Source organism: Emys orbicularis, chromosome 14 (assembly GCF_028017835.1).
Source record: "Emys orbicularis isolate rEmyOrb1 chromosome 14, rEmyOrb1.hap1, whole genome shotgun sequence".
In the NCBI taxonomy this organism is placed as follows: domain Eukaryota; kingdom Metazoa; phylum Chordata; order Testudines; family Emydidae; genus Emys; species Emys orbicularis.
In genome coordinates this window covers 11,089,930-11,234,108 of record NC_088696.1, presented here as the reverse complement: position 1 = coordinate 11,234,108, position 144,179 = coordinate 11,089,930, and the positions used below count along the sequence as shown (strand labels likewise).

Here is a 144,179-nt window from a genome sequence, read left to right as displayed (position 1 = left end):
GGAGGGGGAGATCCCGAGCGGCCGCGGCGCGCGAAACAGCTGTTTTGCGCGCCGCTGCTCCCCCTCCCTCAGAGCCTGGGAGGGAGGGGGAGAAGCGGCGCCCGCGCCGCGGCCACTCGGAGTCTCCCCCTCCCTCCCAGGCTCTCAAACCTGGGAGGGAGGGAGGGGGGGGAGATCCCGAGCGGCCGCGGCGCGCGAAACCGGCCCCCCTGCCCGAAGCGGGACATGGGCAGGGAGCCCTCGCGCGCTGCCGGCCCCCCCCCCACCCCAAGCGGGACACGGGGATGGAGCCCTCGCGCACTGCCGCGCCTCCACCCCCGCCCCAAGTGGGACACGGAGCCCGCGCGCGGCGCCGCACCCCGCAGGCCTCAAACAGGACACGGAGCCCTCGCGCGCCGCTGCCCCTCCCCACTGCCCCAAGCGGGACACGGGCACGGAGCCCTCGCCCCCCCCCCCCAGCACGGACACGGGGCTCAGCCACAGCCCCCGTCCTGAGCGCTTTTTGGCCCACCCCCCCCCCGGGACTCCTGCCCCATCCACCCTCCCACGTTCCTTGATGCCCCCCCCCCCGGGACCCCTGCCCCATCCACCCCCTTCCCTGTCCCCTGACTGCCCTCCGCCGCCCCATCCAACTCCTCTCCTGATTCCCTATCCAACCACCCCTTCTCCCTGTCCCCTGACCACCCTTGGAACCCCTGCCCCTGACTGCCTCCCACCGCCCCATCCAACCCCTGCTCCTTCCTGACTGCCCCCTGGGACCCTTGCCCCCATTCAATCCCCCTGTTCCCTGCCATCTGACTGCCCCGACCCCTATCCATCCCCCCACCCCACCCCCTGAACTCCCCTGCCCTCTATCCAACACCCCCTCCCTGCTCCCTTACCGCGCTGCCTGGAGGTGGCTGGCGGCGCTACAGCCACGCCGCTCGGCTGGAGCCGGGCCACGCCGCCACCGTGCAGTGCCTGGAGCACCGGGTCAGGCTGAGCTTGCAGCCCCCCTGCTTCCCGCGAATCAGCTGTTCACGCAGGAAGCCTGGGAGGGCTGAGAAGCAAGCGGCGGCTTCGCGCTCAGGCCCAGGGAGACGGAGCAGAGGTGAGCTGGGGCGGGGAGCGGTTCCCCTCCGCGCCCCTCCCCCCGGGTTACCTGCTGTGGCACGGGCGGCTCCCCCCACCCCAGCTCACCTCCGCTCCGGCTCCCTGGGCTTGAGCGCGAAGCCACCGCTTGCTTCTCTGCCCTCCCAGGCTTCCCGCGCGAACAGCTGATTCGCGGGAAGTGGGGGGGGGGGAAGGGGAGAAGCGGGGCAGAGTGTTCAGAGGCGGAGGCGGAGCGGAGGTGAGCTGGGGCCGGGGAGCGGGGCGGAGAGCTGGAGCACCCATGGGGTCGGCTCCTAAGGCGCCACTTTTGGATAATGTGCTCAGGGGGAGCAGCCGCTCCCTCTGCTCCCCCCCAGCTACGGTCCTGGTCACTTCAACTTACCAGTTGTTAAATTTAGAAGCCCTTTTAGAACCGGTTGTCCCGCGCAGGACAACTGGTTCTAAAAGGGCTTCTAAATTTAACAACTGGTTCCCGCGAACCGGTGCGAACCGGCTCCTGCTCACCACTGGAGACTCCCCTTGCCGCTCTCACCCTAGGAGCCAGAGACCTCCCAGCAGGGCTGGTGAGTACGGCCAGGGAAGGGGGAAGGGTGTGGTGGAGTGAGTGTCTGGGAGATGTGCGGGGGGTGCTGGGCTGTGAGGGTGTGGAGGGCGCTGGGCAGTGGGGGAGGTTTGTGTGTTTTGGGGTGCTAGGCAGTGGGGGCCTGTTGGGGGGGTGCTGGGCAATGAGGGAGATCTGTGTGTGTCAGGGCACTGGGGGTCTGTGTGGGGCATTGTTTAGTTGTGGTGGTGGGGCTGTGGGGAAGGGCACTGGGAGGGAGGGAGGAGAAATCTGTGTGTATTGGGAAACTAGCGAGTGGGGGGTTCTATGTGGGGTGCTGATGTGTATTAAGAGTTACCAGCTGGATTGAGGACTGATAGATCTGGACAGAGTTTATATTGAATGGGCAAATGAAAAAGATCGCAGGGAAAAACAGTAAGATTAGTTTAGCCGTCTTTGACATTTCGACCAATAAGGAAATTAAAATGCATTTGTAATTACATATCTTATTCTTGGCTGATAATCATTTATTGATATTTTTTAGGAAAATTTTCAATTTAAAACACAAACTTTTGTTTTTCTTTTTTTACTTATGATGTCTATCTGAAAACCCATATAAATTGACACAAATTGCAAATTAAAACTTTTTAAATGTATAAGCATTTTACTCACTTGGGCGCATTTGCCTCATGGCACACAAATTTGAACTCTGCTTCAAAAATTTGCACAGAAGAAATTTTTCTTTTACCTTAATTATACTATCTTAGGAGCCCGCTATAACATAGTACCAAAGTTCAATACAAAGTCATATAAAAGTTATACAAAAATGCATAATGCAGAGATTTATCTACAACTGCATTGATTGACTGCTGTGTGCAGTAATATAGTGACCCCTGGACCTACAGGCTTCCACACACCGTCAGTGCCTTGCTAGTGTGCCATGCGCCGTGAGATATCTCTTCTCTTTGTGTGTGACTGTGAGTGTTTCCCTTGTGTGTGAATTTATTCAACAAAATCTTGAGCTTCATAATGGATACCATGAGTGAAAAGAAAAAGAGAAAAATAGAATCAGAGCACAGAGTTTTCAACACTGAATGGACGAATAAATACTTATGTACTATTTCCAAAGACAAAATACTGTGCCTCGTGTGTCGCGAAACGTTAGCCGTTCCGAAAGAATACAACCTTCGGTGGCACTTTGAAACTAAGCATCCCAATCTCGCCAAATTGAGCCCAAATGAAAAAATAATTAAAGCAGCCAGTTTAGCGAAAAACCTTAGTAGAGAACAGCAAATTTTCAAGAAAGTGAGCACTGAGAACGATACAGTTACTAAAGTAAGCTTTAAAATTTCTAAGGAAATTGCTGCTGCTGGGAAATGCTTGACAGAAGGCGAGTTATTAAAAAAGTGTATGTTGATTGCTGTATCTGAGTTATGTCCAGAAAAGAGGGGAATATTTGAGAATGTCAGTCTATCACACATGACTGTACGGAGAAGAATAGCTGACATTTCTACCAATTTAAGTGATCAGTTAAAGCAGAGAGTCAGTGAATTTTGCTTTTACTCCCTAGCTATGGATGAAAGCACCGATTTAAAAGACACCGCCCAACTTCTTATTTTTATTAGAGGTATTGATAAAAACTTTGAAATTACTGAAGAACTTGCTGGCATGTGCTCCATGACGGGTCGCACAACCGGAAAAGAAATTTCCAGTGAAGTGATAAAGTGCACGAATGATAAATCGGGATTAGATTTCACAAACTTGGTGGCCATTTGTACTGATGGTGCTCCAGCTATGTGCCAAAAAAATGTTGGAGCAGTTACTCTTCTTGAAGAATTTATCGGGAGAGAAATAACCAAACATCACTTCATTATGCATCAGCAGGTTTTGTGTAGCAAAGTCTTAAAATTTGAGCATGTAATGTCAGTGGTAGTTTCCATTGTAAACTACATCCGTTCTAGAGGACTAAAACATAGGACATTTCGAGCCTTTCTTGAAGGGGTAGACACCGAGTGCAATGACTTAATCTACCATACAGAAGTGAGGTGGTTGAGTCGAGGAAGAGTGCTCCAGCGTTTTGTTGCTTTGAAAGAGGAGGTAGCAAAATTCCTAGAAAATGGGCCAATAAAATTCCCAGAGCTTGAAAATGAGTCCTGGAATCAAGATCTCTTTTTCTTTTGTGATATTAGAGCACACCTGAATGATCTCAACATTCAACTTCAGGGAAAAAAATCAACTTATATTTCAAATGTGTGCAGCAGTGAAAGCTTTCAAAATGAAATTGAAACTTTTCAGAAGTCAGCTGTCAAAAGGTGAAATGTGTCACTTTCCCACTTGTGCACAGCGTATCCCTCAGCACAAACACGCCGAGTTAGGAGAAAAATACGCAAAGCACATCATTCTTTTGATTGAAGAATTTGACAGAAGATTTACTTTGTCTAAAGAAGAAGACGTCCAGTTGAAGCTGATTGAAGATCCCTTTTCTGTGGATCCAGAGGAAGTGCCACTAGATTTGCAGTTGGATGTTATTGAACTTCAGTGTTCAGCAGTTTACCGAAATAAGCACAGAGAAAGCAGCTTGCGGGACTTCTACAAAAGTCTGGACAATGAAGTTGCACTGAAAACGTTCAGCATTTTTGGACGCACTTACATATGTGAACAAACATTTTTCCATCATGAACATGAATAAAAACAAGCAACGTTCTTCTCTGACTGACGACCATTTGGAAGACATTATGAAAATATCCACTTCAAATATGACCCCCAAATGCGACAAGCTTGTTGCCGAAAAGAGATGTAATATTTCTCATTAAATTTGCAAGGTAATTATGAAAAGTACAAATGTTTTCTTTCAACGGAACAGATGTTTTTAATTTTTCCATGATTAATAAAAAAATTTAAAAGAATTTAAAAAATTGTTTGATTTAATTGAAAAATTCTTAATAAAGTATCACACACCCTTCCCCGCAAACCTTAGCTGTTTCGGCGGGGCGGTGCTGGGGAAGGAGAGTTTGTTTCCGCGGTGCTGGGGGGGGGGTGTTTCCGCGGGGCCGGGAGGTTTCGGCCCTCAGCTGTTTTCTTTGGAGTAATATGGCCCTCGCCGCTTTACGAGTTGTGCAGGCCTGAGGTATCATATTTTAAACTGGTGATATGCTGGTCCCGAAAATCTTTGTGTGATGTATGTACGGGTTGAGTACAAAGAGTTATAAATGTGTGCTGGAAATATGTTCTTTAAATGTGTTTGGGAGGCAAAGCATAAAATCCACCCAGCCCTAGACAAAGGAATGTGTATTTACCTGTCTGACCAGGTTGGTTACAGGCAGAGTAAAGCAGAAATACATTTACATCAAGCTATCAAGCTAACAAGTGTGGAGAAGACGATTTAATAATCAGGCTGGGGGACAGAAACTGCACCCCCGAAGCCCTTTCTGGCTCTTCAGGCAGAGAACATGGACTTTGAGTAATATAAGGGGAGCAAAATGGCTAGTTTACTGATCCATCACTGAGGGGAGAGAGGGCAGAGCACTTTTAAAAACCTGTGAAAGCTGGATCCCTATCTGATTTGCTAAAACCTGGTTTGAAGCATTATTTTCCTTTCCCCTAAGGCTTTCCTTTCCTATTTCCTCCCCCATCCTTTGTTAACCAGCAGACAGTAGAAAGGTTTGTGCTTGTTTCTTTTAAGACAGTTTTTCTTTGTCTTGTTACTGCCACCCTTTATTTTTAGTTATTTTTTGAACCATACATCCCTCCCACACTACATTCTAGTCTTATAACTTATTATTCTCACGTTCTTCCTTCATTAGCGAATTAGGGCATTTTCTTTCTTACTAGTGTATATATATTGTTTTCTTAACCAAACTTAAGCTAACTTTATTTTTTTAAATTTCACAATAATCCCTACACTGAGGTTCACTGATTGTTTCCTGCAAGATAAGGTTTAGATTGGCTGAGTCTTAGAGTTTGCTGGCAAGGCAGACAGGGTGATGTATTTGGGGGCAGACACACAGCTTAGCAGAAGCAATGCTCTCACTCCTGCTCTGGCAGAAGAGTGACACAATAGCTCACATTTTTGGGTGTCCTGAGCATGACGTCATAGTCTCCAAGAAGCTGACTTGTGTTCTGGTGGCCTCTTGAAAGCCAGCCACCTGAAAGTCTTAAAATTATAAGTAGAAAAAGTCTGTGGCATGGTGCAGGCAAGCCCAAATGGACCCTTTTCTTGCCTCATAAAAAAATCTTTCTTCATCTGTCTGAATCTACCTTAAACTTTAAATTCCAGCCAGGTTCATTTGGCAGTTCTTTTGGCCTACCATAAATTAATCAAAGATAGGTCAATGTCTCTGAAGCCCCTTGTCAGTTCCATGTGCTATGTACTTCTAAAAGCTCCTAGGATATTTATGTGATTCTCACACAACTCACTAAAGCTCCTTTTGAGCTACTCAGTACCTATGAACTCAAGTTTCTTAAAAGGAAGGTCATTTTCCTGGTGGCACTGACCTCAGTTTGTGGACTGAGTGATCGTCAGGCTTTGACTGTTCCACCTTATATCTAATTTTAGGAGGATAAGGTACCACTATGAACTCATCTAATGGCTGGCCTACAGTGAAAAGTTACATTGGAATAGCTACATTTCTCAGGGGTGTGGAAAAATCCATGCCCTTGAGAGACATAGTTAAGCCAACCTAACCCCCGGTGTAGACACGGTAGGTCAACAGAAGAATTCTTCTGCCGACGTAGGTACTGCCTCTCAGGGAGGTGGATTACCTACAGCAGTGTGGGAGAACCCTTCCTGTCGCTGTAGTAAGTATGTACACTGGAGTACTACAGCTGCCTGTAGCATGTTAAGAGTAGACATAGCCTGAGATTAGGGATGCTGGAACGAGGGGGGGGGCAATGGGCCATGGCCCCCCCACTTTTTACCATCCATAAGGGTGAGCAACAGGGGGAGGGGCGGACAGGAGTGAGCGGGGAGCAGAGGCCTCGGGGAAAGGAGTGGCGCAGGAGCAGGACCTCGGGGAAGGGGCGGTGCGAGGGCTCAGGGAGAAGAGGAGGTGCCGGGGGGGCCTCAGGGAAGGAGTGCCCCCCCACTTTTAGGGACATTCCACTGCACCTCCCTGAGATTCTTCTCCAAGGTGAAGATGGAGCCCCATCTTATTGAGTCTATTGTACCGCCACTATTTCCCCCCCACATCCACATGCCCATCGTTTTAAGCCCTTCTCACTGTCTTGTAAGTTAAAAGATCTTTGGGGTTCTATATGGAGAAGAGTAAAAGAACTTAGAATGTTTTATTTAACACCCATTCCCTGAGCAGTGTTGTCACCGAGGAACATCTTTAAATAGTGTTTGTTTGCCTCTCACTTTGCTATGACCTGGCTGGCCTGAAGTTGTTTTTGAGTTGGCATTTTTCTTATCTTTTTTGCGGCACTAATTTTTCCATTCATCTCATTTCTGTGATTGGATTATTTACTTTGGAGGAATGAATTGAAAGATTTCAAGAGCAGCAGTGAAATCCTAAGTACACCTGCCATGTAAAGTATTACACGATCTCTGATGACCCCAAGAAGTCACGGTCTCTTTATATCTGTAACACAAAGGCTCACTGGTGGTTCACTACTCTGTGTCAACAACCCTTGTCAGGCCTGACATACTCAGTACACCTAACACACCATTCTCAGGATATGTACCCAGAAGGTTACATGTAGTACATCATTAGAAAACTAATAACTCACTGATCATTAATATTCTTGCATAATGTATGTATGGGGTATGTAGAGAATTATGTTTATGTTCTTACAATGTCTTTGACAAGCAATGCATAAGACCAATCTGCCCTAGACAATGGAATGTGTATTTGCTTGGCTGACCAGCCTGGTCATCAGGCAGAGTCAGTGAAGGTGTATTTACATAAAAGATAAACAAAGCCATCAAACTAGCGAGTGGGGGAAATAGTCACCTGTGGGAGTCTGAACCTCAAAAGATAAGTAAGTGAATCAGTTGATTGTATGCAATATTACTGGGTTATAAAAGTGTATCAAGTAAGGTCGTTTATGAAAGCTAATGATGCAGTGGCAATTAATATCTTTGTAAAATGTATGTACTAACACTATCTGAGGCATTAATACTCACTGATATTATGCTTTAAAGTCTGTGACCAAAGAAAGGGAGAAACAGATTTTCTTCCAGACAGGTGGGAAGGCAGCTATCTATTGGTCTCCAATGAAATTAAGCCAGATGTGACCAAAAACAATAGAAGTCCTATTTACATATGAATCAGCAGGGGGATAGGAAGTCCCCAGGAAGGGAAGAACAGCATGGGGTTATCCTGAGTCTGGGGACAAAACAGTGAGTTTTGGAAGATATAAGATCAAGACAACTCTATTTTGGCATCCATCACTGGACAGACATACAAGAGGCCAGATCTCTTGCAAGCTGAAAAAAATGGTTTCTTCAGCCAAAGGGGATTAAATCTCTGGGAACTGAATATAGGTAAGAAACCAGCTTATGCAAAGATCTTCCACCTTGGAAGACAAGGAAAACCAGCACCTTGTACTTCTGTGGAAGATCTTTCCAGCCATGGCTGACTTTCTCTCAGTAAGGAAGAAAGACTTATAAGAAATATACCTTGAACTAAGGCTATAGCTTGTTCAGTTTTAGCCATTAGAAAGCTATTTTACTTTTATTTACTTGTAACCACTTTGTCTCTATCCCTTGTACTTGAACTCACTTAAATCCTCTTTTTGTTTTACGTTTAATCTACACCAGCCCAGTGCCATGTTTGAACTGAACTTATTATTAATTTCAGCTAAAATAATAAACAGTGCTTTTGTCTCTTTAAAAGAGCAACTCCTCTGAATGTTCCAGGAGAAGGTTGAACATTTCAGGGCAATTTGGGGAAATTCAGGATAGGGATGTTTTGGGGTCACATAGCTGGTAGTAACCAAGGCTGGTAGAAACCAGAGTGTGACTATGATGTAACAAGCAGGCTGCTGGATTCAGAGTTGCTGGACCAGGGATGCTCAACATAGTGTATGCTGGCTGGGAGCATCCAGACAGGGAACTACAGCTTCCGAGTGTTTTAAGTCACTCAGAGTTACAGGACAAGCAGTGACACAACCTTTCATTGGTCTGAATTGCTCCCAGAATGTGACTATCATATTGCATAAACAGCACCTCCAAACTCACATTGATCTCTGGCACCATGCTGGGACATTGCTACAAAGAGAAGAATACCACCTACAGAATCACCCCATCCTCTACTATCAAGGTTTTCCTTGAGGGTTTCCCATGCAAGTAGTTAACAGATCTAAGCCTGTTTAGTTTATCAAATCTGAGGCTCCTGAAGGTGATATGAATGCACAGGGTTAGATTATTGAATATTATTAAATTTACAAATAAAACTTGTATAATTTAGTGGTTGTGAAATTAAAGTAATTAACATAAGCAAAAGCATCACACCAATAATTTAATTTCTTATAGAATTACAGACAAGAAATGCACATTCCCATGATTAGGGATAAGAATTAGTAAAAATAAATGGTTAGAACAGCTCTACGGAACTAAAAAGTATGTTAATCACTGCCTGGGCCACTATAATCTTTACTCCAAAATTCAAGTGCACAGATCAAAATACATAAGAACCTACGAACAGCCATACAGGGTCAGACCAAAGGTCCATCTAGCCCAGTATCCTGTCTTCGGACAGTGGCCAATGCCAGGTGCTTCAGAGGGAATGAACAGAACAGATAATTCAAGTGATCCAAGGCCTGTCCCCCATTCCCAGCTTCAGGCAAACAGAAAAAGCAAAGAAAAAGCATGCAGGGGTTTGTGCTGTTTCCTTGAGACATTAATTGCACTGGTGGGAGGGGGCAAAGGCCAGCGCAGGAAGGCAGCATGAGGGACAAGAAAGGGAGACAATGTCAATATACTGGACTAGTGTATATGCCAATGGAATTCAAATGTAATGGTTGCTGTTACTGTTTTACTTTCACATGAATACTGCCCAAAATGATCCTCCTATTGTTCTGACTACAAGGCTACTTCAGTTCATTATGAAGCAAATTCAATGTCACATTTAACACTGTTGGACATTCCTTTTTTGTTCCCTAATTATGACCCATCCAGCATAAAAAAGATAGACAAATTGGATATAACCATAGGAGGTCATTTAAAAACTCCCTTTTGAGTTGCTGACAGTTTTGGTTTAAGACAATAGAAAAACTGTTTCCTGTCTTCTGCTGGCATGTTGTTGTTGGGGTTTTTGTTTTTAGATTCGGAATCATTGTCATACGGAAATTTCTCATTATTAATGTCATCACCCACAGAGTCAGCTGTCTAGACTTTCTAGAACTAGGGAGTGCTGGAGTTAATGATGATGAAAACGACCCTGCTTAGAATTGAAACTGAAGAGTTGTGTGTCAGGTTTTTTTTTACATTGGGTGTTTATTCTGTTGCCTGGTTGCTGCTTTTAATAATGTTTGTTTACTACAGTTTATAGAGTCTGGATTTGAAACATCTTTGTGAGTAGTCTGTTAGCTCCTTGAACCTCTTGTGAGAAAGAGCTGCGTCTGGTCTTCATTAAGTATAATTCGTTTGAATACCGTTTGCTAATCTAATTAACTTCATAAAGGATCAAACTGTTCATAGTTTGTAACCAGTCCTTGTTTAGACTGGGATTTAGCTTTTATTACAAACACAAATCTCTAGCTGGACTGTAGCAGGTGTATGTTATTCAAGAGACGTATTGTAAACGCATTATAGCAGATTAGCAGGGTTTCCGCCTTTGAAATGTACACTGCGAGAGCCAACTCGCAAGCCAGCTGTTTCTTATCAATTCGTTTTGCCTTTCAGAGCTGCACTTTGCATCGTTCCTGGCGCTGCTATTTCTGTAACAGATCGGATAGGAAGAGTGGTGCAGCAGTGCACTGTAATGCTGCCACTGGGGAAACCCTACCGCTTTTTTTTTTTTTTTTAAATCCTATCCTTAAGGAAAGATCCTGAATAGGAGCAGGAGGAAAAGGGTGGATGGAAGAACCTTGAAAACCAGGGAAGAGGGGGGATAGCTGGAGAAGAGGGGGTGGATGATAGAGGACAAGGGAGACGGTGGGAGGGAAGACATGACGGGGCGGAGAGCAGAGTAGCGATGAGACAGGATGACACAGGGACGGAGATGCGTATTTTGCTGCATGACTCCAGTGCGTCAGCAGCGGATAGGGAGCCGGAGCGCGTCACAGACAGTCTCTCCCCAAATCTTAACGGATACCGCAGTGCTACCGGTATAACGCAGGCACATGCAGCTGTCTGGGAACAGATCCCGGCAGCATCATACGCTAGGGTCCGGTAAAGCAGCAGCAGGAGGATCGGCTACAGCTCCGAGATAATCGGGCATCATCATTTCCTAGACCCCGACCAGACCCAGCAGCTGGAGCGAGGAGAACACCAGCATACAGGAGACTCTGAGATCGTCCCAGCAGCGGCCGGGCTCGCGGATCAGCACCATGCAGTAGGCTCGAACAGAGCCCCCGCTGGCATCATGCACTAGGCTGCACAACACAACCGGCAGAGCGGTGGGGCCGCTGAGCTTCGCGGAAGAGCCAGCAGCAGCCGCAGGAACGGAGAGCTCTGGGCATGCATTAGACTTGGGCTCAGCCCTAGCAGCAGCCGCCCCGCTCATCCTAGTCGTCCTCTCGACCCCCATGGATAAGGCGACCTCGCTGCACGCTTCAGTGCCCACGCCTCCCCCTCGGCTCTACCTGCCTCGGAACTTCAGCTGCAGCGCCTGCCTCTATGGCAGCCTGGCCGAGCACTGCAAGGGGGACTGCAGCCCGGAGCGCGAAGGGGAGCCGTCTCCCACGCCGGTGGTCCGAGAAGCGGCAACCGCCGGAGAGAAGCCGCAGCCTTCCCGCGGCCGGGAGCCCTCGGTGCCTCCTGTGCCCCCCAGCCCCACGCTGCGCCGGCGAGCCAAGTCGCTGCCCACGCCCGGCGAGCGCAGCCTGCGGCCGGCCTTGCAGCAGAGCCCGTCCCGCAGGAAGACCGTGCGCTTCGCCGACTCGCTGGGCCTGGAGCTCATCTCCGTGCGCCACTTCTGCGAAGCCGACCTGCCCCAGGTGCCGCTGCCCCTCCCGGCCCGCGCCGCCGACCTATTCAAGACCAGGAAGCCGCCGGCGCTGGGCGAGCTGGAGCCGGTGCTGTTCGGGCCGTCGCCGCTGTTGGAGCCCCTCTTCGCGCCGCAGCCCGGCGCCAGCCCCGGCTTCGCGGAGCGGGTGCGGCGGCACAAGGTGAAGCTGGAGTGGGTGCGGGCCGAGCCCGCCGGCCTGCGCGGCGCCGTGCGCGTCCTCAACCTGGCCTACGAGAAGGCCGTCTCCGTGCGCTACACCCTCAACCGCTGGGTCAGCTGCGCCGAGGTGGCGGCCGCCTACCTGTCGCCGGGCCCCGCCGACGGCCTGACCGACCGCTTCTCCTTCCACCTGCCGGCGGCGGCCGCGGGGGGCACGCTGGAGTTCGCCGTGCGCTACCGGGTGGCCGGCACCGAGTACTGGGACAACAACGAGGGGCTCAACTACCGGCTGCGGGGCCGCCAGCGCGCAGCTCGGGCCGCCACCTCCCCGAACGAGGAGCCCGATGGCGGCGCCTGGATCCACTTCATCTGAGCGGCCTGCGGCTGGACCGTTGGGCGTCGCCTGCTCTCTCCCGGGGAGAACCGAGCTCCCTCGCCCCCTTTCCTCCCTGACCCAGGCCACCCTCGCCGCCTCAGCACCCTTCCCTGACTCGGCAGCCTCGCCGGTTCAGCGGGTGCTGGGCGCGTTTGTCACAGGCCGTGCGGTTGGGGGAGGAATTTCCTGCCATGAATGTGACCGGGCCCCCTGGAGCATCGAGCGGGTATCGTGTTAGAACCCAAGGGGCTGGCCCAGGTCCATCCAGCCCGCGAAGAATTCTATGGTCAGGGACTGGGGAATAGGAGCAAGCAAGTACGGTTTGGCAGGTCCATCCAAATCTCTTTTCTATTCCACTAAAATTGTACTCGGTGTACTGAGCTTTTCTACGAGATCTTGGGGGATCTGAGATAGTTTTCAATGTTATCTACAGTTATCCTCTTCTGCCTTGTCATTTATCCGCTCCACTGTAATCTTGCCACTTTTCTCACAGATATAGTTTGCCCTGCAGTTAGTCACAGTCTCTTAGTTTTAAAATGCTTGTTTATATTTCACTAGAAGATATTTTTTGAATTCTGTTTACAAATAAATATAAATTATTTATATTTTCTATTTAACTAACTTTATTTAGGGGAAAACATTTCAAACTTCTTTACAAAAGCAAAGCATAAGAAGTGTGCAAGTCCTATACTGTAATTTGTGAGTTCCACCATATCTTCCACCTCAAGCTTGCTACATTTTTGTTGTTATAATAGAAGTTGTTGTAAAGTATGGATTGGACAATTGCAGAATAATCTATAGCGAACTCTGTATTTATATGGCCTCTAGCTGCTAGTCATCACTGGGAACCTGGAGTGCAAGCAAGCCAGCTCCAGTGACTTGGAGACCAAGTCCAGCTCTCATTAAAATTGATGGGACTTGGATCAGGCCCTAGAAGCATAGAGGACAAATATGATAATGAGCCTGATCCTGCATCCCTAGCTCACGGGAATAGTCCTACTGAAGTAAGCCCCCAATCCAGCAAATTCATAAACAGTTTGGACCCCTGCTCAGTGCCCCATTGATGTCAGTGTAGTTTTATGTGGGCATAGGAATCCACTCAGGTGTGTTACTTTGCCAGATTGGGACTTTACTTCAGTGAGCAAATACTGCAGTATTGGGCCCAAACCAATGCTGAGTGGTGGAGCCCAGAAGATCCTTTGCGTGGGTTTATTTCTCATGCTACAAAAATAATTCAATTTAGAATAAAGTTTTTCATTTTAGAACTTTGTTTTATCTATTTAAAAATGTTTAGAAGAGTGCTGAGAAAGCAAAATACTGTTAAGTGTCAATTCCACTGTGTCCACGCAGTCCATTGCACTGTGATTTGTGCATTAAAACACAGTCAGTTAAGGATTAGATTTTCAAATACACAAATTGGATGTGCTTGCAAGTGTAAGTCCAAATGCAGTCTTTCAAGTCTATGTTTGCATACAGAATATGCATCCTCATATCAGGCACATGAAAATTGGCACATGTGAAAATCTAGGCTACAAACCTCCATCCTTGGTGTAACCAGTTTAGTATTAAATAGTTTTTAATTGTGTATACGTTTTGACAAATGTTGGAGAATGTAACTGGTTTTCAAAAACTTGTGTTCAATTGATATTTGTTTCTAAAACTACATAATATATTTTTTGTAAATATTTATGTAAAAATCTGATGTGGCTCAGTGGGACTGCTCACATTAGTAAAGTTACTTGCATGCATATTTGCAGGATTGAGTCGTTAAATCCCACTGAAGCAAATGGGGATTTGCCTGAATAAAAAATGAGATTTGAACCCATTCTCAGTACATATTACAATATCCCATAATTATATTTCGCATCCCATCCCTATCCTTTTTAGCGCTTTTCAGTTTGAATTTAATCTTTTATGCTGACGTACCAGTGCAGGAGTTTTGCCTTTTTGAAAAAAGTTGCCCAAAATAACTCCACTAACCCACTGATTTCAAAAAGGCCCCTACATCTCCTTCATTATGACAAGACATATTTCTTTTAAATCTAAACAAAGCAAAATAAATATTAACAAAATGATTATGTGAAATTAGTAGTAGGCATCCTTCAGTCTCGAGAGACCATGGGTATGCACCCCTGAGAGGTAAAGAATTTCCTCAATTGGTTTTATTGCAACTGTGGCTGTGACTGAAGAGACCCGAGAGAGAGAATCTCTGCCACATCTGTCACATTTAAAGGTAGTGTTTCAACCCTTTGGCTCTGCCTTGTGCGGGCTCTTTTCTCCTCTACTAAGCTGGACTTCTTCCTCTCGTAACTCCAGAGCCTTTATTGAGCTGTTGTTTCCAAAGGCTGTGGTCCTGAGTGAGATCTTTCCATTTGTCCACATCTATGTCCATGTCTTTGAGATCTCGCTTGCACACATCCTTGAAACGCAATTTGGCCGTCCTTTGGGTCTTTTTCCAGATGCCAATTCGCCATAGAGCAGTGGTGGGCAACCTGCGGGCTGCACACAGCCTTTCAGGGTAATCTACTGGCAGAACGCGAGACAGTGTTTACATTGACCGTCCGCAGGCACGGCCGCCCGCAGCTCCCAGTGGCCGGGTTTCGCCATTCCTGGCCAATGGGAGCTGCGGGAAGCGGCGCGGGCCACAGGAATGTGCTAGCTGCTGCTTCCAGCAGCTCCCATTGGCCGGGAACGGCGAACCGTGGCCATTGGGAGCTGTGGGCAGCCATGCCTGCGGATGATCAATGTAAACACTGTCTCATGGCCCACCAGTGGATTACCCTGATGGGCCGCAGGTTGCCCACCACGGCTGTAGAGGATGTGAAATTACTTTAAAACATATGTTAATATCTGCCTTTCAATCCACATTTAGTGTCTTATTAACTGTGAACAAGGCCAGTATATTTTTTCATTTTAAAATAAATTTTATTGAGCCGTTTAGCTGAATATGAATTGTACTGGGGCCAAATTAGGGCACTGATTCTGCAAACACTTACGCTTGTGTGTGTGTGTGAGTAGGAATGGGGCCACCACACATATTACTCATGTGAGTGGTATGACTGACTTTAGATGAGACTATTCATGTGAATGTGGGCTTCGGGATCAGGCCCTAAGTGTTTTGGATCCTTTATGTATTGCATTAGGATGGAGTTTTATGGGCATTTGAATATGTTCTTTAGTTACACTTTTATGTCAGTAATAATAGTCAAATCTTCAAAGCAGCTTGATGTAACATGATGCTGCGCTCCCTCAACTTCTGTTGAATTTAGTGGGAGTTAAGAGCACTCAGCATCTCTCAGATCGTGCTCCACATCTTGCAGGATGATTCCCAAGGTTTCTAGTTTTTGGTTTGATTCAGATAAGGGTCCAAACGTTTGATTGATTTCTTCAGACTCGAGATTTATGGTGTAAGCACTGTGCTGGAAATGTCATGAGAAGAGGATTTCTCACCTGATTTCAGTTATATCTGCTTCTAGTCCCATGAGGAATAATAGCAAAAACAGCATTTCTCATGGTGGTGGTGTTGTTTATTCCAAACCAGTTTTCCAATTCCTTTAATTTTAATAAAGACCTAGTAATACACATATATTATCAAAGTCCTATTGTGTATTTCACAATTTGGAATATTTAAGCCCTGATCCTGCAAACATTTATGCATGTGCTTACTCTATGCACTGTGTGCAAAGCTAAGCATGCATATGCTTGTAGAATCAAGGCCTTATATTGTTCATGATTAAATTATATAAGGAAGTATATTTTGATAAGGATATGCTAAATATTTTTCAGTTAACCAGTTTTCTAAGAGCCTTAGTATGAGAGGCAGGGAGAGAGTATTATCCATTGAAGAGTACTTTTTGAAAATTGAAGAAACACTTGGCAAATATCTCTTTATGTATGTGTTATGGCTTTCTGACATATTTTTGCTTATACTTTTTGTAACAGATGCAGTTCTACAAATGTTATTCAGATTATTAATCAAATGAAAACACTGCTATTTGGAAAAAATTGACTAGTATCTACCCATATAAAACATTATGTATGCTATTATTTGTTTATGGAGATTGAAAAGATTTACTGTAATACAGTTTTTAAATGGCTTTGGAAATATGAAAACTATGACAACCATTTTCAGCTCTGAAGGACTTTAATTATAGTGTTTTGAAACAATTATCTTTAAGAATAGGTTAGATAAATGTCTATCCGGGATGGTCTAGACAGTATTTGGTCCTGCCATGAGGGCAGGGGACTGGACTCGATGACCTCTCAAGGTCCCTTCCAGTCCTAAATCTATGAATCTATTAATCTTAAAGGGATTGCATCTGAGTGCTGTTTGATTACTTCAGTGTTTGTAGAGGTTTAATTGTTAAAAATATCTATTCTCATAAACTGTATCTTAATTTTTTTTAAATTCAGAAAACCTATATTTGGTGCACATGCACCAAATATTTATTAGCAAGTTATAGTTTTACCTTGTTTAATAATCAACACACAGTAGTTCTGACTTGAACTGCTGTCCTAATGTAGGTGAAATTGCTGTTGCTTTCAACTGGAGTTTTGCTTGCAGAATTGGGGTATAAATGTGTAAGCTGTATAATACTGCTGAGATACATTATTGATTTTGTTCTGTTATTTTTCAAATATAAATCTGGAAGGTGAACTTCTTACCTAGTCAGGAAAACTAGGTGCATGTTATTCAGCAGAGGTATTGTAAACGTATTATAGCGGATTAGCAGGGTTTCTGCCTTTAAAATGTAAACTGCGAGATCCAACACACAAGCCAGCTGTTTCTTATCAGTTCGTTTTGCGTTTCAGAGCAGGGCAATGCTAGAAGTATTTTTGCAAAAACGGTCCCTAGACCCTGCAAACACTTATGCACATGCTTAACTCTACACACCTCAGTAACTTTGTTGACTTCAACAGATGGCAGATTGACTTCAGTAGGTATATGCATGTGTTTAAAGTTAAATATGTGTGTGTTTACATGATTGGATCCAAATTTGTAAGGATAGGCAGTAGTTTTCTAAAAGCTTATATTAAAATCTAGTTATTAACCATCACCTACACTGTGTGTATTTTTCCAAATTTTGGGAAGCTGATATTGGGCCCATTTCTGCTTTGACTGAAGAGTTTTACTATTGATTTCAGTGGTAGCAGGAGCAGGCTCACAATGCGTTGTTGGGTATTTAAATCATCTCAGTGATATGCTAAAGTTACACTATTTTAATCATGCATTGAATTAGTTTAATTTTTATTAAAATAATTTATTTTAAGGAGGATTTATTTAGACTTCCAATAACCTTTTTAAGTTGTGCTGATGGTGAACATTTTTCCCAGCTGCATCATTTATGTATGCTTATCATATGTTTATATGCTCAGCCTAATACCAGATCTGGGTTGCTACATAGCACTGTGAAATGTAGGAGAGGTAAAAATGAAAAAAAATCTAGCTACAGAATGGCAGTTGATGTAATATTTGTAAAAATATTAGCTTTGAAAAAAATTAGACCTGAATTTGCTCCCTTTGAAGTCAATGACAAAACTTCCATTGACTTTAATGGGAGCAGGATCAGGCCCACTTTTTAAAACCAAATGTGTACAGTCTCACAGAATAAAGATAATACTATATTGCCAAGGTAAAGCATTAAAAGTATTTTTTAGGAATATATGAATGTTTTGCAGATAATATTTTCTAGAAAAGTTGTCAGCTGTGAGTTGTGTCAATCTATCACCGCATCCTTTCCAACCGATATTAGAATGACCTTGCCAAGGCAATAACATTTAATGACATATTTTACTTTTAAGTAAAATTATTCATTATTTTTGTCTGTCATAGATGTAAAAATGTATCTGTTGTTTACAGAGCAAGAATTGTAGCTTTATGAAATGTGCCATGTTATGTATTGTGCAATATAATGGTACTTTATACTGTAAGTCAAATTGTACTGTATGTATGATGCACATTGATGTCTGCTGCTTCACATTTAACTCTGTGGATTTGTTGCATGTGATTCCAATGCCTTTTATGCCTATATTTTCCAGCTCTTTCAGTCATTATTAGAAATCCTTAACAGAATGCCAGGAAATGTGACACTCAGGTAACTATAAACTAAACCTCAATTAGCTAATCATAGTAATGCCTATTAGTATTTAAAATCAATGACTGAAACATTGGCACAGTCAATTTCAATGTAATTATTTAAGATAAGCTAATTTTACCTGCATCTAGTCACAACGGTCAGATCATAAAAGTATTTTTTTGAGCATGGATATCTGTGCCTCTACATGTTGTTAAACAAAAGGATAAACACACAATTGATTTTGTTTATGGGGAAAATGAATCACTGGAATGAACAGATGTTTGTTCATGCATAACCTTGGTCTTTTTATCAAATACTTGAAGCATGTTTTAATAGAGCCTACAGGCAAAAATATGTTAAATCTATATAATTCTAAATGTAAATTAATTTATAGTAGCATTCATAATTTGTTTTATAATATATGTTCAAACATAAAATGAATTTTTAGGTGCCTTTCAAGAATGACTAATAAGAAATCTAATGTGTTCCTTAATTAATTTTCTTATTTTTTGAACAGTCTATTCATGGCTTTCCCATTAAAATGCATTTTATAACAAAAACCTAAGAATTCATACTAATCTGCTGACATTTTTTCTACTGTGCCAGCAGTCTGCAGCAGCCAGAAGGATTAGGTACTATTTTCCTATATTGTAATGAAAGGTGTTCCAATGAGAAATGTGTCTTCCTGGTAACCCTACAAAACCATGTCATTGTCTAGAAAGTAATACTGTGACCATAATTTATGTTATAAAATATATTTATTCAACATGTGCACCTTTTTATAAAGATATAATTCTAAATATATATTCTAGGTGGAATCAGAAATTCTAGTTTTTTACCAGGCTGATGTGTGTAGTGTTTACCCCTCCTTTAAATGTGTGTTTCAGTTGCTTGTATGGTGCATAATACATATCATGATATTTATGGATGGATTTCATTTCTTTGCACAGTCTCTACCACAAGAGTCAAGTGCTCACTATAAGAAACATGTCTCTGAACAAAATTTCTTCTACCTTTAAATTAACGTGCATGGCTTTTTAGCAGCATTCATTTAGCTAATTTAGTAACATTAATGAGTTTGTATACTGTCAGCAACTTATTTGTGCAATCTCTGATATAGGAAAGGCTCACCAGTTAACATACTAATTACATAATTGAAATGAAAACTTGTTAGGTCTGAAGTTGTTCTAAGGCTTTACAAACATTTTCACTATGAAGTTAGGGAGTGGAAATAGTTAAATTTGCTGTAAAACTCAACAACACACAATGTGTATTGTCTTATAATACTTAACAATAGCATGCAGAATAAAAAATGTTCTTGAAATAATACATACACTAGCAATTCCAAAGAACATAGTCAAGGAAATCATCATTAAATGTGAATTGTACTACTTAAAATATATGGGCTTTGTTCTAGTAAAATGTAGGCAAAAAGCCTCCATATCCAGTGTAAGCATATTTATACCAGGGATTTTTTTTCTATGCAATATAGTGGTACACCTATTTTTTTAGAGATTAACTTGAAATGTTAGTTAATGTTCCTGCATTGGTCTATTGTATCTGTAATACCATATGAAAGGGCTTGGTAAGAAAAACATACGTCTTAAATAATGTTTGCATTGTGGGCCTTATCCTGCTCCTCCTGCAATCAGTGGTAGAACTTTAGGCGACTTCAATGGGGCAGGATCAGGCTCTTTATAGTTGATACTAACAAAATAGCATTTCAGAAGGTTTGGTAAATAAAATCCCTTCTGCAATGCTATTCAAATAAGCTGCTTGGTTTGAGCCCCCAAAATATGGTATTATTATTTATTAATATTGTAATATTATTTTATACCTTTTATACCTTAAAAATACACCGAGTAGTATTGAGGCTTTGATCCACCAAGTTCTTAAACTTGTGCTTCAAGTTAAACACAAGTAGTACAACTGAGGTCAATGGACTACTCACCTGCTGAAAGTTTAAGCATGTGCTTAAGTGCTTTGCTGGTGTGGATCCTAACAAATTGTGGCAATCAGATCCATGTGAGCAGTCCCCTTGGGTGAAATCCATTTATTTAAGTAGATCCAGGACTTCACCCCTTGATAATCCAAGGAACTCTACTCGTATGGAAAGGCCTTCCTGCATGGATCCAGTTGCAGGACTAAGGCCTATATTATAAGGTGTCTTCCACTCTTAAAATGGTTTGAACCAAACAAACTTTGCTTTTACAGTGTTACATAAATTGTTTCTCTCACTAATCACAAATGAAGACACTAGCTGTTCAAGACCGCATTCTTTTAGCAACATATGCAATTTGTTGTAATAACTTTTGTTATATATTTTGATTCACTTTGACGTTATTTAAAAAAAGTTGTCTTTTCTAAACATGGACTGGTAAATTGGCTTTGATATTAGTGTTTTCTGTAATGTTTGCACTTCAAAAGTTAATCTTGGTTTGCTGTTTTCTAATTTTTTAAAAAATTATTTCATGTCAGTAATATAAAAAGTTTATTCTGGGTTTTTAATGCCTTTGCTCTTTTTGAAGCCTGTGAATAGAAATGTGATTTATCTTGCCTTACAACAACATTACATGTCTTGTCTGCTTAAATCATACCTACTCACTGGTTGTGTCACTATGATGGAAAAAGTATATTTATAAACATGTAACTATTAGTTGTCATTAAAGATGTGTGGTACAAACTGTGAGTGTGATAATTTATAAACCTATTTGTTGAACTGATGAGCTAAGAAGTTCTATTAGTTGCAGGTTGTAAAAAAATAATAGCCAAAGTTTGTGCTCTTATACGTCCATTGTTTGAAGGCAATGGGCAATATACCTGCATGTGTGAGGGCAGACTTATCCCTTTGGCCTAGATTTTCAAAAGTTCCCAGAACCTACTATTGGTGCCAGACGTCCAAAGGCACTTGTCACCCAGCAGCTTCCATTGAGGATGTTCTCGATAGGAGCTATAGCGTGCTGAGCTCTTTTGAAAATCTGGCCTTTTCTGTTACTGTAAGTAATGTTAAGTATTACCAGCTGCAAGGAGCTCTCATGCCAGGTTCTAAGCTGGTAAAAAAATGATGTACCTACCCTTATACTCTTGTATCACAGCACATCTTACAGACACATTCTGTACAGCATTTTCTTACTCCATAGGTCAGATGCTCACCTGCACTCAGTGAGCTCTGGGCACAGATGGGGGGGGGGGGGAGGCAGCAAAGGGGCTCTTTGTGTCTTTTCAATCCTGAGGATTGGTTTTGCATGAGTACAGCCCCCAACATAAGTTTGGAGCAGCCTTGTGACTGCTTTCAGCTTCTCCAGCTGCCAAGGCATGTTCTAGCTCAGGGGTGGGCAATAATTTTCTTAGGGGGGCCATTCCATGAATTTTGGTAAGATGTCATGGGCTGCACATTTCTACTATATTAATGAAGGGGGTGCGGGGTCTGGGAGGGAGTTTGGGTGCAGGAGGGAGTGCTGGGCTGGTGCAGAGTGTTGGGGTGCAGGAGAGGGTGAGAAGTGTGGGCTCTGGGAGGGAGTTTGGTGCAGGAGGAGGCTGGGGGCAGGGGGTTGGAGTGCGGGAGGAGGTGCGAGGTGCAGGCTCTGGCCAGGAGGCACTTACCACAGGCGACTCCCGGCTGGCAGCGCAGCAGGGCTCAGGCAGGCTACCTGCATGCCGTGGCCCCATGCCACTCCCAGAAGTGGCTGCTGCTGGCGTGTCTATGTGTGCCCTTTGGGGGGAAGGGGGCAGCGGGTCTCCATGCACTGCCCATGCCCTCAAGAACTGCCCCCACAGCTCCCATTGGCTGGTTTCTGGCCAATGGGAGCTGTGAGGACAGTGCTGGGGGTGGGGGCAGCGTGGGGAGTTGCCTCCTGCGTGCCTCCCCCCCAAGGGGCATGCAGAGATGTGCCAGCAGCAGCCGGCTGCTTCCGGGAGTGGCGTGGGGCCACGGCAGGCATGCAGCCTGCCTGAGTGCCCCGCTACACTGCGGGACTTTTAGCAGCCCGGACTCGGAGATCGCGTGGGGGTAGAGGAGCCTGGACAGAAATGTTAGTCATGGCAGGCCGGACAGAAATGTTAGACGGGCCAGTTCTGGCTCGTGGGCTGTATTTTGCCCACCCCTGTTCTAGGTACTAGAAAGTGAAGGAACACTTTTGTTTTGAGGGTTGGAAGGGGTAAGGATTGAAGGTGTGAGCTTTGTTTGTTTGACTTTAGAAATATCAGTAATATTTAGTATAATTTTCCCGGGCTGCTGGAGGACCACTTGGTGGATATACTGAGCTTGTGCACTTCAGCTGTGAAGAGGCAAGGGTGCTGAAACTAACCAACACATCCTTTTCCCCCAAGTATTGATTAAGCATTTTCCTCTCAATTGCTCGGCTCTCAACTTTGCCTCTGCTAATGTCACGATTTCACTAGTCTCACAGTCTTCTGTGGCAGCCAAGACTTGAATTTCTAACATAAAATACAGATTAAAAACCTTTCTTTGAGAAAAACCTTTCAGGCTTTTTTTATACATGGGGAAAAAACAAAGATAAAAGGAGAGGGAATGAGATAAGCCTAATTTGTCTTTCTTTTTCTTTTGTAACTTTAAAAGAATGGCAGCTGCTGGATGCAGAAGCAGTTTGGCCTTTTTTGTGTGTGTATTTGTTAATAATAACGAAAGTTCCATGGCTGATCTGTAGCATTGGGTATATCATTTTACAAGAGAGTACACTTAATTGTCTTCACTTTTTCATTCTCTCTTCACTGTCATTTTGGAAAGGCCGAAAACAAACTATTGCCACTAATTTCATCTCTTCTCCAAGTGTGTGTGCATGTATTTTGTGGTTAATCATTCATCTAATAAGAACATAAGAATGGCTATACTGGGTCAGACCAATGGTCCATCTAGCCCAGGGGTCGGCAACGTTTGGCACGCGGCTCGCCAGGGTAAGCACCCTAGCGGGCCGGGCCAGTTTATTTACCTGCTGACGCGGCAGGTTCGGCCGATCGCGGCCCCCACTGGCCGCGGTTCGCTGTCCCGGGCCAATGGGGGTGGCGGGAAGCCACGGCCAGCACATCCCTCGCCCGCGCCACTTCCTGCCACCCCCATTGGCCCGGGACGGCGAACCACTTTGGAGGACAGGGTCATAATTCAAAATGATCTGGACAAATTGGAGAAATGGTCTGAGGTAAACAGGATGAAGTTTAACAAAGACAAATGCAAAGTGCTCCACTTAGGAAGAAAAAATCAGTTTCACACATACAGAATGGGAAGAGACTGTCTAGGAAGGAGTACGGCAGAAAGGGATATAGGGGTTATAGTGGACCACAAGCTAAATATGAGTCAACAGTGTGATGCTGTTGCAAAAAAAGCAAACATGATTCTGGGATGTATTAACAGGTGTGTTGTGAGCAAGACACGAGAAGTCATTCTTCCGCTCTACTCTGCTCTGGTTAGGCCTCAGCTGGAGTATTGTGTCCAGTTCTGGGCACCGCATTTCAAAAAAGATGTGGAGAAATTGGAAAGGATCCAGAGAAGAGCAACAAGAATGATTAAAGGTCTTGAGAACATGACCTATGAAGGAAGGCTGAAAGAATTGGGTTTGTTTAGTTTGGAAAAGAGAAGACTGAGAGGGGACATGATAGCAGTTTTCAGGTATTTAAAAGGGTGTCATAAGGAGGAGGGAGAAAACTTGTTCACCTTAGCCTCTAAGGATAGAACAAGAAGCAATGGGTTTAAACTGCAGCAAGGGAGGTCTAGGTTGGACATTAGGAAAAAGTTCCTAACTGTCAGGGTGGTTAAACACTGGAATAAATTGCCTAGGGTGGTTGTGGAATCTCCATCTCTGGAGATATTTAAGAGTAGGTTAGATAAATGTCTATCAGGGATGGTCTAGACAGTATTTGGTCCTGCCATGCGGGCAGGGGACTGGACTCGATGACCTCTCGAGGTCCCTTCCAGTCCTAGAATCTATGAATCGGCCGAACCTGCCGCGTCAGCAGGTAAATAAACTGGCCCGGCCCGCTAGGGTGCTTACCCTGGCGAGCCGCGAGCCAAACGTTGCCGACCCCTGATCTAGCCCAATATCCTGTCTTCCAACAGTGGCCAATGCCAGATGCTTCAGAGGAATAAACTGAACAGGGCAATTATCAGGTGATCCATCCTCTGTCGTCCAGTTCCAGCATCGGGCAGTCAGAGGCTTAGGGACGCCCACAGCATGATTGCATCTTGGCTAATAATCATTGATGGACCTATCCTCCATGAATGTATCGCTTTTTTTTTTTAAACCTATTATCCTTTTGGTCTTCACAACATCCCCTAGCAATGACTTCCAGAGTTTGACTGTGTGTTGTGTTAAGTATTTTCTTTTGTTTATTTTAAACCTGCCTATTAATTTTATCAGGTGACCACAGATTCCTGTTATGTGAAGGTGTAAATAATGCTTTCTTATTCACTTTCCCCACACCATTCATGATTTTATAGACCCCTATCATATCCCTCCTTAGTCATCTCTTTTCCAAGACGAATAGTCTGTCTTTTTAATCTCTCCTCATATGGAAGCTGTTCCACACACCTAATCATTTTTGTTTCTCTTCTCCGTATGTTTCCATTTCTAATAGATCTTTTTTGAGATGGGGAGACCAAAGCTGCATTAAGTATTCAAGGTCTGGGTGTACCATGGATTTATATAGTGGCATTATGATATGTTCTGTCTTATTATCTATCCCTTTCCTAATGTTCCTAACAGTGTTTGCTTTTTTGACTGCTGTTGCACACTGGGCAAATATTTTTGGAGAACTATCCACAATGACTTCAAGATCTGTTTCTTGAAAGGTAACAGTTAATTTACCATCATTTTGTATGTATAGTTTGGAAAACACAATCCAATGTGCATTACTTTGCATTTATCAACATTGAATTTCATCTGCTATTTTGTTGCCCAGGAACCCAGTTTTATGAGATCCCTTTGTAACTCTTAGTTAAGTCCAAAGCAGAATACAATCTTGAATAATTTTGTATCATCTGCAGACTTTCCTACCTCACTGTTTATCCCTTTTTTCCAGATCATTTATGAATATGTTGAGCAGCACTGGTCACAGTACAGATCGTTGGAGGACTCTCTCCATTCTGAAAACTGACCATTTATGCCTACCTTTTGTTTCCTATCTTTTAACCAGTTACTGATCCATGACAGGACCTTTCCTCTTATCCCATGACTACTTACTTTCCTTAAGACCCTTTGGTGAGGGACCTTGTCAAAGGTTTTCTGAAAGTCCAAGTACAGTATGTCCACTGCATCAGTCTTTTCCAAATGTTTGTTGGCCCCCCTCAAAGAATTCTAATAGATTGGTGTGGCATGATTTCCCTTTGCAAAAGCCATGTTGACTCTTCCCCAACAAATTGTGTTCATTTATGGGTCTGATAATTCTATTCTTTACTATAGTTTCAATCAGTTTTCCTAGTACTGAAGTTAGGCTTACTGGGCTGTAATTGCCAGGATCGCCTCTGGATCCTTTTAAAAAAAAAATTGTATCACATTAGATATCCTCCTACATTTTGTGTCTTTTGCTAGTTGCTCTTCAAATTCTTTTTTGGCCTGCCTAATTATACGTTTACACTTGACTTGCCAGAGTTGGTGCGCCTTTCTATTTTCCTCAGTAGGGTTTGACTTCCAATTTTTAAAGGATGTCTTTTTGCCTCTATCTGCCTCTTTTACTCTGTTTTTAAGTCATGATGGCATGTTTCATCCTTTTACTATTTTTTTAAATTGGGATATACATTTAATTTGAGCCTCTATTAAAAGTTTCCATGCAGCTTGAGGCATTTCAGTGTTGTGACTGTTCCTTTTAATTTCTGTTTAACTAGCTTCCTCGTTTTTGTATAGTTCCCCTTTTTGAAGTTAAATGCTACTGTGGTGGGCTTCTTTGGTATTCCCCTCCCCCCATAAGGATGTTAAATTTAATTGCTTTATGGTTGCTATTACCGAGTGGTTCCGCTATATTCACCTTTTGGATCAGATCCTGTGCTCCATTTAGGACTAAATCAAGAATTGCCTCTCCCCTTGTGAGTTCCAGGACTAGCCACTCCAAGAAGCAGTCATTAATGCTGTCTAGAAAATTTATCTCTGCACCCTATCCTGAGGTGACATGTACCCAGTCGATGTGGGGATAGTTGAAATCCCCCCATTATTGAGTTTTCTATTTTTGTAGCCTCTCTAATCTCCCTAAGCATTTCACAGTCACCATTACCATCCTGGTCAGGTGATGGGTATATATTCCTACTGCTATACTCTTATTATTCAAGCATGGAATGTCTAGCCATAGAGATTCTATGGTACAGTTTGATTCATTGACTATATTTGATGTATAGTGCCACGCCCCCACCAACACAACCTACTCTTTCATTCCTATATATTTACTACCCTGGTATTACCACGTCCAACTGATTATCATCATTCCACCAAGTTTCTGTGATGCCTATGACATCAATATGTTCATTTAATACCAGACACTCAAGTTTACCCATCTTAGTTTAGCATTTGTATACAAGCACTTATAAAACTTGTCAATATTTAGTTGTCTGCCTTTATGCGATGTAATTGAATGGGACTCTTTCATTTGACTGTTTCTCTTCAGTTCCTACCTCTACTTCATCAACTTCTATCCTCTCCTCTTTACTAGGATATAGAGAATCCCAGTTACTAGATCCTCCCCTAAAGGGAAGCCTCTGTCCGAACCATGTGCTCTTCCACACCTATCAGCTTTCCACCAGACCTTAGTATAAAAACTCCTCTATGACCTTTTTAATTTTACATGCCAGCAGTCTGGTTCCAGTTTGGTTTAGATGGAAACCAGCCTTCCTGTATAGGCTCCTCCTTTCCTCAGTTCCTAATAATCCTAAAACCCACCTCCCAACACAATCATCTCATCTACTTCTCATCTTTTTGTTAAAAGTAACATTAAACTATTAGCATAAATTATAAATTCTTAAACCCAGTGATCTTGAATAAAGTTTCATAATATGCCACTGTTTAAATATTAGGGTAGAAGATATCTCTTACAAAGAATGTAATTTCCCCATCTTACCTCTCTGCTTTAAAGGATAAAGCTCCTAATACTAGTGAAGCAGAAAATTCAAAGAAATTTGTCTAGCATCCAATTCTATACAATGCTTAAATAAAACATGAACTACTAAGGCATGAAGCACAGGCGGTTCTGTTTTATTTTGTCAATATTTTTTCCAGATAACTTTACATTTTCAATCTAAAACTATTATTACAAACCTCAAAATAATGTCCAGTAAAAAGTTGATGAGGTTTCAATGTTAGGGATCTGGCTGAGAACCTTAATGGATTTATTATCATTTTGTCCTGTGTAATCTCAAGGGGATGGGAGAGTGAAAGAAGTACTCAACCTAATAAAAACAAATAGAATTTGAAACATTTTATGTGACTTTATCTTATCCCTGAAAAAATATCAATGCAGAAGTCACTATTAGCCAAAATTACCAATAGGGTGAAACAAAGTTCCTTCTTGCTAAAATACCTTAGAATATGTAAAGCACTCAGATATCATAGTAACGTGCACAGTATAGATTAGGGAGAAAATTCCAGTGGTCACAGGACAATAAGATGAATCCAAATTATACTTTAGTTACAGGAAGGAAAAAGAAGTCGCCTACAACATGTCTCATGCAAAAATTCCCATTGTCACTTGTCATATAATATGTTCATCAGTGTAAATTGCTTATTTTAGGGAAATTACAGTATATCACATAAACATTAGTGAAAACAATTCTGGTTCAAAAGTAATTTTTCTCTTCTACTTTTTAAATAATTCTAAAACAGATCCTTAAAACAAGCAGAATATTTGGATTACAATGATAGCGTTTAAATGACAAGTTTCAGAGTTTGTAATTCTACAGAGTTTTTAATGAAGAGTATCCTGCATTCTGGGGGTAAATCCAATTTTTGAAATCCTGACTTAGGCAGGTAGTTCCAATAAAGTCAATACGATGACGCTAGTGATAGGGACTATCTACAAGTGTTTGTAGGATGGAACCTCTGGATATTTTAGTTTGCCCAGGAAACTAAATTGTCAGATTCTTTCCTCTTGCTTTAAGGCTTCTATCAGTTACATGCTACTGCTGTGAATTGTTAAGAGCCCACAGGCTCTGTCCTCTCTTAAATAATGGATCGGCATTCTGGTTCCTTCCCATTAACCTGTTTGCTGTTTCATAAAACTCTGTAGCTGTGTATCCAGGCAAGTTACCAATTGCTCAATCTTTTAATGTCTGGTTGATTTAGGTAACATTCCAGTAGACATGGCTTGCTGTATTTTGAAGAATAACTCTTGTCTACATGGTTCTAAAAGGAGTGCAAAGAATTACTCAGAGTTCTGTATGGAAAGGATTTTTCCACCATTAGGTACAAATTAGATTGTTGTCTTCTAGATGAAATCAGCATAATTTCAAATATCAGAGGGGTAGCCGTGTTAGTCTGGATCTGTAAAAGCAGCAAAGAGTCCTGTGGCACCTAATAGACTAACAGACGTTAGTTAGTCTATAAGGTGCCACAGGACTCTTTGCTGCTTTTACATAATTTCAAACACACAGATATTACAGACTGAAACACTCCCATGGAGTGTGGTTACTAGTGAGTCCATCGCTTTTTGTGGTCAGACTGAGAGCCACAACAATCCGTTGTTAAATGTGTTTTTCACCATCTTGACCTTATATTTAGGAAAGGAAAAATTAGCTTTACCAAGCAGAGAGAAATTAGAGTTAATGTGTTCATGATCTAGAACAGTGGGGTCCAATTTCAGCCTGAAGGCCCAATCTATTATTTCAGAAAGGTGAAGGGGTTACAAGTAATACTGTAGGGCAGAGAATTGATCCCTTTCCTTGCATTGCACTGCAAGTCCATTACTTGGGCTTATCCTGTTTGTTGCTTCTCAGTCTCTCCTCTTTCTACCCTCTCCTGGGCTATCCTTTGGTGGTAGTTTAGAGGAAGGGAGACATCCTTATTAAACTTTCCTTCAGATTCAGGCAGAGCCAGTTGATCTCCATCCTGTTTTGCAGGGGCTCCCACAGCCTGGTAAGGGAGCAGGCTATGGTGCAAGCAGAGCCACTGTTCTTCCTTCCCTGCAAAGCAGCAGGCAGCCAGAGCAGCTACAATAGGGAAGGGGTAGGAGCTGATAGTGCACTTCTGGCTCATACCCAAGCTGCACATATGGCTGCAGGGAAGAAGATGAGAGACAGATAGGAAGATACTATCTGTCGTCTACCCTCCCTATAGTGATTAAGCTGATACAAATATTTCATTTTTAAATTCACAGCTCCGGGAACATATTTTCAATTCATAATCAAATACAAATTTTCTTTTTAACACAGTTGCCCTCAGCAGCCACATTTTGTTGCCTCAAGGACTGCAAGTGGTGGTTCAACACCACTGCACTAGGCTCTTTCCCATAACCAGTCTGCACACACAATCCTGATGGGCTGACATGACCAGAGACACTTGTGTGATTGTTGTCAGGGAAATCAGCTAAGATCCATATAGCATGAGGGAGCAGAAAGTGTGTATTAACACAGGATGAGATATTTATTAGAGATGACAAATCTATGGAAGTCCATGGAGAAGTGAAAAAACTGTTCCCTGTGACTGTTTTGAATGACAGTCATTCAAAACACACCATATAATCAAGACAAAAAATTAATCTGATATAAGAACGACACCTTTTGTCAGGGTAACAAAGAACCAATACAGTTGCCCAGCTTTTAGCTTGCAGCTGAGGAGCACTTAGTATAGCTGAGAAGGGAACTCTGCAAATATGACTTTGAGCCTGAGGCTGCTCTGGGCTGGGCCTGTCAACAGCACAAGTTAGGGGGCTGTTATAGCAGCCCGGGATTTCCAGGGCATAGGAATGTCTCAATCTTAACCCTTTCCCCAAATTTCAAACCCAGCATTGGCTGCAAGGTGGAGTAGTGGTTTAGGAGCTTCTGTGGCAAATCCATGACCTTCCCCTACATATGGGGAATTCTTGTGCAAGACTACTTCTCTGATATAAGAAATACAGAATCACCCTCCGAGTTTGTGGAATCATTTTCATAGTTAGAAAATAATCTAAATCAAGTTCTGTATCTGTATGAAAATATATCTGTAAGCAAAACACATTCCATGTCATGACTAAAGATTGTAAACAAACGTACAAGAAAATGGTCTGATAGCAAAAGATGTCGAATACTTGAACAGAGCCAGCACCATTAGAGCCCAGGGGCCCAGCACCATTACAGCTCAGGGGCAGGGCTACTGTGAGGGAAATTAACCAACCTAAATATCATTGAATAATCTCTCCCACCAAGGACAGTTCCTCCAGGATAGTGGAACATGTTAAAAAACAAAAGATAAGCTATATATGCAGGAACAAAATGTTACCATCCTGCTCAATATACATCATTGGGAAACCAGGAAAGAACTGTATATATTAGGATAACAAATAATAGCAATACAAGGACTAGATCTGAACAAGGACATTAAGTGAAGATGAACATAAATATATCTTGAAAATTAAATATACAAACTTCAAATTCAGCACATTATATTGCAGATTCCTTCTTTAACTTTGGCCTGCTAGTTAATGTGTAGATTATGAGGCCCGAAGGGATCATCAGATCATCTAGTCTGTCCTGTATAACACAGTCCATAGAATTTCACCTAGTTATCCTTTATTGAGCCCAGTTCCTTGTGTTTGACTAAAGCATGTCTTCCAGAACGGCATCCAGTCTTGCTTTGAAGCTATCAAGAGATGGAGAATCCATCACTTCCCTAGCAGTCTGTTCCAACGGTTAATCATCCTTACAATTAAAATCTGTGCCTTATTTTTAATTTGTCAGGCTTTAACTTCTGATGATTGTTTTTTGTTGTATTTTTCTCTGCTAGATTAGAGAGCCCTTTTAGTACCTGGTATTTTCTCCCAATGAAGGTACTTAGACACTGAGATTAAATCACCTCTTGATATTCTTTTTGATAATCTAAACATTGAACTCTCTAAATTTCTCACTGTAAGGCATTTTTTTCCAGCTCCTGAATGATTTTTGTGGCTCTTTGCTGCACCATCTCCAATTTTTCTTCCTTTTTATAAAAACTGGACATAGTATTCAATTTTTGGTTTCACCACTGATGTATACAGACGTAAAATAACCTCTGTACTTCTACTCACTTCTCCCTGTTTATACACTCAAGGATTGCATCATTATCTCTCTTTGCCACAGCATTGCACTGGTAACTCTGTGCAGTATGATCCCCTACATCTTTTTCAGTGCCACTGCTGTCCAGGATATTGTCCTCAGTTCTGTAGATATGGTCTGCATTTTTCATATTTAGAAGTAAGACCTTCCAATAGGCTGTATTAAAACACATTATGTTTGAATGGGCCCAGCTTATAAAACAATCCAGTTCACTTTTAATGACTGCTTTGTCCTCATCATTTACCACTCAGCTGATTTTTGTATCACCCACAAATTTTATCAGCTGATTTTATATTTACTTCCAGATCATTGATAAAAAATATTGAATAATGTTGGATTGATGTTAATTATGTGGATTTTTATTTTCATGTATATGCCAAAATATTTTTCTATATTTTATAGCAGGCTGCCAACTGCTTGATACTGCACAACACAGAAAAGGCATAGCGCTCCTGCCCCACAAGGCTTGCTTGCAGTCAAGGGCCTAATCATCTTCCCACACATTAAAAGTCCATAGGAGGGGACTTTTTGGAAGATTTACACAAATTACCTACTGGGTGAAGCAGGGTCAGTTTTGCCACCTTCCCCTACTTCTGCCTCCCCCCGCCCACCCCCCCCGTTTAGAGTTTATCTCCAAACCTGGCAGACCCCAGAGAATCTGTGGAAGGCCAGGGTCAGTTACACAGAAGCCTGCTATCTCCACACTGCTTGTTTACTTTAGGCATGTGCACATCTTGGTGGTTCTTTTTTGTTTGTTTAAAATACAGGTCAGGGTAATAGAAATAGGGAGTATTATCAACTTATTTATTGTGGGCATCTCCGTTTATTGCACATTTTTAATGCACCCATCACTATAAAATCTGGGTGTCCGACAAAAAATTGAGATATATTATTCTCCTAAATGGGAGAATGTACCGGCATTCACTCTGCTAAAGCTATCTTATAATGATTAAATCCTGGCAGGAAATCCCCCAGTCAGCATTGTTAGGGATACTCCTGCCCTGACTATTGGGAAATACATACGGTTAGGTTGTACCCCTCTTACATTACTACACAAGTAATTCTGTTGAAATCAAAGGGACTACTGGCAGAGAAAGGTATTACTGCTCAGCCTACGTAAGGGTGGTGGAACAACCTGGCCCTATGTAAGTAGGCTGTTCTTGCGCTGCACTCTAGGGGCCTGATCCAGCTTCCTTTCATGTTAAAGAGAGTTTTGCCAGTGACTTCAAGGGAAGCAATAGTAGGCCTGAAAACTCCATCCATCTCTGTCTGTCAATGGAAAGATTTGTACTGACTCAGTGGAAATTGGATTGGCCCCTAAATGTGGCAAATCTTGATGGTTTCCAGACACATGAAAAAAAAAGGTCCTGGCCATGAAGAGATTACCATTTCAGTTAGATATAACACAGCAGAAGAAGAGAAAAGCCTATTGGGGAGAGGGTAGGGAAGGATGATGGTTACAACATATAAGGCTCACATGATTTGTTTTGTTGCATGTTGGTTCCAGTTCTTTGTTGTTGTTTTTTCCTTATGAAGTCAGACCCCACACTATGTTTAATTATGTCTTTGGTTCCACCCTTGAAATTTCATGGAGGAGTTAAATGAAACTGAGATGGGCATGTTAATGCAGGGCCTTTGAGAGGAAAATGATTTGGGTAGAAAACTAGGCCTGATTCTCCCAGACTCTCAGCTCTTTTTCTTTTCTCTGGCAGATATTTGTCTTTTACGTTTTGAGTGCCCCAAGAGGTAGAATTATGGCATTGAGGTTTCAAACGGGAAATACGGTATTTCAATAAGCATACTATTTGAATAGCAGAGGTGAAACTCCGCTCGGTCTCAGATGTCATTTAATAGTGGTAATGCAACCAAGACACTTCTCCTTTCCAAAAAACCCAGTGCAGTCGTAGCATATTCCTTTCACTTGCACTCTTTGACACTTCCCATCAGCACAAAGAATCAGAAAGCTCACATTTCCAGTTGAAGAGCAGAGAATGGCTCTGGATGGATTTATTACTTTAGTTCTGTTTCTCAGATAACTAAGGTGACATGAAGATAACCATCATGTTTTTTAAATGTCAGCTTGGTTTATTACAACGCTGTATGGGGAGATACTAATACAAGAAGATTGTAAATTCCAAATATATCAATAAGAGGAAAGAGGATCCTTATCCACAGGTTATTGATTGACTGGAAGCACCAGGCAAAGAGAGCATTAGAAATACCACACATGCAGGGCTGGCCCACAATATTTTGGCACCTGAGGCGGGGAGCTCAAATGATGCCCCCATGCCCCCTTGCTTGAGCCAAAACTTTAAAAGGTCTCAATTCTGCCTTCTTCCTGTTCTACTCCTCTCATGGTACTGCTCTGCTACCTACCTCAATGAAGGGGAACTAACAACTTAAAATGCCTTCTTCAGAAATTTTAAGTAATACTTAACTTTCAAATGCCTGAACAGCAAATGTAACTTTTCTTGTCTGCATAGTAAACACTGGCATTTTTATCTGTTTGAATAATCAAAGTGGTGCTTTCTGTGCTGCTTTGGTTGCAAAGATTTGAACTGCTTCCTGAAGGTCCACAGTCTGGGCCAGCTCATGCTCTATTGAGATGGTTGCAAGGTCGACCAGCCTCTCCTGTGTCATTGTGGAGCATAGATGTGTTTTTATTAACTTCAGCTTGGAGAAGCTGCGTTCTCCACTGGCAACTGTTACAGGAAGTGTTAGAAGTATGCGCAGAGCAACAAAAGCATTTGGAAAGAGGGTGGTCATCTTATTTGTGCACATATATTCCAGAACAGCCTTTGGAGTTGATCCTGCTGAAATGTATCTTGAAAGGGCTTTCAGTTCATCACCTAAATCACTCGCATCAATATCGCATATGTCATCATGTGTCAACACTGTCTCTAATGCTCTGCATTGCTGGTGTAGGTCGTCTTCAGGTATAGTGAGGAGTTTTGGAATATCATACAACATCCCAAATATACTGCTGTGTTCCTTGAGCTGCATGAAACGTTCTTCAACTGACTGTATTGCACAATCTAGCACATGTTAAAGAATTCAACTTTGAATTGTTGTTTGGGGTCTCTTATGGGATTATCCTGTGCCTCGTAATCAAAATGTCGTCTTCTTCGGTGACTCTTGTATTCTTGAATGGGTGGGAAAATTAGCTTCAGTGTGAAGTTCCTCTGCCAACTTCTGTGCACTCTTCAGAACATTTTGAAATCCCTCAGCTGACCAGTAAGACTGTAGGTATGAGTTTGCTTTGTCCAGTTGTTCCATTGCTCCAGATATATCAAGGTCAACACCTTGGAGTCTCTTGCTTACAACATTTATTTCAAACAGTATGTCATGCCACAACACTAAGCCACACAGAAATTTGAAGTTATGTATGTATCTGGTGATTTCATTTCCCTCTGCCACCATTCTCCCACAAACAGTTCCTGTCATAGCATTATCCTCCATAATGGCAACTATGCCATCATCTATCTTCCCAATTTGGTGTTTGATAGGCTTTATCGCCTCCACTCGACTTTCCCATCATGTGGCACTCAGTGGTTTCAGTGTCAGATAGGATGTTCCCAGATGTTGCTTCAAAATTTGCCATCGATGAGTTGATGCAGAGAAAAATACATAGATGCTTTGAATTACATTAAAAAATTCAGCAGCCTCACTAGAAGCTGATGCTACATCACTGACCACCAAGTTCAATGAATGAGAACTGCATGGGACAAAAAAAGCTCAAGGGTTTAACTCTGGATCCGTGTCTGCACTCCTCTGTTCTTTCCTCTCATGTTAGCACCATTACCGTAGCCCTGACCTCTCATGCAAGCACATTTGTCATACCAGCCTCTGTAGTATCATCAATGTCAATAAATTCTAGAAAATGCTCTCTGACAGTCACCATTGCAGGGACATTTTCACTAGGTTCTGTTGTTGTTACAAAACACACCATTAAAGTCATTTGTTCCGTATGGCTGATGTCAGGTGTGCAGTCCAGAATAACAGAGTAATATCTTGCTGACTTCAGATCTGCCACAATCTTCTGTTTGACTTTTGTTGCCAGTAACTGTAGGATTTCATTTTGAATTGTTTTTCCAAGGTAGTAGTGTGTGTACATTTCTTGGGTGGTGACTCTTCTTAGATGCTCCTGGAGTACAGCATCAAACTCAGCCATCAGCTCCACAATCTTAAGGACGTTTCTATTGTTTGGCACATACAGCTGATCTGAAGTGCCACGCAGTGCTAGATTTTGGGTAGCAAGCATTCTCACAATGGCAATGAGCCTTTTCAGAACATTTTGCCAGTAAAGAGACTCTGATGCCATCTTCTCTTGATGCTGATCATCTATGGTGGCCTTTAACCTTTGTCTCATCTCAAGCTCTTTCCACCTATGGAATGCTCGCTCTCTGGTGATTTGCTGCCTTCTCATGGCATGCCAGATTCTTCCAGTCCTTTGTTCCTGCAGAACCCAATGTGGCTGGAACATTACACTGGAAGAGTTTGCAACAAAAACAGTATGCAGTATTCTGGGTTTTTGAGTACATAAGCCATGGCCTCTCCACTTTGTCACCATTGGGGATTTCACGCCAGTAATGTGTTGGATGGAAATTTCTATTTTCATTGTCTTTGGGAAACATGAAGTTTTTCACTTGCTGTGGCCCATGCAGTACAAGGAAGTCCCTCAGGCTACTGCTCAAGTGGGTCCACAGTCCTGGATCATCTAGACTTAAGGAACTAAACTCAGCAGCAGCTGTTTCTTGCGCCTCCACCGCACTCTTCTCTGATCTACACTTTTCTTCAGGAATGTGCGTGGTTGCATCCATTTCAGATGGAGATATGGATGCTGCAGTAGCTGCCAGGTCACCTGCACTCTGACTAACTGGAAGATCAGGCATCTCCTCACCACTCACATCCTCACTGGGGCCGGAAGGCTCACCATGAACATTTGTGTCTATGTATCTCAGGAGAGCTCCTTCCTGCTTAGATAGAAAAGCTTCCTTTGCTTTCTTTCTTTTTCTGAATGCTGCCCCAGAGGGGCGTTTTCTTCTTTCACTCATAACTGCTGTTCTGTGCCAGCTATAGTGGCTCTCAACACTCAACTGAAGGGGACAAATAAGCAGGCTGGTAGCAGGGCTTGAGTGAGGGAAGATATCAGCGTCTTCAGGGCCTAACTGGCTCCTACTACTTCAGTAAATCGCCTGTTCTCCTCAAGTGGGTTCAGGGAAGCAGCAGGAAACAGGAAGCTCCCTGAGAAGCTGGTGTTAATCAGTCCAGCTTCCTGGGGGTGCTAGAGAGGTAATAAAAGGCTCCTCCTCCTCTCTCTCTCCCTGCAGCTCCTGCTCCTTTCTGTTATTCCCTCTCATCTTTTCTCCTGCCTGCCTGTTATGTCTCGTGTCCCCTCCTTCCTCCAGCACAGCACTCCACCATCTCTGTGCATCTAGAGCAGAGAGAATACATATGCACCAGCAGCAGACACAATTTTTTACACTCTGGGTCCTAGTGGGCCCCCCCCCCCCCCAGTCTGGCACCTGAGGCGGCCGCCTCAGTTCACCTCATGGTAAGGCCAGCCCTGCACATATGCTGTGTTTAAGAAATGGAGATGTGCCATCTTCGTAGCTCAGTAATCAGAGTTGCTTAAGTAATTGTCTTACTGCTAATTTAATTTGACAGTGAAGCTGATACTGAATATGTTTTGTATCCATGTTTGATGACCCTGATGACAAATTAAAAACAATAGTGCATGGGTAAATATTACAGCATTAGCTCTCAAAAGGAATAATACTATCATGCAAACCTGGTTTCATTTTTCAGTACTGTAGATGCAACATTAATCTTTTTAATAATTCCCTTCTCTGCTGCTGGAATATGATCGTGTTTCCTCAGCAGTGAATGATAATAGTTCATACATTTATATAGAGCCTTGCATCCTGAGGGAACCTAAAGTGTTTTACAAACTATATACACATAGCACTACTGAAATGCGCCAACCTCTGGGGTGAGATTCTTTCACTAAAAGCCTATTTTGCTCAGGAATGTTATTTAGAGATGTATTGTGAGTGCCATAGAGGTATTAAAGAGTGTAACCAGAGATCCAGAGGAGTTTTCAAACATGCCCTTGGTTAAAGAGAGAGATTAATCTTACCCAGCACACACCATTATTATAGCAGCAAAGAGTCCTTTGGCACCGGATGCATCGAAGAAGTGGGTATTCACCCAGAAAGCTCATGCTCCTATAGGTCTGTTAGTATATAAGGTGCCACAGGACTCTTTGCTGCTTTTACAGATCCAGACTAACACGGCTACCCCTTTGATACTTGACACCATTATTATAGCATGTAGAAAAATTATTTACAAAGATAATCCATGGAGATGAGATGAATTAAATTAATGCAGCAAAAACACAATTCAGTGGATGAACTTTATGAAGTCTATAATTATAGAAAAATAATTACAAGTTTAGTGGTTAGATCAGGGAACTGTGAGTTGGGACTCTTGGGTTCTTTTTTTGGCTCTGCTTGTATGGCCATGGAGTCACAGTCTCTCTGTGTTATGCCAGTTTCCTCATTTGTAAAATTAATATCAAGCCATCTACCTCCCAGGCGCTTTGAGTCTTAATTAATAAGTGTTTGTAAAGTACTTTCAGATCTCCAGGTACAAGCTGTTACAGAGCTGCAGAGCATTATTATTATTACTTTAGCTTAGTTTCACACTGGTGAATGGTGTATGGATGTTTTTTCTCTGATAATAATCCGTGCATAGGTATTTCAATCCAAGGATTTACAGACGTTAATTAATGAAACCATGCAAGGTAGGGAAGTATTGTTGTCCCCACTTTTTAGAGGAACTAGGAGGCTAAGTAACTTGCTCAAGATCACACATGAAGCCATGATACAGTAGGGAACTAACAGATATCCTGACTTCCAGTCCTGTGCTTTAATCACAGGATCCTCCTTTTTCTAAGTGCATTTCATTAAAGAAATGTTGAGTTCTGGCTCAGCTGATAGCTCAGAAAGTTGTCATTCTGGCTACCCATGTCTGGGAACAAGCTCATGACTTTTATAATGCAGGCCAAGAGAGCCTTGAGGGAGAGGACACAGACTTCATCACACTTGACTACATCCCAGGAGCCTGTTTAAGTAATGACAATGTCAGAAGTTTGCAGTGTAGGTGTAGCTGTGTCAGTCCCAGGATATTAGACAAGGTGAGTTAAGGTAATGTCAGAAGTGACTCATATGCTCTCAAGGCTGTGGCAACTGTTTTGCACCCATCTGATTAAAAGGAAAGAAAACAAATATTTTAAGGGTAAAAAATAAATGCCCTCTGTCTCTGACTGATTTCATACCTGGACTCAGAAAGGTACGTGTCATCTGTGACAGTGGAACAGTGAATGAAGGGCAGGTAATGCTTGGATACTTAACCCTTCACCGTAAAGATTAAGGAATAATGTAGGAAGGTAAAATGCCTTAACTTATCAAATGAGCACATTTTTATTCTCCAGGTTTTTCGGGATCTTCTACCCTCATTTGACTCCAAACAGATCTAGAACTAGCTTTGTCTTTTCAGGAGGCAGATTCAGCCAAAGTAGGTTCTGGGAATTTTTCTTCATCTACCATTTACCCTGAATTTCTAAGTGTGAATCAAAGCACCTCCAATAAACTTTCATGTGCTGCTGTGGCCCAGAATTCAAAGAGCAAAAATGAAAACTGGACATCTTCATGGACTTTGAAAAACAGCTGCTCTGATAATGTAAAATGTCCTCAGAAAAGTTACTGATCAACAGTCAATAGGTATAGAAAGTGAATATCATGGCCCACCAGAGCCTGAAGATTGTGTTTTGTATTCTTTGGATAACAATGTTTGTTCTTAGTGGAGATCCCACCTGCAAATAAGACTATAAACAGAGCTGAAAAGGGAAGGAGAAATAAGATGGCATCTTTGCCAAGGTGCCCGGTAGCTGTGAAAGCTGCAGTCTTCTGGTTTAGAAGAGCTTTGCATGTACATTACAAACCTGCACTAAAAGGCACAGGAGCTTGAGGTTCCAATTATCCATGTTTTCCAGTGGAATTTCCATGAAGAAAATGGGCAAAATTATACATTGGCAGCCAGAGGAGCTATCAAATACTGGCTTCCCTGTGCCCTGCCACAGCTGAACCAGTCTCTGCTGGCCAGGTTTAAACTCTTTTTGAGATTTTAAGATAAAAAAACGTGTACCTTTCCCTATATTCCAGTTTTTGTGGGAGATTACATTTAAGTACTCATATGAGCCTTCTGGCTAGCTTCTAGCATATTTTACAACCTAAAGAATAGCTGGGGTTTTGAAAATGACCCTTTAAGGAACATGAACTGGAATTTTGCCTTTATTTGCCTTTTTATAATGAATAAGCCTTTTTATGTCACCTTCCACCAGTGATATTTGGTCTGTCTTTCTATTGTTGTGTGTTCATTTTTATTTTCAAATCACTATTTTGAAGTAGGAAAGGAAGCTTTAGACTAAACACTTGTAAAATCTTTGTGGCTGCAAATCAACCATCCTTTCATAATCTACTGGTTTGTGTATGAATCACTGTTGCCCTCTAGTAGATGGAATGTCAGATTTATTTGTATGTGCCTGGATTCCCTTCCATGTTCTGAGCTAGTGGAACTGATTTTCCTAGGTCACAGGTTTGGGAGATGAAAGTTCAATTTTCACTCCTGTTGCCACATATTGGTGATTGATGTATATTTGTACCTACAGGTTGTTGTACTTGACTCAGCACAATGTGCCTAAGTATTACTGATCATATTGTATGCAAGAGCACCTTCTGTTCTAAAACTATTTAAGTAGCTAAGCAATAGTTTCTTGCTGCTTTGGTTTGTAACAATTTTGTTATGTGAAGGTTGAATAGGTAAATTTCTAAACATATGCCCGACACAGTCCATTTTTTTTAAAGACACTGGAAGGAAAACTGTTCTGTGGTATGAATTTCTCATGTCAAAGAGCAAAATGGAGGGTAAATAGTAAGAGAGAAAAATACACAGGGATATAACTATATATTGGAATTATTACATAATGCGGTTCACCATGGAGCCTGAATATGTGAGCATGCAAGGAATTACCATGCTCTAACAGTGTGATGTATTTGGCTAACAACATGTCTATTCTTTCCAGAAATTTCCTATTACTAAAGCCATTTAGGAATTTTAGGTAGTCTTCCAAAGGAAGTGTTGGATTCTCTAGAGTTATATAATATTAACCTAGACAAGGCAATGGACATACTGTATTGGCAGCAGGATAGTCTGGACAATGTAATGGCTTTCTCCCATCTCTAAATCTTATATAATACTAGACTTTAGTATCCTAATGTATATACACTTTAGCTATAAACTGCTGAATGTAATTTGTTTTTATTGTTTTCTAAATGTAATAGACACCCCTATAACAGAACACTTGAGATGTTCTATTCACAAAATATAGTAGCGTGTTTCTTCCCAATTATGGAAAACAGATAAGAGAAGGGAAACTTGTATCCCAGAATATATTCCCTTCTTGTCAGTAATTCCTGATTAGCCATATATTTCAGAATTACTTTATTCTGTCCTTCCTCTCTGCCCTCAATTTTTATGCAAGTTAAAACCTTGCATTATTACATGGTTATGACTTTTGTGGATTTGGGTTAACAATGAGATAGGCCCACTGACACCCAATTGTTATACTTTGTATTTGCATAATGGGTTTTTAATTTTTAAAGCACTCTGACAACATCCATTCACTTATCCTCACAATACCCTTGTGTGTGTAGTTCCATTTTAGAAATGGTGAGACTGAAGCCTAAAGATTAAATCAATTACCCAAGGTGTCACAGTCAGCCAAGGAGCCAGGATTAGAATATAGAATGCCTTAGTCCCAGATAGGCGATCAAGCCACTAGATGACATCTCTGTGACTGCAGTTCATGCTGAAAGGAAAGTCAGGGGACACTAAAAATCCCAGGTAAACAAGGATTGAACTATGAAATAGTAGTTTGCCAGCTACAACCTCTTTCAAGAATAGTTACGTGACCTCTCTGGTCACTTAGTAACAGACTTAAAGGTGGCAATTTTGCAACAGAAAAGCTTCAAAAACAGACTCCAACAAGAAACTGCTGAACTTGAATTAATATGCAAACTAGATACCATCAATTTAGATTTGAATAGAGACTGTCTGAGCCATTATACACATTGAATCTATTTCCCCATGTTAAGTATCCTCAGACCTTCTTGTCAAACTGTCTGTAATGGGCTATCTTGATTATCACTACAAAAGTTTTTTCTCCTCATTGATTGGCCTCTTGGAGTTGGTAGGGCAACTCCCACCTTTTCATGTTCTCTGTATGTGTGTGTGTATATATATATATATATATATATATCCTTACTATATGTTCCATTCTATGCATCCGATGAAGTGGGCTGTAGCCCACGAAAGCTTATGCTCAAATAAATTTGTTAGTCTCTAAGGTGCCACAAGTCCTCCTGTTCTTTTTACATGGAAACAGGACATTGATTATGTAATTCCCATATATTACTGGAAATGACTCATTTCAGAGCAAGTGGCTTTAGTGGCACTCTCTCTCTCTCTCTCTCGCTTACTTGAAAGCTTAAAACAAATAGTTCCTAAAAAGTAGGTCCAGGTAGTTCTAAGTTCACATACATGTTGATAGTGTTGTCTGTCACAGTGTTACTATTTCAAAGGAATGATTCTTGGACAGAATTTTCTATAAAGTCATTACAGTCCTTACAAGATGCAGTTTGAGGTATGGAAACATACAGACTATGTGGATTCTCTCTCTGGCTGTAAGAGGATCCCTATTCTTAACAAACTTTTTGATTTTATACTAAGATGTGCTGAAGATGTAGTCCAGAACCAGGAAGGTTGCTTTTTGGTATCTGGATCACCTACAAAGGTTTTAAGTACAGAATTTTAGATCCAACCTCCTAGGACAGTCCTTATAATACAGGGCTAAAAGGTTATGAGAGTCAGATACAAGACAATTGTCAATCTGAATGAAAGAGACTTCACTGCCAGCGCCATCCATGAGGGAGCACTGAAGTATGAACAACAGCAAGACACCGGTTACATAGTGGAAGGACTTCGCTGCAGAACTCCAGGAACAAGAGCAGTAGTACACCCAAGCAAGACCCCTTCACAATAATACACCCAGCATATTCTGATATGACAAATTAACACTTGTAGGGCACATACTATGTTTCACAGCCTACTTATATTAGGCTCAGGCTGCACAACTCCTGTCATTCTCGGCCATCTTGCAGTACTGGCTATAACAAGTGGTACTATTGAAGTTGAATACATTTTAAACAGTTACTAGTTTCCTTATGGCGGCACTCCCTACCCACTTATCCAAAAGCTTGACATTTCTGTAGTCCCCAAGTGGCTTTTCTTCACTACACAAGAGGATGTCATACACGATCCTGAACATTCACATATGATTAAAGCAACCATTTTCCAATTAGGTCACATTAAAGAATGGGTAGAACCTGCTGTTTCCTAACCATCAGCTGATAGATACTGAACTTTAACATGATTTTTAATAGAAGTAAGAAATAATGCTTTCTGCACGAGAATTAGAGGGAAAAAAATGAAATCCAAACAGCTCTAGAACTCGTATGAAGAGCGAAGTATACAGGTAATTTCCCTCAATCGAATTGTGCTTGTATCCTTTTCTGACCTCCCAAATTAAACTTTTCAACAGGAGACTATCGTTCATTCACATCACTTCCATCTATCCCATCCCCCTCCTAATCCTAAATCAGGGTTGTTGTTTTTAAGTACATTGGCCTTATCCTTCAGTTTGTATACATAATAGGGATAGCTGGCCTCTTATTGAAACTTCAGGTCCTCTTAACCCATCAATGAATCCATCATGGTTTTGGCTGAGAGGGGCATGAGATAGTGTTAAAGCATTAGAGATGGCTGCATTTCTATCACGTATGTGTCAGAATGAGATATTAGTCATTCTAGCACGCAAATGCATAGTTAGAATATACAGATCCCGAGCCTTTGAAGGGTTGCATGTATTTTGAGTCCCAAGTTTGTTCAAGTGGTAGGTTAATCTTGCAAGTTCCAAACAGGATACTGAACTTTATATACAATATGTAAAATGGGTTATGGTACATGGAATACAAAACAACAGCAAACGTAAGTGGTAAAGTCAGTTTTTTTTTATTTTCTGTTATCTAGTCTGCTGCAAGGCTGTAGCCTTATCTGTAGAAAATTTTAACTAAACTAAACTTTTTAAAGATTATATTGCTATGCACACCTGAAACCTGATACAAAAGTTGCATCACAACAACCTGTTAGCTGTTCAAATACATTTACAGAGCTAACACAGTTACCATGCTGCTGTTAAGACTGTTGCATGTTACAGTGCTACACTTTGTAAGTGTATATTTTTAGGATCTAAATTTATTTTACTCTAGATGACATTCCAAACTTTGAAAATTACATAATTAAGTTTAATAGGCTAAAAAAATCACTAGCAAAAGGGAGCAAATGTTAAGCATTTTTTTTTCCTATCTGCAATCTCTGATTGTCACAGGATTGCTCTTTAGTACAACACGATTCAGAGGCAGCATATTTGTCTTGAAATGTTATCCAAAATTTCTGGAATATGCAATTTTTTCAAGCTGCCCAATGTCAGACCTTCTGTACACCACTAATCTATGACAAACTATGCTGATGTAAGTGTTTTGTAGTGGTTTATTTTAGCATTCCAGGTCAGTCCTCAATGGATTTTATAAATTTCTCATACGCGTCCTCATTCATCAGTTCATTAAGTTCTGAAGGGTTGTCCACAGTCATCTTGATAAGCCAACCTGTAAGTAAGAAATTAAATTAATTTTTTTTAAAAATTAACTAGACCTATTAAAATAAAGGCATCTAAAGCCAAACATTAAGGAAATATTTTTTTAAGTTCACCCCCACGTACCTACAGCTCTTTAAAACTGGAATGGACTCAAGGGCTTGGTCGTCTAGTATACGCAAAACAGTTTTCAGATGCTTTTAAGATCTGTTAAACTTAAAGGAGGAAATATAACCACTCTAAATATGTTCTTCCTTTGCTATTTAAAAGGAGGTTTAAACTCAACCACAGTATATTTAGCTCTGAAGATTTCTGGAAGTTGTAAGCAACAGATCAATTTCCTAGTGAAGACAGGACTAAAATGTTTAACAATTTCATACTATAGGGTTTATTGGAACTAGAGGATACTCAGAGACATGAGGCATGTCTACACTACAAACTTAAGTAGACCTACGTTAGGTGGACTTACAACTACTGAAGTAATTACTGCGGTTGTTTATGTCCACACCACCCTCCTTCTGTCACTGGTGTGCATCCTCACCAGAAGCATTTCTGCCGACTTAAGAGGGGCGGGGGCAGGGGGGGGGGGCGCTCAGCTCCGAGCAGAGCTCTCCGCTGGGAGCCCAGGGCTGTCAACTCCCCGCTCCCTGCCAGAAGCCAGGCTGCCCCCTGGACTCTCAGCTCAGTGTGGAGCTCCCTGCCAGGAGCCCGGCTGCCCCCTCCCCCCGGGCTCTAGCTGGGGACCTCCACCTGCCCTGGGGTGACAGCCTGAGCCGGGTACAGGGTTCACAGTAGGGAGCTTTCCAGCCTTTCTGGTCAATTTCACAACTATAGCAGGAAGCTGTGAAATTGACAGGAATGACAGCCAACAACTGATGTAAGTAACACAGTGTCTATAGGGACACTGCGTCGCCCTAACTACCCGACATAAGCCCTAAGCCTCTCATGGAGGTGGAGTTATTATGTCAGTGTAGTAAGGCACTTACCTCAGTAGGAGCAAGGCAGTAGAGTAGACACTGACATAATTAAGTCGATGTAAGCTGCCTTATGTCGACTTAACTCTGTAGTGTAGACCAGGCCAGGTTCCCTCCATGTCATTTTTAGATTCCAAATAATTAAATTGGAGATATGGACAATAGAAGATCTGCTTGTGATAGAAACACCATCTGGATCTTAATCATAGAAGTGCTGTTTACTACTTGAAAGTGAAACAATAGCTTCTTACCATCTTCATAACAAGATTTATTGACGAGTCCTGGATTATCTGCAAGGGTGGCATTAATTTCAGTTACTTCTCCCGTGAGAGGAGAATAGAGTTCACTAGCAGCCTTCACACTTTCCAGAGCACCAAACTCATCTGAAATACATGATTGTGTTCATTATAGAAAAAAAAAAAAAGAAGAAAAAAAAAGGAAAGGCATTGATGATTTACTTTTGTAGATAAAGGTTTTAAAGATGACCCAGCCCCGATAAGTCTCTGGAAACTAAACAAGGAAGAAAGGATGAGATTTTCACACAGGCTGAAGATAAGGCCTTGGTTTCATTACAATGACTATAGGCTTCAAGTTTGAAATTTCTTTTTGAACTATGTACTCTGGATGAAGGGGCAGTTGAGGGATAACATTACCTGCTACTGCACAAAGGATGGGAATTTGTCACTTAGCTCATCCTGGGGGCTGGTGCCTTACTTACAATTAGACTTGGAAGAATTCAATTTTTATCAATAAATGTCAGTAAACATTGATTTCATTGCACACAAAAAATATTTTCATCGATAACTAAAATGTACAGATAGACCTTGAGAACTTACTAGAATTCTTATTAGAAGGATATCTACTGTCATTAAATAACTACCTCTGACCCACCCCCCCATAATTTTCTGCAATTCTACATTTAAATTGATAAACATAAAAAACCTTCAAGCCCAGAATGTTGTGTAATTGTGCAAAACTAAAAAGATCAAATAAGAAAATGTTTAAACATCAGTATTATCTGTCAAATATAAAAAACAAAAAACAAAAATTGAATTCTGCCAAGCCTATTTACAATGCTTTACAGCAAAACTTCTGACCAGCAAAGGGGCTAGGCACCAGTAGCCACATCCAGCCCTTTGCTGCAGAGTATAAATATAAATTCTGAGTAGCTGCTAACTAGCCTTTACCTCAAGTAATCTGCCTGTGAAATAGTCAAAGCATTAGTCTCATGAACTCTGATTTCCTACCACACTGAGGTCTTGTCTACACTACAAAGTTTGATTGGCAAAAGCTGCCTTTTGCCAACAAAACTCGAGAGGTGTACACACTACAAAGCTACTTTTGGCGGCAAAACAAAACCACCTCAACTAGAGGCATAAAGCTTTTTGCGGAAAAGTTAAAGTGATAAAGCGTCAGTGTAGACACTGCTGTTTGTTTTGTCCATGGAACTGGCTTCCACCAGTATCCCACAATGCCTGCTGTGACCACTCTGCTCACTGTTTTGATCTCTGCTGCCCTACAGGCAAGTGCCCCTCTCCTTTCAAAGCTCCAGGTATCTGACAGCTGAGCTTGCTGCTCTGGGAACAGAGAGCAGATCATTAGAGGATTGCTCCTGTTCTGTCCTGCAGTAGGAACACAGGGGCCTGCTGCGGGGAGGGGGCCTGCCGTGCTGCTTTGACATTCCTCAGCACGGAGAGCTTACAGAGCTGCTCAGGATTCCGCTCCCAGCAGCTGAGAAGGCTGCGGGGAGGGAATCTCAGAACCATAGGCAGGCAGGCTGGCAGAGTGGGCTGCTTGGGGAGAGACTGCTGTGCCGAGCAGAGACGGGGGCTGACATGGGGGGGTCCCTCACTCCTCCTACCTCACGATAGGTTGGTCAGCCTGTCATCTCTCCCTCCCCCCACACTTCCGTTGAAAAGTGGCTGACAATCTACTAGGATGCCCATAGAACCATGCGATTGAGAAACGTGCATCATGTGACGCTACACCTTCCCCATGAGGCATTGCAAACCCTTCTGAAAGAACCCTGCGGCCACTTACACACTAAATAGTTACCACAGTGCACTGCTCTCTGTATCGATGCAAGAGCTGCTAGTGTGGATGCACTCTGCTGACACAAGGAGCATAGTGTTGACACGCAACAGTGATTTTAATTAAAGCGACATAACTTTTGCCGACAAAACTTGGTAGTGTAGACAAGGCCTAAGAGTGCACTTTTTCAGAAACACCATCAGGAGCTAATGTACATGCACAGGGAGAAGAACAAATCCCTTAGTATTCAGAATCAGGAAGTGGGTACCACTGAATTGCTCACCCCCTTTTCCTTATTTTTTATACAGTTATTAAAATGGCAGGTGGGACAATGCTACTGAAAGCAGCCGTAAACTGTAATGAAATGAGAAACAGGCTGGAGGAACATGGAATTGTCAGAACAGCAGGTTGGTATGAGCACAGAATGTAATGGGTTCGGGAGTTTGGAATTAGATGTGCATGGTGCAGAATCAGCGTTAGAGCTGGTGGAGCAGATAGGAACTAGGAGGAATGAATTTTCTCACTATAAAGTAAAACAAAAATGTTGAGTTTGTTAATTAGAAGCCCAAAAGCAAAGGGCCTTTCTCCAACATTTGACATTCAAGCCTTCTGTAGATGGTGTGGCTAAAATAGTCGCTGGGAACATTTTACACAACAAGGATTTCAGAATAGAGGTCCTGCTGCTTTGCCTCTTTTGTAATCTTGTTTTGCAATTTCCTGCGTCTGTAGTTCATGGTGGATTATTTATGTTTCTAGGCAAGAATGATTTTTGGAACATGTACCAGAACATCAGCACTCCTTATGAAAACAAAGGAAAAGCCTCCTCCTGCTTGCTAACACTCACTCTTTTGTAGTGATTTACAAGTTATTACACTCTTTATAATTTAATAATACATAATTAAATTATTGAGAAGCAGTATGGTCCAAGCATGGAACTGGAAGCTGGAAACTATCAAATTCTAATTCCAGCTCTGGTAACTTGCCAGAGGGTCAAGGTTTGTACAAAGCTTTGAATTTGTAAAGCACCACATCAGCTGCTGTGTTGATTAACAACCAAAGTACCTTGCAAAACAGTAACAAATAAGTCACCTAGAAGCACTGGCAGGTTGTCAAATCACAATATGGAAAATTGTACAATTTTAAAAGTTTATTGTAGCAATTCTATTTAAATTTGTATAATTAAAAATTTAAGCAAACATTTAAATTAAACAACTGGTTTTAAGTGTCTCTTTACAATTTTAAAGGCAGGTTCTCCTATTAAGCAAGATCTGAGAACTCTATTTGCTCTGTTCTAACATTCAGAGTTTAGAAATAAGGCCTTTAGCTCTCTTAAAAATGTGAACAATCCATATTTCATATCCAACAAATATGCAACCATACAAATGAAATTAAATATGACAGGATCCGAGGGTTACATCAAACAAACAAACAAACGTTTAACTATATGAAAAACAACAAGAATTGAGGAAGTGGCATAATCACGTTAGTTTAGATTAAAACCTAAGAATTGTTATAGCAATAGTTTAACAGCTTAAAATAAAAATACTTACCCTGTTTGTTCAACTTTGTCCCAATTTCTGGAAGACTACAATAAACGATGTCTCCTAATGCTTCCTAAAAACAAACCAAATGCATCAGGAATATATACAAGTAAAGGCTAAATGAGCATGTGGAGGAGGGATTTAACGTTGTAACTACACAACTGATTAGACTAAAATTATATTCCTCTGCTTAAATGTTGGTGCCCATCCCACTCAAAGGCTGCACACTTTTAACAGGAATCATGTTTTTTGATACACAACTTGCAAACCACTTAGCTTCTCATGCCCTCTAAATTGCAAGATGTGTTAATATATTAGGGTTTTAATAAGCTTACAGCTGTGTTATGAGTCCATGAGAAAGAATTACATAATCATTCCTCCAGGCACGATGTGACAGAATCCTTGTTGATCTTTATAGAACCAAAATGGGTCCTAACAGCAAAACTCCCAATGATGTCAGGGAACTAAGATTTGACCCCCAAAGCATGAAGCATTTACTGTTTGTATCATTTGAAAGACCATGCAATATCCGAGTCCTAGTCTACCCGATGCAGACAATTTACACATTGCCTAGTACACAGTACTCATCAGCGGTCTGGTTTTGGGCCATTTGAGTGACTGGGATTTATGCCATTGAGTTTAACAGAAGCAGGGTCAAGCCCTTTAAGACCCAAAATTTATCTCTACCCCACACAAACCTAGGGATCTTTTATGATAATAGATGTTATTTACACATTCAGAAAGCTGAAATTACAGAAAGGCTATTTATAAAGAACATGAATCCCACTACACTCAAAGCTTCTGACATTGTCCCATATATTATACATCAATGCAACGTCCCACATTTGGTTACCACCAGGTTTAGGCATGTTTCTTTGGATTTTTTGTTTTTAATGCACATCTTTAACTAGCATCCTATTAACCAGTCATAACAGGGACTAAAGCTAGAAAAATACCCCGACCAAGGATTTGAAAGCTAATAGTCCAATCTCTTTGGTAAGCATCACAGATGAGGATGCTAATGACTAGCACACACATTACAGACTCTCCCTGCACCAAATCCTATTCCTGTTCACAACTCCTCTTAAATCAAAAGGGTAAAACTCAGAGCAGAATTTGGCCCAAACATGCACAATGCAATAATTTCCTCATGCAGTCTAATGTTCCTATAAAGAAAGTAAAAAAACAAGATTAAAACAGTAATAGAGTAATAAATCTGATTTGTTATTCTGATTTAACAACTAAGATGCTCATCAAGTCTAAGTCAATCCAATGGAGAACTAACATGATCAAAAAATTAGCCACAAATGCTGAAGCGGCATAATGTACTTTAGAAATAGTTTGAGATCTAAGCCCATAATATGCTTCAAGTGTACAGTATATGCAATAAAAATAATAAAAGGACAGGGTAACAATCCAAAGTTCAAGGACAAGAGCAGGAATGTACAAGTAAATATTGAAGGACAACAACAAAAAATCAATACCTGTGCAAAATTGCTGATTCCTACAGTCCCAATACCATTTTCAACTGATATCCACTCGTGCTTGTCTGTGAATTTGCGGGCTAAAATGAAACAAATTTGATATCTCAGAAAATATTGACATTTTACTTTTATAAATACTCTAATATACTGGCAGTTCTAAACACTGTTTTCTCTTGAGTTTGGCTTTGAACATTATTGTTCAACTATGGTATGGACTGCATGTTTGGGACACTTTTTGGAAGTGCTGGTATTATGCTTTATATTAACACAGACCACACGTGAGGTGTTGAAATGTGCATCAGAATCGCATCATTTAGCTTTAGATGCCAAAATATATAAATAACAAGTGTGAATTGCAGAAGCATTTAGATCCATTAAAAAAAAAAAAAAAAAAAAAGACAGCCTGATTTACATCTTTAGTGACACAGTAGGGGCCTGATCACAGTTGGCAAAATCTGGCCCTGGACAATCTAAATATGCCATAGGAAATCATATTTAAAGCTACCAGCTCAAAGCGTGGAGCATGAAGCACCACCAGATGGGATTTAATTGGAAAAAAGACTGTTTGTACTATTAATTAAAATGACAGTTTAAGAATTTTATTCATTGTTGTGTGTGTCCAACACAACTTTAAAAGGTTTCTCCCTCAAATTCAGAATTGTTTAATTAAGCCAATTCTCCACATTATTCCCACTAAAGCTGGCCCTAATGACATTTCTGTAACACTGCAACTTTCACAGTGCCTCATGCAATGCACTATATTTGAACTTTCTTAGATGACATGGAGAGGTCATACTATCCCTTTGCAGATAAACTATTTCAGCTTGCAGAAACTCAAACATAATGGTTTTTAAGTACATTTATTTTTCACTTGTTGCAATAATGCAGCAGAATTGTTGCAATAATGAATAATTCACACTTTGTTTTTAAAAAATGGAAATAAGATCACTGAATCCCCAAAACTGTCCATATTTTACTGAATACATTTCATTCTGCAAATCCAGATAAGAGGAATGATTCTGCACCCTATGCTCATTACAGTTAATTAGACTACTCATGCAAGTAAGGATTACCCCCACAGGAATACGGGTTGCAGGATCAGCTTCTGGGACATTTATATAATTGTTGTGCAACTACTGCAGGGTCACCAGAGAATTGTGTTCTTAATAGACAATTATATAGAAGACCCAGTTAAAGTTTGATCACTTCACAGCAATTCTCACTCATACTTCTGCATGTATTCTAGTCACATTTCTACAAATACAACTCTACCCTGATATAACGCTGTCCTTGGGAGCCAAAAAATCTTACTACGTTATAGGTGAAACCGCGTTATATCGAACTCGCTTTGATTCGCCGGAGTGCTGCTTTACCGCGTTATATCCGAATTCATGTTATATCGGGGTAGAGGTGTACTACTCTGATTCTCTCCGGAGTGTGCCTCTTTCCATGCTTATGTTCCAGATGCCCTACACTTCATACTTAATTCTCCCTCTTGGAATCCCATTTGAAGACCTCTCTTCTCCATGACCTTTAATCCCTAACCTCTTCTTAACAGGTCCACAATCCTATTCCTTAAACTTCTAGTCTGCTCCTTTTCCCCTCTACTCATCCATTCCCCCCATCCGCCGCATTTGGGAATGAGGGGAATGTACAGCAGCAGTGGGGGAATTTGTACTTTTCTTCACCCTGACTCACTATGTGTGTCCAATCAGACATGGGCTGTTCTGACAACTGGAAAAGACTATTTATGAAACCAAACTTTCTGTATTACCTGTGCCATAGCAATTCAGTCTGGCCAGGCAATTTATGTTCCTATCTGGATTTCCTTTTTGGCTCTAAGATCCTCCCTGTGTTTTTTGGCTTCTCTTGTAGGATGAAATTTCAGCCACTGGTCCCCTGCAGAATCCCCACTATACTACCTCAAAGTTTTCCCTACCTTGTAACCCGCTGCCTGAAGAAACTCAGCAATTTTTGTTATCAACCTGCTGGGCTCCTGGACTGCAGCTCAACTATATTGCTGTAAACCCCTGATTTTGAAGTTGCAATTCCAGGACCCATGAAGACACACGATCAAAGCAGATCTCAAGCCCTAGCTGAACACAAACGTTATGTATTTCACATACACGAGACAGCCACTAACTCATCATGAAGACACACAAGCATAAAGAAAATTTGATTATAAAGCAAAATTTTAAAAAACTTGGTAGAGGTTTAATTCCAAATCAGTCAAGTGTTTTGAACTGTTGGAACAGTCTGTAAATTGCTCTTTGTAGCACATCAAAAAGAAAAGGAGCAAAACACACTTCTAGTCCACTATGGCAACAAACATTCTAAATTCATATAAACAGTAGAGAGATTTAATAAATAATCTTGCTTGGAATGGTCTCAAGAACATTTAAACATTGAACACAGCAAAAACCTGAGATTAACTAAGTGATCTGCTGCACTACAATTCATTATTATTACTGAAAACTCTAGGCATGTCTACAGGGGGACACTCAGGAAAATGACACTGAATTAGCTGAAGGCGTGAATTTAAAGTTCATTAAACCCAGGTGGACGAGCTCATTGGGAAGTAAAGAGGCCTTTGTTCTGTTCAGCTTAATTCACTTTCAAAGTGAATTTGCTTTTACTTTAACCGATTCATTTTAAATTCATATCTTCAGTTAATTCAGCTTAACTTTCCTAAGCATCCCTGTGTGGACATACCCTAAAAGTGCGAAAAACCTGAGCCAACCATCACAAACAGGCAGTGGCATATATTCATTTTCTTTCTTTAAAGAAGTGTGTGGTTTAATTATTACATACAGGATATATCTACAGAAGAAATGCCCCATATATTAGAAAGATTGACATGATGAGAGATGATTCAAGAATTACTCTTGTAATTAAGCAAGGAGTGACTAATGAGAAAGCCATTTCTTTCCACTATTTACATGGAACAAGGAGGCACAAGGGACTACTTCAGGTCCTTAACCCAGCTAGCTATTAACTGCCAGGAAATTCAGTACCTGGAGGTCATTGCTATTATAAACCTGTCAGCACATCCCCTCCCACCTCCTCCTTTTTCTGCATCTCTTTTGTCTAGGCCATTATGTATTGACTTCTGATTTCTTTTTTTGGTACTGGTCTTTTCTTAATAGTTAATAAATGGATCAGTAATGAAAGCTCAAGACTTCAAAACACTCTCACAGTTGTGCAGCAGTATAACATCTTTGCAAGTACCCTTAAACTAGAAGCCTGCTTCTGATTAAGAACTTCATGGGTAATACACTATTTGCCAGAAATCTTTTTTAGCATGGTAAACCAAGTCAAAAGGAGAAACATATCCCATTGTTTTGTCTTACAGGACAAAATACCTGTCCTACATTAGGCACAAGTGGAGTAAGTCACACTGCTGCAAGCCCAGTTTTGCACCAGTGCAGCATATCTACACTAGGTGTTCATATCAGTGTATAGCATAGCTACATCAGTATAGTTACACTGGTCCAAGTTCCCTAAAGTAGACAGGGTTCAGGGTCCTGATCCTGCAAGTAGCTCCATGCAAGTGGACTCCTGTACCCTTGTGAATGTGCCTACATAAAGCTCATTCAGACCTAAATTCACATAGTCCATTGAGAGGAAAGTTTAGTGATTCATTCACCTTAAACTTGTAATCACACTGACTGGTGCATCATCAAAGCTTCACCTGTTGACACCTCCTAGATGGCTCTATGGATCTACATTAGGGATTGGCAACCTCTGGCACACAGCTCCCTGGCGGGCCGGGCCAGTTCGTTTACCTGCCGTGTCCGCAGGTTCGGCCGATCGCGGACGCGGCAGGTAAACCAACTGGCCCGGCCCGTCATGGTGCTTACCCTGGCGAGCCGCGGGCCAGAGGTTGCCGACCCCGATCTATATTGAGTAAGAATTGCAGGATCAGCGCCTAATCTGTCATTTTTTCCTATACGTATACGACAGCTATCAGTGAATATGTAACAACGTTCAGTGGCTGTGTCTACAAACAAGCCTGCATCAAGTATACATTTAAACTTCTATTGCACACTATGCATAGTAAAGTAAAACCATCTAAGGCCTCGAGCACACTAGCAAATTTCTTACCCGCTAACATCAGCAGGAAGCACCGCATGGTCACTGAGGTAGCAGTCCTAACAAGTGGTCGGATTATGCCATAGTGATGAAAATAGCTGCACCATGTCTACCTAGTGCTTGTACCTGCAGTAGCCCCACTGCAGCATTACCTATTGATAAAAACAGGTGAAACTGCAGAGAAGCCATCTGTAACCAAAATAATGGCTCACTGTCCATTTTGCAAAACGTGTTGTGTTGTTTTTAAACTAGGCTATACACAGTGGAACTTGATTTACTAACTTGACTCCACCCCATTTTTTGTGTCACTAAAAGTTACGTCTTTAAAAATGCGTGATTTTTAGGCATAAATCCCCTTTTCTGCAGATTAATGAATCAGGCAGATTTCTAGCGTTCAGAGAGCGGGAGTCAGGCGTTCTGGATTAGGCTCCCCGCTTTGCAAGTGATCTGCTTTGCCATTTAGAACAAGACCCTTTCCCTTTCCTCTAAGCCATGGTTTTCCAATGGGGGTCCGCAGACTATGCCTGAGATTTCCAAAGGGGTCCGCAGCTCCATTTGAAAACTTTCAGGGGTTCACACGGGAAAAAAGGTTGGAAACCATTGCGGTAAGCCTCGCTCTCCCGAGATGTTAAACACTACTGTGGGACACAGCTCGTTGCCAACAAAGTAACGGGTACCTGCACCACACTCCACGCAGCAGCAGCTCCCACTCCTGCGTGCACCAACGCTAGCCCTAAAGCTCGCATGCACCAGCCCCCTCCATGCACTCGGAGGCCCCCCTGCGCCTGCCCCAACACCCCCCCCCCCGGCCCTCGAGCACTAGCCACACACGCACCCGGGCCCCCCAGAAAGCCCGCGTGCATCGGGGCCCCTGCCCGGCCTCCCGCCATGTGGGCCCGGCCGCAGCTCGCCCTCGCTGCTCCCATCCCCGGCTGCCCGTGGCCGGACTCACCCGAGAACAGCAGCGCGCTGGTGCCCAGGCTCCTGGTCGAGGCTGCTTGCGACCAGCCCGCCCGGAGCGAGATGAGGGGGCCGCAGCGGCCAGGGCAGCGCGGAACCAGGCTGGCCCCGAGCCTCCGCAGCGCTCGCAACGCCGCCATAGCCGCGGCGCGCACCGGCCCCGCAGAGTCCCAAGACGCGCTGAGCCTGACCCCGCGGGCGGAGCCGAGGGCGGGACTAACCGACGCGATCCGCCCTCCGCCCTAGGGGTACGTGTGGGGACGGGCGGGGCGTGGGCATGAGGGGAGGTGGGGCTGGGGGGAGGACAGAACTGGGGAGTGGGTGTGAGAGGGGCGGGGGCTGTGGGGGGAGGACAGAATTGGGGAGTGGGTATAAGGGGCTGTGATGGGAGAGGGAGGACAGAACTGGGGAGTGGGTGTGAGAGGGGGCGGGGGCTGTGATGGGAGAGGGAGGATGTGGGGGGAGGACAGAATTGGGGAGTGGGTATGAGGGGGTGGGGGGCTGTGATGGGAGAGGGAAGATGTGGGGGGAGGACAGAACTGGGGAGTGGGTGTGAGAGGGGGCGGGGGCTGTGATGGGAGAGGGAGGATGTGGGGGGAGGCCAGAACTGGGGAGTGGGTGTGATGGGGCGGGGGGCTGTGATGAGAGAGCGGTGTGGGTGTGGGGGGCTGTGGGAGAAGGACAGAACTGGGGAGTGGGTGTGAGGGGGCTGTGATGGGAGAGGGAGGATGTGGGGGGAGGACAGAACTGGGGAGTGAGTGTGGGACTGGGGGGAAGGGGAAGGTATGTAGGCAGGAGAGGGGCTGTGTGGGGAGGGGAGGTGTGTGGGGTTAGAGAGGGGCTGGGAGGGGAGGGTGCCTGTTGTTTTGGGAAGATGTATGAGATGGTGCTGAGGCTGCAGGGTGGAAGCAGGGTCACTGGGGGACCCTGCTGTCTACACACACTCAATTGGAGCAAACATTCTGTGCTCCTGCTCCCCAGTGGTTGGGCAGATAAGATGGCTCTGGGCTGCACAGACACATCAGGCACTGCCCTGCTTCAGGCACCAGTGCAGTCTTGGGGCAGAGACCTTGGAGGAGGGGGCTAAGGGCCCAGTGTTCTCCAGATTGGTTTCAGGAAGTGGTTTTCAACATTTTTTCATTTGCGGACCCCTAAATCATTTTGAATGGCGGTATGGACACCTTTGGAAATCTTAGACATAGTCTGTGGACCCCCCAGGGGTCTGCGGACCACTGCTTTAGGGTCAATGGGATTGAACGTAGAAAAGGGATGAGTCCCTTCCCCAATACTGATGTTGGGGAGGTATGTGGAATCAAACTGAGGGTAACTTTGTGATATCTGTCAGATTATCAGCCCTTCTGGCGAGGGGCCTTGCAGGAGTGGGGGGAGAGGGCAAGGAGCCCTGCTCCTGTCTATGTTATGCCTTCCACATGGAAGTGTGGTACTTTGGAATTACCTGTCAGAATAGTAACAGTGGCCTCAGTGTGGTACAAATCCAAACAAGATAACAGGTGAAAAGTGTAAATAGGGATGCTTGTCTCTTTTGAAATACAAAGACAATGAGAGCAAGGAGGGACAGAGTGGAAAAATAGTCAGTGTCCCTAACCAGGAGCTGCATCTCCTAAATAGGCAGAATTAGTATGTATTTATTTATTCAGAGAATTAAAGGCCAGAAAGGACCAGTATGTTCATGCAGGTCAACCTCCTGTATAACACGAGCCATAAAACCTCACCCAATAATTTCTGCATCAAGCCCATAACTTCTGTTTGAGCTACAGCGTATCTTTTAGAAAGATCTCCAGTGTTGATTTAAATCAGGGGTTGGCAACGTTCGGCACGCGGCTCGCCAGGGTAAGCACCCTAGCGGGCCGGGCCAGTTTATTTACCTGCTGACGCGGCAGGTTCGGCTGATTGCGGTCCCCTCTCGCCGCGGTTCGCCGTCCCGGGCCAATGGGGGCGGCGGGAAGCCGCGGCCAGCACATCCTTTGGCCCGCGCCGCTTCCCGCCACCCCCGTTGGACCGGGACGGCGAACCGCGGCCAGTGGGGGCCGCGATCGGCCGAACCTGCCGCGTCAGCAGGTAAATAAACTGGCCCGGCCCGCTAGGGTGCTTACCCTGGCGAGCCGCGTGCCGAACGTTGCCGACCCCTGCCTTAGGCTTAAATAGAGACTGGGAATGGCTGAGCCATTACACACATTTAATCTATTTCCCCCATGTTAAGTATCCTCACAGCTTCTTGTCAAACTGTCTTAAATGGGCTGTCTTGATTATCACTACAAAAGTTTTTATTCTCCTGCTGACAACAGTTCATCTTAATTAATTAGCCTCTTAGAGTTGGTTGGGCAACTCCCACCTTTTCATGTTCTCTGTATGTATATATATCTCCTCACTATATGTTCCATTCTGTGCATCCGATGAAGTGGGCTGTAGCCCACGAAAGCTTATGCTCAAATAAATTTGTTAGTCTCTAAGGTGCCACAAGTACTCCTGTTCATTTTGCGGATACAGACTAACACGGCTGCTACTCTGATTCCTTCTAAGACATTTAAATCACAGACTGGATAAGTGGGACACTATCTCTTGGTGATTTTATGATCAAATAATTTAGATAAACTTTGCAGTGAACACTAAGCATTTATTAAATACATGACAGTAAATTTACAGAAATTATAAGACAATATACATAATTGGACACATTATTCTAGATTTGTTTACTACTAGTTCACAGATAATATCCCATAACATCATACAACACAAGATTTTATTATTGAACGTATTCCTGTTTGTGTCACAGCTCTGCAGACGACACCACTTTACACATAGGAGCCATAATATCTAAGTCCAGCCACAGCAGCTGTAGTTTAAAATGTATAGAGGGAAAGACTTTACAGAAAGCAATTGGTCATTAGGGTTGTCAGGTGCTAGCAGCTTCTTTCAGTTGCTCAACACTGGTTGGCTTCTCTTCCTTTTTGCATTTAATCCCAAGGAAACTGAAAATTTTCATCAGCATTAGGTCAACAATCTCTTCCTCTTCGGAAGCCTAAAAAAATGACAAAAATAAAGCCCCATGCCGCTGCAGCTGTGTATGGATTGCTAGTTTAAATAAATGGAGTGAAATCCTGGCTACCATTTGCTTCAATTGGGCCAAGATTACACATAGAGAATGTAAATACTGTAGGGACAACAGACATGGATTCAGGTGGATGAGGCAGAATATCACCATCACTGCAAAAAAACTCAGCTTGTTGCAACATGCTGGGTGAAAATCTGGCTCCACTCAAGTGCATGGGAGTGTTGCCATTGACTTCAGTAGGGTCCGAAATTCAACAGCTAGCTATACACCCGACAGTTCCCACAGATACATGCCTATAACTTCTAGTAAAGTGAGTGGAAGTTGCATACGTGCATCTAGTGCTTACATTAACAATCTGTTCTGTTTTCCATTCGCTTGGTTTTATACACAATACAACAGATTCATCAAGGGCTTCATGTATAGCAGGGGTTGGCAACGTTTGGCAAGCGGCTCGCCAAGATAAGCACCCTAGCAGGCCCGGCCAGTTTATTTACCTGCTGACGCGGCAGGTTCGGCCGATCGCGGCCCCCACTGGCCGCGGTTCGCCGTCCCGGGCCAATGGGGGCGGTGGGAAGCGGCGCGGGCGAGGGATGTGCTGGCCGCGGCTTTCCGCCGCCCCCATTGGCCCGAGACGGCGAACCGCGGCCAGTGGGGGCCACGATCGGCCGAACCTGCCGCGTCAGCAGGTAAATAAACTGGCCCGGCCCGCTAGGGTGCTTACCCTGGTGAGCCGCGTGCCAAACGTTGCCGACCCCTGATGTATAGCATCAAAGAGAATTTCATACCACAATATCAGTATCTCAAAAGGAAGCTTTGCCATGGACTTCAGTGGATTTCAACCTAAACTGAAATTGCTGGATTTGGTGTAGGTACATATAATAGAAATTACAGATAAAACTAAGATTAATGCACAAAAAGTAGGTAGCTAGATGCTTACCTGACTTGTGTGCACAAGTTGTTTTGAGAGTGTATATATTTCTATTAATAAAATTTAGGCTGACTTAGAAAATCTGGTTCTGTGAATTGAAAAGAGCAGTGTAACTTTACAAAAGCTAAAAGGTGTTTAATTAGAATAGATTGTGAGCTCTTAAAAGCAGGCACTGTGTCTTCATCAGTGTTTGTACAGCACAGTAAAATATCCCAATCCAGATTAAGGCCACTGTGTGCTACTGTAATGTAAATATTAAATAATAAAACAGTTTAGATGAACATACCTGATAATGTTTCTGTTCCTCACTAAAAGCAACCAGAATCACTGAAATGAACAGATTGAGCACCACAAATGTCATGAAAATGATACAGGATCCAATTAAGAAGGAGCCCAAAATTGGATTATAGTCCAAGACCTGGAGAATAAATAAAATAAGGCATTATGTTTTTTATTATAGAAGAAAAAGGTTGGAAGCAGGATCAACTTAAAACCCTGAAGAGGGCATCCAAGTTGTTGATAGAGTATACGATATGTTTCTTCTCTCTCCAGGAGTGATTTTCATGCTATGATGTACTATACATCAGAGGTGATAGAACATGCTTTTATGCATGTGATGCATCCATATGTATTATGGGCCATGCTTTCTTTTGTTTTTTAAATGTGTGTGAATTTAGTGATCACGAAGGTGTCAGCTTGACAGACCTGGAAACCAAAGGCTTCTGCTTATCCCTAGAACAAAACAGCACAGGCAGTGCAAGCTACACCATGCATTCTTGACAGTCTGCCCCTGTAGTGAAAGGACAGGTCAGCCTCCATATGTATTCAGTCATTGGCCTCTTTGCTGAGGCTAATTATAGTGACGTGGACACTTGTCAAACCGAGCCTGTACCGAGTCCCACCAAACTCATTTAATCAGAACTACAAAATAGGAGTCAGTTAGCAACAATTTTTCATATGTGGCAACTTGGGTGGGATTTGAACCTAGGACCAAGAGGTGAGACACCTTTCTAGCCCATTGCCAGTCCTCTGAACCATCCAGTCTTCTGCTGGACTAGTTCTTCAAATAGTCCACAAGAAAAGCATGGGCTTTTGCCTGTATTTGACTGTATCTATAAGTTTAACTCCTTTTGAAAATGTGCTTCCCTATGTGAAATAGACTTGTTTTTTTCCCTTTTAGGCTAAGGGACATCTGCAAACACTTACTACTGGGAATCATGCTTACAATGCTTCAATGAGATTTCTCACAGTAGCAAATATAACACATGGTAAACTGTTTGCAGGCTTGGGCAAATATTTATTGATTGACAAATATTTCATACAAGGACAGGATGGCACGTACAAGATAACTATGGCAAAGGTGAAGAGTCACAGAGATTAGCACCACACAAACAAGTTTTGAAGCTATACTATGATTACAAAGTAACCTTCAGTGCCAAATGAAGAGAAGCCCATGAAATATGACAAAGAGGAACTAATTTAATCCACAAAAGAATTGGCTAAAAAAAGTTGCAACATAGAGGAATTTTTCTTGGGAGATCAGGGAGTTAAAAATGTATTAAAAATCCAGACATTACATTTGTCCCTTATTGTGCAAACACAACTCCTCTTGGAGAGCAGAAGGTGTACGTATATAGCTGCCCCAAGAGGATGGTTGGTCTGTGTTTCAGGTGGTGCATATAGACTACTGATAGTAATGTCTGTTGTCTAGATGAACCATACAATAATTTTGCATTGGCTAGCAGGGAAGGTGGCTATTGAAAACCTGAGTACGTGTCTTAGTGAAGGGTTCAAGAGGGTTTAAATGAAATGGAGAATAGGGTATGAAATATATTTCACCCTAGTCTCTTTTTCATTGCTTGATGAGAAAGTGCTCCCAGATATAAAGCAGGCAGTTGAGCTTTTAAAATCAGATTCATGTCTAAAACTAATCAAAAGTCTTCCTGTTTGCTGTCTGAGAGCGTTAAGCACTTCTCCCTTTAAAGCATCAAATATTCAGTGTTTTATTAAAAATGAAGTAGTGTTATCTGTACTATTTGGATTTGAGTTCAGCAGGACCGAACTCGAGATTGTCAGGAGCAACATTCTTTCTTTGAGTTTCTTCTAGAAAGGGAAAACATTCAAATGTAGCTGTGTTGATTTCTCAAAATAGTTTCATAGTGCCCCGCTGAGTTATTTATCTGCTTTTCTGCAGTTGTAAATACATTTCAGAGCTGGCACTTTTTCTTCGCAAATGAGATCATCTGTTGTTTATAAGAAACCCCACTGCTGCTGCAATTTCTACCAGAAATTAGCTACATAAGACATCCACTTAGTCATTAAAAAACCCTGAGTCCCACTCTCTTGACTCCACTAAACTGTGTGCTACTTTCACTGAGTAGCTTTGTATTCTTATTGCTATTTCCCCATCCCACTCCAGCTCCTCACTATTGTCTTGTTTTCTCCTCGTTAAGTCATGCCTCCGCTATCTTGTAATCTCTGTGGGACAGGGATAAGCACCTACCACCACACATTTTGGTGAGGATAGAAATAATAATAATGGGTGTCAGTTATAAAATTATGATCTGGCTTTTTTTACCCTTACTTCCCCAAATTCTGGGACTGCTCAGGTCTGATTTGGGTTCAGGTCTACCTCTATGAATTTGTATTAAAATTAATATTTAAAGTGGGTTTTTTTTAAATACAAACTTTTAGGAGGTTAGGTTTTTCTGTTTTTACACCTGTTACATTTCTAGACGTCTGCTGTCTGTAGTGGCTGCTGTCATTTTGCAAAGCAGAGCAAATGTAGCATGTTACAGACAAGACACACACTGTGCTCTCTTTCCTGGAGCCTTTACTATACCTTTTTTTCTTTCATGTTTCATTTTCTTTAGTTTAAAATAAATCACTTTGAAACCATATGGCTGCTCTTTATAGCTCTGATCCACCTCCCATTGAACTCAATAGAGAGACTCTCATTGACTTGAATGGGAGCTGGATTGAGCCCTCAGTATAGAAACTCATAACATGATTTTGTGGTTTAGTTTTTCATTTTATTTGTCTGCAAATAAAAGCAACTTAGTTAGACTGACAGCTCTGTGGGGCTTTTTTGTGCTGTGTTTGTACAAAAGATGGTCATCGGCCTAGGTGCTACCACGATACAAATAATTAATAATAAGTCTCTGAAGGATAGATCTGGTACCTCCTCATAGTTGAAGATTCCCAGCTGAAGGCTGACCATTGTCTCCGCTGAATCAAACAGGGTTTTGTAAGAGTGCAGCTTCCAGCCAAATATCAAATTTGTCTGCAAAGGAAAGAAGGCAGATCTTGCGTCATAATCACAAGGGTTTGTTATCCATTTAGGGTCTGACATCAAAGTTACATGGAGCAGGCAAGAACCTAGAATCTGTGAGTTACTTCTCCTTCTATGATTGGGGCTTGGGTCATGATGCACATGCAGACTAATGGGCCCATCAAACAAGTCATCTTACTCAGTTCCTGACTTTCTCTATATCAATAACAGGAGTGTTTACAGAGGAGAGAATGGGGGAAACCAGCTTTTTGGGTTTAGTTCAGCAGTAAGGAAGCAAGTGGTAGATGGCCATAACCACAATAAAATATCTTGCATTCATAGATAACCTGATTTTTCAGCAATGCTGAGCACCTGCAGCTCCTATTAGCTTCAAGTGGTCTTGTGGGTGCTCAGCACTTCTCAATATCAGATCAACGGTGCCTTTCTTCTTGAAAGATCTCAAAGTATTCTACAAACTATATACACATAAATCTCTTCACCTATCACTGAAATTCAGTCACCTCTGGGGTGTTTAATACACAGCGATAGTATAGAGCAGTGTAGGGAAAGAAGTGGAGAATAATGTTTAGTTATGTCTCTCCAATTAATTTATTTGTTAATGAACAAAGATTGCAAAATCTTAGGGGGTACAGACCACGTCTTTCCCTGTGCCTGTACAGTACAGAGTGCATTTTGGATGCTACTGTAATATAAATAGAAAATAATGTAAGGGAAGATGCAAATAGTGGTTTGGGTTGCAGGAGATTTATTTATTTTACAATAGTACCCAACCTACACTGAGCCCTACCGTGCTGGATGTTCACATGCTTAATAAAAGGGGTCTTAGTTTAAAGAATTTACAGTGTAAGTAGACAAGAGAGGGAAACTGGACTTGTTATCTCCATTCTACAGACGAGGAACTGAGGTACAGAGGGATTAACTGACTTGGCCAAGGCCACACAGGAAGTCTGTGGCAGAGCTGGGAATTGAACCCTGGTCCGAGTTCCAGTTCAGTGCTTTATCCTTCTTTGAGATTACTGTTTTGATCTGGTTTATTGCTACTTTGGAGAAGTTCTAATTATTACCTAATCTCTTCAGTGACAGATTGAACATATCTGTTCTATATCCCACCTGCTCTCTACATGGTAATGTACATACAGTGTTTCAAATAAAACAATAAATACACATAGTTACAGTGCTGTAATTCATTAACCTGATTGAATAAACTAGTATATTTACACAATAATGAACTTTATTCCTGTATAACCAGCAATGGGCAGGAACCCAAAAAATCTTCCCTATGTTTATTTTACATGTTCCAGACCATATCATATCTGGTTCTGTCAGTCAATCACTCTTCCCTGTTTGGTTGTCCTGTAAGATCTTTGCCCACTAAGTATATTTCTGTACTTTGCTCTTTGACACATAAACACCATGTACAGGAAATCTATATTTTTTATTATCTTGTTTGTTTATTGAACTTCATTTCAGTTTGCAAAAGACAAGTGGATATTTTAACTTGCCACCCGCAGCATATTGCAGCCATCAAACTGCTCACCCAAGGTCTAGGTGGACAGCTTTATTTCATTTTACATTTCAGAGCCACATTGTTTTCACTATTCAGAAATTATTCATTTTATCTGCAATTAGCAGATTGCAAACAGGAACCACAAAGATACTCACAGCAATGGAATAGGCAAGGAACATGATTAAAATAACAGTGATGAATCCAGAGATGTCACCCCAAGCCCTCCTCAAGGTGGAGGTGATCATGTTTAGTTTAGGGTTGAGCCTCAGGAGATGCCACAATTTCACAGTAGCGAGAAGCACCAGGAAAGCAATTAGGTAGCCAAGAGCTGCATCAGCTGTTGCTGTTTCATTGAAACTTACACACCTATGAGAAAAGAAGATTAATAAACAATGCATGAAAAACTTGCAGAACATTTCTGTGCACTGCGATTAACGAGCATGCTGGTAGCACTGGTCAGTCAGGGTTTGTCTTCACTGCAAAGTTAATTCAGGTTCTGATTCAGGTGTTGCTCCTAACTCCCCTCCCATCCCATCCTCACACAAGAGTCTCTTGTGCATGGTGATGCTTTACATCTGAGTGGGTTGGCCTATCAGAGGTATAGACTAAAGCCCGAGTACTTCTAATACTCAGTCAGGCCAGGAAGTTCTTACTCAGCAAATCACAGAGTAACAGGTACCTAATGCAAATGCTTAGAGTTTACTGTTGGGTAGTGTAATGGGGTGTATAGACCCTTTCTGGAGATTGACAGGGAAGGAGTTTACTATCTTGCTCTGAAAGGGACCCCAGTTTCCTCCTAGGTCTGCAGAATAGCAAGGCTGGGCCAGCTGTAGAGAAATAACTAATGCCCTGCAAATTCTATATGAAGATTGTGCTGTGGGAAGTTGGGTAATAAATCTAACAGTGAAAGGGGGAGGGGTTTTAGCAATCGGGCTGGAGCAGGATGGGTTAGGAGGGCATTCTTGGCTGAAGTAAGTGTTCTACAATAGCTTGGCTTTGAGAGAAGCCAGTTATGTTTGTATTTTGGTGCTTAAAGAGGCTGTACATTCCTTATGTTTGTTACTGTTTTGCAACAGAGCATACCACAAAGGTGTCTAAAATCTGTATGGGCCTGTTATTCTTCTCTGTTGTGACTGGTTTGTTATTAATTTCTATCCTAGGATATTGCTGTGTCTGGCTTTGCTCTGAGCTCTTAAACAGTAGCCATGTATCTACCCAGGGTAGCTGCAGTGAGATGAGGTATATGAGTTCCATATACCCCATGTTAGGGGAGTAATACCTGCTGTCCTTTAGCGTTTCCCCAGGTGAGGTAACTTTAATTCCTGTCACTGACATAAATCCAAGTCCTAAAATCCTTACACTGATTACATAATACAGCCATACAGATTCACGTCATCCACCAGTGAAATGTAGCTACCTCTGGAGAGCATATATCTCAGGCAGCAGAGGTGCTGGGAAAACAAGGGAGGTACTAGCTAAAGCAGAGAAAGGCAGAGTCATGGAACATTTACTCATCCTTGTGATGCTGGTAGTAGCTGATATCGCGTGCCCCCAGGATTGTCCTCTTCACAAATACTGATAGGGTGCTCCAGCTAATCAGTATAATGGCCAGCTCTAGCAGGTTCCACTTGCTGTGGAAATACCTCCATTTCAGAGCCCTCATGAGCTTTCCCTGTGAAAACAGGAGTTTCAGTTCCAACAGCCCTTGGCAAGAATCTTGGCAATATGACTGTATAAAGTGAGCAGAGTAGATCAAATATATCACTGCCATGTTGCTCTAGCAAACTTTGATTCCATTCATTTCTGCTAAGGCTGCTGATCCAGCCCCAGTTCTTCCTGGAGCTACAAACAGCTCAGTCCAACATTTGGGATTGAGGGTCCCCTTTGCACAAGAAGAGACCCCCTGCACATCTGCTCAACCAGTTCTTGTGCTGTTCTCTAGTTACTTCCTTCCCAGCATGCACTCCAGTCAAGAGAAATCCCCCCTTTCCTTTATTTATTAAAGGTACAGGATCTGATTCAGACCTCACATTGGCAGGGGTGCTGGAACAATTTGTATAGTGGGGATGCTGAGAGCCATTCAGCCAAACTGTAAACGCTGTATATAATGGAAACCACTTCCAGGGGGTCCTACTACACCCCCAGCACGCCTAATTCCAGCACCTATGTCAGGAGCAACACCAATGAAATGGCTTGATGTAAAACCCATGTCATTGAGATCAGAATCGGATCCAGTGACACATGGCAACTGAAGCTTCTGCTGGGTCTTACCTGTGCTACCATATAGTAGATGACAAATAGGAAATAAATCACTTCTGCTGCAACAACAAAGATGTGCAGACCATCTGTGTAGGGGTAGAGCCGGATGCTCTGCAGTTCTGCATGCGTGAAGAAGGCCCCTGAAAAAAAATAAAGCTCTGTTCAGCTCTCTGCTCTTGAAAATTCCTCCCTGAGTCTTGCTTGTTGTGTACTGCAATGCAAGAGCTGAAAGTGCTAGAATTGAAAGTGGGCTCTTACCTAATGCGTTTGTTTCAAACATCAGGCTTATAATACAGAACAGGTTCACATTGGCATTGTAGACTGTAAATTCAACAAACACTGCTCTTGTGAAGGTGTCCAGCCAGACATTGTTGAAGAGATATTGGAGAATTCTGCCAATGAATGCACAAAAGAGAGAGTGACTAATCACTTTTGACTCATATTAGAGGTGTGTGGTGTTACATGAGGGGTAGGATTGTTTGTAAACTATATACAGAAAGTGGGGACAAGAGGCAGGGACTTTCAAAGGACATCTGATGTGTAGGTCCAAACAGGGAGGAATTTCTCTGTCCCTTTATGGTCTACACTGCACAATTAGTCTAGTGCTTTTACTCTCCCATGAAATTTCAGGTGTTGGCTAATACTAAAGCCAAGATACTGGCTGGATCAGTCACCCAGCCTGGCATGGCAAAAGCTAGCTTCCTATGCAGCTATCTCCAACAACATCTAATTTACCTGTAGGCAAATAGGTACACATGGGTTTCCAACACTGGTGGACACTATTTCCTGTTGGTAATACAAAGGCCCCTTATCTGCCAACTTGTCTCCAAGCCTTGGGCTCCAAAGGCCTCCATTTTCTGTTGTTATTTCATTCCTAGAAGTAATCTCTGTTGTTATTCACAAACACAGTAGATTGTTTCCTGTAATGGACAATTCACTCCATCTCTAAGCTTGGCTAGAGGGTGGATATAATGATTGTCTGCAATCATCTGAAGAGCATAAACACTGAGGAGGGTGATAAAAAGCATAGGATTGACCAAGAAGATCTTGCTAAGATTAATGAGATGAATATGAGCAGGGGAAGATTTAGGCTGAAATATTTCCTAACAATGGCATCCAGTTAAACTATGAAATGATCTGTAAAGGGAAGAGGTAGAAAACCTATTGCTTTAGGCATTGAAAAGTAGACTAAACCAAAAGCTGGAGTGTGCGGAAGAAGGAGTAATGTTGCACTGACTGGGAGGAAGTACTAGGTCTTTTCCAGCGCTAATTTTTTTGATTGTGTGGTAATTGCTTGTGTAAATCTGGAATCCATGTGCATGCATGTAGTTCTAATCTTAGAAAATCAGGTTATAATCCTGGATTGGATTTTGGTTAATACGTGATATAAAACAAGGTGACAATAGACATAAAACATGAATCAAATCAAAACCACAACAGTAGCAAAACTCAAACACAATAAAAATTCTACCTGGTTGCATTCTTTGGATCAGTGCCTAAGTGAACCACATAGCCTCCTCCCCTATAGATGGCAAGTTTGCCCCACACTGGATGCCCTCTAAGTTTGGACTGGCTCTGATATTGCCATGCAGAACTCAAGTCTGAGGAGTTATCGAAGGCTGAGATATTCCAGTGTTCCCCATAGTCTGACGTGTCTTCTGCTTGGGGAGAATACGTAGCATGGCATTCTTGGACCGAGCCTTGCAGTTTGGGAGCTATCGGGCAGGTGTTCCCCTTCACTCTCACTTGACGAATTCGGGCACTGCCTACCAACTTGGAGTTGCCATCTGTAATGAAGCCTAAAAGAGGTATGTAAAAGAGTCAATGTTGACATTATGTCAGGCTCAATAATCAACATAGTCTCAACTCCCATTTATTCCTCACTGAAAGATTTTTTTGTCTTGTTTATTATTTAATTCTGTTTCTTAAATAAAACAAAACCAATGTGAATTTAATACTCAAGAAAACAAAGGATTAGTCATCCTGGTTTGAGTCAGGCATAATGTAATAATAAGAGCTAATTCTTACATAGAGCTTTTCATCCAGAGATGTCAAAGTATTTCACAGGCAGTCAGTATCATTATCCCCATTATACAGCTGAGGGTCAGAGCGGGGAAGCAACTTGTCTAAGGTCACCCCACAGGCAAGAGCCAGGAATAGAACCTAGAGCTCATGAGTCTTGGTCTATTGCAGGGGTCGGGAACGTTCGGCACGCGGCTCGCCAGGGTAAGCACCTTAGCGAGCCGGGCCAGTTTATTTACCTGCTGATGCGGCAGGTTTGGCCGATCGCAGCCCCCACTCGCCGTGGTTCGCCGTCCCGGGCCAATGGGGGGGGAAGCGGCGCGGGTGAGGGATGGGCTGAATTTGGCCAATTAGGTTTTAATGCACTGTCTGAGTTGTATCCATTCAGCTATGCAGATATTGATCAGCTAATAGGGTAATATACCAGATGACACTAACGCATGTAAATCATCAGTTCACCAGACTTGCACCCTAATGTCCCTCCACAGGAGCCCAATACACATGGACAAGTTGGGGGCATGCACAAAAGTCAGAGTTTTGAATGCCAAGTCAAACAATGTGAAATCCAGTCAGAACTCTGCACCTTGATATGAGCCATATAACTTGTTGACTAAGGTAGTTCTTGCCCATGTGAAGAAGTCCTGATAAGAGTAGATATCCCGAAACCCATCCGTAAAGCTGCTTTCAATATGCTTGTTCAGGTAGTAGGAATTGGGATCTCTTTGTCCATAGGCAACCAACAGTAGCATCCATAAAAATCCCAAGTAGGCTGGAAAGAACAGCAAATATGCTTTTAGGTTAGAACTGATATTGTTTGTCTAGTACAGAGCAACATGACAATTATAGCTATTATCACTTAGTATTAGGCTAAGAAGATGTCTGGCAAAATTTCTCTCTCTGGACTATATCAGATCAGTGCTGAATTTACATGGGTTGGCTTAGATTGTTGGGAGCAAGAATGGAGCCTAGGATATTAACTATGGGTAATTCTTGCTCACAGGAAGGAGCAAACCCACCTTCTCCCAGCTACTAACATCCTTCATCCTCTCCCTCTGCCTTCACCATAAACTCTCACACTCCTCTGGCCTGTTCTCTTAAAATACAAGCAAGCTGTGTTCGCCCCTTCCTCAGAAAGCCCAGCTTAACCCCACTGGTATCTCTAGCTATTACCCCATTATTGCCTTCACCCTCTGAATGCACTATTTACAATCCATATATCCAATAGGTATGCCTGTGTAAAGCTCTCCCTTCCCCACCCAAGGAGTCCAGCAGGATAATATTAGCACTGATTTGCAAACACATGAAAGAGCTTTGTCACTAAAACAAGAAGATCATCTGTGGGCAGATTGCAGACCCAGTATTTCTCTGATTAAGGCAAATGCTTTCTGCTCCTTGACGTGATTGTTCTTCATTCTCTGAATGTCTGTGGCAGGGGGTGGCTGGTAGATGTTGCTTCTGCTATCCCTTCGAGCTCCAAATAGAGGGTTTGAGTCGCCTGTGTGTAAGGATGATAAAAGCCAACATGTCAGCAGCTCCTCCAAGCCCTGCTTTTTATTTCTAGGGCATCTCAGCCATTTCAGGGAAACATTTCTAGTTATATAGGGTTTCTCAGCCGGGGGGGAGAGCAACCCTGGGCTGGGGCAACAGACTAGTTGGAGGTGAAGGGCTGAGGAAAGGATCAGTGCTGGAGGGAAAACTACCAAATCCACATGCTGCTACTTGTGCAGGTAAAGTGACCAGTCTGAAAGCTGCTGACTTTCCCTTCCTGCTTCCATTGTGCCCCTTATGTAGATGGCTGTGGGGGCAGCTTATAAACACAGGGCTGCAGGCTCAGGCCACAACCCAACAGTCCAGGCTTCTCTTCTCTGCTCCCATGGCTCTCAGCTGAGCCTGGGGTGGCTCCAAAGGATGCCCCACCCCAACAGATCCAATGCCCAGCAGCATGAAGCCTGGTGAGTGGGGGAGAGAGAAAAGTCAGCAAAAAACATGCGGAAGAGCAAAAAATAAAAAAATAGATAAAAATAAGAAACGACAAATAGGAATAAAGGGGGGGGGGGGGAGAGAAGGGCCAGAAAGGAAATGGCTCCATCTACCAGCCCACAGAGGTAGGGGATAGGCAGCATATCCCCAGTCTTTGTGCCCTGTGCAGTTAATACAGTGGGGCAGGGGTTAGCAGCAGGACCAGAGGCTTCAAAGACAGCTGGGAAGGTTGGGGCCTTGGTCCCAGCCCCTTTCAGCACAGGGCAGCAGATTCTGCCATTGCTGTCCCTGTGTGCACTCCCGCAGTGCCTTTGCGAACTGCCAGGAGAACGGTGTCCCCCCGCACCCATCTCACACAGCAGTGAATGATAAAGCCACATGGGACAGACCCTCAGCAGGGGTAAATTGTCATAGTCCCATCAGAGTTCACTGAGCCAAGACAATTTCCACCCACTGAGGATCTGCCCCACACTCTGGCCCACAGCGTATGTACATACGGTACATACATGCAGACACCTACACGGTATATTTATACATGTATAACTAAGCCTAGCAGCAAAGGCTGAACATCCAGAAAATGGAAAATAATGGAGACTTACCGACTAGCTAGGACAAGGAACCGAGGGTTTTAGCTCAAACAGGCTACAAATATCAAGTACCATAAATGATTTAACACCCTTCTGGGTTGTGAGAAGGGGAAAAAGAAGATTCAGATGAAAAGAGAGATAAAAATAGATCCCAACACAATGGGGAATGACCTGCGCACGGCTTGCAGGGCTGATCACAGGCAGCAGGATTTACACTTCAGAAAGATACAGGGAAGCCTGGCAGACATCCAGTCCAGTGCCGGAAATTGACATACCCTTTGTAAGAGGGTTGGTGCAATTGCTACGGCAAGAGGCAATTTCCCAGGTGAAAACTGCTTCCTCTACCCACTGAACCCCCCTTCCCCACCTGGTGAATAAATTAAAGCAGGCTTAGAACTTGCTGGCCTCTTAAGATCAGGCTGATAGAAAACAGCAAATCAAACACAAAACCCCCCTCTCTGGGGAACAGCACCATTTCCTTGATTCTACCAGTTTGGCAGGTCCACGACTCCTTGCTGGGATTTCTTGCTTGTGATATATTGGGGAGGGAGTGTGATGGGGTATATAAACCCTGCTCAGTGATGGAAGGGGTTACAGAGTTGCCTTGGGGAAGGCTGGCCTTGCCCCTCAGCCCTGTCAGTCATGTCAAGGATGGAATAAGGTCTTAAAAATGGGAAATTCACAGCAGTAGCAGAGCAGCTCTAGGAGAGAGTCCAGGGTGGTTCTACAGCTCATAGAGGAGACTCCTGGAAGCTTTTAGGGGGATCTGCCCTTGGGAAGGTCATTTACCAGCCTCCCCCCCAGCCCTGTGCTTACAAGGAGACAGCAACCCTGGTGTACAGGCTGGGTAAGATAGGTCCAGCAAGCCCCAAGGCAGGCCGAGTAGGCAGCTGTGCCTATACCCTTGTCCCCTTTTGAGATTAGAGAACCTGAGAGTAGCCAAAGGGACTAAGGGAGTGAGAGCCAAGAGCCCCGTCCTCAGCAACACAAAGAGACTATGTAACCCAATTTGTGTCATTGGGCCTCCTACTTAGGCAGATGGAGGTGCCCTAAGGACTCTTCAGGACCTGCCCAGTAGAAGGTGCCTGTCAAAAGCCTGAGAACTGTGGTAGCGAGTTGTAGTATTAAGGCAGTACTCTGCACACTGGACAATGGAGCTCCCATTGACTACAATACATTTTATTTATACACACTATTTAAATAAAGTGTATTAAGGCCACATAAGCCACCAGTTGCTTATGGGAACTGTAGCACATCAGTTCCATCTTGGGTAGAACAACAGCTGAGAAGTTAAATCAATAGTAAACTAAGGAGTTACGTATAATGGCAAGGAAGATCACGGAAGGAACTTCTCTAAGATAGAAGCTGGGGTTTATTGATATTTTTTCAGGCCTGGGTTTACAAAATCTAGTGAAAAGTGCAGCATATCACACTGTGCATTTTCATTAAGTTGTGGAGTTGTTGTAGTTTGTTGCAAAACAATCCATGATATAAACATTGGGAAGTTAGCCCAGCACTAATGTAAATTGCATTGTGTTCGGGAATGGAAAACTGTGTGCATTCCCTGTGCATTCTTTTTTCCATATGTAATTTTGTTTTTTATATTTTGGATGAGAGTTGAATAATTTAAATTGGTTTCTTCATATTTGCATCCCTCTGAAATCCTACTCCAGTTTTCAGCTAGTCTGCTAAATATTATTCCCTTCTTCTGAATTCTGTTCCTTGGATATTGAAACTGTAACACAGCTGCTGAAGTTTACGACATGCAGGTGAGAGTGTGGGAGGCAACAGCAATCAGCCGTAGCAGGAGGACCCATTCACGGTTCTTGGTCTACTACTACTAAGAATGAGAACATGGTTCATTCCCACTTCTGACAGGGGACAGAGCAAGTGATGGTGGGGAGGAAGGGTCTGACATCAGACTCCTGAAATTAGATGAGTCCCAAATAATAGTATTATAGCAATCCAGTTACAAGGGCAATCTCAACAGTGCTATGTCAAAGGGGTGTGTGTTGAGATATAGAAGAAAGACACATGGGGATAGACAGTTCTTTTTGATCCAAGGCTTTTCCTTTTCTGGTTTTGTGGCCTCCCTGTTACGTGCTATGTAGCATTTCTTCCTAAGTAAATGTATGATCAGGTTTTATGCTCTCCTTTTCATTGTGCCTACAGCAGCTTTTCTGTACTCCTATAGATTTTTATGCTCTAAAGATGCAAAAGGGCCCTAAAGCTGCCCTAATGGGGCACCTGAGAATTCTTCCAGCATGGGGGAATCCCTAACTAACAGAGCCAACGTAGCTGCCTCCCTTCACACCCCCCACAATCTAGAGGGCATGTTGGAGACATGCTCAGGGGAAGTTATGGAGCTAGATCCCCTGGGCACTCCAGGGATCCCTGGCCTGTGTTGTTATTAGCTGATGTAAATTAGAGCAGCAGGTCTAGGGATCAGGAGCAGACAAAGGTTACAGGCGGTTGGTCACCTTTGTCTACCCTGACCATATGCATGAATAAAGCACTTCAAAGTCTGAGATGAGACATTTCACATTCATTAATTAGTCCCCATGTGTTTTATATCTGACACACAATTACCTGGTGCAGACAGAGGCCCATCAACAGCAGTGTTTTCCTCGTCTTCGTGCTCCACCTTCTTCAGAACCAAAGCGAAGAAAGCAGCAAATCCCAACACCTGGAAGACATTAGCTATTTGTTCAGAGTCTGCACATCCTGCATGAGGAGAGGTCTAGACCTTGCCTTAAATGCTCATCTCTGCAGCAAGGGAGGTTTAGGTTGGACATTAGGAAAACGTTCCTGTCAGGGTGATTAAACACTGGAATAAACTGCCTAGGGCGGTTGTGGAATCTCCATCTCTGGAGATATTTAAGAGTAGGTTAGATAAATGTCTATCCGGGATGGTCTAGACAGTATTTGGTCCTGCCATGAGGGCAGGGGACTGGACACAATGACCTCTCGAGGTCCCTTCCAGTCCTAGAATCTATGAATCTCTGATCCATGATTGGGGAGGAGAATCTTGCCTTTTAATTTGCTCTATAAACACAGGCTAATTCCATGAACAAGAAATCAGAAAGAGAATGGACCCCAAGATGCTGTGTGAATCCCACTAAATGCGATTGGTTTTGCCCTCTGGCCATACCTTTCCCACTGGGAACTTTCATCAGCTTGGGAGCTATCAAAATAAGGTGAAATGAATCTAACGGGAACAAGATTCCTGCCAAGAAAAATCAACACGACATTATAACTCAACTGTAATGAAACCCCTAACTTACAGGAAGTATCTCTTGCTTAAGAGCTCTGTCCTGCAGTCCTTTTGAATGTAAAACTCAAGTTCACTTCAATGGGAGTGATGTGCCTGAGGGGGCTGCAGGATCAGCCCTTCCCTAGCCAGTGTTTTGTATTGATAGTGACCTTACTTTTAAGGGCTGTGTGATGAAGAGACTTTCAAAGAAGGAGATGGCCATGGAAATCAGCCACTTGATGGAGTTATCTTTGCCATAATGTAGCCCGTAAAGCATGGTGAAGAATCCGGACACGCCACTGGTGGCAGCTATGAGGAACCAGCCAATGAAAACAAACCACCAGGGCAAGCCTTTGAAAGAGGAACCTTTCTTGCCATCCCCAGAGAAACTTGGAGTAGGGGAGCACCTGGAGAGTCAACCGTCATGAGAAAGTCATTTTACTGGTGAGACAGAAGCAAACCACAACAGCAAACTCTGGACTTAACAGAGATAAGAAACACCTTATGTGAAAGTCAGATTTTAAAAACTATTAACTATTTTCCAATTATTTTGACAGATACAATGATACAGATAGTATCCGGGTAGTGGAGAATACAAGCACACAAATCACAGGTATACAGATACAAACAGGTATACAGATATAAGATCAAAGCACATTTTATGGGCTTTATTTCTAAAACCCCAGAATAATAGGATTTCTAATGTAGATGCTGACAGACCCACCACTACATTGTGGCTGTTGGATGCCCCTATAAAAATGGGCTTAGAGACCATAAAGAGCAGCATCACTATATTGTTGAATACTTCCTACTTAAAAATCCAATTTTTCTGACCCATTTCTGTCTCTGTTGTTTGTTAACAGGTTCCCACACATCCATTCTTTTACAGACTCTTGAGCACTTTGGAGCTCAGAGCTTGTCCTCAGCTCTTTACTATAATGTTTTACTACACTGGAACATTTAGTTTTGGAGGCATACATGTATAAACAAAAGAGTGATGAGTTGCCCCTATTGCTCTAGTATGCAGTATTCATTCCATTGAAATTCCCTTGCTGCTCCTCCAAGAGTGTTTATACAATTATCAAGGAGTCATCAGCTGGTAATGACTTTCAATCATCACCAGCTTGGGCTGGATTTGAACCAGTGACCCAAATCTATGTATACCAATGATGAGGGTGATTGTTACCTCTCACTGATAGATCCTGAAGAGCAGAGGTGGCTTGCCAGGAGGCCTTTCATGTGCTGGACCTGCCTAACAGCTTGGACGTAACTCTGAGCCTTCTGGAATTTGTGAGGTCCCAGTAATTCCAACTCCATCTCTACGTGCTGGAGTTGCATGTACAAGTAGCGGTTGTAGTCGTTGTGTTTCAGCCTTTCACCCATTCCTTTCTCTGGAGTTGGGCTTCTTGTTTTTTCTCCAGGGAAATGGGGGAGAGGGGAAAAAGGGAAATAAATTAGGCTGCTCATGGAATAAAGCATGAATAAGGGTGGCAGAATCAGGGTTTAGGATTGTAAACTCTTCAGGGCAGGGAATTACTCTGAAGGTGACATGCACATCTATGGTGACTGCTAATACTAATAATCTAGCTTTCACAATTTACACAACCAGCATAGCAGTAGCATTCTCCTCACACCTGGCAAACAACATGTTATGACAATGACCTCAGAACCTCAACAGATGAATCCAACAAGACCAAACATCCTTGTTCATAGGCTACCATAGCAGTCTGTAACTGCATAAATCTATTGAAAAAGCCAATGGCAAACTGGGATTGAAATCAGTGGGGCAATTTACAGACTAAGGTAATATTCAACATGAGCCCTGGTGGCAGAATCAAGCCCTGAGTTGGAACTGGAGGGGACAACAGCACAGGGAGAGGAAGGATGCAGGAAAGGACAACATGGTTATGGAATCACTGAGACATGAGGATATTGATGCTACGTGGACACTGACTCGTTGTAAACACTGAAAAGCCTGCATTGGTTTTAAAAGCAGGACAGCTGAGAGCCACCATTCACTCAACAGCAAAGGAAACATGGTGTTTTCACTGAACTGTCCTAAACTCAAAATGAAATAAGAGTGGTCCTTATATCTAGCGATTGTGGTGGGTTCACTTACAGGCATTTCAGTGAGGCTTTTCTTAGCTTACCTTGTATATCTACAGACCCTAGTGTGATGATAATAGGATCATCCTTCTTTTTACTCTCATCATAAAACTCTTGCCCAGCTCTGTTCTGCTGGCAGATGATGTCCTCAACCAAAGCCAATAGTGTGTTGATGTCAGTAGATTTTCCAAGGTCTGTTTCTGAGGAGGGTAGCGGAGTCTTCAGGGTTTTAAACAGTGAATTGGCAATTCTCCTAATATCCTGGAAGATGCAGCAACAGCATGGCAGTCACCTAGTGGCTCTGGTTACTTACACTGATGTAGTTTGAAACTAAGGTAAGCTTCACTGGTGCACCACATCTGCAATGGGGGTTTGCACTGATTCTGTAGCTACAGTGCTGCCCCAGTATGGATAAGCCCTTCGACTCTCACAGTGTTAGACAGTCTCATGGGACAGTCCTGATCTGACAGGTTTAAGTCCAACAATATAAGCTTTCAGGATGTGAAAATACACACAATTCACCTGGGCTGGGGAGTCTATTCTGTTCTATATAGGTTCTAATAGCATGCTCATCATGATAGGACTGGAGCTCCTTCCAGTTGTGCATTAAGCAACATGACTATACATATGTCTCATGTTGTTAGTTGTACACGGGGACAAATGTTATCCATTTCCTTGATGTTAGACTGTGACCACACAACACAGTGATATTAGTCCCTCAGTACGTACCCATAAGGCTCAATATCTGCTTAGCGAGGTACATGAAATCAGCGAGAGTCCCCTACCTGGAGAATTTGACCCTGACAATGGTAATCCTAGCTAAGTACCCCTCATTCTTTAACCCCATCCCCCAGAGTCAAGAGGACCTCTAACAGAGAGACACCCCTCAGTGAATGTTTGGCTTATTACTTAAGGAATTATGAAGCACATCTGGACAAAATAGTACTTTCTTGCCACACAGAGTAAACAGTGAGTTCATACTGATGCGTACACCCACCAGGAGGGGGCAGTGCAATGTATTTTGTACACCCTTGGGACAGATCAGTACTCTCAACTATTTCCCCGTAACAGGCCGTGCGCAGAGGGACTTGCCTTTATCACAGCCTCAGGGGTGAGCGTGATGCTCTGGATTGCCTGAGGGGGAGGGGGCAGGTTTGGAGACACTCGGCCACTTTTCCCTGGTTTCTTCTCCTGCTCCTTGGTCACCCGGGGTCGGATGTTCCTGAAGATCTGCACGATGAACAGGTTGATGGGGAACATGAGGAGGGAGCTCTCGAAGCCGATCATCACCTCCTGCCACGTGAACTCGATCTTACCTGCCATCGTCAGGCAGAGAGGAAGGGTAAAAATAGTCCCAGAGCAAAGTGAAAATGCCAGACTTAGAGCCCCTCCCCATGGAAAAACCTTGTTGCTGAGCGATCCCCATTGAAACTGCTTCCTGGCTCCTTGTTTCCCCTTCCCCCCTGCTCAGCCCGAGCAGTCACTCACACTTACCTAAGTCCATTTTCTGCTCAGCTGGGTCCTTCGGCACCCCCCAGAACATGATGCTGGTCAGCATGGTGCAGAGCAGCAGGGAGAAGCAGCACGACACTCTCTGGGCTCGCGTGAAGGTGCTTCGTGGGGAGCGGTTGAAAATCGAATACCAGATGTGCCCGTCCTGGAAACCCTTGGAAGTCTTCATGAAAAACAGGTTACTGGGAAGAAGGAGGGGGAAGCAAGGAAGTGCTTAGAAAGAAGAGGGGGAAATAGAGCTCAATTTGGGGCCCCGCCCTGGCTGACATCTCTAAGTGCTCCCACAATACAGATGTTAAATAATAATGAGATGATACTCAACAGGATTCTCATTGTTTGGGTTAAAAGCAACAGAGGGTCCTGTGGCCCCTTTAAGACTAACAGAAGTATTGGAGCATAAGCTTTCGTGGGTGAATGCCCACTTCATCAGACGCAAGACGCACTTGCGTCTGATGAAGTGGGCATTCACCCACGAAAGCTTATGCTCCAATACTTCTGTTAGTCTTAAAGGGGCCACAGGACCCTCTGTTGCTTTTTACAGATTCAGACTAACACGGCTACCCCTCTGATTGTTTGGGTTGTGTGAGATGGTCGTGTTAGCACTGGATATAGCCGGGTCCCCCAAAATGCATCCACGAGACCAATGCCTTTTGCAGAGGGCTAAAATGTAGCTCCTGTCCCTGTAATTGTAGGGTGAGGACCAAACACATCAAAAGCAATTTCTATTAATCTGTCAGGGAAAATACATAGTAAAGCGCTGGGGTTTGTATTGGGTACTTCCAACTGTCTTTCTCCCCTCTCCTCAGTGTTTTCAGAGCAGTAATACCAAAGTTTAACAGTCAGATGCAGCTAAGCAGTCCTCTGGCTCCAAAGTCCATTGAAGTCAAGGCTGAGACCCTCATTGACGTAAACGGGCTTTGGGTTAGGCCCTCTTTGCATCCCTTCTTTTTTCAAATGGACTGCTGTCAATAACCAACAGGAACGCAAGGCTGAAGTTACCTGAACTGCTTCATGTCCTGCTCAGTAGCGACTGGGAACACTTTGTCTAGGACACACTCTCCAACATCAATGGCCAGCCAAGAGTTACAGAGGAAATACCATTTCTGATCCTGAGCCAGGTCATGGACCAGCACACGATTCACATACCTGTGCCATAAAAATAAAGAACTAACTCATATGGGGAAGACGCTATGGAATTCAGGTCACTGTAAGTGCAACTCGCTGAGAGTATGGGTGTCAGACTCTGACCCTTAGCCTGTCTGTGACTTAGCTTCTCCATCTGCAAAATGGAGATAACACATTCCAACTTCCTAGGGTGGGGTGTGGATAAATACATGAATGTTTGACAAGTGCAACAGAAGGGCAAAGTGGTATCAGAAAGGATATTCTTCTGTCTCCTCATAGCCTCTCCCCTTGCTTACCAGGATGGGCTGTCTCCTGAATTATCATGCCACAGTCGGATACGCTGCAGTTCCCCAAGAGGAAACAGGGTACAGAGCAGGAAAACATCCACTCCTCCACGCTCAAAGACTAGTGTGTCAGGGTCAGTCAGGTGGTGGGGTTCACTCTCTCCTTCGAGGCCGTAAAGGGTGAGAGTCACCTGAAAGACGTACTGGATGAGTGTATTGATAATTGACAGCCTGGCACCATTTGTTTGCATTCATGACTTGGACACGGGTACTTTGTACTGACACGGGTCCCAATCCTGAACTCCTTACTGAGCCTCCGTTCTGGCAAATTCCCACTGAAGCCAAGCTGCCCTGCACAGGGACTTAGTGAAAACTGAGTCAGGAGCTCAGGCGTTGGCCCACAGTTGGCAGGATGTCACGACAGGCTTGCCAAATCCTACACACTGGGATACAAAGGAAGCTGCCGCAGCTGCTGAGTAGCATAAAAGCAACTGCTGTTACATTGTTGTGCATGTAGGGAGAGCTTCACTCATTCGGCCTGTTTTGTAGCAGAGTGAGTGAGGCTGCAGATGTAATCGTGCCCAGTGAATCCTCTGGACTTTCCCATTCCTCCTCAAACTGTGGGTAGCAGAGCCAGGCACAGCATACTGCTGCTGTTACCTCTGCCGCCCAGATCCAGAGGTCCACTTCCCAGGCCTAGGGAGGGGAAGAGAAGACACTTCATTACTTGCTCTTTCCCTTGGAGGAGCCAAAGCTCTCTTTGGTAGCCTGCTGCCTCCCTTAGATGTTAGGATTACATATGACATGGTCAGTTTCCTGATGTGACAAATATTTCTGAAGCTGGAGCTCTATATGCAGATGGTCTATTAAACATTCAGAAGATACCAACACATCTGTAATTCCATCAGTACCTTGGAGGTTGTGGCTGCCCCTCGACGGTGCCCTGTAAAAACTGTCACAAGATAACGATACTGAGCAAAGGGGTCATTATCCTCCAACACTGTGATCTTCACCTGGAGAGAGAGAGACAATACCTCCGGGAGAATCCTATGGATGGTAAAATAGTAACAGTGCCGGGAGCAGAGCTTTCTCCAGGCTCCTGGATGGGAAATGTGGAATGGTGCCATCTTGTGGACACTGCATATACCTAGCAGGAAGTGTGGAGGCAAGGGGAAGTAGGTAGGGCTGGAAGAAAATTTTCTGTCAAAATTGTTTTTTTGATGCAAAACTAGGTTTATGACATATTTTTTTTTTGCAAAAAAAGGTCTACTTTCCATGGAAAATGTTTATTTTTTTTGTTGAAAAGATGAATGTTTGAAAGCTGAGATATATTCGCCAAACCCCCAAATTTTTCAGTATTTAAATTTCTGCAGTAAGCCAAAATTTTCCATGAAATATTTAGACAAAAACTGTTTTTGTCTCCCCCTCCATTTTTTGGCTATGTCTAGAAGTAGGCTAGAGAGACACAGAGAAATGAACAGCATTTGGGGACACCCTGAGTGATAAACTCAGTCTTGTGTTATATTCTTGATGTAAAAGTTTAATGAAAGCAAACCACTAAAACCTTAGACTCCCTCCTTCTTCATGTATATTGCCGGGAACACACTGAAGATGACAAAGACATTACACAAAAATTACACAATCCAATGCAAGCTCTTTAATCACTCTTGGATCACCCATTCCCTTTATGGAGAATTAGTGGCATCAGCTCCAAAGGGGGCTGACCACTCACTCTGTCCTAAGTGGCTGCATTAATGTGACCACAGCAGAGCAGGCCAGACAGAGGGGAAATACTTCCTATCACACTATCTATTAGCACAATGCTTACTTTGGCATCATCCTGAATGTCTTTCCTTCTAGCCCAAATAGCCACCAGCACATACACAAGAAAGATACAGCCCACAGTTGTCACTACCACGGGGTTGTCCACAAATGTGCCAAAAAGCTCCACTGTTTTGCTGACATCAATGGTGTTGGGCGTGACAAAGAAGGTGCTCCCAAAGAAGGTCAGGTGGTTGCAGAGACACTGGGTGCTGCTGGGGGTTGTTTTTGGACCTACCTGAAAGCCAAAGAATGATCATGTTCACAATATTCTCAACCTTCGGCTTCAAAGTACAGCTTACTTACCTAGCAAGCTAAAGAAACCGGAAAGTTAGCTGAGCTAGGTGTGAAGAATTGTTATATGTGAGCAGATCCTACAAAATCCAGTAGAGGACAGTGATTCTAAGACCTAAGCAGAAGTGGGTATTATAGTACTAAACATAATCCATTCAAAATGCTTCAACCACTTCTCACTTAGAAGCATGTCCTAGAGAAAACGTGTCTAAGTTCCACTTTATATTGGACTAACCTGGGCTTCATGACCTTCTCCCATCCCAAACTGGTCTTGTTTCACGGTGTTATCAAGAGTTCAAAGAAACATGTTCATTCGTTTTACCAAATGTTATTGTTATCTAGGCTGGCTTTGAAATGTATTGAGCAAAGATCCATGACAACATTCTTCTGCTTCTCTCTACTTACATGGCACCCGTAGCTATTCCAGTTGCCCCATAGCTCATCCCAGAACACACACTGGGATACAAAGGAAGTGACAGCTATGGTTAGATCACTGTTGGTTGTAGAATCCATTTCCATGTCTTGTTCCATCATGAGATAGTAAGTCCCCCCTCCGAAAATGAGTTCTTCTGGGCTAAGAACCCATGTGTTTGATTTATCTTGAACAGAAATATTTTAGTTGAAAGCTATGTAAGAAAGCATTTGTTTCAGCAATATACAGATATATTGTATACATGCCAATAAATAGAATAACAGAACAGGTATCAGAATAACTATCAGTATAGGTTTTTATTCTGGTTAATTTATAAGGTTAATTATTCAAAGCACCTGTTCTTTGCTTCTGTTTGTGCATAGTGTTTACTAGAGATGACCTGAACCAGGACACAGATTGGAACTCTTTCAGACTTTGAGGAGGTTCATTGCCATTTACACATCCAAACTTCTGAGCTTGAGCTCAGCTCTACAATTTATGTTTGTTCTCATCAGTAAAAAATTTGGATGACAGCACTATATGTGAGAATTAAGGCCCAGATCCACAAAGGTGTTTAGGATCCTAATTTCCATTTGAATCAGTGAAAGTTAGGAGCTTAAGTACCTCTGTGGATCTGGGCCTAAGAGCTTATATTGAGTGTGCTCAGCTTCTATTGGAAAGTGTGAGTTAAGGGTGCTCATGTAGTTTGCAGATGAGCCTAGAGTGCCCAGAATCAAATGTCCCTGGTAAATGATCTTACCTCCAGTGTTTTTCTTAAGGGGCAGATGAGCTTTCATATCATAGTTAGTCTCATTTGGATGGTAGCCATATCCCAAGTACAGTATTAGTGGAATATCCTGTTCAGTTTCCAGGTGGATCACTAGAGATGTATTTTCTGAGGTGACATTGACTTGGAGAGTACTAAAATTGCCCAGATTCAACAGGCTCCTGTTTTCCTGAGGTGCTGAAAATCTTGGCAGCATTATCTATATTTGAACACAGAGATTCATTCCTAAAAATGTATGACAATGCCTGGATCCTATTACATAGTAACACGATGTGGCTCCATGCTAAGATCAAAGCACATTTTATGGGATTTATTTCTAAAACCCCTCTAATTTCTTCTTTCAAAACATACTATAGGGAAAGCATTCCCAAGCAAATCCATCCTGGTGGACAGCTATCGTAAATAAGACTTCCCTATTGCATGCCTGCTCAAATGCAATTTGCTTGATACTTAGAACAAGCTTCTGAAAAGTCCATATCAACTCTACATTGGTTAATCTCAAAGCTCTTGATTCTGAGTGCATACATGGGTTAGAGAGGAATGTGGGCAGGCTTGAAGTACATTTGCAAGTGTTCCATATGTGAGTTTTTAGGAAACGAATGTCATGCTACTCATCGAAATGATTCCAAACTGCGTCTTCCAGATGAGTAACAATATAGATACCTGCTAAATCTAAGGAGTTGAGGTTATGGTCATCCTGAAACACAAATTGATATGTAGATGCATTGTTGAATGATTTAGGCATTAGTTTAATGATTTTACACATGGGCTAGGAGGCCTAGGAGATAGTAATATGGGCATGCAATATTGGGATGATAGAATCAGAGAAATGTAGGGCTGGAAGGAGTCTTAAGAGGTCATTAAGTCCTTTGCCCTACCCGGAGGCAGGATTATGATGGTTTTATTATTTAGACATCACGGTGTGTTTCAGCCCATAGCCTGCAGCCATCTTCCTTAGCCAGTAGGATTCTCATGTTTCTCCTCGTTCATCCACATGATGAAGGAGAAGAAAAGGCTGAACCACTTGTACAAGCAAGATGCACTTTCGGGTCCCACACATAGACCTTGTGAAAGAGATGCTTATTGAGTTCATCCTGCAAACCACATAGTCCTTCCTAGCATGTGCCTGCACCATGCTCTCTCTTTGTGTGTTGGCAGTAAACACAACATTACCATTTCTCTACTGAGCTTGCTACTTTGAGAGATGATGATGATGATGATAACACAACTGACATTTATAGAGCACCTGCCACCCAAGGATCTAATTAGACTCCAGTTCACACTGAGAGAGAGGATTGGATTTACCTCAATGTTTTCAGTAAGGTCATTAACTGGTATGACCAATCCATCAACGCTGGTAAGACTTAGGCCTCCCACGGTTCCACTGATCTCAAAACTGGTGTCACTTAAGGAAAAGGGATTCACTGCAAAGCTCACCATCTACAGCGAGACATGAATGACAAGCAGCAGTTGAGTTGTACAATATAGTTTATTATAGTCACAATTTTTAGATTTCCATGTAGATTAGAGATGAAGTCAGAACCAAACTCAAGAGCCAAACAACCCTGGACTTCAGGGAAGTTCAGATCCAAGTTTGAAGCTGGCTTCTATCTCAATAATGGACCAATCCCAGACCTTACATTGTGGGAAAGTTTGGATTGTGATCTGCATATAAATACTGCAGCTCAGACCCATCTCTAATGTATCTCTAGCATGCAGCAATCACATTCCATTCATATGTAATCCTTTTCATGGGTCATTTAGATCAGTGGCTCTCAACCTTTCCAGACTATTGTACCCCTTTCAGGAGTCTGATTTGTCTTGCGTACCCCCAAGTTTCACCTCACTTAAAAACTACTTGCTTACAAAATCAGACATAAAAATACAAAAGTGTGACAACACGCTATTATTGAAAAATTGCTTATTTTTCATTTTTACCATATAATTATAAAATAAGTCAATCTGAATATAAATGTTGTACTTACATTTCACTGTGTAGTACAGGGATCGGCAACGTTCGGCACGCAGCTTGCCACGGTAAGCACCCTAGCGGGCCGGGCCAGTTTATTTACGTGCTGACGCGGCAGGGTCGGCCGATTGCGCCCCCACTGGCCGCGGTTTGCCGTCCCGGGCCTATGGGGGTGGCGGGAAGCTGCGCGGGCGAGGGATGAGCTGGCCACGGCTTCCCGCCGCCCCCATTGGCCCGGGACGGCGAACCGCGGCCAGTGGGGGCCGCGATAGGCCGAACCTGCCACGTCAGCAGGTAAATAAACTGGCCCGGCCCGCTAGGGTGCTTACCCTGGCGAGCTGCGTGCCGAACATTGCCGACCCCTGATGTAGTATATAGAGCAGTATAAACAAGTCATTTTCTGTATGAAATTTTAGTTTGTACTGACTTCGCTAGTGCTTTTCATGTAGCCTGTTGTAAAACTAGCCAAATATCTAGATGAGTTGATGTACCCCCTAGAACAGTGGTTCTCAATCTAGGGCCGCCGCTTGTTCAGGGAAAGCCCCTGGCGGTCTGGGCCGGTTTGTTTACCTGCCGCGTCCACAGGTTCAGCCGATCGTGGCTCCCACTGGCCGCGGTTCGCCGCTCCAGGCCAATGGGGGCTGCGGGAAGGACGGTCAGCACGTACCTTAGCCCGCGCCGCTTCCAACAGCCCCCATTGGCCTGGGACGGCGAATCGCGGCCAGTGGGAGCCGCGATCGGCCAAACCTGCGGATGCGGCAGGTAAACAAACCGGCCCGGACCGCCAGGGGCTTTCCCTGAACAAGCAGCGGCCCTAGTTTGAGAACCACTGCCCTAGAAGACCTCTGTGTTCCCCCAGGGGTATGTGTACCCTGGTTGAGAACCACTGATTTAGATATCTGGGGCCAAATTCAGTCACACCAGTGTTAATCCAGAGTTATTCCATCAAAGTCAAATTGCTGTGTCTCTCCTGAAATTACTGGAGTTGACAACATTCATAAATCTATTGCCTGAGGTGCATATCAGAGTATGTTAGAGTCATGAGTACAGATGCAGGGGAAAAAAGGAGGGACATCCAAAGCCCGTGAAGACAATGGGAATGTTTCCACTGATGTTAGTAAGTTTGGGGTCATGACCTAACAGAGCTGAAATAAAGAGGGGGAATTGGAAGGAGACACTTAGCCTACAACAATGTATAGGATTTTGCCAGGCTCACTGTTTTGAATCAGCCTGGGAGACCCTTAGAAAGAGGAATATAAAAATATCATAACAAGACAAAAATGTACTAGGTCAGGGGTCGGCAACGTTTGGCATGCGGCTCGCCAGGGTAAGCACCCTGGCGGGCCGGGCCAGTTTATTTACCTGCTGACGCGGCAGGTTTGGCCGATCGCGGCCCCCACTGGCCACTGTTCACCATCCCGGGCCAATGGGGGCGGCGGGAAGCCGCAGCCAGCACATCCCTCGCCTGCGCCGCTTCCCGCCACCCCCATTGGCCCGGGACAGGTAAATAAACTGGCCCGGCCCGCCAGGGTGCTTACCCTGGCGAGCCACGTACCAAACGTTGCCGACCCCTGTACTAGGGAATAGAGTGTGTCCTAGATCAGACAATGGAAGACACCCAACTGGCAGGAAATCTGGGGCCCTGTTGCCTCCTACAAGATCTGAGTAGCTCCAACTGACTCATATGCTGCTTGGGGAAAATAGTGTTTCAGGCTTGCTGGTTAAATAATGGTATAGACCAGGCATCGGCAACGTTTGGCACGTGGCTCACCAGGGTAAGCACCCTGGCGAGCTGGGCCAGTTTATTTACCTGTTGACGCGGCAGGTTCGGCCGATCGCGGCCCCCACTGGCCGCGGTTCGCTGTCCCGGGCCAATGGGGGCGGCGGGAAGCGGCGTGGGTGAGGGATGTGCTGGCCGCAGCTTCCCGCCGCCCCCATTGGCCCAGGACAGCGAACCGCGGCCAGTGGGGGCCGCGATCGGCCGAACCTGCCGCGTCAGCAGGTAAATAAACTGGCCCGGCCTGCTAGGGTGCTTACCCTGGCGAGCCGCGTGCCAAACGTTGCTGACCCCTGGTATAGACACTGTGATCAGCTGACTTCTCGTGACAGTGAATGCAACCAAATGGTGAATGGGGTTAGAGTTATCAATTGAGTCCATTGCTGTGGGCAGCTGAAAGAGCAGTGAATCAGGCAGGGGCTGTGATGGGAGGTGCCTTTCCAGTAAGCTCCCAGTTCCCTTCAACTACCTGCACCAAATCCCATGCAATTAGAAAAGGAAAAGGCTCCTCTGGCCTGATAAATTCCAAGTGAATTTGCTGACATAATTGGAAGGCCAAGAACCAAGACACCACATCTGCCAGTGTGATCAGTGTGAAAGGAGAAAAGGCTCCAAACTCATTAGAGCAAGAGAATTAATGAGTTTATCGAATACATCAAGTCAGAGTAACAGTCACTTACCCTTATATCCACAGTTTCATCACTGTCTCCTGTGACACTGAGAGAGGAGGCAGAGGGGAGAGTAAAGCTGGCCGAGCTGGAATCGGAGATGTTAATGGATGTGCCATCCATGCTGTCTGTTTGTAACCTGTCCAGAATTGCGGTCAGACACAAGCAGAGAAAATAAGAACAGATGGAGACAAAGACAGAAGTATTAATAGCACAGTGCAGGGTTGCTAAGCATAGTTGATGTTACATCCAGAAAGGCTTCCTGGCTGAGTGAGTGTAACTGGGCTGGAGAACCATTTCTAACTCCACTGGCAAATACTTCAGGACCTGTCTCTGCTTGCTGTAATGCTCTGCATGCCACTGGTAATGAATGATTAAAGGGCATGATTTTTAAAAAATGTGCATCTGCAATTGCGCACTTAATTTGGCTTGCAGTTATACTCGTATTGTGAATTGGGAGGTGCAAGTGCATCTAAATGTCCATTTACATGAACAAATGCTTGATTTCTATGCACTATTGTTGCATCTGCACAAATTAGATGAGCAATTGCATGTCAAGTGTGAACTGCATAGTTGAAAATCATGCTCTAAGTAAACAAATTTGGGGTTGATTTTATGACCTGAGAACTCACATTTTCTTCTGCCCAAACCTGTGACAATTTTTTACCTACAGCAGCATCAGCAAACGTTGAAAAGAAAGAAAAATTAGTCTTTCACAACAAGTGTTTTCCACGTACCTACAAATTTAAGAGGGTGATGCTTGACCTATGTAATCCCAGAGAATCGTTCTCTTGCTACAGATCATATATGAGAATTTTCAGTCTAGTCTTACTGAAATTAGTTGGAGTTAAAACTGTTTTTACAATGGATCACCAGTTACAACATCACAGCACCTATGGATTTGTTACCACCTGTATAACATTTGGTTGGGTGACTCCATTTAATGAGAAAATGATAGATATTTTCCTTGAGAATGATTGGAGATGGTAAGGCACGTAGAAGCACAGGCCATAACTGAAATGTGCTGACTGTTACCTGTTTATGTACATTGCGACAGAGGGAGCGATCAGTACCATTGGATCATCATCTGGCAGCTTCCCAATCAGGAGTGTGCTTTGCAGGTTTTCAACTGTGTCCAACAGCTGGTGTGAGACCAAACTCTGGAAAGGACAAGGGAGCCTCCTGATATGCACTTGTTATTTGAAAAGAGCAGGGAACACATTCTTTGCATTAATTTCCATTTGTAATTTATAACCATGCTTCCCTAGTTCTAATTTTCAGTGTTTCTTTTTAAGGCAGCAGACTGGGTGATAATCTTGGTAAGCTCAGCTAAAGTTATTACACCTCTACCCCTATATAACGCGACCCGATAGAACACGAATTCGGATATAACGCGGTAAAGCAGTGCTCCGGGGGGGCGGGGCTGCGCACTCCAGTGGATCAAAGCAAGTTCAATATAACACGGTTTCACCTATAACGCGGTAAGATTATTTGGCTCCCAAGGACAGCGTTATATCGAGGTAGAGGTGTATAATCAATAAAATGAGTCTAAGAAATAATTAACAAGCCTTAGTGTCTGCTGAGAAATTGGAAAAGTACTATTTGTGAATGAATAATGAAGTATCAGGTGCTCCGATACCAAAGTGATGGAATAGTGCAAAATGATAGATAGATTAGATTAGATGATTTAAAGGTCAGTCTATTATGGAAACATGCAAAGGGGATCTTGGTGTAGTCCATATCCATAATTCTCATGAGAGCAATGCATACAGTGAAAAATTAAATGTTATAATAGTAATTATAATCTTATAATGCACTACTCTATCCAAAGATCTCAAAGCACCACAAACTTTATGGCTGTGATTCAGAAGTTACTTATGCCAAAGTATGTGAATAGTCCCTTTTGTACATTACTTCAAAGGGAGTATTCTGTACTTAATGCACATGCTTATATACCTTGTTGAATGAATTGCTTACCCTTCACGCCACCCTAGGCCTGGGGAGTATTATCATCCCAAATTTACAAATGAAAAAACTGCAGCATAGAGAGTTTAAGTGAAATTGTCTGGCGATCACACAGTAGATCAGTGTCAGAGCTGGGATTAGAATGTAGATCTTTTGACTGCTAAGCCTGTGCTCCAGCTGCTAGCCAACTCTGCCCCCTTAAATTGGTCATCAGATCACTTTGTCTGTCTCCCTTCTGTCAAAATTAGTATCTTCAGCCTCCCATTAATATATTCATGTTCTATACTGAATACCCTGTGCTGTCCCAGTTATAAGGTATTCATATCCTCTTGAATTAGATTAATATCACACCCTACTCACAGTGATGGAATTAAAATGCTTACAAAGGCATTTGTAATAATTCACATAGAAGTATGAAAAACCCATACCACATAAATCTGAATAGAAAATCAGGTGGAAGCTTTTCAGAAGGTTCAAGTACGGTAACTGATTTCAGTTTAGTTCCTTGATGAAGTCAGTGGAGCTAAAGCCTCAGAGGTGCTGAGCACATGTAACTTCCTCAGGATATGGTTCAGTAGGGAGGGATAGAATCAGAAATGGAAAAATCCTATTACAGTAGATGAGCTAATTTATCCAGTAGGGGAAGTATTACTCCTTACAGTATATTCTGTAATATACTACTCTGGCCAGTCTGTTTTCAAATATCTCAAGTAATGTTTTAAGAGGCTGCTTTCACTTCCCTTAGGAGACTATTCTATAATCTAACAAAATCTCACCATTCTATTTACCTTGATGTCCAGCCTAACCCCTTTGCACCCAGTAGCTCCCCAGTGCGCTCTAAGCAACGCCACTTTCAAACATGTCCAAGTCAAAAGGGCTTTTTTTATCTTCCACGCCAGGCAGACACACATGCACTGTACGTTAGAAACTGAACCACATGAAAACAACCTGTCCAGCCTCTGACGATGAAGCATCCTCCGTCCCATTTTGTATGGAAGCTGTGAGCACATTGCTCACTGCGTTGAACAGGTAGCCAGCTGCGTCCTTTCGCTTCTGATAATCCTCACTGTCCTCTGTGCTTACAGTGAGTAAGAACTCACTGACATCTTTGAGAGAGTTACTGGCTTCCACCTGAACAGGCGATAAGGGGAAAGAGTTATGTGTGTGTGTATTAAAAATAATAGGCATTAAAATGAGCCACTGTTCTTGCTATATAACATGAAGAGTCCAGTGGGGCTATTTGCAGAGAAAGGTATTTTTACTGTTATTATGTTATTTGTATTACCATCGTGCCTAAGCCCTGGTCATGGACGAGGACCCCACTGTGCTAGGTGCTGTACAAACACAGAACAAACAGGTGTTCCCTGCCCCACACAGTTTACACCCTAAGTAACTGCTCAGTGTGAGAGAGAATATCACAACCTGGCCCTTCAGGCCCAATCCTAAAAGATGCTGAGCAACACCTGGAAGTGCTCAACTTCCATTGGGCACAATGGCAGTGTAGGGTGCTCAGCACCCTTCAGGATCAGGACCTGATGCTATGAGCTGGCAGAACAATCCAGACAACTGTAACAGTTTGACATGGTTTATATGCAGTTGCCTAACTTGGGGCCATCGGCACAACCTTGCTCCCATTGGTAACAAGACTCCCATTGACTTCAACAGTATAAGACTGAGCCCCTGGCTAGTTACAAGTGCTCAGATCTGAGGGTGGCAGGAGCCAGAAAGACAGATGGACTATTCCATGGTATATTGCAGGGGTCGGCAATGTTCGGCACGCGGCTCGCCAGGGTAAGCACCTTAGCGAGCCGGGCCAGTTTATTTACCTGCTGATGCGGCAGGTTCGGCCGATCGCGGCCCCCCACTGGCCGCGGTTCGCCGTCCCGGGCCAATGGGGGCGGCGGGAAGCGGCGCGGGCAAGGGATGTGCTGGCCGCGGCTTCCCGCCACCCCCATTGGCCCGGGACGGCGAACCGCGGCGAGTGGGGGCCGCGATCGGCCGAACCTGCCGCGTCAGCAGGTAAATAAACTGGCCCGGCCCGCCAGGGTGCTTACCCTGGGGAGCCGCGTGCCGAACGTTGCCGACCCCTGGTGTATTGTATGTGTGATGGGGTGTACCTGGCCTTTCGGGGGCCCCTGCTGGAGGCCCTGCAGTCCTACCTCACTCCGCTCCAGGAAGGAGCAACGAAGGTGTTTCCTTTAGGCCTGCCTAGAGAGGCTGAATAGAAGAAGCCAATCAGAGCCCACCAGCGTCAGATAAAAGGAGCTGCAGGGGCTAAGCAGGTTAGTTCCTGGCTGGGACTAGAGAAGCAAGGAAGGGTGCCCCTTCCTGGTTACAGGAGCACATGTGAGAGCCACAAGATGGGTTCTGGTGGTACTTGTATTCAGTGAGGAGGAAGAGGAGTTGAGAAATTCAGGCCTGAGGTCAGGGTGAAGAGAAAGGGGCTACAGGGGAAAAGGCCCAGGGAATAGCAGCAGCAAACTGAGGGAAGTTATACAGGGCTGCTCTGAGTAAGACCCCTGGGCTAGCACCCATAATAATGGGCAGGCCCAGGTCCCCTCCACTGGCCCTCTAGCAAAGTGGCTTAAGACCCAAGAAGGGGACAGGCTCTGTTGGGAAGCCCAAGTGCAAGGCAGGATTTAAAGGGGCCCTGAGACAGGGCTGAAGACACTGGTGAGGGCAGACAGTGTGCTGAACTCTTTGCTACCATTAGGGGTCCATTCACTGTTGGACTGTGTGACTTGGCTGGAGGACTGAGCCACTGAAGACTCACCTAGTGAGGTGAACAACCTACAGAGGTGCCCAGAGTGGGGGAGAAAAAGGATTGCAGCATCCCACGAGAGATGAGTGTCCCTGTCATGGTACCCAAGAAATGGTACTATATTGTTAAATGTATGTAGTTAACGTATTTCAATTTTTTTCTCCATGAAACCTATCAGTTTATCAACAAATATTACCTCTCTCCATGCCCTGTGCTCCATACTGCAGATAGAAGGATGCTGTGCATTCCCATTTATGCCTAAGTATAGACACTGATTATTTTGTGATCATGAAACCAAGGTAATAATTACACTGCCAGGAGCCAGGCCCAGAGTGGTCAAGGGGCTGTGCAAATTTTACTACACAGTGCAGCCACTGCCTATCCCTCAGATCTACGACCCCAGCAGCTTCAATCTTAAGCTTCTGCTCATGAATCTGACTGAGCTACATTTTTATCTTGACTATGGTTACTAGCCATTGCTGAAATACTCCAGCCTCATTTCCTGGCTGCATTTGAAACAGCCTCAGAAATCAGGAGAAACTGTTTTTTTATTGCTAGTGTACTGGGAAAACAACAGCCTGCAAAAGAATTATTCTGCCCCTTCCCCATTGACTCGCTTCCCTAACAGCACAGCACAAGAAACACTGGGATGAACATTGAAACAAACAGCACCATCTACTGATTATACAATGTTGTTCAAGTAACATTCAGGGACTCCTAGCATTTATGGTAAAGCTGAACAGCTATGCCCAGGTATTGCTGCTGTGAAACTCCTCTTGTGGAAAGCTGCTTGTAACATTTAGTTCAGTGGGAGCATGACAATAAGGCAAATGCCAGGAAGTTACAAGCATGAAGTCAAATGGATTTTGGAATAACTCAGCTTTGCACTTATATAGCAATACCTTTCATCCTAGGATCTCAAAGTGCTTTATAGGCATGAATGAATTACCCCACCTGTGAAACAGCTAAGTATTATTATACCTATTTTATAGCTTGGTCACTGAGTTAGTGGCAGAGCCAGGAATAGAACCCAGGAGCCCTGATTCCCCGTCTCCCACTCTAGACAATACTGTCTCCTGACATGATCCCTGCTCTCTGAAACATTAAATAAAGAACAGGCTACTGCAAGTAGTGATGCTCTCCCAAGGCCAGGGGTTGTGGTTCTGTGGGTGGAGATGTGGATCAAAGCTCTGCTTACCTGTGCTGAGGAAGAGAGCTCTTCACTCCTGTAAGTGGTTTCTTTCAGTACCTCTGACATCTTAAGAGCAGTCTGTATTGATGTTACATTAACAGCAGCCAGAGTTGTCAGCATCAGCTCTCTCAGCTTGGGATGAAAGGAGATAATTAGAGACAGGAACAAAGATGTTAATTGAGACTGTAAATGTAAATACTGCTGCATATTGACAGTCTAGTTTGCTATAGATCTAATGGCAGAAACAAACTCCCCAGGATGGATAATTCAAGCTAGCATTAGCTCTACTTGCAAATTGCCACTTTCCATAGCTATTGACTGTATAATCACAGGGATATTTTGTCACTCTGAGACACAGGGGATTTACACATATAACATCCATTAACAGTAATGAAAGCTACTTGTGTGAATTCCTACCCGTTGGGATGAGTGTATAGGCCTTAGTGTATAAATACCACCTCCACTGAAAGCAGAATTGCAGACAATTGGCTCAGAAGAACAACAAATCATAGCTGATGAATTCAGCGTATGTTGTACTTCTCTAGCCTCTTTCCCTCTGAGGAGCTCAAGGCAGTGGAAACATTTAATTGAGCCTCATCCCACACCTGAACTGAGCCTCATCCCATTGATGTGAGGTGTGTAACACACACAGGCAAACAGGTCCAGTCCACAAATAGTGGCCAAGCTGGGAATAGGATGCAGGAGTCCTGACCGCCAGTTCCCTGCTCCAGCCATACTCTCACCCTTGAGAGATCCCCACTAAATTCAACGTGAATGATGTTTTTAGCATGCAGTCTTACTTAGGGTTTTCAGAATCAAGACAGATGTTGGGGCTCTATTACCTCAGTCCAGGGGGAGAGGGTTTGGAGAATCACAGAGGGATTGCTCTTATTTCTAAGGGGCCTGGGGTAGGGAAGAGATTTCACCCCTTTTGAGCATCCCCCCACTGGCTGCTGGTGGGCCAGTGCCCTAGCTTTAGTAGGGACTGGCTTCCTGCAGTCAGTCTCTGGGTAAGTGCAATGCCATGAGCAGCACTCAGGGAGGTGGTGCTGGGATAGCCAAGAGGGAGAATGTTGATATGGAAGGGTTGAAAAGTCAATGACTCAGAAGGGCCAGTGGTGAGAAACGAACAGCTGCTTCTTTTTAGCTGAAACCTATGGCAAATGCTGGCCCAAATCCTGAGAGATACTGAGAACCTACAACTCCCATCGACTTTGGAAGGAGGTTTGTAAGCCCTTGGTGCTACTCAAGAAATCGTCCATGGTCTTTACAGAAAATGGAAAATGCATCATTGTAGTGTAAGAAAATAAACCACTGTCTGACCTCCCTTCGGGTGTCGGTCTGCAGAGATGTATTAAAGGTCTCTCCCTGGCTCTCCTGATTAAGGACTGAAGACATTGACTTATACAGCTGGAACAGGGACATGCTGTTGTTTCCTTCTTTTAGGATGGCATTTGCTTTCTCAGCTAGAGTGGCCTGCAGGGTCTGGTTCCCAGTGTTCATATCTTCACGTCGAACCTGATGATGCAATTAGACATGCCCACAGCATTGTTACTGCTGCCTGCTGGTATTATTACCCTTTCACAACCTCCATTATCATCCTAGCGGTGTTCATAATGAGAGCTGATCAAGAAACTGAGTTTGTTCCCCCTTTTTTCAGGGATCTTTTTTTTCCAATGAAATTTTCCAACCGTCTTTAGAACCACCCAGGAAAAAGAAAACAACATTTGCAGAAGCATTTGTTTAAAAAACATATTCTGTTTTCATCTGAAAAAATGTTTTGATCAAAAGTTTCCAATTCTTAACTTACAAAACAGTTACAGTCTCTTCTAGAGATGCATCTGGTTTGGTCCACCTGACTGACTAAAGAAAGATACTGATAGGTAGTAGTATCCTTCATGTTAGAGAAGAGAGAGAGGGCCCAATTCACCTCTGCAGTACTTCAGTCTTACTCCAGTATGATGCCATTGAAATCAGCGGAGTGATGAGTAACTCCATTGAGGAACACTGATGAAGCAGTGGTACACATTCTTTTAATAAGTATAAAGATTTATAATTGGGCCCCCTGGAGACAGGTTCTGGTATTTTTCTGGTTTTTTTAACTCCCAGACTAACTATACATAGCCTGTGTTGTTCACTGTCTCCCTAAATTCTGGCCTGAACAAACTGTGATGGAAGAAACTGCTGGCTGCACATGGGATTCTACAAGGAAGCTTGTCTAGTCCTCCTTGGTCAGAAGGATGGAGGATGGTGGCTGTGGATCACAAGAGAGTAATGGGTATAGAATGGGGAGAGGAGGCTTTGGAAGGTGGCCAATCCCCCAGAATCACAGGTTTAGCTATTGGCAGTGAGAGGCCTAGAAGGAAAATGATTTTTCCGTGTACCTTGACAGTAGCATCAGTCTGAACCATGTCACCAAAGTTATTGCTGACAGTAATTGTAACATGTAAAACAAAGTTATTTTCCTCTTCTCCAAGGGGAAGATAAACCGATAGGAGTTCAGGATGTGGGCCACAGTTCAGGAGGGAGCCTGAAAGAGGAAAGACAGTGTTACCCATCATATACTTCACACCCTACTGAACAGCTCAGCATCCTCCAAAGAGGCACTCAGCGCCGCGCAGGATTGGGCCTGTAGTTATCACCATGGAATCATGTCTCTTTGCTTTGATTTGCAAAATTAAAATAACTCCTCTGTGGAAAAATTAATAATGACCCTTAAATTCAGATTCCTTGCCTAAGGTGATTCCACAATCCTTAAAGGGAGCCTTTAAAAATCTCCTGCAGTTTCTAAAGGGAAACTATCATAAAGGTCATGGCCCTCTTATACATATATGCCCTGTTCGTACCTGTTTTTTCTTTCCGCTGTCATAGGGCCAGGTTGAGCAAGGGCTGCATCTTACTCCATAAGTTTAAAGTGAACAACCCTATGTGCAGAACAAGGGGCTACTCTGTCCGAGTTGAGGGTATGAGAATCCGGCCAGTTATTATCTGGCCAGCAGCAGCAGTGGGTTACGCCTGTGCTCTTGTTAGTGATGGAAGTACAAGGCTGGGTGCACACACAGGGAAGCTGCCATTCAAACAAACCAGCCCCAGAACATACCTGATTTCAGGTAGAAGCAGTACGTGAGCAGACTGCTGTGTGCAGGGGGGCAGGAGTCCTCCGAGCAGGCAGTACTGCAGGAGATTGTGAAGCTGGTGAGCACCGATCCCTCCTTGGGGGATATAGCACAGACTGGGACCACTGGTGAGGGCACCATGCTGACAACGTAAGTTTCGTCGCCATATTCATTCTGAGTCATTGCTGGAAAGTTCAGAGGGAAAACATCAGTGATCATCATCTGATGACTTTCAGCACCACTGAGCATCATACGCTAATAATGATGCAGTTTGTTCAGGCTCTGGGAGTGGCAATGTTATCTAACCAGAGCTGAGATATCTTCATAGGCTAATCTGTAGCATAGACAGCACTATACAAACATGGTTTTATTTCCCTTGTAAAGAGAAGCTGGATTATAAAATTGAATATTCATCATAGAGCCATGTCCAGATGTGTCTAAATCAGATGATTAATATCATCTTGGATTAGGGTTGTTGAATCAGGGCTTGTCTTTTCGAACACTTAGTTTGTGGCAAGCTAGAGTGTAAATATACCCCGCACTAGCCTGCCAGGCGCTAAGTGTCTGTAAGGACCCTGCGGCTGGGCACTACTCTGCTTTGAAATGGGAGTAGGCTAAAGTGCACTAGGGTACTTTTAGCACATGGCAGCAGGGTCCACATAGACCCCTGGTGCACAGCATGCCATTGTGGGGTAGATTCCCCCCCCCCCCAACTTGCCACAAACTAAGTGTTCATATAGACAAGCCCTCACTCACCTCAAATTACTGCTTGTGTGGGGTGTACAGGTGACAAAAGGGTTAAAGTGGCCTGAGAGGCCAATTAACCTACCAGGCTACACCTGAAGGCACCCCCTAGCTTGAAGTGGTTTCCATCATATACAGGGATTACAGTTTGGTTCAATGGTTCTCAGCACCCCCACTATACAAATTGTTCCAGCATTCCTGCCTGAAGGGGGATCTGGCCTAATTGGAGGTCAAACACAGCTAGGGTTGGGCTGGGTCTTCATAAAGGAAGAAGCAAAGGTCTGCCAGAGGAGAGGCCAGGGAGGAATGGTAGCTGAGAGCTTTCTCTTGAGGGCTGAGAGAAGCCTGGATGGCTGAGCTCTGAGCTGGAAGCCTGACTGGAGATAGGGGCTGATCAGCGACTGCAGCCTGCCTGAAACCATGGGTGGCGGGAGAGTGTGACCACCTTTGGCAGTGAGAGTGAAATCCGGGACCTGGGGCTGGTGTTGGGATGGTTTGAAAAGAAGGCGGCGACCAGCTGAGCCCAGATGGGCTGAAGATTCAGTTGTTTTGTTACATTCTGGTGGACATTAAATGAAGTACTCTGAGACCCTGAGAAGGGTTGGACTCTGTTACCTGGTTTGGCAGGAAGGCCAGATCACACCAATGGCTGAAATCGGCCATAGAAGGCACAGGACAAACTGAGGCACAGCTATTGCAATACCACATATAGCCACCAGGGATGTGTTTCAGTTGCAGCTTTGCCACACCTCTACTCTGTGCTTTTGTGTGTACCATACTATACATCATATTCTGGCAAAATTAAGAAAAGAGTCACTGTAAACATAATGGCATTCAGTGCATCAAATTATTTAACAGCATATTTGTCCTTTAAAATGTTTCTTCTCCTACTATGTACGATGTCTCCATATTGCAAAGAGATTGTATCTCGGTGGAGTTTTTGAAACTCTGGCTTTCCCCACCTGTTACTTTAATCCGAAATGCTTCTCCGTGTGCCTGCAGAAAGGAGCTGTTCAATACCAATGTAGATCTGTTGCTCTGAAGCAAAGTCAAGGAGCTCTGTCGGAAACCCTTCAGACTGCAGACTGAAGAGAGGGAGGGAGGCTGGAAAACCCAACAGGAAAATTAACAAAGCAGAAGAGGCTGTTTACTGTGATTTCCATCCAGAGAGTTCTGTGTGCTACATTGTCTATAGACCCAGTCCTGAAGCCTTTATTAAAAAAACATACCTGTTGACATCAGCAGGAGTTTTTCCTGCTATGATACATGGGAGCACGGTGCACTAATAGTGGCAAAGAATGAATGATATTTGGTGAAACATTCGTCCACTTGAATATACGTGACAGGATTTGAAATCTGTGAAAAATGCATGTGCAACTGTGTGCCTGCTTTTACACATGCAATTATCATGATTATCTCCACTGGCAGCAAATGCCTTAAAGGTACCTAGGGAGACACCCCCACCCCTACCTCAAAGGGCTTCCTTTCAATCGGGGTGTTTATTTTTTGTGGGTGCAGCATTCCTGACCAACCCACTCATCTCACCTTTGACTGGAATGTGTTATCTAAATACCAGTTATATTGTACGGCGTGGGAGCCTTCCTGCATGGTGGCTCTCAAAGCAACTTCTGCAGTGACATTCACTAGCTTGCAGTTTTTCTCACACCTAGAAGGAAGGCAAGACAATAATTATGCACCAACAGATGACAGTACTCCCAGCTAAAAGCCCACCTTATTTTTTCCATCTTTTGGTCGGAATCTGCCGAACTCGTGGGTTATGAGGCAGGTGGTACATAGAAGTCACAAACAGCAACATTTTCAAAAACTCCCAAGTGACTTTGGAGCCTATGTCCTATTTTCAAAAGGAGCAGAGGTACTGAGGATGTGTCTACACTGCACATGCTACAGTGGCACAGCTGTAGTGTAGACACTTGCTACAGTGACAGAAGGGAGTTTTCTGTTGTTGTACTAAATCCACCCCCTTGAGAGGTGGTTGCTAGGTCAATGGAAGAATTCTTAAATTCACACCTCTAACCAATGTAGCTCAGTCGACCTAAGTTTTAGGTGTCAACCAGGCCTTAGAAGACTAAGTTTACACTACAAAATTATATCAATCTAAGTTACAACGATGCACAGCCCCTGCAGTAATTGAATTGGTTTTACATGTCCACACTACGCTCCTGGTGTCAGCGGTGCACGGCCTCACCAGGAGCGCTTGCACCAATTTAACTGCCAGTGTGGGGCATTGTGGGATGGTTTTTGAAAGGCAGCAACAGCCTATGTAAGCAATGCAGTGTCTACAGTGTCACTGTGTTGACCTGAATACATCGACCTCAGTGTTACGCCTCTTGCAGAGGCGGAGTTATTAAGTCGGTGTAGTGGGCGAGTTACATCAGTGGGAGCTGCATTTTAGTGTAGATGCTAACAGTTAGGTCGACATAAGGCAGCTTACATCGACCTAAGTCTGTAGCATAGACCAGGCCTAAGTCTCATGAAACTTAGGCTCCTAAGGGCCATATTTTCAAAGGTATTTAGATGCCTAAAGATGCAGATAGGCCCCTCGATGTTTTTGAAAATCGGCTCATTACTCTCATTGATTTCAGTGGTTGCAGGAGGAAATGTAGCAATAAGAATGGGGAATAAGTACTACGGTTCCAAGGCAGACCTGATTTCTGGGCGCAGTTCTTGTCTGGCAGTCACGTACAGACATTGCTCGTCCTGCTTCTCTTCTTTTCCATGGCTTCTGACTATCACTTGCAGGGTCACCGCTGAGTTTGGCGGGGGCAGGCAGGCAGGCGGGATCTGTGCCATGCTCTGGTCAGTGGGGATTACTTGATGCTGCACACATTCCTGCCACCCAGGCCAGCAAGCCCCTGCACAAACATTTCCTTTTTAATGTTGGTAATAATACCTGGCTCTTCTGTAGCGATTTTCAGACGTAGATCTCAAAATGCCTCACAAAGGAGGCAAGCTCCTTTATCCCTATTTCACAGATGGGGAAACTGAGGCACAGAGAAGTGAAGTGACTTAACCAGAGTGGCCCATCTGCCCAGTGGCAGAGGAAAGAACCCAGATCTCTGGAGTTCCGGTCCAATTTTAAACTTTGAATGCTTTTTCATTGCTGCAGAAAAACAGAAGCCTCCCCCAGCTTCAGATACAGCCAGCCTGCTTCTCCTCAGTGTAAAAAGGGGCTATGATACTCTGGCAGCACCGTCGCCCTCTGCAGTCAGGCGTTGGAACTCTGCTGGGAGCTGCCAGTTAATTACTGCTGGCTCATAAGACTCTGAATATGGGTCAGGTGGAAGTAGATCCATGGCAGAGGGGGCTCAGGGTTGGGGATACACATCTTGAGAGATGGAGCTCAAGGAGCAGCCATCCCTAGGGAGAAGATTAGGGGTCCATGTAGTAGTATGGTGGAATTAGCATGAAGCGTGATATTTTGACTGTACAACGAGCATGTAGCTTTTGTTTAAAGCCAGGTGGGGTCTATACCCTCTTACAGTCAGACTGGCACAGCACATCCAGTATGATGGTGAGTTTACCATTAATCAGCTAGCTAATGGTAGGAAAAAGTCAAAACATGCACTGCACATACCACATGCCCAGGTGAAGGTAGAATTATTATTGTCATCTGGCCAGTCAAGGGTAACTGTTGTGAATGGATCCACATGGCGACTAGGTTTAATGTATATTTTATTTTTCCTTTTGTCATCCTAAACAAGAAGTGAAAGTACCAATTAGAGCAGCAATGTGCGTGAACAGATGTCTAACCTTTCATTATTTTATAATGAATAAGAAAAAGGGATTTGAAGTGTGCTATTAGCAGAGAGAGCCAGGGCTAAAAAAATTAGGCCCCCAATCAGCTTAAATAATGGTTTGTCCATGGTCATACAGAAAGTCTATAGAAGATCTGAGACTAGAACCCAGATGTCACAACTCCTAGTCTTGTGCTTGTAACCACCAGACAATTCTTCCTCTTACAATAGGTCACACATGAATAATGATGTGTTTTTTCTGTTTCTCAGCGTTCTGACACATAATGGCTCTAGCCATAAAGATGAGTAATGTCTCCTGTTCTTCTGACATAGTTTCTGTTTTGAGTGAAGTCTGTTTTTAAGGGATACTGTTGTCTTGAAAATCATTTCCGTGTGAAATTCTGTACTTGCTATAGTTACAAGTAACCCTTAAGATTATTACACTGCAAAGAAAACAAAACCATTATTTTTAATTAGTTTTTACAGTTCGTTTAATGTTGTGGATTTGTCTGTACTTAGGGTATCGTGAATTTCATCCTTTACTCTCAATAGACTGTTAGCTTCTCCTTTGCTGAAAAGACCCTTATAAATACCAACGGGAGCAGAAAAACCTTTAGAAACAATGTAAAAAGGCATTTAAAATAAATTTGGGACATTCTATTTAATGAATACCTTCTCAGAAGCTGGATTAAAAAAAATTAGTTGACTTTTTAAAAAACTGTAAGAGGATTTCAGTCCAAGTAGGATCGGTCATTGGGAGAAATGAGTTTTCTAGTCTGTTTATTTTTATTGGCTGGCTTTTACTAAGAGCTTTAGAACAGATCTAAAGAATGTATTTGCCTCAAAGATATAAAGTGTGGATTCTATGTTAATCTAACATTCTAGGTAGCAATGCCTCAGATTTAGAGGGCCCAGTCATGTGATGTGCTAAGCATCTCAACTGAAACTATAGTAAAGAATAAAAGAACAAAATTGTCAGAAACATAGATTAACATAATTTTGTTGGGGAATAGTCAACTTGGTTTTTGTAAAGGGAAATCATGCCTCACCAATCTACTAGAATTCTTTGAGAGGGTCAACAAGCATGTGAACAAGGGATATCCAGTGGATATAGTGTATTTAGATTTTCAGAAAGCCTTTGACAAGGTCCCTCACCAAAGGCTCTTAAGCAAACTAAGCAGTCCTGGGATAAGAGGGAAGGTTCTCTCATGGATTGGTAACTGGTTAAAAGATAGGAAACAAAGGGTAGGAATAAATGGTCAGTTTTCAGAATGGAGAGAGGTAAATAGTGGTGTCCCTCAGGGGTCTGTACTGGGCCCAGTCCTATTTAACGTATTCATAAATGATCTGGAAAAAGGTGTAAACAGTGAGGTGACAAAATTTGCAGATGATACAAAACTATTCAAGATAGTTAAGTCCCAGGCAAACTGCGAAGAGCTACAAAAGGATCTCTCAAAACTGGGTGACCGAGCAACAAAATGGCAGATGAAATTTAATGTTGATAAATGCAAAGTAATGCACCTTAGAAAACATAATCCCACCTATACATATAGGGGTATAAATTAGCTGTTACGACTCAAGAAAGAGATCTTGGAGTCATTGTGGATAGTTCTCTGAAAACATCCACTCAATGTGCAGCAGCAGTCAAAAAAACAAACAGAATGTTGGAAATCATTAAGAAAGGGATAGATAATAAGAAAATATCATATTGCCTCTATATAAATCCATGGTACGCCCACATCTTGAATACTGCGTGGAGATGTGGTCGTCACATCTCAAAAAAGATATATTGGAATTGGAAAAGGTTCAGAAAAAGGCAACAAAAATGATTAGGGGTATGGAATGGCTGCCATATGAGGAGAGATTAATAAGACTGGGATATGATAGAGGTCTATAAAATCATGACTGGTGTGGCGAAAGTAAATAAGGAAGTGTTATTTACTCCTTCTCATAACACAAGAACTAGGGGTCACCAAATGAAATTAATAGGCAGCAAGTTTAAAACAAACAAAAGGAAGTATTTTTTCACACAACGCACAGTCAACCTGTGGAACTCCTTGCCAGAGGATGTTGTGAAGGGCAAGACTATAACATGGTTAAAAAAAGAACTAGATCCATCAATGGCTATTTGCCAGGATGGGCAGGGATGGTGTCCCTAGCCTCTGTTTGCAGGGCCAGCTCCAGCTTTTTTGCCGCCCCAAGAGGCGAAGAAAAAAAAAAAAGCCGCGATTGGCGGTACTTCGGCGGCAGCTCTACCGCACCGCTTCATTCTTCAGAAGCAATTTGGCGGTCGGTCCTTCCCTCCGAGAGGGACTGAGGGACTTGCCGCCGAAGATCCGGATATGCCGCCCCTTCCCATTGGCCGCCCCAAGCACCTGCTTCCTGCGCTGGTGCCTGGAGCCGACACTGTCTGTTTGCCAGAAGCTGGGAATGGGGACAGGGGATGGATCACTTGATGATTACCTGTTCTGTTCATTCCCTCTGGGGCACCTGGCATTGGCCATTGTCAGAAGACAGGATACTGGGCTAGATAGACCTTTGGTCTGACCCAGTATGGCTGTTCTTATGTTCTTAACCCCAATAAAGTCAACAGGAGTTGATGGTACTCAGCAACATGGAAAATCGGGTCCATAATTATGTGTGTTGCAAATGTTCTTCAGGCAGTACTTTAACAACCAAGAGGTATTTCTTAGCTTTTCCACCTAAGGTTATACCTTTTGAATAATACTCACATTTGTCTTTCGGATGTTTGCTTTGGATTTGCCTTTGTTCTGAGACGAGTCTGTTAAATATAAAGAAGATAACAGAATGTTTTACTGCCATTTGTGAGGCTGCCAGACAGCAGTGACTGAGCATTATGACTTAAATAAATCATGATTTGCCTGCAATCTGTTTGAAAGTCAGGGTTACAGGAATCAAACTCCCAGGTTATGATAAGCAGAAATGTTGCAACGGGCAAAATAATAACAACAAGCAACTAATATAAAGAGGAGGATCCTGCTTCTCCTCTCACTTACAGTGGGGTAAATCAGGAGTAAATTCGTTGAAGTTGATGGAGTTAAACTGGTGCAAGTGAAATAAAAATCAGAATTTTATTTGTATTACCATGGTGCATAGGAGCTCTAATGATGAACCAGGATCCCATTGTGCTAACTACAAACATTGACCAAAAAGACAGTCGATGCCCCCAAGAGCTTGCAGCCTAAGTGGGGGTGCAAAGACAATTTGAGAAAGAGCAGTGGAAATTAAGGGCTCAGTGTTATTACAATAGCCCATTCATTCATTGGATCAAATGTATCACTATCTTTACACTAGTAGGAATGTAGCTGCGACTTGAGCTACCTAGCAGCATGTTATTTGTCAACAGCAGTTCACGTTATGCTGAGCTTCAGGTATTACACAACATCTGGAGGTATTTCCCAGGCCACATCTGTAGCTAATTCTTTCTAGCACAAACAGCACATGTGCAATGTGTACCCTTGTGCGGAGAGACCCCAACCTGGGACCACTTCAAAGCCAGGGTAGCTCTCGTCATTAGGCAAAAGTAATAAGAAGCTACTGGCCTTTTTTTGTGAAGGATTTTTTAAATTGAAAATGTTATACATTCTTGTATCTCTCACTTTATTTTTAAAGTGAATTGAGAGCTGGTAAGAGGTGCATAATGGACAGTCCTTGGAAGTTCATTTTCTTATATAGGGCTTGATCCTGCTCTATTGAAGTCAGTGGCAAAACTTCCAATGGTTCTGTAGTGCAGCTGGGGCAGAATGAGACAATACCAGAACGAGCAATGCCGGCTTCCCTGTATTGCATAGCCAACCTGCCTCCTCCCCTATATAAGGAGACTCCCGTACTGGGTGAGGAGCTTGTTTTTCCTTCTCCATGCCTAGTCAGTCTCTTGCCTCTCTACTGAGATTAGCAGCAAGAGAGTCAATTAGTATATATGTAGGCTCTGGTTTCTTTCCCCAGAGTGTCCAAGAGGATTATCAGTACTGGCTCTGGAGGGAAGCAATTATTAGAGTCCTGTGTACAGACCATGCAAACACTCTGTGCAGTGAACTGATTTATTGTAAAGGGTCACAGAATATGATTGCAAACAGCAGTGTTAGGTAAGCATTATTACCTTCTTTAAGAGAATTGTTGGCCAGTACGGTGATGCTCCCAATCTCCAGACTCATGTTCGAGAAGGCATTCATAGCTCGCACCTTGACCACAAATGTACCTAGGAAGGACAGGGTGCCAAAGGTAGATCGGGCATTAGCAGCAGCAGTGCACTGGACCTACATGTTTGAGTCATAAAATCCAACTTTGTGTTCCAGGCCGTCATGAAGAAATCCTCTTCCTCACTTGTGAATTACTAGGCAATACTGGAATAAACTACGTCTTTAAAATAAGTTATTTAGGGGTTATTTGATCATTGAGCTCTTGGGATTTTACAAGAATTACGATTATTGGCCAATAAAATTCAGTCAAATTAGCTCCAGAGGAAAGAACTCTTTCTTCTGTCCCTCTTCTGAGCCTCCAACTACAGTTTTATTTACACCAATTCCAGACCCAGAAAACAGCTCAGCACCAACTATCCCATGGTATTGTTAAATCCAGGAACAATGTAACCTGCCTGCCTCCAAACTGAACTTCACTGGATCACAAACTCCACCAGGTTATAGGGTTCTGTAACACCCTGACTCTGGGTGAGTCAGCAGCAGTGGGAATTGAATCTGTGACCTCTAAATCTAAAAGCATGAGCTTCACTTGCCTGAGCTAAAAGGCAAAATCTACTGTTTGCCAAGCTGTGGCAGGCTTATCAACCTCTACGTGTGGCCCAGACACCACTAGAGGGGGAGAGAGCACCACAGTGAGTGGGAGAGGGTTACACTTGCAGCTTTTCACAATATCCCCACCAGGGAGACAGAATAGCTGGAGTCAGGGCCAACACACAACCTTCCCGTGTGATTGCCAGTCCAAGACGACCCACATCAGAGCAACTCCATCCAGACAATGTGGCTTCTGCCTCAAGTCTCGCTCCGAGTCTGTTAGGACTGTCCCCCCGCCCTCCCAGCAAAATGCGCTTGCACAGTGTGTGCCCCTCAGTTGCCTTGCAGATATTGTGGGGCCCTCTCCAAACTCCAGGTACCAGACAGAACACTTTAACCGCACTGTCTCACATCAAGAGTTTGAAAGTTGTGCTACCACTGTCATGGTACGAAGCCTGGTGTACAATGTCTTGCAATGCCAGAAAGCCCAGCTCTGGTCATTACATAGCTGCTAAGTATCGGATCTTGTATCTGTTAGAAAAATAAAAGACTGAAGGCCCAGTTCTCCACTTTGTTCCACCAAGTTTGCATTGACCTGACACCAGTCAAATCATCGGAGTCACACTGGTATAGAACTGGCACTGAGCCTTTAGGCTGCACACAAATAATTGCTTGAATCAAAGAAGTGAAAACAGAAAATATGTAACTGCACAGCTGCCACACAGAGGGCACAACAAGCTGCATGTCCCATCCTTCTTACAGACACACAACAAACGTCTTGTCAAACTGAGACTTGACAGTAACTATTGATTTGCCTTATTAAAGAATTACAAAGGAATATTAAAGGAGAGAAAAAATACAGTATCTGCTATGTGGCCTATATAGCTCTGAAACTGTGATGCTCGTGTCTTCTATGTAGGACACCTTTCAGTCTATCTGAACTCAGTCTGTGTGCAGAGACAGCAGCTATTTTGTTCTCAGAATTGCTGCAACCTGTTGCAAAGAAGATACAGACACTGCTCTCTCGCATGGAGATTTGACTTTTGTTCTTTCTTGCTTTCCTTAATCTAAAGTAAAAAAAAAATAATTCAGACTCTTTGTGTATGAGAAAAAGTAACAGGCTAGTGAGCTCTACCTTCAGTATGAACAGGAATCCTGTATATTCTAGATTCTCCTTTAGGGCTGTCTTTCTGGTGAGAGTAAGTTTCATTAGACCCGACCACCTCAAACTTCAGCTTATCTGGTGCACCGTGAGCCACGGAGACATTTATCTCCAGGTCTTTTCCCATTTCCAGTGTGTGGGAGGCTAATGCAGCCTGAAGACCAGATATAGGTTCAACTAAATGAACAGCAATGCTTTCAGAAATCTCAGATGTTGTTGTGTTGCTGGTTGCCAGGATTTCCAGTTGATGCACCCCTGGGCCAATCAGCTGCTGAGAGGTACCATCAAGCGTCAGATTGTGAGGGACAATTCCTTCCTTTGCGCTGGATTCAATCAGAGTTGTATTGTCAGCTGTTACAGTGTAGGTCACTCCAGTACCTGGAAAGTAGGATTTTAGAACTTGGTCACAGATCGTCCAACTCTACCTGTTCCTTGTCACATTCAGGTGCATAAATAACCGAGCCAGGCAACTATTGCAACAATGTTCTGCAAACATTCATCTCAATTTTTAAATTCATTCACTTCATCTGTTTCTGTGCCCCTTTTGTGTTTGCTTTTTATGAATATTCTAACAAATGAAGGAAGGAATGTCAGTGGAAACAACAAAATTCAAGCAAATAATATTGAATTCTTAATCACGAGCATGCAGACCAGAAGCCTTATTCTAAGAGTTCTGATCACCCAGTCAAGGACTAGAGATATGTCATGGGACATGTTCCTACAAGGTGCTGAGCACTTTGGCCCTGATTCAGCAAAGCACTTAAGCACATGCTTAACTTTAAGGCTCTGAGTATCCCTGTTGACTTCAATGGGACTTGTGCTTAAAGTTAAGCACATGCTTATGTGCCTTGCTGGATTGGAGCCAGAGCGTTCATCCCTGGCAGGATCAAGCACTATGTGTCCAATCAAAACAGCATGAATAGTGATTATTGAAAATGTTCAACACAAGCTGCAGACCAAGAACCATCTATAGAAATTATTCTGTAAATAATTTTGAATAACAAATACATTTGAGAAAAATCAGTCTGTTTGTGACAAATTCATCTAATAAATGATTTGTAATGAATTATTTATCCAGCGCTAATATATAATTATCATCCTTTGCAGTTATTTAGCAGCTTTGCCCCACACTGACAATACAATCCATACAAGTGCTCCTGGTGACGACGCGCACCACTGACACAAGGAGACAAGTGTGCACACACAAGCAATTTAATAACTGTAGTGGCTGTATGCTGATGTAAGTTAGCTGAGAACCTTGAGAGCAAAGTTCTCAGAATGCTTTACAAATATGAATTAATCCTAACAATCTCCATTTGAGGTAAGTCAATATTGTTATATTTTTTATGCAGATGGGCAGTTGAGGCACAGCCAGGATATGTGACTTGCTCAAGGTCACACAACGAGTCTGTGCAGAGCCAGAAACCAAGGGATGGGACTCCCAGTGTCCCTGCTCTAACTATTAAACACAGTGCCAATAAGAGCAGAGTGTATTCTTTAGGCCTGTGCGCTCCTTGATTGTCAGACATATCCAGAAGAGAAAAAGGTTTGTGCTCACATCTGAAGTGTTGCAGAAGCTATAACATAGCCTCCCTAGCACAGGGATGGGGCGAAGTTAGTTTGAGAAAGTTAACATTTAGTGAAAGCTTTCATTTAAAGAAATACAGATTTGCTTAGTGGAGATTCTGCCTGTGCCCACTGAACCTGCTACTTAACCGTGCAAACTGATTACTCTCACCTCCATTAAGTTCAACTTGGATCCATAACATCTCCCCATACAGGGTCCTGCAGTGAGAACTGTTTCCTGATTCATACTTGCTGTAGCACCCAGTAATGCTGAGCTGATCCATCTTATCCTGAACAGTCACCAGTTTTTGTGCTGTAACGTGCCATTCACTGGTTGTGCATTCCACGAAGACAGTAAACTCTCCAGGAGAGGTATACCGGTGTGTCACATTGCTGGACAAGCTTAAAATGCAAAGGGGACATCCAATTGTCATGGAAGGTTGCACTGTGAGGTTTATAGCTGTATTCTCTGAAAGCAATGGCCACCATTCCTGAATTATGGCTCTACGGGAGATTGTTATCTCCTGCAACCACACTGATTCCTATTTTGCTTGCGTATTATTCCAGGGTTAAGTTTGGCTCCCTGTCCCCAGCTCATATGTCGTAACATGGTATGTCAAGGATGATCACACTAAATTTCTTCCCTCCCAATTTTTCATCCCCATTTAACCTACTGCTAAAGTCAGTGGGAGCAGAGGATACTCAGCATCTTGCAAGATCATCCCAGTGCTGGCCTATTTTCCTCTTCCTAAGCATGGTCTTATCTATGCTTGTGTCGGGGACTGCGGGTCTCGAAACCCAGTCCACAGGCACCAGTAAGTTCCAACCTGCTACCCAGTGACTTGCTAACAAGTCCTCAGAACTAGAAGCTGAACTCCAACAGAGGACTCCAGTCCTGGGATCTGATTGGTGGAATGCTGGGGGTCCTGATTGGTTCCCTGCTTCTATTTAAACCATGAACAGGAAGTTGTCCGTGCAAGTGAGTGTTCCCCCCCCTCCCCGGACTGCTTCCCTGGTGCTACCTACTCCTATTGCCTGACTCTGATCTCCTGGTAATCCCTGCCGGCCTCTTGACTGTCAGTCTGCCCTCTGGTATATCTCAGAATCTGATCTCCTGGTATCTGACCTGGCTCCCAACTCCTGCTCCAACCACTAGCTCAGACTGTCCATGTCCTGCTCGTGACAGTTTAGATTTGTTGGCAAAAATGTCTTCTCACTGCTAACACTGGTGCAGCTCTACTAGCAGCATTAATGGTAGGCACACTACTATAGAAAAGGCTCCTGCAGCCACTGAGCTTTGTAACAACATAGGGGAAATACTCCAAAGCACCTAAGGGGTTTAGGGTCACAAGTCCCAATTACTTCCCTTAAGGGCTTCTGAAAATCTCTCCCCATACTGTCTAGCCCTGCTCAAAGCCCACAGCAGAATAAGGAGGTGAGATAAACCATGGAATGCAAATAAATGCAGAAAATAAATATCCCTGGGACCATTATTTATTAACTATTTATTTATTACAGTACCACCTAGGAAGCTCAATCAAAGGTCAGGGCCATATTACAATAGGCATCGTATAGACACATAATAAAGGTCTTATCTTGACTCTGAAAAAGGTTGAGTTTAGATAGGACTTAGCTAACATGAGTTAGCTGAGATGGGTTAAGCACAACCTCAGCTGGACCACTTTTTCCGAGTAAGACAAGGCCATAGGAGACAATCCCTGCCCTAGAGTGCGCTCAGTCTAGGTGTCAAACAGGACACAACAGGTGACAGAAACAGACAAACCGGATTAGTGGGGGATTGAGGGAATGAGGTAACAATAAAAAATGTTCACTTGCTGAGACATGGTCAAACTAAAAATAATACTGGGTTTTTTTTATAAAGCTCTTTACCTGTATCATTAATAACACCTTAAGCTATTAACACTGAAAGAATGTTTAACAGCCACTTTACTTTTTGCCCTTTCTGCTCTTTGATTTTTCATTTCGCTCATCTTGGATTATGTAAGTAGATGGATGAGTTTTTAGGCTGATTCCTTCTCTGGATTTCCCTGCACTAGAACAATGCAGCAAAGTGTGATTTTCAAATACTGCAGAAAAATATTTGGTGGCTAAAAGAAAAAGTTCATAGATTCCAAAGCCAGAAGGGACCATTGTGACCCTCTTGTCTGACCTCCTATATAACCCCAGCCATTGAAGTTCCCCAAAATAATTCCTAGAGGATAACTTTTAGAAAAACATCCAGTATTGATTTAAAATTGTCAGCAATGACGAATCCAAGTTTTCATGGAATTAGAAGAAAATAAAGATAAACAAAGCACCATGGAACCATTGTCAGTAATATCCGGTATGGAAAAATACCCTTTGGAAACCCCCCCCCCCCAAAATATTAGCCTTAAACTCCTTGGCAGTTTCTCCTTAGAAGAGCAGCAGGTTTCTCAATAATTTTGTGTGTATGGAATCGAGATTAAAGCCCACTAGAAAGGAAAGGAATTCACTCGTACTGAGCAGATGCAAGATCATGGCTGGCAGCTTGACAGAATAGGCATTGCTGCTTTTAACAATTTCAAAGCAAGTTACAGCAAAATCCACCCATCTTGCCGGCATGTCTTGTCACTGCTTTGTTTGCAGCATCTAATTTTAAGCGACTTGAAACACAAAATACCAAAGCCTCTAAAACTAAAAAATCATGTATAAAAGCTTCATCTTACGTTAGAGGGTAATAGGGATCAATAGTGTGTCCGTCTCCAGTGCTAATGATACAGGAGAGGTTGCCAGAATAGGGAGAGAGTAGCCATTTCAGAGAAACTGTAATATTTTCAAAGATAAAGCACGTATCAGTCACGGCCAGTTGCAAACCTGTAAAACATAATGCACAGAGCACAGCATCATCACCTGCTCATTGTAAAATTGTTTTCATGTATTGTTGGCATCTGGACTTAGTTGAAGCACAGTTGCTCGATAATTGCTGCCTTGTTAAGACAATTGAGGGAATTAAAGACATGAAGTACTAAGTTGATTTTTCCCTGGTTTTGCTTGTCTTGATTCCTGTTGAAACATAATTATACTCTTGAGTGTTTTGTACATACCTGAGATTCCTAGTCATATATATTTATTCAAAGCCCTATACAGCTGTCATCTGATGTGACCTTTTTATGCAATTAATCTGTATTTAGCTATGTCCTTTGCCAGAGTGTGCTTCACTGTTTCAACCTAGCCTTCCTTGAGAATACGGAGCTGAAGGGGAAAAAAAATTGGGGGACTGTGTAGCTCAGGGCACTGGTAGTAGGCTATAGATTCACCTCTGGATCACTGGTCCTACTCCAGCCCAGTTCAGCACTATCTGAGGGCTGTTTGGTGGACTCATTTCAGTTCTGAGGGGACAAGTGTCTATGTCACACTAACTGATAACTTCTTAGCAGAGAGGCCAAGGATTGAATGGGCCATGGAAATTTAGGAGTGGCCCTTCTTTGTCACAGCTGAGCCACTTTGTTGAGGCAGTTTTGAGGATACTTGTGCTATTTACTGCCTCAACTACACCTATTCTCTGTGTAAGCCCTGTGGCTTGACGCCTACCAGAGATGGGAGGTAACTGAGTGAGCTCTCTGATGGCAACTGCTGGAGAACAAGGAGAGTTTAAATGAGGCAGTACCTCATTTAAATATCAACTCTGTTCTCTGCTGTCATCTACTGGAGAGCAAGGGGAGTCAACTGTGTGAGGCAGTATCTTATTTACATATTAACTGCAAGTAGTTTGAGGACACTGGGATATATAATTTGACTAAATTTTGTACTTGGGGCCCATATTTTTGAGATTACCCTGTTGGGAACCCCCCTGGGCAAAGCCTGGACAATGACTGGGTATGAGGTCATCCTGATGAAAGTGATGTTTGCTGAGGTGGGGTATAAGGTGGCCAACCCTCCAGAATTGGCCTTGGAGTCTCCTGGAATCGGCATCAATCTCCTGGTGACTAGTGAAAGCAATCCGGGAGATTTTGATAGGCTATTTTAAGAAAATGACATTATGTCATGTTGGGGGGAAAAATCTCCTGGAATAGCTTCAGTCAGAGTTGGCAACCCTAGTCGGGTAAGAGGCCCTGGACAAAGCCGGAGAGAAAGGGCAAAGAACGTGCATTGTTTCTGGGTAGTAGAGATTCTGAGGGGTTTATAACACCACTGGTCCCCTTATATCTAGAATAGCCAAGCTAAGAGCTATAATTGCATTAGGGGAGCAGAGATCACCAGAGGCTTCCAGTTGTCTAGCCAGTGGCAAGCAGAGGTCAGAGCCCTGCAGCAGTTTTTGTCACGTGAGCAGCAGGCAGAGCAAAGCCGCAGTTGGATTCACCCGCAGGTCACAGCTTGCAATAGGAGAGCAGCAGAGTGAGAGCAGTTGCACTACAGCACTACAGCGAGAACAGACGAATTCATAGGAACAGTCTGTCAGCCTAGTGACTCTGGTGAGGTCTCCCTGTCCTAGGGTGACCAGATGTCCCGATTTTATAGGGACAGTCCCGATTTTGAGGTCTTTTTTCTTGTATAGGCTCCTATTACCCCCCACCCCTGTCCTGATTTTTCACACTTGTTGTCTGGTCACCCTACCCTGTCCTAGCTGCTGAAATCAGAGAGCTGTCTACGAAACAGGGACCCTGGTTGTCCTCCTGGACTCTTGGAATCACAAACTATGAGTGAGGAAGCTGGGGACCAAAGAACTGAGATGGGAGACTGGGAGGCAGAACAAACTGCATCAGCCATTCGGGGTCTAATTCTTTGGGACTGTGATTTATGCACCCCGAGGTAAAGGGTGGTGGAAGGTATTGAACTGGAAATATTTGTCCTAGATCAACCTAACCTTTCTTTTTCTCTTCCCACCCAGTAAAATTCATTTGTTTAAACCTCTGTGCTTGAGAGTGGGTACAGATTTGCCTAGCAAAGGCTCCAGAGTGATTTAGGTTCCCAGATTACTGGATGAGGGTTCGAACCAAAAATTAAGGAATTATTGAAAATCCCCTAAAATAAGGATCTGGCCCTTGTTGCTGCCAACACCATTGGCAGAAAGGTTACATGTGGATACATTAAAATCTCCACTGCTAACATGCCAGGATCTTTCACAAGTATTGAGTTCACTCACACACATATAATTAAATTATAAAAGAAAGCAAATGTCTGTCTTTAAAGTTGGACCTGAACTTGGAACAGTATAGATGGAACCCCTGGGATTTGGGGGAAATTTTGATCTGGACCTGAACTTCTCCACTTGGGGCTTTCTCTGTGTGATGGATCCCAATACTGGGGAATTTAAGATCCATGTCTGATATTCTTGGTTCAGACCCATCTCTAGCTTCTTAAACTATTTTAAGGAGCTATGTCACCAGTCATAATGTTAAAACATTGTACAGTATGGGCACTATGGCTACAACTTTAATACTTACCTTCCATGCAGTGATATTGAACAGACAAGTAGCTCCCCAATGTAGGACAAGGATCTCCAAAGAAGGTCCCATCTGATGCCACCTGGCACGCCTGGAGTCCGTGACACTGCCCTGGAAAGCATCACAGTCTCATGTGCACTGGCATTTGATAGATTAAAGTACCAAACTTTAAACTTCACAACAACTCAAAGAAAAGGTGGCTATTGAAGTAAAAAAAGGGCATTTTTATGCCATCGATTTCTGAGCAAAATGGGGAAAAGAGGGTCAGGAATAGATGATCAGACAAGCTGCATGGTTTTTTGAATCAGTCATGCTTTGGATGGAGACCAGCAAAAAAACCAAAAACTATTACTGTTACAAAAGTGGAAGGAACAAGGATGTGCATTGAATTTATGGTTATGTCAATTATAAAGTAGAACCCAATTTTTAGGTGTTTAGTAGATGAAATTGACATGATAACTAAATAGGATGGAAAGATAAACATAAGGATGAAATAATGAATTAGAGTCAATGATACTGTGCAGGTTCCATGCCAGAGAGACAAGAGAAATGTGGGAAGAAATTGACTTTAATGGGATTTGTGCACAGGGAACAATGGATGAATAAAGTCCCAAGTGAACAGAAAACTTTGTAGCCTAAAATCTGGTGGATAAATACCAGTCTTTTTCACCTGCATGTACTTTTCTTCCATGAGGTTTCACTTCAACTGTCACTGGACTCTGCCTTAGCAATAAACAATTAAATGTGTTCCATAAAATCTTAGTCTGATAGAAAGAATGAACAAGGCATGAACCTAAACTCTACTGATGAGAAAACTGCAATGAAATGACAGTGAGAGCTTTTGATCATGCTGTGAAAAAATGAGTAAAACTAAAAATGTAAGAAGTGCATAGCTGAATAGTAATAAAACCTAGCTTCTGTATAAAGCTTTTTCATCAGTACAGCATAAAGCGCTTCACCATGTTTAGTGTATTTATCCTCACAACACCCCAGTGAGGCAGAAAAGTTTTGTTATCATCCCCATTTTACAAATGGGAAACTGAAGCACAGAGAGGTCAAGTGACTTGCCCAAGGTCACTCAGGAAGTCTCTGGTAGAATAAGGACATGAATCCAGATCTCCCAAGTCCTAGATTAGTGGCCTAACCATTGGACAATTGGCTATATACGAGAAGGCAGCTAGAATCAAGCTTGCGTATATGTAGTTTTTATTTGCCAGTAAAGGGCCAAATTCTGCTGTCAATGACACTAATGTAAAACTCAACTCTGGCCTTGCACAGGTGTTACTGAGAGCAGAATTTGACCCATGAACATCCACAGACATAAAGCAAGGTCAGTTGTTTTAGGTACCACACATTGTAGTGCTTACTGTAGAACTCTGACAAATGCTGCAATGAGATATTTACCTACTACTTCATCCTTGACACTGGTCCAGCTGCAATCCTCCTCCGTGTCAAGCTGGAGGGGAGTCTCCAATACACAGTAGTGAGGGGTCTTCCGCCCATAGAAACTGTCACCAATCTGAATGACTTCTCCTGACCCACATTGCATGGTGGCATTGAAGTTATCACAAGCAAGGCTCTGGCCAGATTCTGATGGGAAAGGAAGAACAGATGTCATCTCAGACAAGGATATACAGTGCATCCTCTGCCACAGGGACTAGGAACAGCTTCTCCCCTACCAGGAATCTGTGTGGTCTTATCCTGCCCAGGAAATGAGACTCCCATGGTGATTCCTGAAGGTGGGTCTCAACTAAAGTTATTTTGAATTGGTTTTTGGTTTTTTTTAAAAAACGGGGGAATTCAGATGGAATTTTCATGACACCATCTCCATTTTTGAACAACTACAGAGCTGGTTGAAATGTTTAAGAATTGTGAATTTCTGGGGGAAAAAAGGGGGGATTTTTTGGGGGGAAACTGCAGTTCCCTCCCCCTTTTTTGATCAGCTCTTGCTCTAGTCTCGACTTAGCATACTGGCTCCTCAATGCCTGTTAGAATGAGCAAAAAGCTGTATTTGCGGTGTGAAGGAAGTGAGGTGTAGAAGGCTCTGCTGAGTGTGTGTATTAAAAAAAACAAGTTTAAGTGACACTGGGATGGGAAACAAAAAGGTAAAGTTGGCTGTAATTTTTCATCAATGTTTTTAATGAATAATGCCTTTTGTTTTGGGTTCATTTTATTGAAAGTTCTGGGGTTTTTTTTACAAAAAAAAGTAAACCAAAAATTTTCGTTTTTTGTTGTTTTCCCCCTTTCTCTCCCTTTTTTCTTCTCACCCAGTAGAACAATAACAACTAAAGAAAAAGAAGAAGAAAATGGGGAAAATGAAAAGAAAAGGGGTTGGGGGCAAAGAACAAAAAACATCTTTTTTTTTTTTTGTTTTGAGAACCAAAGAAGAACATTTTACAGAGTTAATTTCTTTAAAAAATTAAAAGTGAATTAAAAATGAAGAACACTGAAAAAATATTCATTCAAAATTTTTTTCATGTAAAAGTTTTGACCAGCAATACTTAAAGGTTTCAGGCTACTTGTAAGATCAGAAACAGCTCCTAGGTAACGTGTGATCTGCTTTAGGCTCAGGAAGCTGCCCAGGAGAAAAGCCTACTTATTCAATAGGGGGCTTGACTGTAGCCTACTCATGGAAGCACCCCTTACTCACATGTGAAGTCCCATTGACTTCAGTGGGACTGTGTGGGTGAGTAAGCATAGCAGGATCATGCCCCTAAACACACATACCTTATTCTTTGAGGGGCAAGCTGATAACTGTCTAGGATTCTTCCAATGACCTGAACTTATTTAAGAAAGAAGATGCCTGAAAACCCTTGGTGTCACTTACGGGAGCCACAGAAGAACATTGCTTCAGTTGCCCCGATTTAAGTACATCATTCTCCAATGGCAACTGTGACTGTTCCTCTTGAAAGCCTTGATTAGCAGTGCCAGTGTGTGCACACTGTGGTAATTGTGTGCTATCCTTATTTAATGGCTAAATCTAAGCCTAGCTGTATCTATAGCAACATGACCAGATTACAGGTTAGAGCTGTCTAAATAAGCTTGTAACATAATTTGCTGTTAAATTCTAGTTGGGGCTATTATCTACTGCTTTTTTTTTTTTTTTTTTTGTTCTTTTCCTTCCACAAAGAAGGTTGTCATTATAGCTGCTCCCTCAGCAAATTTTGCATGGCATTTATGCTTAAAAAAAGTAGGATTAATTGACTAACACTATCCATTCAAAACCTGTTTAGAAATGTGTATTTTGACTACAGTATAGTGCTATGGTTTATTATGCATCTAACAGTGAAATGGAAAGAATAAATCCCACAAGGTCTGTGAAGCTTTAACTGCAGATAGAGACACATGAAAAGTTCTGGGAAGAACAACAGAAGGGAGGAAAGCTTAGTTACAAGGCCATCGATCTATCTGTGCTTTTATACTGCACTTACCAACATTGTATCTGAGCACTTAGACTAGTTTGTCAGACCTTATAGACATTCACGCTGAAGATTCCAAGCATATTAGAAATATGATTCAACCCTCACAATAGCCCTGTGGGGTGGTGGTAAATACTGCGATTCCCATTTTACACATGGGCAAACTGACGCACAATGAGGTTATGTGAGCTGCTAAAGATCACGTAGGGCTCAAGCCAACACCCAGTGAAGCCAATGAAAAGACTGCCATTGACCTCTGTGGACATTGGATCAGACTCATAGCATGCAGAACTGGTACAAGGACCTAGTCCTCTCTCCCACTCCCCTGCTCTAACTATTAGTGAAGTTTATTTGTGCCTCGGTGGATGTGGACTGGAGATATTGAAAACAAGTCAGTGATTTGGATCAATCTCTGAAATGGTTGATTGATGCCAGGAGTTTCTACACTTCATTTCTGGGTTAATGAAGAAATAATGTAATGGAACCCATTGTTATTAATCCGTTTCAGCCTCTAATATTGCTCATTAAAGGCCTGATCCAAACCCCATTGCAGCAAAATCAATGGAAAGAGTCCCTTTGATTTTAAAGAGCTTTGGATTAGGCCCTATGGTAATGAATGCTGACCTCCTTCCAAAGAGAGGGGTGATAATTCTGGTTGTAAAGAAAAAATCCCTTTTTAATTTTAAATACATAAAATACTGTACTTGATAGTGGACAGGGCAGGAGCATTGCTAGAGCTTGTAGCAGCCTCTGCCGGAACACTGGATTCAGAGACTATGTATATTAGTCAATCTGCAACCAGACTCTGTTGCAAAAGAGCTGCCATGTTGGTCAGCCCATCTTGTCCAATATCCTATCTCTGACAGTGACCCATACCAGAGCTTCAGGGGGAGTGTACTGAACAGGGCACTTCTGAAGTGATCCACCCCTATCTTCCCGGATTCTGATAGTTAGAGGTTTAGGGTTGCCCTAAACATAGGGTTGAAACCCTGACCATCTTGGCTATTTGTCATTGATGGACCTATCCTCCATGAATGTATCCAGTTCTTTCTAAAATCCAGTCATGCTTTTGGCCATCACAACTTTCCATGGCAATGAGTTCCACAGGTTAGTTATGTGTCGTGTGAAAAAGTACTTCCTCTTGTTTGTATTAAACCTGCTGCTTATAAATTTCCTCGGGTGACCCAACATTTCTGTAGTGTGGGAAAGGGTAAATAACACTTCTCTATTCATTTTCTCCACACCATTCATGATTTTATAGGCCTGTATCATAATCCACCCCCCTTAGTCGTCTCTTTTATTAAGTAGAACAGCCCTAATCTTTCTTAGTCTCTCCTTTATAGCCGTCCCATAACCTGGAGCATCTTTGCTGCACTTCTCTGAACTTTTCCCAGTTCCATTAAATCCTTTGGAGATGGGGCAACCAGAACTGGACACAGCATTCAAAGTGTGGCTGCACCATGGATTTATACAGTGGCATTCTGATATTTTCTGTCCCATTCCTAATAGTTCCTAACTTTTTGTTAGCCTTTTTGACCTCTGCTGTGCGCTGAGCAGAAGTATTCAGAGAACTATCCACAAGGACTCCAAGAATTCTTTCTTGGGTGCTAACAGCTAATTTAGACCCCATCATTATATGTGTATAGTTGGGATTATTTTTTCCAATATCCTTACTTTGCATTTATCAACATTGAATTTTAATCTGCCATTTTGTTGCCCAGTCACCCAATTTTGTGAGATCCCCCCTAACTCCTTGCAGTCTGCTTTGGACTTAACTATCTTGAATAATACTAAGATGCCCGTGACCTTAGCTCTAGTTTACGCAAATGAGCAGCTTAAAATGCCTCACTCACATGAAACCGATGAGAAACACAAATTCTCCTTATATGTGTGTGCGTATGTTGGAGGAAGTAGTCTAGTCAGCACAGCACTCCATTCCATGGCTGCTTGATCCAAGCCAGGATTTACTTGGGTGGTAAGATTAGACACCACAGGCTGCATTTGTTTGGTCTCCTCTCCTGCTGGAGTGCCAGAGGGAACTACAGGATCTAGTCCCTCTCCTTACCTTAGGGGAAACTGCAGGCTGCAGTGCTGTACAGCAGATGTGGTTTGAGAAAAGACAAGAGGAACGTGCTCAGATAATGGTTTCCAGTTACTCCTATGCTCCTAGGAGTTCAGAGTCCAAATTAACCAGTCACTAGTTGCATAGTGAGTGAATGCAGTGGCCTTTCATCTCTGGAACCTGCTTCTATTCTTGGATTTGGGCACATGTGGAAATGACTTTGGTAGTCCCATCCTTGCCCCTCGTTGCAATCAAGATCCATATCATACAACAACCACTTCCTTTGTCGGGATTAGAACCTGAACCATCGAAGTGCTGAGTACCCACAACTCCCATTGACTCTGGTGCTCAACCCCTCTCTGGATCTTTCCCTCTGCCAGCAGATAGGCAAAGGGGACAGCTGCCTGGGTTTTATGGTTTTTTTTTTTAAATAAGCTTGATATTTATTTACTGAATGATGACTTTTAACGAATCCTGGGTAATTTAAACATTGCCTGAAATGCAGCATGCTCAGTTTTAGCACCATCTGCTGTGCATCTTACCAAATTCACAAATGAAGTCAAACTCCTGACTGCAGTTTTCTGTCATGCCCCATTCATAGCCAGCGTTCTTCAGGATGTACCCACAATTGGCTAAGAGAGACGGCTGATCCTCATGCCAGTTGCTGTAGCTTATATTTGAAGTGTCCAACCAAATCAATGATCCTGTGAACAAAGTAAACCACATCGAAAATGTCTGTAACCATCACTTGGAGTTTGCCAGCTCCTGGAACTCTGGACTAAGCTTCCAGAGTCTAGACTACAACAATCAAGGCTACTAGAGTCTGGATTTGGGACAGAATGGACTAGAAACTCCTGCTTAGGTCAGTAGGGAGGTGATAGGGTCAAGCAGTTTGCTGGGCCAGTGCTGAGTCAGGGCTGCTCAGCTGCTCTGGGAGAGGAGGGCCTGACTCAGAGACATAAAGGCATGTTTTAGTTTCAATTTGGAGTTTGGGAGCAGCTCAGAGAGAAGGAGAACAGTTCAGAGTCAGTCTCTGAGGCTAGGTCTACACTACCCGCCTGAATCGGCGGGTAGAAATCGATCTCTTGGGGATCGACTTATCGCGTCTCGTCAGGACGCGACAATCGATCCCCGAATCGACGCGCTTACTCCACCAGCGGAGGTGGGAGTAAGCGCTGTCGACTGGGAGCCGCGGCAGTCGATTTTGCCGCCGTCCTCACAACAGGGTAAGTCGGATCTGATACGTCGAATTCAGCTACGCTATTCGCGTAGCTGAATTTGCGTATCTTAAATCGACCCCCCCCCCCCGTAGTGTAGATGTAGCCTGATTAACTCCCCTTCCCCACAAAGGGAGTCTTTGAACTTCTGTAGGATCTAGCGCATGGGTCAGGCAGTTCCAGCCCTGCAGAGACCAGCATTGAGTGGCAGAGACCCGACTCGGCTACCGAGAGCCAGCCGAGTAGGTTGAGCAACCATCCCTTATTTTAAGGGACCATCCCTTATTTCATTGGTTTGTCCCTTTGAGGGTGACCACCTGTCACTGATTTTAAGATTTATTGATATGTATTGTAAGTACCATTTTAAACGTTAAATTGAAGCATGATAATTGCATATGTACTTGAGGGCAGTAGAAATGTACACTTGAGAGAAAAATCTGTGATATGCGCAGCTACGGGAAATGGTGTTTCCCTAAAATATCACTTAAAATAAAGCGCTGTGCCTTATTTTTCTTGTGGTTTTCCTCCATCTAACAAAGGTGGTCACCCTACACAGGACTGCAGCCCGGGGAGCCAGGAAAGGCCCTTGCTCCAACCAGAGGCAAAGACACTGTAAGAGGATCCTTTTTTTGTTTAAGCCAGTCAACATTCACAGCAACCCCTCAGCGTACCATCGGCCTGGGAAGGTGCCAGGGAAGCAGCTGGGTTGGGAAGAGGTGGGAGGTGAGAAATTTGATGATGTTTTTAGTACTTGTTAATTAACCCTAACGCTTTCCTTCCCCAGATCCTAATTTCCTGCTCCCAGTAAAGTTCCCCTTTGTTACACTGTTGGTTTTGGTGGCATTTCTTTGCTGGGGTTTGTGTTGATGTACTCTATTGTTTCCTGTGTATTGGATTTTATACTCCTTGCCAGCAGTGGCAACTTATTCAGTTTCCCAAGAGACAGCACCCTTTTGTGTCTCAGCACAATGAGGAAGTCACCTTGGGGGGAGGCACCAGGTATCACAAAAAAGAACCCAGAACCCAGCCCATATGAGGAGAGGTGACCAGCCACTCCAAGTAGCGAGTGCCAATGAAGAGGCTCAAGCCACACTTTGTGGGAGACGTTGGCTATTGTCAGTAAGAAGCACAGCTGTAAGGCAAGTCCCGCAGTCCTTACTCAGACAAATCTCCCACTGAAGCCAACGGCAGTTTTTCCTGAGTCGCGGTGCTAGGATCAAGCCCATTGTCATGAGACATATGGCACCAACATTATATAGCCTCTCAAATGCTTATGCTGGAGTAATGTAGGCATGTTGTTCTGACAGAGATTCAGGTTTTCCTCCTGAGCAGGTATTGAGCCCATGGAAATCCAAGCCACTGCAATAATTGTCTGAATAATTGTCCTTGGATTAGAATTATAATAATATTAACAGTGAGGTGCCTCCAACATTTTAACATAGGACACCCACAAAAACTAGGGTTACCATACGTCCGTTTTTTCCCGGACATGTCCGGCTTTTTGGTAATCAAACCCCCATCCGGGGGGAATTTCCAAAAAGCGGAACATGTCCGGGAAAAATACTCCCTGGCTTACCTTAGAGTGGGCGCTGGGGGCTGCTGTGCTCCCTGACTCCTGGGCTCTGTAAGAGCCGAGCTGCCCGAGCGCTACCGGCTTCGGGCAGCCCCCATGCCTCTGGACCCTGCGCCCCCCGCCGGGCACTTCCCCTCCCGGGCTCCGGGGGCACAGGGTCTGGAGGCATGGGGGCTGCCCGAAGCCGGTAGCGCTCGGGCAGCTCGGCGCATACAGAGCCCAGGAGTTCAGGGAGCACAGCAGCCGCCGGAGCCCGGGAGGGGAAGTGCCTGGCCGGGGGCGCAGGGTCTGAAGGCATGGGGGCTACCCGAAGCCGGTAGCGCTCGGGCAGCTCGGCGCATACAGAGCCCAGGAGTTCAGGGAGCACAGCAGCCGCCGGAGCCCGGGAGGGGAAGTGCCCGGCCGGGGGCGCAGGGTCTGGAGGCATGGGGGCTGCCCGAAGCCCGAGCGCTACCGGCTTCACGGTTTGCCGGGCAGCCTCCAGACCCTGCGTCCCCAGCTGGGCCCTTCCCCTCCCGGGCTCCAGCTGCTCTGGGGAAGCGCCGGCCGTGGGCGCAGGGTCTGGGGGCTGCCCGGCAAACCGTGAAGCCGGTAGCGCTCGGGCAGCCCTTTTCGCGTGGCTGGGAGGGAGGAGGGGGAATGCGGGGCGCTCAGGGGAGGGGGCGGAGTTAGGGCGGGGACTTTGGGGAAGGGGCGGGGAAGGGGCGGAGTTGGGACGGGGAAGGGGCGGAGTTGGGGCAGGGCCGGGGTGGGAAAGTGGCAGGGCCAGGGCCCCGTGGAGTGTCCTCTTTTTTTATTTTTTAAATATGGTAACCCTACAAAAACACACCCCTCAACCTGTGCCAATCCCTATGTCTCAGGGTCCATGGACATACAAGGTGGACTGGGGATTCTAGTCTATTATATCACCATTTAAATAAGAATACATTCTCATAAACGCGACTGAGGGGAGAGACACCACTATTTGTCAGACAAACGTATATGAAGCTGCATTTTGATGGAAATGCTCATCTGCAGTTCCTGAATAGGATGAGCGGATGTCCTGATTTTATAGGGACAGTCCCGATATTCAGGGCTTTCTCTTATATAGGTGCCTATTACCCCCCACCCCATCCCAATTTTTCACACTTGCTATCTGGTCACCCTATTCCTGAAAAGCCTATGGAATTTATTGTTAGTACATTACAGAGCTCAGCTTGCACCATTGGAAGAGAGGGGATGAAAACTGGAAAGGGACTTTGGTTGTATTCATTTAAAATTGTGTTTTTAAATGCCTAGCACCTTTCATAACAGAGTCTTCCAAGTCTCAGTGATGTTCACTGAGGAAATGTATCCTTTTGCATCGCTTTTAGGTACTGGATCATATATATTCATTCATAAATTCATTGAGTTTAAGGCCAGAAGGGACCATTTGATCATCTAATTTGATTGCCTGCATATCACCGACCCTTAAATTTCACTCAGTTACTGTGTTTGTGTGTGTATATGTATATATTGTGTGTATACATATCTATAAAAAAGGGCAAAATTCTGCTCTGTTATACCAGTGAAAATCTGGGCTAACTCCATTCTCTAACTTTGTAGAATAGAGCAAGTCTACAATGGATTTACACTGGAGTTATGAGAGCAGTATTTAGCCCATTATTATGACTTATGAACAACCCTGCAATCCTTTGATAAACCATTTGAGATGAGTTAAGCAGAAAGCAAACAGGACATTGGTTTTTCCTTCTGTTACAAGCATAACATTCCTATAGCTTTCGGGACAGTAGATATTAAATATTGTTTCTATCCCCAATATATAGATGGGAAAACTAAGTCAGAGAGAGATAAAATGACTTTACCCCAGGTCACACAGAAAATCAGTAACAGAGCTATGAATAAAACCCAGGTTTCCTCGCTTACAGTTTCCTGCCCTAGCCATTAAATTAGGTCCTGCCTTGTGTTTGAGATGGTCTTTCTTGTCTACATGAGTGTGGATATGTGAGCATGTTTAAAATGGGCCATCAACTTGAAGAGGACCTCAGTAAGGTCTTCCAGATAGGGTCCATATAACAATAGTAGTTATATGTACAGGTCTGTCGCATCTTAGGCGCATTTAACATGCGCGATTTCAGCTTTACGCGGTCGGCAAAAACAAAACAAAAAAACAAAAAATGAGAGAGAAATAACAATTTAAATACTGTTTCTGTAGTGCGGGCGATTCCACCCGCCATTACACTCAATGTAATTTTGACTATACGCGATTTTCGCTTTAGGCGCTGACTGCGGAACGTAACCCCAGCGTAAGATGAGACAGACCTGTATTGCAATAGCATCTAGTGGCCCCAGCCAAAGATTTGGGCCCTACTGGGTTACTCACTGTACAAATACATCATAGAAGACAGTCTCTGCCCCAAGGAATTTACAGTCAAAATACACAAGGCAGGCAAAGAGTGGGAGGGGGACAAGAAGTGCAAAGAGGTGAAGTGACTTGTTCAAGGTCACACATCAGGTCAGTAGCAGAGCTGGGAATAGAACCCAGACCCCCTGACTCCTGGTCCAGAGGGTAATGATGCCTCTCATAATAGAAGCAGCTCTGTAATACATTGGTATATGCCCCTAGATGTCATCTGGTGATACTAGAACAAGAGTGACTCATCAGCAGAACCCTACAGTAGGGTTTCCTTGCATTACTACAGCGATGTAGTAGCTCTTTCAAGTTGCAACCTAACTTAAAAGAAGGCACTATTTCTCTTTTGAGATCACCTACCTTCTGTAGTTTCATTCAGAAGGGAACTTGAGGTCAGTCCTATCCACCACTCCCTGTCCTCGGAGATATGTTTCTGCAAGAACTGTTGAGTTTCCTCATTTTCAATAAAAATGAGGTGCCCCCCTCCTCTCTCGCACCAGCTCTGGGCGCTCGTGAAAGTGCGCTGGAGTCTCACAAACTCGTAGCACGAAAGGTTGAAAGCCACCTGGTACTTTGAACAAGGTATCCCCTCCTCAAGAGCAATTTCCTCCACAGCCGAACAGAGAACGAGAGAGGAGAGAACAGTGATTAGAAGCCACATTCTTAGCTTAGCGGTTGGAGCCCTCCATAGCACTGGTGTTATGCACCACATCACCCCGCTTTTTGTCCCTCTCTCTTCAAAGGCTTGGGCTGTCATCCTATTACGCCATCAATCTTTCTTTTTCCTCCTTGCTGTTTGTCACATAATACCAGCAATAGCATGGGGAACAGATTGCTCCTCATCAATAAAGGTTATTGCATCTGGGGATACATGCAGTAAGTGTTGATGCTAAGTCGCTGCAATGGGCGATATGAGAACCATTGTGTAAACGTCCCATTCCAAATCAAGCCAGTTTGCATAGTGGTCATTAGACTTTTCACCTCGTCCATGAGTGGAAAAGATAAAGTTGATATATGTTGCCATTGGGCATATGGTTCGCTAAGATAACGCCTCCCTGTCAAAGGATTCATTGTACTGAACATTTGTGGGTGAGTGCTTTACAACAACAAAAAGAGCTGTAATCAGTAGGAATGAATGAAGAATGAGAAAAATCAGAATTTAGGAAGACAGGGAATTATAGAGATGGGAAAGAACCAAGCTGCTCATCTAGATTCTTCTAATTGTCTTGAGTTTCTCTTATTATTATTTTAGATTTTGGATGCTAGTTTAAGATATATATAATTATCATATGATATTCACTCTTCTCTTGTTTTAACACACAGCCGGGGGACTCTCAGCTGTTCCAGTTAAGTTTCACTTTGAGATTTTTGATGCATTAAATTCAAAACAAGTAAACAACCCCCCAGGTGAATTCCATATCTGGTGACAAAAAAGAAAATGCTTGCATCATCCCCTGTGAAGCTAAACAGAGCTCCATTATTTATACGATCATTGCTGCCTGTTGCTTTACGAGAAAGTGGATGAGGGAGTTAATGTTAAAACAAACTTGTTTTTCAAATTAAAATATTGCCTTGGTTATCAGAATGTCTTGGGGGCCTTAAGTTTACATTGTAAGCCTGTGGATCTGACACCCTAATAAGAGGTAATGGGATGGCCTTTGGGAAGCTAGACAACAGTCTTTATGAGCTAAAATGCATACATGTTTTTGAGCTTGCATGCAAAGGATGTCCTCCAGGTTTCCCAATGTCTGCTGGCTCTGCATGCCCAATAGGATTAAAGCTCTTTTTACCCTAGAATCTCAGGGCCTGATTTTCCTCTTGCACTGGGTATTACATGGTGTAACTCCACCGAATTCAGTGTGGATGCTCGATTTACACTAGTGTAAGTGAAAGGAGATTCAAGCTCTTACATTTGATGATAAATCATGTCTTACAAAAATGTGACCCTTTTAAGTCGTACGCTTCAAGCCTTTCTTACAAAGAAAACTGTACGCACTGCAGCCCATGAGCACTTACAGTCTGAGTGTCAATTCAGACTGTCCTGCAACTCCCCTTCCCAGCCACTCAACTAGCTAAGCAGGACACAGAAGAACTAAGGTATTTTAAGGTAAAATCATGCACTATAAGGTTTGTCACGAGGCGCGGAGCTGAATGTGTGCATTGTTTACTTGGTTCAATACTGTATATTTTAATTACATTTGTCTGAAAGGGCCTTAATCCTCCCATGCCCTGTTGATCTGGCTGGCGTTGAGGAAGCTGGACTTGATCTAAGTCCCTGGAACAGATGCTGTTTCTGAGAGCACAGGTTTCAGAGAGGAGGCCCAGATAGAGATGGCTGTGCTTTATCAAGTGAGTCTGACTCAGTGATATGGGAATATGCGGGTTCCTGCAAATGATACACACTACCATATTTGTGAGATATGGATCGATCCTTTCATATCTTTTGATCCTTTCTCTGCGGCTGAGAATCTAGTTTCATGAAGATCCTGTTAGAAATGCCAGAATTGGAGATGCCACCGGCAGAACTGATGCAGCAGATCCAGAGTCCACTGCAGTCAAGGGAAGTCTTTTCTTTGGCTTCAGTGGACCTTGGATCAGGCCTGTAAGAGCACAGTGGTGAGTAGAGCTGCCTAAAGAATAAAGCAGGTTCTCCAGACGAGTCCCCAGCTGGCAGTTTCTACAGCTGCGTGATTTTTTTTTAATCTACTGTTGCCTCGAGTAACCCATCAAACCCCTATAAATGAAGGAGATTAGAGAAGTTTGCTGACTTTGTGCATTTCACTGTCTCGTGAACAGGGGCGGCTCCAGGCACCAGAGCAGCAAGCGTGTGCCTGGGGCGGCAAGTCGCGGGGTGCGGCCTGCCGGTCCCTGTGAGGGCGGCAGTCAGTCTGCCTTCGGCGGCATGCCTGCGGGAGGTCCGCCAGTCCTGCGGATTCGGTGGCAATTCGGCGGCGGGTATGCCAAAGCCGCGGGACCGGCGGACCTCCCGCAGAAATGCTGCCGAATCGGCATGACCAGCGGACCGCCCGCAGGCGTGCCACCGAAAGCCGCCTGACTGCTGTGCTTGGGGTGGCAAAACACATAGAGCCGCCCCTGCTCGTGAACAGTCAGTTACTCTTCTGGTATTTGTGTGGGTCTTTCACACACTAGCAGTGGAGAGAAAAACATCTAAAGACAGCAAAATATCTCTGTAAAGTCACCAAAATCAGCAGGGAGTTTTTCAGGGGCAGATGCAGTACCTGAAACTCCTTTAAACTAATTTTTGGAAACTGACCAGATTTCAAGTGGAAAGTGCCCCTTGAATTTAATGCTTTGTACAAAACATGATTTTTTATATTTTTCTTACCATATAAACTTATCTTCATTTTAAATAGCTTCCTCAAGATAGAAGTTAGTATGGAGGCTTCATTGTACCGAGATACAATAGTTTGTTGTTTTCCTGGACTGTATGAAAAGGGTGATTCATAGGGGTAACAAAAGTAGATCAAATAGCCATGTGCTTCTGATATATACAAAAGATCATGGTTGGTGCATATGACTGCTTGATCTGCATTTGTATATTTCGATGTGGAGACATAAAAATGCTTAATTAAACCTCTCCCTCATTGTCCCAGGTAGGTTGTTGGATGTGCAGTTGCTCACCACTAGGTGTTGAAAGCACTGTACAGCACTCTGGTTTCAGCAGGAAAGTGTTAGCCATAATGGAGCATTTCAGATATCTGGATTTTGGGTCTGCCCAAAGCCATTCACTCTGTTTTTTGTTTGCCTTTTGCGAAGCACTGAGGTATTCAGACAGACTCTCTAAAAATGTGAAAGAAAGGGCAGGACATGTTAATCCTTGTTGTGTTACATATCTGTCTGTCTGAGACCAGCCAGTCCTATAGCATGTGTTCTGTCCCAATGACTTGCTAATCTAAAGCACGTTAATCCAAATGAAATGGAGTTTGCAAAGTGATTGTGTCTTGCAGCTTTAACTATAACAGTGACAAAGCTTTCCCATATTTTCAAACCCTCACTCCAAGATGCAATATAATAACTACTTCATTTGTGAACTCCCTTGCTCCTATTGGAATAAGTCCATCATCTTTCTGAGAATTGTGTCTAGGGGTCCTCCAGATCTTTTACAGAGTCTTAACCTGTCCTATAGCTTATACAAGATGGTGGCCATCAAGTGAAGCCTTCTGGAGGAAATCACTGTGCTGTCTGAAACATCAGAAAAGGCCTTGGTACAAACCACAATGAAATAAGGTCTGGTTGTCAAAAGCACCCTGCAAAACATTTCCCCTTTTGGATCTTTGCAGATGGTAGTTATTGAGTTGAAAGAAAACTGCTAGACTGTTGGGAAGTGTGATGGGGGTCTACACCACACTGGCACAAAAACTGTTAACTGGAGGTGAGCTCTCAATTAAGGTACCTGGTTGCACCTGGAGGATTGGCCAGGCCCAATTACTGATGAATCCCAGCTGGGAGAGGAGCTGGGGTTACTATAAAGAAAGGAAGTGTGGCTCATAAAGGCAGGCAGGAGTTTTACAGTCTCTTGCTGGGATAAGAGAGTGGACTGTGTCCTGGAGGTTTTCCACTGAGGGCTGCAAACTCAAGCCTGAGGAGGGTAGATGGGGGGGTTAAATTAATACTCTTATTCTGGGATTTATTGGGGGATTTGAGAGGAGAGCCCTGTGAATCCAAGCCCCTGTAGGAAGGGTAAGCTTGAAGAAGCTGTGGGAGAGCCCTGCTTGCAAGCTTGATAGGAAGAAGTCTAGGAAGACAGCAGCAAGGAGTTGGAGGGATTGAACCTTGACTGTCTGTCTTAGGGTCCCTGACTGGAATCCAGTGTTGAGGGTGAACCTGGGTTCTCCTATCTGCCATTGGTGAGGTGGCATATGCCCCTGAGAAGGGAAGGGATGGGAGGAAGCCCGGAGGAAGGGGCATATGACCCACTGGGTCTAGATCAAGGACTGTGGGCTGGATGGAGAGACTGGACACTTATCTTTTGGACTTCTTGTTATCCTGAAAGGGGTGCAACTAAATGCTGACCTGGCTGAGTTACTGGAAGAGAGACCATGGCAGGGCTGGAGCGGCTGTTAGGTGCTCAATGGAGAAAGAGCCTGCTATGCTGTACCCAGCCAAGAGGGGGTGTACCAGCACTGGGAGAAGTCTTTGACATTCTCTAGAGATCAAGAGCTATGACCAAGACTCTCAAAAGTAAGGTTGGGTGCTGAGCTTGTGATGTTTTAAAGGGGCCTTTCTTTCAGAGGGTTTCTGCACTTTCTGAAAATCAGACCCCTTTCAGGTGTCTCAAGTTTGGTTGCCAAAAATGGAGGCACCCAGAATCACTTGTTGGAACATTGTTGTGTTTGAAAATCTTGGCCTTTTCCCCTAAATGATTGTTGTTAATAATCTGGCCCCTATTTGGCTAGTCTTAATTTCTACAACTCAGACTCTACCCTCCTGCCAATGGCTCTATATGTTGTCAATAGGCCAGTTCAGGTGACGTGAGAATAGAATCTGTGATGTGCAGCAGCCATATCAAATTCTAGCAGATGCCATCCCTTTGACACTTGTCACAAGCCCTGGATTGTGATGTCACTGGGCAAACCAGGTAGAAGGATGAGTCCACTTCAGCAGCAGAAAAATGCTGGACTAGTCAGCAATAATGGGGAACAATAGAAACACTTCAATCTAAGTCCCTCCCCAGCCCCACCTGCAGAGAGGTACGTACCACTGCCTGCTGCACAACATTTTTGAGGGATACTGTGTTAAAATGTTGACAGCAAATTGCTGTCCTGAAATCTCTGGGTATATCTACACTGCATCTGGGAGGGAACCACCCAGCCTGTGTCGACAGTCACAGTAGCGGGACTCAAACTAGTGTGCTAAAATTAACGGGGCGGATGTTACGTTGTGTTCTGAAGCCCACCCAGCCCCCTAGTCTTGAGGTCCTACGCTACAGCCTGAGCTGCAATGTCCACGTGCGCTAGCTTGAGTCCCTTTTGCATGAGTCTGTCTACCTGGGCTGGGAGACTCGCTCCCATCTGCAGTGTAGACATACCCATAGGGGCTGCATGACTCTTCAGGGCCCCAAAGGGGTTCTACTTAGTCATCAGACACCTGTGCCCCAATTTCCTTAATGAAGAGACACAGCATTGGCCTAGACAGGCTCCAGGAGCAGCCAGACCTCAGGAGGGTTTCCAGGGAGCTGAGAGGAGAAAGGTGGATCCCTCTGGAGCCCAGGTAGCTGTGCTTTATTACTAATGAGGCCTGTCTACAGAGGGCAACCTCCTGGGCAAAGAAAGCTGCTTTCTATTTCTTCAAAAGTGTGGGGAATGTCAGTGGGTAGATCCTGGAAAACCGGCTTAGGTGCTGGATGGCATTTTATTTTTCTGTGTATGTTGGTTTATCTGAGAAGCCGTCCCAGAGGCAGGGAGAGGGCATTTTAGGCAAGTAAATGATGGTTTTCTAAGAAGGAATGATTTTCTTTGGCTTCAAATAAGCCCCAGCTGACCTTTGATGGGAGGCTAGAACTGGGGCCTGACCACAGGCTGGTGTAACAAACACATAGAAACAAAAAATTAATACGCATGGGAGACTGTTAAGGGAATGTGGTTTAGTGGTTAGAGCATTGACTGGGGATCAGCACTTTGAAGTTCTTGTTCCTACTTTGCCCTTGACTTGCTGTGTGAGATTTTGCTTAAGTCAGGCCTTGGTTACCAGAAACCTTAAATCATTATAGACATACCAGAGGTGCCAGCTCTCACAATTTTATCGCAAGTTTTGTGATATTTGGTGTTTTATTTAAATCCCCAGTTCCTAGAGTCGGGGCATTATGAGACCATCACAATTTACTTTTCTTTGCCCCCCTCCTCCCCGCCCCCAAAAAAGGTTCTAGCCCTCCTGGTTCTGGAGCACGGCTTGAACATATGATCCCTGAAGGCTAAACAACAAGACGCACAAAAATAACCCAACATTTAGTTTTAAAATCTCATTATACTTAAGCCAACCTCATGATTCTTCATGGCCTGACTCATTATTTTTGCACGCTTGGTTAATGCATGTCAGTTTTTGGAACCTTAGCTTGACATTGGGCCTGATAGTTCAGAGGTACTGAACACCCACAACTCCTATTTACTTCAGTGGGTGCTTGGCCCCTGTGAAAATCGGGTCCTAGTGTCTCAAGTTGAACAACCACAACTGGAGGTCACTGTTTGGAAATATAAGCCGTACTCCTCATTCAGAATAGATGTGCTGCACTAGAGCCACCGCACAGGGTTACATTCAAACAACTGCAGAGCTCCGTTCTATTACAAACTTTCCTGTAAGGAAAGCATGACTCATCCAAGCATTTACAGTTCTCTAAGGTTCATATTTTTGAACTTTGGTCTCCTAGTTGTGGTGAAAACAGTTCCAAAGTCTTACAGGGGAGTTGATCTCTGTGCTGGCACAGAGCATGCTACGTGGACCAAGGGGGGAGGCAATATGCTTCCATTAACCTAGGATGGGCTGGTTTGCCCCCGGTGTGGGTTAGAGCAGCCATGATGTTCTACTATGGGTAGGGCCCTACCAAATTCACAGTCAATTTTGGTTAATTTCACAGTCAGAGGATTTTAAAAATTGTAAATTTCATGATTTCAGCTATTTAAATCTGAAATTACACAGTATTGTAGGGGTCCTAAGGTGACCAGATGTCCCGATTTTATAGGGACAGTCCCGATATTTGGGGCTTTTTCTTATATAGGCACCTATTACCCCCACCCCCGTCCCAATTTTTCACACTTGCTATCTGGTCACCCTAAGGGGTCCTGATCCGGGGGGGGGGGGGGGGGTTGCAGTGCTGCTACCCTTACTTCTGCGCTGTTGCTGGCAGCGGCGCTGCCTTCAGAGCTGGGATCCTTGCCGGTAGCCGCTGCCAGGGCCGGCTCTAGGCACCAGCAAACCAAGCCCGTGCTTGGGGCGGCACAATTTTTTTTTTTTTTTTTTTTTTTTTTTGCTTTGGCCGTTCGGGCGGCTTTTTTTTTTTTTTTGCTTGGGGCGGCAAAAAACCTAGAGCTGGCCCTGGCCGCCGCTCTCCAGCGGCCCAGCTCTGAAGGCAGCACAGAAATAAATTGTGACCCCCTTAAAATAACCTTGTGATTCCCCTCCGCCACTCCCTTTTGGGTCAGGACCCCCAATTTGAGAAAGTTGGTTTCCCCCGTGAAATCTGTATACTATAGGATAAAAGCACACAAAAGACCAGCTTTCATGGTCCGTGATGCATTTTTCATGGCCAGGAATTTGGTAGGGCCCTAACTTTGGGTTATTGCAGCCCTGGAGAATGGTTGGGGTGTAAGCAATTGCCTGATGTGGCCTGGAATGCATCTATGTAGGTGAAAAGGGACCACAGAGAAGAGATTAATTCCCTCCCCATCTTTAAGTGGGGATATGTAGTGTCTAGGTTATCCTAGCTGCATCACCGTGGAGGCAGAGAGAATTAAATCAAGTTCATTGCTAACCTGAAAGAGGTGCCCTCTTTGTTCCCATGACTCAGTCTGGGACTAAGTCTATTCAAGAGTAGCTTTGTGTTTTAATTATTTGTATTAGCATAGTATCTATGAGCCTCAGTTATGGACCAGGACCACATGGTGCTAGGGGCTGTACAAACACAGAACAAAAGGACGGTCCCATTAAAATAAATTGAATCTACAACCAAAGGCCCAGTATTTGTGACATAGGCACAAACCCATGGAATCTGTGAACATTTGAATGCTTTCTGCTTTGGTGATGTATTTGGCCTCCTGCTGTGGCCATAGCTCATGCTGGGAGGATGGTTCAGGCCAACCTGGAGAACGGGGTAGGGTTAAGCCTCCAGCTAAGGTTAGGACTCAAATTTAGTATTAGGCTTTTTACTGGGATCAATCCTTGGGCCATACGTATCAAGTACCCTCTAAAACCAACCTACATATTAACTGTCAAGGGTGTGATATACACCAAGTTGAAATAGTTCCTGATAAATCCAATTCTTATTTGTTATTCACTCATGTAAAATATGGTATTCACCTTGTAGCTAGGCTAAAGACAATGAGAGCTTCACGTAGCTATGCAGGACTTAGGATAAGTTCTACTTAAATGCTTGCTTATAAAACAATCAGGGAGAATGACTCCAGCATGTGCAGAATTTGTTCTTTTATAATCTATAGCCAGAGAAGATGCTTTACTTTTGTGACACAATAACAAGGCTTTTCTGATACGATGGCTTATTTCTAAATGTGCCTTTCCCACATTTCTTTGTTAGCAAACTCTCCTATATTATCTGCCTTTGGCTAAACCTATAAATAACTATGTCAAGCCGCTCCCTGAAAAGGCTCAAAGTAATCTAGGATTCCAATGAGTTTGATAGAAAATCTCTGGTGAAATCAGCAGGCAAATGCAACAGCAGCCACAACAACCATCTAGACATCACTGACATTCTCAGCCTGTATGTCTTCTGCTAGGATAAATGCTATGATATTCATTATCCCAAAGCACTGACTCTTGCAGTTAGGTCTGATTTAAATTGGAAGCCTACTATCTGGGCCATTGCCTTCCCCTGTTCAGATCATCTCTTTATTCTCAGGTTTCAGAGTAGCAGCCGTGTTAGTCTGTATCCGCAAAAAGAACAGGAGGACTTGTGGCACCTTAGAGACTAACACATTTATTTGAGCATAAGCTTTTGTGGGCTACAGCCCACTTCATCGGATGCATGCAGTGGAAAATACAGTAGAAAGATATATATAGATAGATAGATAGATAGATACACACAGAGAACATGAAACAATGGGTGTTACCATACACACTATAAGGAGAGTGATCAGTTAAGGTGAGCTATTATCAGCAGGAGAGAAAAAGAACTGTTTGTAGTGGTAATGAAAATGGCCCATTTCCAGCAATTGATAAGAAGATGTGAGGAACTGTAGCGGGGGGGAGGGGAAATAAGCATGGGGAAATAGTTTTACTTTGTGTAATGGCCCATCCACTGCTGAGTCTGTAGGTGCTTATCCTGGCCCTGTGCTCAGACTATCACACTGTTACTAGCCCATATTATTACATATTTACCCAGTGCTGTCCTAACCTCTGCCATAGGATGGGCTTACCTGAGTGCTGCACTGGGCAGCCTCTCCCCATCCTGACTGCAACATCACCATTGATTGTTTAATATTACAGCAGTGGCCTCAAATGAGATCAGAACTCCATTGTGGTAGGTGCTATACAAACAGCCCTGGCCTCACAGAGTTTAACAATCTAAAGCGCTCGGGCAGACAAGGAGTGCATTGTTACTCTCGTTTTACAGACGGGGATCTGAGGCCCAGAGCGAAGAAGTGACCTTCCCAAGGTCACTCAGCAAGTTTGTGGCAGAGCAGGGAATTGAACCCAGAGCTCCTCTTGAGTGGAGCTGGGTTGTAATTTTTTGAATTTTGAAATATTTCAACATAAAATGGGGCCAATTCTTTTGTAAAATATGTTCCCAGTTTTTAACCAGTTCTACTCCTGAGTCCTCATGTGGGGCTTTAACCACAAAACCAGGCTTTCTCCAGGCCAGTCTGATGTAAGGATGCTCCAGTTAACTTTGAACCCAAGTTTGAGGTGGGAATAGTGGTGCTCTGGTCTCTGAGGGGTTAACTCTAGCTCAGTTTCCCCCAACCCTTCCACATATGCTCAGGGGGAAGGGCTATAAGACTAGCTGCTTGCAAGAGAGAATGACTTTGGGAAGACAGGCTCCACACACATGGGTTGCAGGGCTGGGTTGACCCCCATGCTGGGCCATTTTCTGTCTATTTATGGCTTTCAAGTATTTTTCGTTCTTGTTGTAGACGCCACCCTCTCGTTCTCAAGAATGAACCTTGAAGAAAAGGCCTTGAAACGGATTCTAGGCCCTGCTACAGCCACTTTACTCTGCTTCAGTGGCATGAAGGGGCTGCAGCAACCCTCTGGGGAATGCCTCCAGTGGAGCAGGGCCAACGTAGACAGCCCTACGCTGCCCTTGGGTACTGCCCCTGGGGGCTGGCTGGGAGTGAGACAGGAGCATCTTGAAAGCAGGAGGGGGCTGCAGAACAGCTCATAGGGAAGCAGGTAAGGCTGCCCTATATGAGAGTAATATCTAGGGCTGCTTTAATTTGTGCAAAGGCCATGCCGCCCAGAGAGCAGCCTAGCATTAGGAAGTAGCAAAGAGAGTTTGCAGCCACCATCTCTCCACCTGCTCCTCTGTTTCTCTGCACCTCCTGAGAGGCACAGCACAGAATCCGATTGGGTCGCTGGCTGACAGGCTTTTTTCAGTTTTCTGAACTGTTCCACACAGTGAGCTGTGCCATAGGGCAATTGAGATATTATCTTAATTAGCAAATTAACTCTTGCTTGATAACTTATCTTTACTGGGTACAAAAATTAACTTGCATTCCAGTTTTGGACACTAAAACGTGGAGAGGCTGGTATCAGAACCTTGGTGAGAAAATCTCTCATTTCATATGGAAAGAAGGATTTGGAAGACTACGTACTTTTGGAGCAAAATCTTTTAGGGCCTAGCTGCACTATAAGTCTAGCGGTGCCAGAGCTGATAGGGATCTAACATCCCTTTGTGTTTATACCATGGATGGGACAATGTGGCTACAGCGCTGTTAGGTGAATGAATGAGCTTCAGACAAAAAATTAGCCACTGAAGTGATTAATTTATTTGTTTTGATTTGTTAAAAAAAAAAAAAAAAAACCAGTCAAAAGCTGCAGGCCCCTTTGCCATAAATAAAAATGACATATCTGGTGAAAAAGTTCAAACAGCAAATAGATTTGCTCATGGACAATTTGCAAACGGAAAGAGGTGCAATGCATTCGATACATCACTCGTTGGGAATTATTCACCCATCTCTACAGGTGAGTGATAAACCATCACAGACAAGTGAACAAAACAGGCCTATGTGGGGTGAGTGCCAAATGAGAGACTAGGTGGGGGAGGTAATATCTTTTATCGGACCAACTTCTATTGGTGAGAGAGACAAGCTTGTGCACTTACACAGGCTCTTCTTCACAGATAAAGAATAAAAGATATTACCTCACCCACCTTGTGGCTACCACACTGCATAGTGCTAAATGAAACATTCCTCTTGTAGCTCTCTGGGGCAGATTGGCCTCCCAGTCTTCCATTCAGCCCTCGGCATATTTTTAGAGGAAATTTAAAAATTGTCTAGGGTCTAGTAATACAAGTTTCTTCAATTGCAGTTTCCTACTCCCTCCCCAGCTGAGACTGCTGCATCTCTTGCCCCTTCCTACACTTGATTGCTGCCAAGGTCACTGGGGGAGAAACATGTGCAAAGAATGTCTCGTGATCATGCTGGTCATATGTCCCCTGCACTGAGCATCAGGGTTAGCCTTGAACTCAGATAGCACGTGGAAGGGCTGTATGGGATATCTGCTGATATGTCTTGACAGCTCACTAATGGTATAATTTAGATGGTATCTTAATTAGAGACCTGGGCTGCGAATTTATCATTCTAAACTTCCCCGACCTGGGTAAAATATTAACTAGCTTTGCACTGTTGGACAAGAATGGTTGGACACAAAGTTGTCCATAGCATGGACAGAGCTGCAAAAAGGTTGGCTTCATTCAGAACTTCCAGCCATTGCAACTCCACTGACATGAGTGGAGTCACTCCTACTTCTCTCGGGTGTAAGTGAGAGCAGAACCAGACCTGTTGTTTCTTATGTTTAAACTGGTGCTTAGTTTATCTTCTGCTTATTGAGCTACTGCTGAGCTTAGAGGAGAAGAGCAACTGACATAAGGCCAGGAGTCAGTTGCTACAGGAGAAAAGGATTACAACAGGTGGGATTCATTAATAATAATAATAAAGCTCTTCTACAATACGTTTCATCAGTAGATGGCAACTTTACAAAGTAGATAAATATCATTATCTCCATTATACAGATGGGGAAACTGAGGTACAGAGCCCAAAGTCATACAGCAGACCCATGACAAAGAACAGAGTAGAAACCAAACTCCTGAGTCCTAGTCCACTGTTCTGGTGGCTTGGCCACACTGGACTAGGCAGCAGGGTGTCTGAAAACAGCTGCAGATTAGTCTGCTGACTGAAAAATTAAAAATGCAATGAAGGAAAAAAAACACTTTGGGCTTTTAAAATTCTACCAAACACCTTAAACCAGAAGATAATAGGAAATACAGTGGAATCCCATTGATCTCTCCTACTGTAGATGCCTTCATACCTCCACCATCCATCACAATCTCACACAGCCTAACTCCAGCCTCCGTGAGATTTAGAGATATTCTCCATACTCATGCAGACAGAAACATGTCTCGGTAAATTCTAGAACATGCTGGTTGAACATTAAAACACATAAATGGCCTGGCGTTGTTGGAGGTTGTCGTTAGAATTACGTGGCTGAGTGTGATAGTGAGTAAGTGAAGGTATGGATTGTGCTTGGTTACACGCTGGAATGGAGGAGGAGGCTGTTGTGGAATCAGCCATCATTGAATGTTAGGGTGTTTTGATGACTGAATGAGTTGAGGTTGGTGTGGATATTAATGTTGGCTCAATTGGTAATAGCCTTGAGCAACCACTTGAGCAACCTTTACTCTCGGTATGTCTATGCTGCAAATAACTTGAGTTAAAATAGCAGTGAAAACACAGCTACCTGGCCTTTAGATCAGGTTAGCAGCTTGAGTTCAACCCCAACTCCCTGTAGGCATTAGTTTGAGCTGCTAATCTGAGTTAAAAGCGGAGGTGCTGTGTCTTCACTGCTGTTTTAACCCAGGTTAGCTAAGACTGCTTAGCTAATCTGAGTTAAGAACACACCTTTTATTTGCTGTGTCGACATACCCTTACTTAACGGTTTTGTGGAGTATTTACTTAAATGATGAATTTAATATTGCTGATAACATCTTCTATATGTAGAATAAACAAAGATGAATGTAGGAAAAGAGAAGTCTCATCATTTAAAAAAAAAATTCCTTATAGAAACAATTATTTTGGTCAAAACATTATTGGTAAACAAGTCCAATTATTATAATATTTTAGCTATTGATAGTATAGCTAAGAATGTTATCAGTAGATGTCAATAATTGTTTATAAGTGTTTACACTGGGTATAGGAATTATTCATAGATGATGATAAAGCTGAATGTTCTCTTTTTTTTTTTTTTTCCCAAAAGGAGATCAAGTTCACAAGGCAATAGTTAACAAAGATTAAAAAATACAGCTTGCATCTCCTGGCACAACGAGATATCAGTCAATATAATTTCAGTAAGATATCAGTTCTGCTATTACAGTCCATATCTGGTAAAGTAATAATAGATGGGAAAATGTAGTCAGGGTAGGTTAGAAACTGAATCCAACAATTTGTACCTTCACTTACAAGCATTGATGATAACTTGACTTTTACTACTGAAGGACCTTGAAATTAAAGTGATTTTGATAAATACTTGTGTTTGAAAATACATATAAGCAATAACGTCGTTGCCCATCTGCTTAGCAAGGTATTAATCTACTTCTTGAGTAGACAAACTACAAGTCCAAAGGTAAACAGATTGCTTCGTTATGTTTATATTATCACACAGCTATAAGTAGATCTGTGTGAAACATTCACTGCTGTTTTTCCATACACAAAAGCAAACATGCTTACAGTTTGAATTATATATTTATTTTATAATAAAGGAACAAGACTAGGTCTTGTTTGGCCTGGAAATTTTTGTTTCCATTGGTCAGCACTGGTGCAGTGGCACTATTTTTAGTAACCGTGTCATTGCTAGTATTGACAGGAGAAAGGCACAAAATGTCCTGAGTTCAGTCAGCGCTATGTCTTTCACTGTTATTAGCACCTGTGCTAGAAAAGAAGTGCAACACTGTCTAATATAGACGTATGTTGTGTGTCTGGCTCCTCTCGGCAACAGTCTGCCCTGAACTGAGTATTAAATGGCTGCCAAACTCTATTTCCAGGAAAAGTGCTCAGAAATGTAAAGCAGCCCTTTGGCTGGGAGGGATCTGACTCTGAGTGGCTTCCACCTGGCTCCCAAATATCATCTACATTTGGAGAGCTCTCAACTGCATTTCTATGGCTATAGCTTGCTCTAGGCAGTCCTCCAGGACTAGCCTTAAAGATTCCCCCTTGAGTGTAGCTCCCAGCTGTCATGGCCACAGAGATACGGTGAGAGCAATGCCAGGCCGTGCGATGTAGTGCATCGCTCTTTGACTGTGTGTAGTTTGGGACTGTGCCGTAGGTGGGAGAGAAGCTCAGGGATGGGAAGAGGCAGAGTGGGGATGGGGAAAGTGGAAGACAGAGAGAGAGAACAAGACAGAAAGGTGGAGGGGAATCTTTAAGTGGGGGCTCTAGATGGTGCAGGCAAGGAATTTAAAAGGGGGACTTGGAGAAAACTTGACAGGAGTCAGTGTGGGGTGGTGAGTTGGGAAATCCAGGGAGAGGGAAAGGAGCGGAAACTTGAGGGGGTAAAGGATGGATTTGACAAGGGGTGGGAGATGAGGAACTGAAGAATTTGTGAGAGGATAACTTTGTAAACGAGGTAATGTATATATTGATTATTCAAATTAGGACATTGTATCATTTGCATAAAACCTCCAACTTTCTGTACCCACAGGCCTCGGAGATACAGTGCACAGAAAACACACAGCGACAGTGTTCTCAACACAGCCACCAAAGCACCACCCCGGAGACCTGCTTGGGCTCAGCCTGCTTTCAGGCTCTTTTGTTGAACCTGTGCACATCAGCTCAAGATTCAGCAGTCATACAGTATGGGCCTCTTTCCACTCCGCTCAAGGAACAGCAAAATGGCTGTTCACGCTGCCAGCGGCAGGCTGTACTGAGGTAAGGCTGATATGTAACCATTGGCCTGATTCATTATTTTATCTCGAAGTTAAAAGAAACCTATATTTCCTCACTTTCTCCTCCTGTGGTCCTCCTCCATTCCCATTCATTATCTCTGTTCCCTGCATCGGGAACTGTCTGCTTCCATCTTCAAATAAGGTGACTTAAAATGGGACGCTGTAGAACGTGGTCTACCTGGGCAACACAGTGATAACCCGATTGCCTTGGCTTATACAGTCTGCTGAGGCAGACAGCTATAGTCCTGGGTACTGATCTCATGTCACTTCAGTGCCCTCACCTGCCTCTGGCAAACAAAGATCTGAGAGCTGCGGGGTGTCCCTACCACAGAGCGAGGCAAAGGTGTAGTCCTGTGCTATGTTCTTTGTCTTCCATTTTATAAAGAGAGTTTGATCCAAAACCGGAGTACAGCAGAGTAAACGCTTCCAGGGCAAGCTCATAGACTCATAGACCTTTAAGGTCAGAAGGGACCATTATGATCATCTAGTCTGACCTCCCGCATGATGCAGGCCACAAAATTTGACCCACCCACTCCTGGAATAATTCTCTCCCTTGACTCAGCTGTTGAAGTCCCCAAATCATGATTTAAAGACTTCAAGTCGCAGAGAATCCTCCAGCAAGCGACCCCTGCCCCATGCTGCGGAGGAAGGCGAAAAACCTCCAGGGCCTCTGCCAATCTACCCTGGAGGAAAATTCCTTCCCGACCTCAAATATGGCGATCAGCAGAACCCCGAGCATGCGGGCAAGATTCTCCCGCCAGACCCACATTGACCATTGATACTAATTACCAGCGATGGCATGTTATTGATTTATTGACTAAAATCACGTTATCCCATCAAACCATCCCCTCCATAAACTTATCAAGCTTAATCTTAAAGCCAGAGAGGTCTTTCGCCCCCACCGTTTCCCTCGGAAGGCTATTCCAGAACTTCACCCCTCTGACGGTTAGAAACCGTCGTCTAATTTCAAGCCTAAACTTCCCGACGGCCAGTTTATATCCATTTGTTCTCGTGTCCACATTAGTACTAAGCTGAAATAATTCCTAGTACTAATGTGGACAGATTAACTCTGAGCATGCACCGTTTTGTGCTGACAATCAGCCTTAGATCTCAGGGAGGATCTTATTGGTAAAACTATATACTCTTCTCTTTGAATTTCAAAGCAAATCAAAAGAGAAAGGCAAGAGAGACTGAAATCACGCCCTGCCATGCTCTGCCTGCCTGCCACCATCCATATTAGGCCAAGAAACCATCAACCAAGAAATAATCTACTGTCTACATCTGCAGAGAAAGCATCTGCTATAGGGTAAATAAACTCCCAAAGCAGAGGACTCAGTCTACCATAGAGGTAGAAACTCTATTAAGTGATAGGGAAATCAGAAATTTTATCCAATTCCCACCTTTTTCTTTTGCTAACAATATTATTTTAAAATAAATGTAATAATACTGTATGTAATATTACTGGTTGAACATAAAGGGAGGAAAAATACAGTTCTGTAAAAATACCATGAAAATTCACCACCCCAAATGCAAATGCCATCATTAGCATGATGATGATGGCAAACTAAAGACACTTATCTTGCCATGGAAAAATTTACTTACCCCAGGCAAGTGGGAGAATTGAACTTTGTAAGGCTGCAAATACTGTATTAGCTAAGTGCTATAATACACTTGCCAAAACTTTCAAAAATGGCTCTTTAAAGTTTAAGTATCAAAACCTAAATCTAAGCAGCAAAATACACATTAGGGTTGATTTTACAGGGGGGCTGAGTAGCTGCATGGTCTTCCGTTCAAACTACTCTCACCAAGTTTTCTAATGACCTCTTCCTGGACATATCTCAAGGCCTGTACTCTATCTACATCATCCTAGGTCTTTCCAGTGATGGAGTTAATGGGTTCCAGGGGGTGACTGCCCCCCTGGCAGCCTTTAGGTGTATGGATGGCACCTTTTGGAGGCTGGAGAGTGAGCCTGCCCTGCATTCACTTGGCAGCAGCACCTCCTGTCCTGTGGGCTGGGCCTAGCTCCCCGCTCTGGGCATTGCAACGTGGTGCATGAGGTCACTTTGGCCTGGCCACCCCTCAGTCATGACGAAGGGACAGCCAGGCCAGACCTGAGAGGTACTGTGACCTCGTGTGCCAGGTTTCAATGTGTGGAGAGGGAGCTGGGCCCAGCCCTGTGTGCATTGGAGCCCCGCATGTCGGGTGAGTGCGGGGTGGGCTCGCTCTCCAGCCCATGACCAATGACCCATTGCAAAACCTGGCTCCGCCCCTGGATCTCTATGCTGATTTTACATTGTCACTCGTAGAAATGTAGGGTTGGAAGGGACCTCGAGAAGGCATCTAGTCCATCCCCCTGTGCTGAGGCATGGTCAAGTAAAAGTAAGTCAACCCTGACAGGTGTTTGTCCAGTCTGTTCTTAAAAATCAAACTTTCCTCAATGTCTTGTCTTCTCCTTTGACCTTCATGACTCTCCTCTTACCTCTCTGACAGTTTCTTCAGCATCTCTTTTAGTGGGTCCTCCTCTTTCCCATTGTTTGTGAGATTCCCACATGGCTCTGTCCTTGGCCGCCTCCTTTTCTCCCTTTACACCTTCTCTCTGGTTTATTCTCAGCCATTCTCATTATTGCAACTGCCGCTGGCGACTTGCAAATCTTCCTATACATCACAGGCTGTCCCATCATCAGCTTAACTGCAACAGGGTCAGACTCCTTGGGGCTGATTCTCAGTTACCTCCCAAAGGCCAGGAAGGAAGTGAGGAGCAAAGGTGGTTTTAAGCCATCGTTGTGCTCCCCATTTTCTGGGACTGTGCAGGGACTTGTTTGGCTCCTGATGTAATTTAAATGAGACTCAGGCCTGCTTTACATTCTGCTTTCGCTGCTCTCTTATTCGCCCAGTGCAGTCCACTCTGGCCATGCCCTCTTCATCAGGGCAGGGACCAGGGCCAGTGGAGAACCTTATGTTGCAAGTGAGGCTCTGTGCACAGGGGGAAAAAGGGGTGTAGTGTGAGAATCAGGCCCCTTATCTTTCCTCCCAAATGCTCTCCATTCTCTATCACTGCTAACAAACCTATTACTAAGCCTGTGTGATGGAGGGTCACCTTTGATTCCTCCCCTCTCAAGCCCTCACTGTTAAAATCCTGGTGCTTCTTCACTAATGCTACAGACTCCAGCAAAGTACCTTTATTTCCATATTTAGAAGCTGTATTGTGTTACTGTATTATCCTTTATTTCTCTTGGAGCCCACAGTGTGTGAGGTGTTTTCCAAATGGAGAAGAAGGCACGATGACTGCCTTGAGGAACTGTGCAGTGTGAAGGCAGATCTGTGGGAAGACTGCGAGTAAGGACAAAAGGAGCAATATCCACAAGCAAGCAAGAGCTGTCATAGGTAATGAAAGCTCCATTTTACATAAAATAAGCATGTAAATATTTTCATTGCTTAATCAGCTATTAGGAGGTGATTTAAACATATTATGGGAACAAATAAGTCTCTGACTTCCAAGGTAATCTCACATAAAGTTGTATAATATTCAGTTGTACAAGGAGTCTTATCGTTCATGTTAAATGTAGTCCCTTGGTTTGCTCTGCAATCACATGCTTTATATTGAAATAATTCTTTGACGGGAGGATTTCAAAATGAACAACACTGGAATCAGCTAAGAACCTAATCTTGAAACAAAAGCAGTGAAGTTAACTCTTTAAAAAAAAAAAAAAGGTCCCTAACCCCGCTTACTCCCCATTCCATGATTTGAGTGATGTTACAACCCTGGTTTGTGAAGACAGCCATTTGTCATTCAGAGAGGTGTCCTTTAGCTTACTTTTCAACAGTCTGTTCAAAAAATAAAGCCCAGAGCTGTGCACTGATCATTTTCTGCTACTTCTCAGAATGGCACAAGCTTGTATTCCAAAGAGAAGGGTGTGATCAGCTCTAGAGACTTTTTTTGTTTTTTTATTAGCTCCTAAAAAACAGGATCACAGTAGCAGGTGGAGGTTTTTTGCTCTTTCCTTCAGCATTGTCATATGGGCAAGGATCCCTATCTAATCAATATCCAACGTTTCTCAGAATCCCTGGGATTCAGGTGGGATCAGACAATA

General features: G+C 43.5%; 3 protein-coding genes across 4 annotated transcripts; 1 reads left to right on the top strand and 2 right to left on the bottom strand.

Moving 5' to 3' along the window:
* Positions 1-11,323: 11,323 nt before the first annotated feature.
* On the top strand, positions 11,324-12,277 carry PPP1R3E (protein phosphatase 1 regulatory subunit 3E). The gene has a single exon (XM_065416315.1). The coding sequence runs from the start codon at positions 11,324-11,326 to the stop codon at positions 12,275-12,277; it is 954 nt and encodes a 317-aa protein (XP_065272387.1).
* Positions 12,278-43,745: 31,468 nt separating this feature from the next.
* GCSH (glycine cleavage system protein H) lies at positions 43,746-55,627 on the bottom strand. Of its 2 annotated transcripts, none has more exons than XM_065416637.1 (5): positions 55,480-55,627; positions 50,436-50,515; positions 48,961-49,024; positions 45,631-45,762; positions 43,746-44,418 (listed from the first exon to the last, which is right to left on the bottom strand). In XM_065416637.1, the coding sequence occupies exons 1-5, from the start codon at positions 55,625-55,627 to the stop codon at positions 44,321-44,323; spliced, it is 522 nt and encodes a 173-aa protein (XP_065272709.1). In that variant the 3' UTR covers positions 43,746-44,320. The 2 variants fall into 2 exon arrangements, with proteins under 2 accessions (XP_065272709.1, XP_065272710.1); XM_065416638.1 differs by lacking the exon at positions 55,480-55,627 and adding an exon at positions 54,540-54,599.
* Positions 55,628-58,401: 2,774 nt separating this feature from the next.
* Positions 58,402-125,001, bottom strand: LOC135888834 (polycystin-1-like protein 2). The gene is made up of 43 exons (XM_065416622.1): positions 124,605-125,001; positions 119,605-119,766; positions 114,986-115,171; positions 113,582-113,692; positions 110,864-111,011; positions 108,328-108,557; positions 106,563-106,967; positions 104,797-104,895; positions 103,409-103,458; positions 100,517-100,634; positions 99,587-99,794; positions 98,467-98,587; positions 97,884-98,025; positions 96,162-96,362; positions 95,446-95,591; positions 94,385-94,579; positions 93,068-93,193; positions 90,057-90,239; positions 88,179-88,303; positions 87,156-87,282; positions 84,035-84,169; positions 82,703-82,928; positions 81,936-82,129; positions 81,244-81,474; positions 80,327-80,428; positions 79,428-79,606; positions 79,006-79,152; positions 77,989-78,188; positions 77,587-77,810; positions 76,539-76,755; positions 75,575-75,803; positions 74,564-74,795; positions 73,725-73,821; positions 69,923-70,063; positions 69,152-69,337; positions 68,018-68,345; positions 66,805-66,938; positions 66,559-66,686; positions 65,799-65,959; positions 64,443-64,653; positions 62,670-62,771; positions 59,775-59,906; positions 58,402-58,527 (listed from the first exon to the last, which is right to left on the bottom strand). Exons 1-43 carry the CDS (start codon positions 124,999-125,001, stop codon positions 58,402-58,404), a joined length of 7,542 nt encoding a protein of 2,513 aa, XP_065272694.1.
* Positions 125,002-144,179: the final 19,178 nt, after the last annotated feature.

Coding starts and splice junctions, on each gene's coding strand:
- LOC135888834 (XM_065416622.1), bottom strand. CDS start 125,001: ATGACAGCCCAAGCCTTTGAAGAGAGAGGGACAAAAAGCGGGGTGATG. Junction 100,635..103,408: donor CAAACATCCGAAAGACAAAT/GTGAGTATTATT, acceptor CTTCTTGTTTAG/GATGACAAAAGGAAAAATAA. Junction 66,939..68,017: donor GATCCAAAGAATGCAACCAG/GTAGAATTTTTA, acceptor ATTCATTGGCAG/AATTCTCCAATATCTCTTCA.
- GCSH (XM_065416637.1), bottom strand. CDS start 55,627: ATGGCGGCGTTGCGAGCGCTGCGGAGGCTCGGGGCCAGCCTGGTTCCG. Junction 50,516..55,479: donor CAGCGCGCTGCTGTTCTCGG/GTGAGTCCGGCC, acceptor GTTTCATTTTAG/CCCGCAAATTCACAGACAAG. Junction 45,763..48,960: donor GACAAAGTTGAACAAACAGG/GTAAGTATTTTT, acceptor CATGTATTTCAG/ATGAGTTTGGTGCTCTGGAA.
- PPP1R3E (XM_065416315.1), top strand. CDS start 11,324: ATGGATAAGGCGACCTCGCTGCACGCTTCAGTGCCCACGCCTCCCCCT.